We start from the raw sequence: 140,313 nt of genomic DNA, 5'->3' as shown, positions 1-140,313 counted from the left end.
CTTGTCACGGTTCCGGGAGGGGGGGGGTCGGGAGGTCGGGGTTTGGGAGATCGGGGGGGGGGGGCGTTGAATTGAAAAGGATCTTGGGTCCTTAGACCCTTTTTCTCTTTGTCTTTTACTTCCTAGCCACGCAGTGAGACATTTGCTCCACCTTGAGATTCCTGATTCCTGCCACGGGGTCCTCATCTTTTCCCCCTGCTGCTCTGATAAAATATCCCGACAAAAAAGCAACTTAGAGGAGAAAGGATGTATCTTAGCTCACAATTCCAGTCGTAGCCCACCACAACAGAGGAGGCAGGAACTTACAACGGCTACTCGTATATGACTCCACAGCCAAGAGCGGAGAGACATGCTTACTGCTCAGCTCAGTTTCCCCACACTCGGGGGAATGGTTCCGCCTTCGGTGGGCGTGTCTTCCCATGTCAATGTAATCAAGACAATCCCTACAGACCAACCGGATCTAGCCAATGCCTTGCCGGGCGTGGTGGCGCACAGCTTTGATCCCAGTGTAGTTGTGGCTGTCCTGGAACTCACTCTGTAGCCCAGGCTGGCCTCGAACTCAGAAATCCGCCTGCCTCTGCCTCCCGAGTGCTGGGATTAAAGGCGTGCGCCACCACGCCCGGCCGGTTTGTTTGTTTTTAATTATAGGGAGCTGGAGAGATGGCTCAGTGGTTAAGAGCACTGACTGCTCTTCTGAAGGTTCTGAATTCAATTCCCAGCAACCACATGGTGGCTCACAACCATCTGTAATGGGATCCGATGCCCTCTTCTGATGTGTCTGAAGACAGCTACAGTGTACTTATGTATAATAATAAATAAAGTCTTAAGAAAAATATATAACTAACCATCCAGGGAACAAGATGTGCATCACAGGCCTAAAGCAACAAAGCCAACAGCTCGTGGATAAAGACATCCAAAACTGCCAGGCGGTGGTGGCTCATGCCTTTAATCCCAGAACTTGGGAGGCAAAGGCAGGTGGATTTCTGAGTTCGAGGCCAGCCTGGTCTACAAAGTGAGTTCCAGGACAGCCAGGGCTATACAAAGAGACCCTGTCTCGAAAAACAAAACCAAAACCAAAACAAAACAAAAAGAGAGACATCCAAAACTGTGGGCTAGAAGAAACCTCTCAATTTTCTTTTTAGATGTATTTATTTTTATTTTATGTGTATATTTTGCCTGTGTATTCATAAGTACACTGTGTGAATGCCTGATGCCGCCCTGGAACTGGGATTAGACATAGTTGCAAGCTATGATGTGGACTTGAGTCTGGGTCCTCTGCAAGAGAGCAGCCAGTGCCCTTAGCCACCGGATCATCTTGACGCCTCCATGATTTCTCTTTGTTAACTAATTACTAGAGGTATTCTCCTGAGGTAAGAGAAAGCTAACTGATGAATGCACCGTCACAAATGTCCTTATAAATGAAAATCAAGGGAGACTTCCCTGTGCACATCAGAGAGGACAGATCCAAACGGATGCAGAGATCAAAGTAGTGCAGACACAAGCTACAGAACACTTGGCACCAGTAGAAGCCGGGAGGGGTGTGTGGGGGTGGGGGATGGGATTCTTTGAGCCTTCCGAGGGGGCGTGAGCTAGCCCACCTTGATTTGGGCCCAAAGCTAATGATCTTGGATGTCTGGCTACCAGAACTGAGAGCTAACACACTTCAGTTTTTAGTCACCAAGACATTTGAGACAGCAACTAACAGAAAATGCAGGAAGTGACTCCCCCAAGACCACAAAGCTGGTTTGGAGTAAATATGGTGTTGGGTTGTGTATGTAGCAGGTGTTCAGTAAATGCTAGCTATCATCATCACCGTAATCATCACTATGATCATCATCACCATCATCGCCTTTATCGTTGTTGCAAATCCTGCTCTTCAGGAGGCTTAGATGAAATGTCACCATGACTAGGAACTCGGATGCCACTGGGGTGGGGCAGGGCGCAATGATTCAGTTTGGGAAGGTGTTGTTAACAGAGGGTGGGGCTGGCTCAGGAAAATGAAGAAACTTCGCAGGGGAACACCCTCTCTGAGTCAATACCAGCCCCCCCACCCACCCAAATTACCACCACCACCACCAGTTCAGCTGGTTTCACCAAGAAAGCAAAGTACTGTGGCCTGGCAGCCCAAAATGGTGAAAGGGCTTCCTTGGGAGTTTTAAAACTAAGATCCTGTGTCCCTTTGGTGGAGTAAATAAGGTGACCGTCAGCCTCTAGCTAAAGTCAGCTTGCCTAATGGTCTGGTGGCTTTCCTCTCCCTTTTCATTCAGCAACCTTCTCTCTCTTTCCTTCTTTCTTCCTTCCTTCCTTCCTTCCTTTCTTCCTTCCTTCCTTCCTTCCTTTCTTTCTTTCTTTCTTTCTTTCTTTCTTTCTTTCTTTCTTTCTTATCCTTCCCCTCTCTTCCTCCCCTCCTCCCCTTCTTCCTCCTCCTCCCCTTCCTCTTCCTCTTCTTCCTCCTTCTTGAGACAGGGTCACTCTCCGTAGCCCCGGCTCTCCTGGAACTCACCATACAGATTTGGCTGGCCTCGAGCTCACAGATCTACCACCTGCCTTTGCCTCCTGTGCTGGGATCACAGGTGTGAGCCACGTCACCCAGGCCCCCTTTCATTCCCGAACAAGTGTCAGCGTTGAGGGAGAGGGTACCTGCTGCTCAATAGAGGAGGCTCGGTGCCTAAGTGGGGCAGAAAGGCTGTCTGCATGGGTAGGGGTGGTCTGGTAGGACAACTGGGGACCATGGGGAAAAAAGGGGTCTCATCTCAGAACTGCAGGCATGAGAGGTATCTTGGGTTTGGGGTTGTAGCAACAAGAAGAACTTGCTCACGTCAACAAGGAAAACAATGGGAACATCTGGGAAGCGGCTGCGTGCCCATTCAGGAAGAGCAGAGGCAAGACTAAGCCCTTGGACTTCTGCAGGCACTAGATCCACCAGAGTCAAAGCCTAGGCTTCCGTTCATACTGACGTCCACAGGGGCAGGAGCTGCAGACACTGATGTGTGTTCAGAACTCCTCGGAGAGGATCCAGGAATAGAAACAACTCAGTAGCCATTACCACAGCCCCGACCTGAACTTCCAAATACCACTGAAGGAACACACCACTGAAGGGACCAGCGCTCTCTGGAGAAATAACCAATTTCAGGACTGGGGTAAGCCTGGAATATTCTGGGCAAAAGAGTGAGGAGGTAGTGGGGACATGTTGGACAGACACAGAAGCCAGCTTGAAGGGACTGTCACAGATCACAGCTGGGACAATCAGACCATAGCAGCAGTGGAGTGCTACTGTGAAGTCTCAGTTCTGCACAGTGGTGATAAACCCCGAGTACAGGGTATTGGTTACTTTTTAGAAAGGAAAAAAAAAAAAAAAAAAAAAAAACCAGCATAATAGTGGATCCAAGTGGAAGGGACCTTATTCGAATGAAGTTAAGATCGGAACCCTTTATGGTGGCACGCAGCTGTGAGCCCAGCACTCAGAAGGCAGACACAGGTGAATCTCTGTGGGTTTGAGGTCAGCCTGATCTCTACAGGGAGACCATGTCACACCAACAACTTCAATATAGGACCACTGAAACCACACGTGTCATCTGCAGGTTTACAGCGAGGGGACACAGCACGCTGCTGTTGTGTTGTGAGACACAGGACCTGTGATCTGCATGGAAAATGTCAGATAGCCCCTCTTTAGCTTAACTGTCCTTTTCAAAAGTGTTGGTCATGGGATTTCGGGAAAGACTAAGGAATGTTCCGGACTGATGGACCTAAGAGACCGGGCAACCATACTGCATGAAACCAGGACTGGGGCCCTAGGCACAAAGGCGAATTGAGGCTGATCAATGCTATTAGTTTCCTGCTGGTGGGCAAACCATGGTTTTCTGGAACATCTTTGTTTGGAGAGAATGAGCATCAGAGTGTTTAGCTGATTTCAGTGGCCCGGTTTTTGTATGGGAGTTGCAATGTTTTCAAGAATTTAAGATCATGGGGTTTTGTTGTTGTTTTGTTTAGTTTTTGTTTGTTTGTTTGGTTGGTTTTTAAAAATGGTTTTAGAAGTTTTAGAAGCTGTGGCAAGATTTGCCTGGAGTTTGAAGCCAGCCTGAGTTATAGAGTCGATTCTAGGCTAGCCTTGGCTATACAGTGATGGGCATTTTCTCTCCCTCAGGGTTGCAGGTCTAGGCCACATTAGACCGGGTTAAAAGCAGATAGAGGCAGGTTTAGGAGGCAGTTCTCAGTGGGTTCACCCATCTCCCAGGTGGAGGTTAGTGAAGTCACACATCCAGGATAAAGCAAGGGGGTTTTAGATCACCTAGGTGAGGAGTGATGACCACCAGTTAGGAGCTCAGATGGTGATCATTCATGGTCAGAAACTGAGCCCCTGGGTGGGCATTCTTGGGAGGGTTGTCAGAAATGGAGAGATGGAGAGATGTTAGCTCTGAGCTTTTTCCAAGCAGGCGTGGGGCATGGGGGACGGGGTAGAGGGTGAGTTTCCTCTGGGTGGGAGGGGTTGGAGGAAGGAGGAAAGAGGGGTTTCTCAGCTTGTGTAGTGGATGTGCAGGGTTTCGGTGTAACATACAATAATACCTGTCTCAAGAAAAATAGAACTAAACCAGGCTTGGTGGCGCATGCCTTTAACCCCAGCACTTGGGAGGCAGAGGCAGGCAGATTTCTGAGTTTGAGGCCAGCCTGGTCTACAAAGTGAGTTCCAGGACAACCAGGGCTACACAGAGAAACAATGTCTCAAAAACAAAACAAAACAAAACAAAACAAAACAAAACAAAACAAAAAAACCAAAACCAACCAAACAAAAAGGAGTCAACTCTAGAGCAAGTGCTTTCTGATGAGTGGAGGAACCGGTGGATGGACAAACGGGTGGAGGGAGAGAGGGAGGGATGGGGAGATGAAGAAAGGGAAGGACGAATGGATGGGTGAACTTTCAAGACCTGTCTCAGGATACCAAGCCACTATCTAAAAGATCATCTTTCTTGTGTTGTGTCACATGTGGTTTCTGAGTGGCTCGGCTGGAATGGAGCAGGTTGAGCCATCAGGATTCTCTCTGAAGCCAGAGGCCCCAGTGCAGGCTGTTTGTTATCTCTCCATGGAATTAGGGAGTCTTCCCAAAGGTGGGTGGGGTTCTGGCAGAGCTGGGACACTGGGGAGGCTGTTGTAGGAAGATTGCATCTTTGGATGCCGGAGGCGGGGAGTCTGGGTGGAGTGGGAACAAGCTGAAATTGGTGGCTTGGACACCAATCAGTAGGAGATCTAACGTGACTGGGCATGCAAGAGATAAGGATGGTCCGATCTTTCCCCGCCCAAGACTTCCTGATTCTGCTGGGGTCATGCCTGTAGTTTGGATCAATCTTTTTTTTTTTTTAAATCCAGAATTAATTTTATTTATTTATTTTTTTTACATTTATTTATTAATTTATTATATGTAAGTACACTGTAGCTGTCTTCAGACACTCCAGAAGAGGGAGTCAGATCTCCTTACGGATGGTTGTGAGCCACCATGTGGTTGCTGGCATTTGAACTCCGGACCTTCGGAAGAGCAGTCGGGTGCTCTTACCCACTGAGCCATCTCACCAGCCCCTGGATCAATCTTTTTGCCATCTGCCTCCCAAAAGGGTAAATTAAAATCATTTAACAAGATTTAGTATATGCTTTTCTGGCCCCTAGTCATCTCTCACTGCCCTTTCTATGAACCACAACTTCCTTCCTTTCTTCCTTTCTGTTTTGGTTTTTCGAAACAGGGTTTCTTTGTATAGCCCTTGCTGTCCTGGAACTCACTTTGTAGACCAGGCTGTCCTGGAACTCAGAAATCCACCTGCTTCTGCCTCCTGAGTGCTGGGATTAAAGGCGTGCGCCACCACTGCCCAAATTACTCCCAGCCCCTGCTCGCCCTCCCGGTGCACCGCTCACAGCTCTCCGGCTCCTTGCGCAGGGCAGTATCTCCCTCGATTTAAGGCTTTACTTAAGCGCCATGGTCACTCTATCCTCCGTGACCATCACGGTAAGGAGCAGCAGCAATGCAGAGTAGGATCCCTGAATATTCAGTGTGGGCGGAGTACCAGGCTTTCCGCTTGGAATTTGGGATACACTGAGCTCTGTTTCAGGACGCAGCAGCTAGGCTGCATTGTGGCTAAGGTGAGCCGGTGTGCAGGCTGTGGGGCGCGAACCTGGCACCTTTGGAGGACCCTGGATTGGGAAATAAGGCCCCGCCAGGGTTTGAACTGTAAGCGGGGCCAGAGCATCCCAACCTGGGAGCGGCTCACCAGGTGTAGGACGCCCGCGTTTCCGCTAAGCCCCGCCTTCAGACCAATGGCGCGGCGGCTGCGGAGGCGGCGGACTTCGATTGGTCGGGAGGGCGCGGCGGTGGGTGCCTATTGGCAGATCCCCGGAGGGGCGGGGCCGAGTGCTCCATGGCTCCGGCCTGCGGGCGGCGCTCGGCGCTCGCTGCGAGGCGCGGGCGGAAGTGGCGACGCTGGCGTCCCGGGAGGCGGCGGGCGGCGACAGCCCGGGCGCGGACGCCCTCGGCGCGGGCTGGGGCATCACCAAGGGCCTCGACCCCGAAATGGCGCTGCTGGCCGAGCACCTGCTCAAGCCGCTGCCCGCAGACCGGCAGATCGAGACCGGGCCCTTCCTGGAGGCGGTGGCTCACCTGCCGCCCTTCTTTGGTGAGTCCCGGGCGCCGCCAGCCCTCCTCACCTGCCCAGATCCCTCTTCCTCAGATGCACCCGGGCCCTTAACTCCCTGTCATCCATTGCACCCAAACACCGCTTGCTATTGCACCGTGGGCATGCTTCATTAGCCCTCCGACTGCGCCTAACATCTTCATCCCCGGCTTCATTTTCCGCCCCCTTCAGAATGGTTCTCAATTCTCCCCCACCCTCACTCTGAACGATAAGCCTTACCCCCACCCCAGCTTCTTCCCATCCCAGATCAAAGAACACCCCTCCCCCCCATCCCACCCCACCTCCTCCAAGGACTTGAAGATGGAGCTGCAAAACTCAAGGGCCCTTTTAGAGGAAGTCATGAAAAGGGTTTCCCCCATCTGGGAAAGGGGGCTGGATTGTGGGGGTGATGTCAGCTGCAGGGTGCTTAGCTCGAATTCCCTCACCCCCACCCCTCACTTTCGAAAAGGGAAAAGTCCGGTCTTCCATATGTCAAGTTGAAGCACCTCCTAGGAGCGCTGGAATGAATCCCTAAGCCACTTTCAGGCGCGTTCTCTCCCCGCCCCTCCTCCAGCCCAAGACCTTGTTGTAAAGTGGAAGGAAAACCGATGCCTCCTGCCCTGCCCTTTGCCTTGCGGTTCACAGAGGGTACTGCTACCTGAGCCTGGCTTTCTTCTTAGTGGGGACGCTCCCAGCGCCCTACCCTGCTAGCTCACTTGGTGACTTTGCAGGATGACACCAGCTCCCGGGTACAGAGTCCAGTTGAAATACTTGGACAGAGCCTTGAAACTGCCTTAGCCTGAGGAGGTCTGGCACCCCTCAACCCCTGGTGGGGATAGGGCGTGTGTGGCCATGTAGATCTGTGTCTTGGAGTCCCCATCTGTGAAATGGCTGGTTTGGGGGGTGGGGACTAAATGAGAGCCTGTGAAGGGTGGGTGTTAGCTGTGGAAAGGAACTTGTGTGAAGTTCTTGAATCTAGTTTCGGGCCCAATGTGCCAGCCTGGAGGAGCATCCTGAGAGCAGGTCTCAGGCTTTCTCAGAGGCTGAGGTGCTCCAGCACTGCCCAGTGGGTGCTCTGTCAACCAGTGGCGTGCCTAAGACCTGCTTTTTTTCACCTGTATCTCAGCTGGAGATCAGATTGCATCTCCAGAGAGAGGGAGCTGTTGGCGTTAGCTTTGCTTTTTATGACAGCGTTATGTTGTTTTTAAAAATATATTTATTTGTGTGTGTTGGCATGGGGGGGGACAGGCAGGGGCTGGAGGACCGTTTTCGGAAGTTTGTTCTCTCCTTCCACAATATGGGTTCTGGGAACCAAACTCAGGTCATGGGGCTCCACAGTGACCTCCCAGCCCCGACAACACTGTCTTCTGTGTTTGTTTCCCCCTTGGCTTTCTGAGTAGTTGCTAGTTTGAGCCAGCCTGTCCTGGGTTCATAATCTGCTAGAGCCAGTGGTTCTCAAGGGATGGCAGTTTTTGTTCCTTAGAGGGGGGTGGGGGGGCAGTATCTGCTTGTCTGTGGAGATGGTTTTGTTGTCGTTGAGAGGTGGAGCAGAATGCTACAGAGCACCCTCTGGGTACTCCTAGACGCTCCTCAATACATAGGACAGCCACAAAAGGATGCCACAACCCATCAGCAGCTCCACAGTAATGGTGGCATGACTTCCCTGTCCCTCACCAACGTGGCATGGCTGCTCTTGGGGGCACCCCTAGTGCCTGAGTGTCCGGCTGGTTTGGGAAGAGTTGGAAGGAGGCAGCTGAAGCTAAGGCAGACGAGTCACCCTAGCTCGCTCCTTGTTTCTGGTCTCAAAGGATCCTTGTCTTTGCTGCCATCCTGGGCTGTGGGGTGTCACAGCTGTGGACAGAAGCACCATTTAGACAGATGCTTCAGTGGAGTTGGCCTGTGAAGGGTTAACTGGCACAGGTCACCCCATAGCCATGTACTGTTCAGTACAGACTGTCATTCTTGGCGCTCTTACCAAAGAAAACATTCTCAATGTGCTCTTCCTGGGTGGAGCGCTCTCCCGTAGACTCAGGCTTCAGGAGGGTTCGCCACTGTCAGCGCTCAGGTGGGGACTCAGTCTAGATCTTTGGGGTGTCCCCAGTCACTTGGATGAGTTGGGCACAGTGTGTGTGGCCCTGAACTACATCTGGTCTGGAGTGGTAGCCACAAGGAGTCTGAGGTATTGTGGAAACATGTTCTCAAATCACAGTAAGCCTAAATAATGACATTTATTGAGCACCTATGAGGGACCAAGGATCTGGTACAGATTAATTCGTTCACTTCATTCTTTCACAGGTATTGTCTGATTTGAAGCCCAGGTTCTGTAGCTCAGGCTGGCCTCGAATTCACTATGCAGCATGGGCTGGCCACAGTTTCTGAGTTGCAGGTGTATAGGCATGTATCCAGTACTTAGTTTTAGGAACTTAATGTTTTGTTTTGTTTTTCTTTGCTTTCTTGTTTTGTTTTGTTTTTGAGGTAAGGTTTCACTCTGGCCTGGAACTCACTGTGCAGCCCAGGCTGGTCTCAAACACAATTCTCCTGCCTCTGCTTGCAAACTGCTAGGATCACAGATGTGAGCTACATGCTTGGCATCCGTGGTGGAAGTGTGGCCTTGTTGGAGTAAGTGTAGCCTTATTGGGGTAGGTGTGACCCTTTTGAGTAGGTGTGGCCTTGTTGGAGTGGGTGTGGCCTTGTTGGGATAGGTGTGTCACCATGGGTGTGGGCTATAAGACCCTCATCCTAGCAGCCTGGAAGCCAGTCTTCTAGCAGCCTTCAGCTGAAGATGTAGAACTCTCAGCTCCTCCTGCACAGTGCCTGTCTGGATGCTGCCATGTTCCTGCCTTGATGATAATGGACTGAACCTCAGAACCAGTAGCCCAGTCTCCATTAAATGTTGTCCTTTGTAAGAGTTGCCTGGGTCATGGTGTCTGCTCACAGCAGTCAAACCCTAAGACAACATCTCACAGTCTTTTGAAGTAGGATTTTTAAAGAGCAGCCCTCTGCTGTTGCTTGGGAATCATGTCCTTGGTAGACTCATCTTCCTCTGTCTGTTTCCATCTAACAACACAGGGAGCCTGGCTCCTGAGTCTCTGGTCATCTCCAGAGTGGCTTAGGCTCTACGTTCAAATGGTGACCATGATTTAGCCCTCCCCTCCCTTTGGCCAGGCACATTGCTTCTTATCACTGCGGTAGACAGTACTACTCACTGCCAGCGTCTCTAGGTGTAGTTCTCAGTTTTAGAAGTGAACTTGCTGGATCCAAGGGCAGGAAGGCTTTAGACCTGTCAGGACAACCACGTCCCTTAGTTCCTCAGGGTGTGTCCTGGAACCAGTGACTGGGCTTGGCCCACGCAGCTTCTTCTGTTCCTTTGGGTGTGGGTCTCGCTCGTGTCAGCCTGCTCCCCAGGTTTATAGCCATCCCTTTGAGGACTCACTGCTCCTCTGCCTCTTTAGCCTGAATTCTCCCACTGTGCAGATCTTAGCACATGCACTCAGAGACTGGCCCTTTCCCCATCTTCTTTCTCCCTCCTGACCCGGTAATTGGAGCTTAGCAACTGATCGGTTAGAAGGCTGACCCGTGACTCCTGCTCTCTGTCTTTTGGGTCAGCTATGTGACTGCCCTAGACTCCAACGGGCTGATGTACCTCCGCCGTAGAAGCCTCACTGGCTCCCTGCTCCCTCCTGAAATCTTTGCTGCCCACAGCCTCCCTCCCATGCTACTGTCCCGAGAGTGTCCCCATGTCAGCTCCTCTTGTCACTCTGCACCTCGCTCACTCACCACATACCTCCTTCCTTGGGTCTGGCTGGAGTCCACATGTCCTTAAGGAATTGGCTTAGCAATAACTCCACCCAGAAAGTCCTTCCTCCTCCCTGTGAGAAAATCCTTGTATTCTCTGACTCAGAGTAACTTCAGTGTCCGTGGCCTGCATCACTTATATTTACTTACTTTTTAATATTTTGAGGCCCTTTTGTCTGGCCTTGAGCTTGTGGAACTTGTGGTACTCCCTGCCTCAGCCTCCAGAGTGCTGGGGTTACCATCCACACCATGCTTGACTGCTTTCTTCTCATGTTAAAATCTGTGACTAAGTCAGAAGACATAAGCCCTGCCCATCCTGTACTGTGGCAGACATTATTTTTTTTTTCTATTTTATTTTATTTTTTCAAGACAGGGTTTTTCTATGGAGCCCTGGCTGTCCTGGAACTCACTCTGTTCGAGGCTGGCCTCGAACTCAGAAATCTGCCTGCCTCCTCTGCCTCCCAAGTGCTGGGATCAAAGGTGTGCGCCACCACTGCCTGGCTGTGGCAGACATTATTAATCAATCACAGTTCTGTGTTCTTCTCTTAGAACGACCGCTCTTGATGAATTAAAGCTGGTTCGTGAGGGGACACCTATTTGCGGTCATTGTCTAAGGAAAAGCCAGGGACAGAGGAGCCTAAAGGAACAGTTTCTGCCTCTTGTTTCTTGGGTTCTAATGCTGGGGACGTGTTTTCTTCACTTGTGACTCTTAGCACAGTTAAATCAGTGTCCTTAGAATCTGGCCTTGCAGGTGTCTGACACTTAATTAAGTGTCCCTGAAATGAGTCCAAAAAATTGTTCTCTGTCTCTCTTGATTTAATGCTTGCGCCATGGTGGGGAGGGAGGAGCAGGGGTACTTTAGAGTCACAGAAACATCTGCTTCTTGCAGCCAAAGAAACCGAGGCCGGAGAAGTTAGAAAGCTTCCCAGGGTCAGACAGCCAGTGAGTCACCAGTGTAGCCAGACTGAAGTTCAGGGTCTGGACACCTTACACAGTGATCCTCACTCCCTCTCAAGTAGAGGAGAACCCCTGTAGAAACAGCCTGCAGGGCCCCTAAAGAAGTCCAGCAGTTTTGCTGTTGTTGTTTGGTTTTTCCAGACAGGGTTTCTCTGTGTAGCCCTGGCTGTCCTGGAACTTGCTTTGTAGACCAGGCTGGCCTCGAACTCAAAAATCCGCCTGCCTCTGCCTCCCAAGTGCTGGGATTAAAGGCGTGCACCACCATGCCTGGCTTAGTCCTGTAGTTTTGCTGATATGATGGTGGCTTTGCTGAGTGGCAGGTGGCCTGGGAGTTTCAGAGCAGATGCCTGGGTGTCCCTTTAGGACCCTCCTGTTTCTCCTGCTTCTTACAGTACAAGTTAGAGTGCAGGGACCATTAGGCTTGGGGAATCCCAAGCAGGAGAGCGCTTCCTCTAGTTGGGATGCACAGGCCAACCACACAGGTTGCACCCTCATCTCTAAGATGCTCCCTGGGGCATCAAGTCGGTTCTGGGGCCGAGGGACAGGGTTTCCGTGTCCTGGCAGTCCTGGATCTCGCCCAGCCTGGTCTACAGATCCACCTGTCTCTGCCTCCCAAGTGCTGGGATCAAAGGCATGCACCACCACCGCCCGGCTGCATGCTGACCCTTTCAAGAGAGACCATGGGTACTGTGCTCCCCCTCCGCTCCAGGAGGCAGGTGTCAATCCTTGTGGTAAACTGCCTAGAGCTAAACTCCGTGCATGGCAGGGGATGTAGACTGTCCTGGGGTGGGGGGCACTTAAAAGAAGTTTGTCTTTGAAAGCCCGGGTGTCATGGCATCAGAAGGAGGCTTTTGCATATGTGTAGTGAGCAAGGCATGGTGGGCCCTGCCCAGTAATGTTGCTCCTTGGCTGAGCACCTCGGGACCTACCTGGGAGTCTGTAGGATGGCTGCCTTCAAGGTGCAGTGAGGGACGATGACTTTGTGTCTGACTAGTTTCCTCTCATACCTGTCCCCTGAAGGCCCCGAGAAGTGAGTGGAAACAGACATTCTCATCCTGCAGAGCCCACTCGGGGTTGGGTTCTCTCAGGTGTCCGGGTAGAAGCGTACAGCCCATGCCCAATACAATTGTCATCTGGAGTCCCCCGGAGGTGACCTCAGAAAGGGAAGAGAGTGCCTGATGCCTAGAATCACGCCTTTGCATGGTTGAGAGACCTGTGCTGCCAAGGTGCACGCAGCACAGCCCCTGGGAGACAGTTCTGTCCCAGAGAAGGCATTCCTGAGCCTTGGGGACTGACGGCCAGGGCTCACAGCCAGCTGCTGGCTGCTTCCATCCGAGAGTCACTACAATGCGCCCAGGGCCATGTGGCTCCTGCTGTCATCCACTCACACACCCTGGCCTCCTGAGATAGCTTGTAGCTCTTCTGTTCAGGACATCTGGCTCTGAGGCCCCTGTGGTAGCGTGAAAGCAGGAGACAGAAAGGAATACCAGAGTGTGTGTTTGGGCTTAAGGACATTGGTTCCCTCCTCATCTGGTCTAGGGAGGTGAGGGACAGCACTGGGGAATCTGCTAAGGGCAGAAGGCAAGCCATCCTGTGACCTGACAGCCGGCAGCTCTCTTGGTGGCTAGGCGGTATCCAAATGGAAGATCTTCTGGCTCAGGAGCCTGAGAAACCCATATATGCCCCTCAAGGCTAGCTTGGCCCCTTTAAGATGGCTGTGGGCAAGCGTGGGCATTGGAGGAAACTGATTCCTAACCCTTATGAAGGAAGGAGGTAAGAAGTAGGGGAATTGTGGGGTTCCTTGGACAGGGAGGTCAGCAGCCCTGTATCTTCAGAGACAGCTGTGTTCTATGGGAAGGCAGAAGCGTCCTGGGCTGCTCGATGTGACCTGTAACCTTGTTGGAGCTTATGTCTTAAGTTTCATTGTTTCTGTTCTTTAAGTGACTTTGTGAGTCTTCCTGGTTCTGTTACATTCTTACAGTGGCTGGGTCCCCCTCTCCCCTTACTGTTACAATGTGGCTAAGTATTCCCTCCATCAAACTCCCGCCTGGACCTACAGCTTCCCCAGGCTGCCCCAGGCTCCCAAGTGTTCTATATGTGTTGCTCCAAGGACGTACCTTGTCTCCCACCCAAGCCCTGTCTTCATGCCGGTATGACTTTACCTCTTCAGGGTCAGTATTTTCCCTTCCGTCCCTTCTCTTCTCCGATTTCTCCTTCAGCCCTTGTTGTGTTGTGGGTGCGAGGCACCCACTCCACCACAGATCCAGTCTCCTGCTTTTCCAGAAACCAGGCTCGTTACTTTCTGGATTTCCTCTCTGAGGAAAGCCCTGCCTTTTGGGAAAGATGAGAATGATGCTGTGTTGTGTAATAAAACATAAATACGCCTTTTAAACTGAGGTGCTGGGAACTGCGGAACCCTTCACTGAAGCTTCTCGGCCCCCTATGAGATGGGAGTCATCGTTATCTTACCCTTCCTTTATGAACAAGGCAAGCACAGCTCAGAGGCGTTAGCTGTTTTTCCCCAGGTCACACAGCAAGTCAGAACTGAGTGCCTCAAATGTGAGTCCAATTCAAGGCTGGCTTGCTGTTTGTTTGGATCTGTCTGTCTGTCTGCCTGTTTGTTTGTTTGTGTGTGTGTTTAAAGGATCTCACTATATAGCTCTGCTGGTTTAGAATTCACTATACAGACCTCTAGGAATAGCCTCAAACTCACAAAGATCCTACTGCCTTGCTCTGCCTGTTTTCTGCCTCTGCCTCCTGAGTGCAGAGGGACTAAAGGTATGTGTTACTGCATCCAGTTTGAGACTTGAGGCTGACTATATCAGAGAGGGCAGCTGTGGGCAGGCAGCATGCGGAAACAGTGTGGCTTCTGAGAGCAAGGTTCTGAGCTGTTTTTCCTCCAGCTTTAGAACGTGGGCGTCCCTGTGTTCTCATGCTTCAGGATCAGCCTGCGACCTGAGCCTGGACACCCCTCCCAATGAATAAAAGATTCATCTCCATCAGCTGTAATTTGAGAACCTCCCATTCTGATCTTGTAACTCAGGACCATAAAGTTAATCTGCCGGGAGTATCTAACAGATGCTAATATCTGGCTATGAGAAAAAGGAATTTGCCGAAGAACCTTCCCACCCCACACAGTGTGTATTGCCACACTGTGACTACGCCTTGGAAACGAGAGAGCTAGGTGTGTCCTGTGGAAAGCAGAGGGCATCCTGGCTCTCTGTATATCTGTCTGTTCATTTACCTGTAACGGGGTCTCGCCATGTGGCTCAGACTGGCCTCTGATAACCGGGATGGCATTTTGTTCTTAAATGAAAATTATTTCTGAGAGGAAGTGACGGGGTGGGCCAGGGCATGGCTAATTTTGTACCTTGTTACTCCAAAATGGGACAGTGGGAACTCCCTTCTTGTGATAGATAAGGCTGCACCATGCTTGCGATTCTAGCACCTGGGAGGTGGAGGCAAGAGACTTCACGGTCATCTTTAGTTACAGAGTAAGTTCAAGGCTAGCCTGGGCTACATATGAACTTATCAGAAAGCCTGGCAGGCAGATTTCAGAGTTCGAGGCAGCCTGGTCTACAAAGTGAGTTCCAGGAAAGCCAGGGATATACAGAGAAACTCTGTCTCAAAAAACAAACAAACAAACACAGAGAAACTCTGTCTCAAAAAACAAACAAACAAACAAAACAAAACAACAACAATAAAAACCCTTAGAAAGAGACAGACAGACAGAAAGACTAAACCAGACCAGAGAGGAAGACCTGAGTTTACTCCCCAGACCCCATGTAGAAAGCCAGGTGTGGTGGTGCAGGCTGGCCTTGAACTGTTTGCCCTGCCTCAGCCTCCAGCGGGCAGGGGTTATGGGCAGGTACCACCACGTTGCTAAGCTGGACGCTACACTGTGATGGAATCCGGGGCCTTGCATATGTTCAACAAGCCCCATTCACACTCCAGCTCCTCTGTGGCCTTGTTGAACACAATGACCTGTGTTCTTCAACTATGTTGAAGGCAGAAAAGGAGGAAATGAGTGTTTATGGGTGGCATGTAGTGACAAGCTGGCTGGGGGACAATTCTGCTTTCTGGGCAATGTCAGCCATCTGGGCTGTGGCCGAGACCCAGGCAGGAGGACTTAGATGGCCCCAATCCAGGGACAGTTGTCCCAGAAGGCACATTCCTGAAGGCACACATGAATTCCTCTCCTGGTACCTGTTTCCTTTTGTTTTGGGGGTGGTTTTAACAGTTGGCTGTTTGCCGTGCATTTTCCTGGTTCCTACTGGACCCGCAGGCAAAGCAGGAGAAAATAGCCATCGATGACCGAGAGAGGCTTTTAAAAAGATATCCAAAGCAGTCATATCCCCCGATGCCGCAGTTAGAGGCCGTCGTGGGCCATCTGAACTCCAGCCCTCTGGAAGGGCAGCAAATGCTGTTAGCTGTTCGCTGTCTCCAGCCCCTGTGCTACATTTTAATAAATGCCATCTAGAATGCTTAAACCAGCGGCTGATGTATCCATAAGATAATGTGGTTGCTGGAAAGGTCTCCATGTTGTATTTTTTCCTTTGTCACTGAGATTAAGCAACTTTTAAATTCATCTGTGAACTTCTCACTCTAAAAACCTTATCTTCTTATCATTCTGTAAATGCTCTTTACATATTCCATGTATGATGGTGGCCTTTATTTATTTTCTCTGCTTCCTGCCCCACTCGGTTGACGGCCTCTTACGAGAAGTTCTTGGGTTTTATAACTAGATTTGTTGACCTTACGTCTTCTGAGTTGAGAGAAGAAAAAAAAAACCCTTACTAGGCATAAAAACCTTTCATCGGCGTTCAAAAACACCCAGGCTTTCCTGTCTGCAGCCTGCCTGTTGGGGCTGGTTATGATGACAGGAGGCGGTGGCACTGCGGGCCTTCCTGTTTTTTAAAGGCAGCTCCCTTCCTTCTGGGGGCTGCAGGACAGAGCAGAAAAGCATCCCAGCGCCCTCGCTCCCTCCAGGCCTCAGGCAGGTCGCAGGTCGAGGACACGACACGGTTAAAGAAGGCAGAACAAGTTTGGGAGAGAACTGCAGAACTAGTCGAACGAGAAAAGGTGCTTGCTACATTCTGGGGAGCAGTTAGGCTGGTACGCCTCCACGCCATGGGAACAGGTCACCCTCTGCCCTGGGTGGGGGACAGCCAAGGTTTAAGTATTAGAAAGGCCAACTCTGGGGTACCAGCCCCAGCACCGTTCACTCTGAGTTCACACCGACAGATATGTCCCTAGAAAGCTAAAGTGGGGTCCCTTGGCTGTTATCCACTTCAGGAGTGCCATTTGGCTTCTCGACTGTGGTCCCCTTGGAGGCCCTGAGAAGCAGCCCCCTAAACCCCCGTACTGGAGTTCTATTCTTGGTGAAGCACCCCTAGAAGTGAAGGGCTCACGCTCAGAGTTCTCAAGTCACTTGTCAAAGTCGTATTAGAGACAGAGTTGACATCCTGAGCCAGCTGGCTCTGAAGAGGAACAGGCAGTTTCCCTACTAACCACAGGCACCACAGGCCAGCTCAGCTTCCAGTATGGCTGCCTCCCACCTTTCCTGCCCACCCATCTGGGGTCACACACCTGCCACTGCCATCTCTTCTTTTGGGGATAGGGTTTCACTAGCCGGCTCAAGCTGGCTAGAACTCATGAATGATCCTCCTACATCGGGCTCCAGGGTGTCAGGGTGCTCCACCACACCACCAGGCCTGTTTCCTTAAAGGCCCTCCCGGAGCCGAGCCCGAGATCCCTGCTTCACCCTCCGGCCCCACCCAGTGAGCCCTCCCCCAACAGCAGAATGCCTGGCCTGGCCTGGGCAGTGGCCATCAGCCACACACAATGAGGGCTGCTGTGGGGCCAGTGCCAGCTGACCACAGTGGCTTTGTGAGCCTGGCTGAGCACTGTCAGGAGAATGGGGAACAATAAGCCCTTCTCCTGCCGCCAGGGTGGACTCCGCACCACGCCATGACTGTTTCCAGTAAGTGAAGGGCAGAGTCTCGAGTTAGCCTGCAGCTAGCCACCCGCCCTCGCTCTGCCATCAGCCCAGCTTCCTGGCATCTCCCTTTGAAGACTGTGGTTGATGATCACTCAACACCTGCTGTGTAGGGCAGCCTTGTCTCTTTTCCTCGAAGCCCTGCCCTGCACAGGACCTAGGAGTCTCATTTTACAGGGAGAGAAACTGAAGGCCACGTTCCTTCACAGACTCTGACATCCTGGGTGGGTGGGTGGATGCTTAACACTAGCGAGGTGTCTGCTGTGCTGTCACAAGGCTGAGCTTGGATGCCTGATACCCAAGTGGGCAAAACAAAACCCAGGCCGTCCCAGCACTTGGGAGGCAGAGGCAGGCGGATTTCTGAGTTCGAGGCCAGCCTGGTCTACAAAGTGAGTTCCAGGACAGCCAGAGCTACACAGAGAAACCCTGTCTCGAAAAAACCAAAAAAAAAAAAAAAAAAAAAAAAAAAAAACCCAGGCCGGCGCTCTGAATGAGGTGGAGAGAGGCATGGAGACAGTAGGAGCCCAGGAGCTTGATGCTTGTTCAGTCAGTGAGCACCGCGTTCACTGAGAGACTGAGGAGAGTGAAAAACACCACTGTTGGCCTCTGGCCTCAACCCACATGCGTGAAAGTGCAGGGGAAGAGCCTACCAGGGAGACCAGCTTCCCACAGTCCGCTCACCCATGGAGATGGCTCAGTGCTACCAGGACCCTATCTTAGGGCTTATAGCCTGCCGCTCCAAGGGATGGCAACTTAGGTTCCAGGAGAGACTTCGATGCTAGATGTGGGCACTCACTTTCCATCTCAGCATTTGGAGGTGGAGGCAGGAGGACCATGGGCTACTCAGCAAGACAAAATGTGGGGTGTGCACCCCACAGAGGCTTGGGGAGACATGCTGGGTCATGGAGCCTGACCCTAAAAGTAGGGTGTCACGGAGTGCCCTACTTTTGAAGCCCATTTGACAGCGTTTGCCCCACACTAGGCACCCAGCTAAGTATGTCCAAAGTAGTTTTCTTTTCGATTGATTTTTGTGTTTATTTCTGTGAGCGTGCATGTGTGAGCTGTGGCACCCAAGTGGGGGGGGTTGTCAAAGAACAACTTGTAAGGATCTTGTTCCTTCCTTCTACCATGTGTGTGGAGTTAGGTCATCAGGCTTGGCACTGGGTCACCAGTGAGATATCTTTCTAGATTTTTTTTTTTTTTTTTTTTGGTGTGAGGGTCACACCAAGGACCTCACGAGTGCTGGGCAGGCACTCGGCCTCTGCCCCACCTTTGACCAGAAGCATCATTGTGTCTTGTTTTCTTTCAAGAGGTTCTTTCTGCTTTGTAGCCCAGGCTGGCCTTCAAACCCTCAATGGTCCCGCCTCCACCTCCTGAGTGCGGGCATTGCATGTGTGTGCCCCAGGCATGGCTGGCACATCCTAAATCCAGATTTCTGACTTTTGTGCCAACCTTGCTAAACGCTGAGCTGACACAGGAGGAAACAGGCGTGAGGTCAGGGAGACTTGCCCCACTGAGGAATGTTGGGCCAGCCTCACTGCCATCTGCCTGGTCCTTATCCATCACCGCACTGTGTCAGGGGTGTGTCATCAAAGGTGGCTCCAGCACACACCTCTTCACATCTGCAGTGAAAGAATATTCCAGATGGCCAGCCAAGTGTGCTGGTCACCTTCACTGGAATTTACCTGCAGAAGTTCTTCCCCAGGGCTCATTTGTGAAGTCCTTGAGGCGACGCCCTGGTCTGCCTCCTAGGCAGAGGCATCTATCTCCCTTCTGTGGGCCAGGCACCCACTTCCAACCTGCTTGGTGTCCTTGTGCCCCTGACTCTGAATCACTTAGCAAGCCCACTTCCCAGCTGGGAGAAGCTGAGGGTTCGAGTATCACAACCATTTTGCTCAGGCTCCAAGAGTGAGAGGCCCACACTCAAGTGTGACCCTGCAGACCTGCACCTCTCCTCTGCAAGCTTTTGGCTAGTGCGATATTCTCTGTCTGTGGCGATGACATGCCAAGAGGACCAAAGTCGGGGAAAGAGGCAGGAGCATACAAACATCACATGTCAAGAACAGTATGGCCAGGAGCGCTGGTCTGTTGTCATCTGCTCCAAGGGGCCACTGCTTGTTCAAAGCCCCATTTTACTGGGACCTGCCAAGAAGGTTCCGCCTACGCTCGGGAACACTGGTGCTCTAGGGTGAACAGAGTGTGTGTCACTCACCACACACCTGTGATGGGTCCTATTGTCCCATTCACAAGGTGGGAAACTTGAACTCATACAAAGGCAGTGCCTGAGCCTACCCTGCCAGAGTGAAGGGGACACAAATCAAGCCCAAGGTCACGTGGGTGCTGGCTGCACGGTGCAGATGGGGATTCCCACCACAGCAGAGAGCTGCCCTGAGTGGTGCCGTGCTGGGGAGAAGCAACCCCACCAGCCCTCAGAGGCTCTGGCCAGTTCTGGAGTGACAGTCCGCCGTCATCCAGAGCCCAGAACTCCCAGAATTCACGTGGCCACAGAGCCTTCCAAACACCTATCCACGATTCTCCCTGGCTCCTAAACACAGGTGAAGGTCCTCCACAGCCTGTGGTGTCCCGAATGCCACCCTAGTCCGGAATCTAAATCTCTCTTCTCATTCTATTCCCAGATTGCCTCGGGTCCCCGGTATTCACACCCATCAAGGCGGACATAAGCGGTAACATCACCGTAAGTACCCAGCCGGGCATCTAAACCATCTCTGCCCAGTTCTCAGCCTGAGGATGGGGCAGAGGGCAGGGGGCATGTGGAGTCCTATCCCCTCTCAGGCCCCATTGCAAGCATGCAGTCCAGGATTAACCTGACACCCTGACACCTGCCTCCACCAAATAAGACCTCAAGAGATGGAGAGGGGCTGGTAGGGCTGCCCAGTGGTTAAGAACACTGGCTGCTCTCCCAAAGGTCCTAAGTTCAATTTCCAGCACTACATGGTGGGTCATGACCATCTATAAAGGATCTGATGCCCTCTTCTGGCATGCAGGTGTACATGCAGACAGAGTGCTCAGACATTTTTATAAAGGAGAGATGGGGCAATGGTTCAGTCTTAGAAAATGTAGACCTGAGTTACGACTCCACACCCACATAAAAACCAAAATAACCCTAGTACTGGGGGAGTTGGAGAGAGGTGGGTCCTTGACGGTCATCCGCCAGCCAGTGAGAGAGGCTTAAACTATAAAGATGGAGTGTTGGCAAGCTGGCTCAGTGGTCAAGGATGCTTGCTGCTCTTTCAGAGGCCTGAAGTTTGGTTCCTAGCACCCAAACTGGGCAACTCTCAGTTGCCAGTAACTCCAGGTCTGGGGATCTAGTGCCCTCATCTGGCCTCCATGAACACTCACATGTGTACACACACACACATGCATGCACACACACAGAGGAGGAGCTTGAAGCTCAGAGTGGTGGATAACTTACCTAAAGTCACACAGCAGGAACGTACAGAGGCAGGATTCACACTTACAGCACAGTCTCATCAGGCTGACCTGGCGCCAGTTTGGGGGCTGTTTAACCCGGGCAGTTTTGATCCCTTTGCTTGAGTCCATCCCTCTTCACTGTGGGACGTCTTGTCTCTGATGTCTGAGATGGTGCCAGCAGAGAAGACATGGTGGCTTCCAGAGCCAGCCAGGCTAGAGCCCAAACCTGTGACCTTCTGCACAGGACCTTTGATGCTACTACCCCTGTGACTTATGACACATCACTACCTGATGCCTCTATGTCCTCTGATTAGGCATTGAGAGTGGTGGCAGTGTCCTGGGTAGTGTCGGTGACTGGGAGGCAGGTGGCTGTATGCATAGGATGGGACACTCTGCCCAGTGTCTGCCAGACAGGCTGTGATGTGGGAACCCCTCTGCTCCGTTCTAGAAAATCAAAGCCGTATATGACACCGACCCAGCCAAGTTCAAGACCCTGCAGAACATCCTGGAGGTGGAGAAGGGGATGTATGGGGCGGAGTGGCCCAAAGTGGGGGCCACTCTGGCACTGCTGTGGCTGAAAAGGTGAGGGGCTTGGGAGCATGACTGGGCTGTGTTGGATGGGGGGGTGCTAACCCTGTCATTTGATAGCCGCCACAAACTTCCCTGAGGTAAGACTCCTGCTGGCTGGCACTTCCTTGTGCTAGCCCCAGAGGTGCCAGAGGAGGGGCTTGCCCCACCTTAGGCTCCCCCTCAGTCTTTGTGCCCCTGACAGTTTCACAGACTGGTGAGTCATCCTCAACCTGGAGGAGGCCACAGAAGCATCTGGAGGCCAAGTCACAATCCAGGTCATCTGAGCACAATGGTGCAGGCTGGGTACTGCACAGAGGTAGCCATATTGTACACGGATAAATTTATGTATTATCAGTAAGTCAGTCAGTCAGTCTGTCTTCTCTCTCTCTCTCTCTCTCTCTCTCTCTCTCTCTCTCTCTCTCTCTCTCTCGGTTTGTTTTGTTTTGTTGAAGCAGAATTTTTCAGCCCTGGCTGTCCTGAAACTTGTTTCGTAGACCAGGCTGGCCTCGAACTTAAAGAGATCAGCCTGCTCCACCTCCTGAGTGCTGGGATTAAAGGTGTGTGCCACCACACTCGGCTTTTGTGAGCCTCTTGACAGAAATACTGTAGGAGTTTTACTGAGTTGGCAGAGATAGGCGTGTCCCCGCTTTGAAGCTTTTCAGTGATCTGCTAGCTCCAGGATTCTCTCGCTGTGTGATGTCAACAGACCGCTGCCGAGAAGCAGCCACTTCTGACATCTCAGGACTCCGAGCCAGGACCCAGGAGGACAGGGCAGCTCAGCATCTGAACCCCACTTCCCAGCCCCCAGCACATGCTTCTCTGGAGAACTGGACCAGGGGAAGTCGGCTTCCAGAGGGTGGGGCTGCATGGTCATCAGGGTGGAGTTGTTTTAGGAGGTGTCCCACGCACACTGCCCGAGTTTGTCATGAGGCCTAGAAGGCCTGGGCTAAGGGACCCAGGTCATTTACCCAGCAGTGGCAGCCAGGAGGGGTTGCTCTACAGTGTGAGCTGCCGCTATTGTCATGTGGCAAAGCCTCTAGCTGAGACAAGCCGGGGCACAGCCCTGCTGTAGATCACTCCCCTGCGCCGCCCCCAGCCCCTGCAAGAAGGGAGCAGAGACATTTGTTTGGGTTCCAGTTGGGTTGTAAGAGGCAGAGGAGGCAGGAGGCTGGGGAGAGGCTGAAAGGCCACCTGGCTGTGGAGTGGCTGATGGCACCCTGTTTGGGCCTGTGTGTTTGAAGGGCTTAGGATACAGGCCCCTTGTGGATGGCACTTCCGTGGCCCTGGCAGAATGCGCCAGGTGGAGAGGGAGGGTTCCTGTCAGCCCAGAGTCTCCTGGGGCTCAGCCCTCCCTTGGTCAGCTTCACTGATTCTAGGCCCACTGTGAGGCAAGACATCTCAGTGACATAACAGCCCCGTGTGGAAGAAGCCATTCACCTCATGGCTGACAGGGAACTGGAAGTCATTAGGGATCCACTTTCTCCAGCGAGGCCCCGCCTCCTATAGTGACACCCAAGCGTTCCACATAGGAGCCTCTGGGCACCTTTCTGGTTGTCTTAGCTGCACCATGGGGCTGGCAGGGGTCCTGTTTCTAACTCAGGTTTCCTGCTGTGCCCCTGAAGCCTCAGGCAGGGGTCACTGTACAGTCAGGCAGCACCGTGGACAGATTCAGAAAGGTCCTGCAGTAGAGGCATACAGCTGGCCTCTACTTACAAACAGCTGTCCCACGGGTTACTGCGGGCCGTGTAGGGTGATGCTGACCAAGGCTCCTGGACAGGTGTACGAACAGTGTGCCTGACGTATGTATCTCTGGCCATCGGGCCCTCCGGGACCACACTGGCTTCATCCTTTAAGCCATGAATGGCCACCAGGACCCAAAATAGCCTCTGCTTAGAGGCATGCTACCACAGGCCCAAGCGCAGTGGGGTCATCCCATTGCTTAGGGACCTAGGCTGCCTAAGGAGGGTACTTCCCAGTACACCAGCTGCACTGGGCCATGATTCTGAATGGCTGTACCCCCTTTGACCGCAGGGGCCTGCGCTTCATCCAGGTGTTCCTGCAGAGCATCTGCGATGGGGAACGGGACGAGAACCACCCCAACCTCATCCGAGTCAACGCCAACAAGGCCTATGAGATGGCCCTGAAGAAGTACCATGGCTGGCTGGTGCAGAAGATCTTCAAGGTGAGCGCCACGGGACCGGAGGACTCAGGCTCCCTCCTAACCACCCCGGGAAGGGTGGGCTCACCTGCGCTTTGGGGTGGGGCCGGTACACTTAGGCTCCCTCCGCAGCCGTGGCCAACCCTGCTTGTGGCTGCCAGTGCTCCTTAGTGTCCCTGTGGGTACACTCAGCCTGTGGTTCCACAGCTGTGAGAAGAGACTCAACTCCAGACTCAAGAACTACAGGGTGATGGCGCTTACTGCTGTCCCCTCACCCTGTCCAGGCAAGGAGGGAAGAAGGGCCCCGCCCCCCGAGGAGGTGGGCCCCGCCCCCAAGGAGGTAGCCGACCACAGCTCCTGAAAAGGGCTTTAGAGCCAGCCTGGGCAGCAGAGAGGCCGAGGGTCCGTCAGACTAGAAGGCTTAAGGAGGAGATAGCAAAAGCCTTCCAGATGTGCATGGCTTTCCCTGCCTGTCATGATGCCCTCAGACTGCGCCTCCTCCCCCAGGAAGCCCAGGCTCTAACAGGAAGGGTCCCAGGGCAGGCTAGGTCCAACCAGGAAGAGCAGGTCACGAGGCAGGAAGTATGGCCCCCTCCGAGCCTCCTACCTGGTCATGCCTGGGGGTCAGGGGCCATCTTGAGCAGCTCAGTCTTCCCGCAGTGTCTTCAAAAGCCCTCGCAACCGACCGCGTCCACCCAACTCTGCCTGCAAGTACACCACTAGTGGGCGCTGTGCCACACTCTGCTCTCTGATGATCTCAAGTCCCACGGTTCAACAGGGGGGCGGACTGGGCCTGGCTGGCAGCTTGACCTCTTTCCAGGATGATTGTAGAGCGCAGGGGTTCTGAGCCAGCCTGGGCAACATAGTCAGATCCCATGTCAGAAACGAATTGTGAGCACCTGGGAGCCTGCCTCTGAGTCTCAGTGGCCCCACGGCTGGCATGAGTGTGAAGCAGGCCCTAGCCTGGGTTCTGCTCCCTGGGCAGACACGACTCAGGCTGGGGACCCAGCGTACTTAACTCTTTTCATCATAGATCATGGTGGATCATAACAGATCCGGGCTCTAAGGGTCTGTGAATTTCTGGTTCTCTACCCTCTGAGGTATTGAAGCACCCCCTAAATTTTAGCCAGGTGTCACCTTTAAGGACAGACAGATGTGTGTCTGGGGTTTGCTGAGCATCTTGGGCTCTGTGCAGGGTGGAGCGTGTCACCGGACCTCCCCAACCGTTTTTTGTTTTTGAGACATGGTCTCACTGTGTAGCCCTGGCTGACCTGGAACTCACTTTGTAAACCAGACTGGCCTCGAATTTTGGGGGGGGGTGTTTATTTATTTATTTATTTTATGTGTATGGGTACACTGTAGCTGTACAGATGGTTGTGAGTCTTCTTATGGTTCCTGGAAATTGAATTTAGGACCTCTGCTCACTCCGGTCACCCACGCTCGCTCAGGCCCAAAGATTATTTATTATTATAAATAAGTACACTGTAGCTGTCTTCAGACACCCCAGAAGAGGGCATCAGATCCCATTACAGATGGTTGTGAGCCACCATGTGGTTGCTGGGAATTGAACTCAGGACCTCTGGAAGAGCAGTGCTCTTAACTGCTGAGCCGTCTCTCCAGCCCACGCCTCCCTAGTCTTAACACAAGCAACCAAATTGGATGTAGCTGTTTGTTTTTTTGTTTGTTTGAGGCAGGGTTTCTCTGTGTAGCCCTGGCTGTCCTGGAACTCACTCTGTAGACAAGGCTGGCCTCAAACTCAGAAATTCACCTGCCTCTGCCTCCCAAGTGTGCCACCACTGCCCAGCAGATGTAGCTATTTAACTTACTCAGGGCCACGCTGTGGTCTGCACTCAGGCCTGCCTGTACCCAGGCTGGTGTCCGGCTGCCCCTCACCACGGAGGGGAGACACACTCCCCTTTTCTCTCCTAACAACATGAGCAGAGAGACTTGCCCAGTCTTGGTCAGGGATGGCCCTGGTGCCCAGTGTGCAATCCTTGGTCCTTCCCCACTAACACCGTGTCTGCCTTCCCCCACTGCCCCTCAAGGCCGCCCTGTATGCAGCACCTTACAAGTCCGACTTCCTCAAGGCACTCTCCAAGGGGCAGAACGTGACGGAGGAGGAGTGCCTGGAGAAGATCCGCCTCTTCCTGGTCAACTACACGGCCACCATCGACGCCATCTACGACATGTACACCAAGATGAATGCGGAGCTTGACTACACAGTGTAGGCGGCCGGACACACAGCCCCATGCGGGCACCAGCAACCCCATCACTGTGAATCAAGCTGGAATCCCCCAGCTCAGCCAGCCCAGCCCGGCCAGCCAGGGTCTGCAGGGGGCAGCCTTAGCTTGTTAGAGGTCTTTTGTTTTCTTGGTTTTTTTGTTGTCTTGGCCTATTCTAATGGAGCAATAAACACCTTCCATTCACTCCTCGGGCGCTCAGGCTGAGCCGCCGCCATCCTTCCAGTGTGCTTAAAACCAATTAACGTTGCTAACTAACGTTGCTAACGTGGAGGAATTCCTAGGGTTTTGTCATTTCCTCCCCTACCTAGCTCAGGAGGAACTCAGCTCAGGGGCGACATACACCTCACCCAGCAAAGAAGCCTGGCCCATCTGGCCCAGGGGTGTCTTGGATACTTGAAGGACAATGGAAGTTTGATTGGAAGTTCAGCGGGTGCCCTACTGTGTGGCCTCTGTTTAAAAGGCAAGCTGGCAGGAGCCTCCCTCACGGGGCTCACACATCTGGCATAACCAGCCCTGTTCTCGTTCTCTCTCTCTCTCTCTCTGTCTTTTGTCAGACAGGTTTTTTGGGTTTGGGTTTTTTTCCCCCTGAAATGTACCAGCAAGCCTTTTCAACCAACTGACTAGGCGCACACAGGCGACCCATACGTGACTGTATTTGCATTCTTCTGCGTAATTATTTTCTTCGGGGGTTGGCTCTTCCAACCTAAGAAACTGCCTCTCATGGGAGCCCTCCAGCTGCGGAGACTCAAGACACTGCCTTGCTGCCTTAACCGTCCTTCTGGAGCTAAAAGAGATATATTTTTTAAAGTATTGGGGTAAACCTGCCCTGAAAGAATTGATGTATGTTAAAAAAAACAAAACAAAACAAAAAGCCCAATGAGGAGCAATTGGTGATTTTTTATGCAGAAACTAAATAATCCTTAATAAATAAATCTATATTTTGAAATCACACCTGCATGTGTCTGTGGCGCTTGATTCTTTTATTATTTTTGGTGTCAAAGGTTCCACCTGGGGGCTGTGATAGTTAACTTGGCACTCCTGGGAAGGGGGGACCTGAACTGGGAAGGGGGGACCTGAACTGCCTCCTCCTGACAGGCCTGTGGGCACACCTGTGCTGCCTGTTCTTGACTGCTAATTGATGCAGGGTGCCCCGCCCACCCTGGGCACTGCTATCCCGACAGGAGGACCTGGGCTGTGTAGGAAGCTAGGAGTTAGTGTTCCTCTGTGGTCTGTGCCTCAATGCTGCCTCAGGTTGCTGCCTTGACCGCACTCTGTGATGGACTGGCCTGTAAGGCAAATAAATTCTCACACACATTACACACACACACACACACACACACACACGCCAGCTGATTTTGGTCAGAGGTTTGGCTATAGCTACAAAAAGCAAACTAGAACAGGGACCCTTCAGCCAAATCCTTCAAGGGCTTGTCTTCTGGTCTGACTCAAAAAATATATAACTGGTAATCAGATAAAGAGAGGTTTCACAGAATAAAAGAAGTCACGTATGTAGCTCCTCTGAATCACCAGTATCTAAACCTGGTGGCATGTAGCTGCAATTCCAGCACTTTAGAAGCAGATGTAGGAAGATTGTGAGTTCAAGGCCAGCCTGGGCTACATAGCAAGACTGTTGAGCAACAAATGAGGGGAGGGGGGAGAATCATGATTCTCAGTGGAGGCTGAAAAACGACCGACCGTCCCTTGGCTAGATTAAGGGGAGGGTGCGTTCTTTATTTGCCTTGGATTCTGCCCAGTTCTTCGACCAAAAGCCGATTCTTTTTCTGATACTAGGGTTACAAGGAGAGGGAAATATTTTTCCTTGACCTCTGGACAGTGCCCAAGGGAGACACAGGTACCCATTTTGGAAGGCTGGCCTCAGACATGGCCAAGAGATGGAAGTCTGTGAGGCCTGATTGCTTGCAGAGGTTGGGCTACCTAGAAATGGAACAGTCTGTCAATAAAAGACTTCCATCTAAGTGTCTTCCATCTAGTTCCAGTGTACTGCAGTAAGGTCAGGAGGGCTCTTTTTTTTTTTTTTTTTTTTTTTTTAGAAGGGAGAGACCTGCCCAGGGCCAGTCTCCTTCACTCTGGGCACCTGCTGGGAGATTTTGAGCCCAGAGACAGGTGTCTAGCTCATCCCTGTCATTAGGGCACTGAATTCTTCCTGGGGCAGGGAGAGAAAGAACACACACTGAACACAGGTATACCAGGCCCCGCCAATGTGCTTCAAAATATCAGTTCACCTGGAATGTCAGGAGCCCCACTTACCAGAGGAGAAAACAGCCTCGTTCCCCGGGGGCCTCCGAATCTCACTCCATGTCCCCAATAGTGAGACAATGGGTCCCTCAAACCCCCAAGTTAGCCCCTTAGGTATCCCTCAAGTAACTTCTTTTTTTTAAATTTTTAATATTTTTTATTACATATTTTCCTCAATTACATTTCCAATGCTATCCCAAAAGTAAAAATATGGAACGCTTCACGAATTTGCGTGTCATCCTTGCGCAGGGGCCATGCTAATCTTCTCTGTATCGTTCCAATTTTAGTATATGTGCTGCCGAAGCGAGCACCTCAAGTAACTTCTTATGCCAAGAAACTCCAGTGTCCAGAGTTTGCTTGACCTATTTGCTTGTTGAGTCACTCACTTAAAACGCCTACTCTCCAGACTCTTTCTAACGTGTGCCTGATGCCGACAGACTGAGCTCCCTCCACGCTTCAGGCCCCAGTTTCCTCATCTGTAACGCCGAGGTCTTACCAGGCTTAAGTTTAAACATTACCGCGGTATCTGAAAGGCTGCAGCGGTTTGGAGCTGCTTAGGGAGAGTGTAAAAACTGCACTGTGGAAGGCATGTGAGTTGTAGTTTCCGCGTGTCCGGTAGGTGGCGCTGTCCGCACGCGTCTTTGCTGGGGGAGCCAGGGACGGGGCCTGCCAACCCCTCCTCCGCGTCCGGCAGGCGGCCACGCCCACAGTGGGCGGGCACAGCCCACTTCCGCATTCTGACTCCAGGCTTCCCGAAAGTCCTCTCTTACTGTCTGCCGCTGCTGCACGGTCAGCCCCTGACAGTTCTTCCGTCGGTCTGTCTGCACGCCTCTCTGTGCCCCTGTTTCCCCACGTGTGCGCTACAGAAGCAATCTTTACTTTTCAGGATCATGTAAAATACCGTCTGGAAATGCTTGACGCAAAAATAAGTAAATAAATAGCGCAGGAGAGATGGCTGTTATTCTCAGTCCTCACGTTTAGGGTGACAACCGTCTGTAATTCCAGTTCCATGGGATCTTGCGCCCTCATTTGAACTCTCTGGGCACTGCGGGGCACGTGATGCGCACATATACACGGAGGCAAAACACTCATATAATATATATTTTTAAAAAAAATTAATAAACTGCCAGGCAGCGGTGCACGCCTTTAATCCCAGCACTTGAGAGGCAGAGGCAGAGGCAGACGGATTTCTGAGTTCGAGGCCAGCCTGGTCTACAGAGTGAGTTCCAGGACAGCCAGGGCTATACAGAGAAACCCTATCTGGAAAAACCAAACCAAACCAAAACAAATAATAATAATAATAAAATGTCTGGTGCATGGGAGATTGTCAACACTCACCTTTGCTAATTTTTTTTTTATTTATTGTGATTCTGACACCTGGCTAGAGCTCCTCAAGGGACAACCTAGCCCCAGTTTAATTAGCTAAACCTCAACACAGTCACTTCTTGTTCAACCACACATCAGATCTCATGCTGACACATCAGCCTAGGATGCCGGTAGCACATGCACACGCCTTTAGTCTCAGCACTGGGGAGGCAGAGGCACGCTGATCACTGAGTCTGGGCCAGCCTGGTCTACAGAGTGAGCCTGGCTGTATAGTGAGACTCTATCTCAAGACAGACAGACAGACATTCTAGACAGTGTTCTGTAATCTGGCTGCTATTTCTTTCCCTTCTTTCTTTCTTTCTTTTGTAAGATTTATTTTACTTATTATGTGTGAGTACACTGTAGCTGTCTTGAGACACCAGAGAGGGAACCAGCCACCATGTGGTTGCTTGGAATCAAACTCATGACCTCTGGAAGAACAGTCAGTGCTCTTAACTGCTGAGCCATCTCTCCAGCCCCTGGCTGCTATTTCTCCCTCTCCTCAATGTGTTGTATGACTCTGGGTAAGTCACTTCTTTCCTTGGGACCTCCATTTTGTCATCTTTAAATGGGGGGGGGGTGGCAGTGTTGGTTGCATATTTCAGAGTTCTAGCTTCTCAGCTCTGTTCACCTGAATGGACCTAAGCCCAAAGAGCAGTGTCTGGCTTATCCCAGCTATGTAGTGACATCAGCCCTTAGCCTGTGTCCTGGGAGGGAACCACACTCTGCAGCCCTGAGCCCCAGAGAAGGCTGACAGTCACGGCTACTTAGTAACTAACCCTAAGTCATTCCTTGGTCTGTGATGATTGCCTGGAAAGAGTCCTTCAGCTCCTGTTTACTGAGCATCTACTCTGCACAAGACCCTGACGTAGGCTCAGAGAATCCTGCAACATGGCACAGAGGCCCCAGCCCCAGCCTCAGAGCCGAGAGAGTCACGAGGTTTGAGAGTGAATGGCAGATGGGCCGTTGTCATGGGGATTACTTATGGAGTCCTGATTTAACCTGGGAGCTGACCGACCTAGAACTCTCTGAAGAAGTGTCCTTAGAGCTGAAACCTGAGCAGGTTACAGCAAGAGACTGGTAATAGCTCGTGCAAAAGCCCTAGAGTTAGGGAGGAACATCTATCTTGCCTGGTAGTGCTAGGGACAAACACCAGGTCTACTGCTCTTACACGACGGGCAAGTTCTACCACTTGGGTATACTAGGAGTTGGTATGTGCTAGGGACAGAGAGAGAGAGGCCCATGTAGGCAGAGCCTGGCTGTCCAGGGAAGATGTCTCCCATAGGTGCTGAGTTTACTAGAGGGGCTTGGCTTCTATTCCAAGAACAGAGAAATGTTTTAGTGAGAAGACAGTGACAAAGTTGACACTATAAGCAGCTGTTTGCCAGGTGCTCAAGGAGGCCCTTGTCACGGACCCTGGAGAAGCTGTGATAGTCCCTGTCATAACAAGCACCTGGCTCCTCCTGACTGGCATCAACACTGGCACCAGCATCACCTGCCTTTGTGGTCTGACCTGGTGGGTGGGGGTGGGGTGTCTTCCACGTCCTGGTCCTGGCCCTGGGACTATAGCTCAGTAACTAAAGCGCTCTCCTGGCAGGCAAAGTCCCAGCATCCCAATGTCTGGATGTGGTGGCTGGCACACACCTATTATCCCAGACTTTGGGGGGTGGGGTGGGGGAGGGGAAGTAGGAGGATTGGGAGTTCAAGGTCATCCTCAGCCACACAGCCAATTCAAAGCAGAATACCTAAGACCTCGTCTCCCGAAAACCATCCTAGTCCTTGCTTGAGATAGGCTCATTCACATCTCACAAACCTACATCCACACCAGCAGCCAACCTGGGACCCCAGTTAAGAATCCCTAAAGTCCCTCCCTGCGCCGTCTCTGAAGTGTCCCCTGGCCAGCTGCGGCTGGGCCACACCCGCAGGCTGCCAGGCCAGCTGCCCAGAGGAATGGCATCACACCCAGCGGCTAAGCCCTGCAAGTGGCTGTGCCCATGGTAACGGTCATTTGAGGAGACGGGGCTTCCACCCCACCTGGCCTCAGGTTTCTGCCCCAGGGAGAATTCCAGAGGAGCCTGATTGAAGCTGGGTCTTTGGCAGGGCGGAGCCTCCAGTCTCTGGGAAGGAAGCCAGCTCTCTTCAGGACCAAGGTATACAAACCACTCCATTGTCCCCAGCCTCCACATACCCTGTGTCTCCATGGCTTCTGGGAAGAGATTCGGGGCATGACTTCAGAGGGAGCCCATCTGATCCTGGCCTAGGCTGTGTAGCTCTGGGTAGATGTCTTTGCCTCTCTGGGTATATATGCTCCCTCTCCTGTATTCATGAGGCATTCCAGAGGACAAAGATCTCCACACTACCTGGCTTACAGCAAGTGCTGCATAAGTACACATTTCCCAGACCTAGTGCACGAGTGTGTGTGTGTGTCTGTGTGTGCATGCACATGCATATGTGAATATATACACTGTATTTACATTGCTGAAGGGAAGTAATTTATAATATTTCAAATTAAGCAAAGCTTAAAATTTCAGTGTAAGAACGAAGCAGAACTGTGTGGTCTGGTTGCTCCCCCCACCTTAAGGAATTCCTTTAGTGAACTGGGATGAAGCTCACTTGAAGCCCTGGCTTCCACTCCCAGCACCACTTAAGGCAGGCTGGGTAGTAGGTCTGTAGTCCTAGCATCTGGGAGGGTCAGGAGTTCAAGGTCATCTTCAGCCTCATTGTGAATTCGAGGCCAGCCTGAGTTAGAAACTGTAAAAAAAAAAAAGGGGGTGGGGTGGGGGGAGAGAAAAGAACTTTGCTTTTGTAAATGAAATATGTATGGTACATTTTGATGCCGTCCACTGTTCGTTTAGATTTGGGGGTAACTGAGGAACACTTCTGTGGTCAAACCCAGCATCATAGACATTCTGGCCCTAAGAGAGCAACTCCTCAGTTGCTGCATTTAACATCCTTATTTGAGGGCTGGAGAGATGGCTCAGTAGGTAAGAGCCCTGACTGCTCTCCCGCAGGTCCTGAGTTCAAATTCCATCCAGCAGCCACAGGGTGGCTCACAACCACCCGTAATGAGATCTGATGCCCTCTTCTGGTGCTATCTGAAGACAGCTACAGTGTACTTATGTATAATAATAAATAAATAAATCTTTGGGCCAGAGCGAGGAGGGGCTGGAGCCAGCAGAGGTCCTGAGTTCAATTCCTAGCAACCACATGATGGCTCACAACCACCTGTACAGCTACAGTGTACTCATATAGATTAAACAAACAAACAAACAAACATCCTTGTTTGAGAAAAACATCTCTCCGCTGGGAACTTTGTTTTTTTTTTTCAGTTCTGCTGAAGTATCTCCAGTCAGCAGGGAAGGCAAGCCAAATCCTGGGATGCCTTCTCCCCCATTTCATGGCTCCCTAATTCATTTTTTTTTATTTCTTCCCTTCTTTCTATGTGTGTGTGTGTGTCTATAAGTCCGTACCGCATCCATGCAGATGTTCTCACAGGCCAGAAAAGGGCATTGGATGGATCCTGAAACTGGAGTTACAGGCAATTGAGAGCTGCCATGCTGGGAACTGAACCTGGGTCCTCTGTATGAGCGGCCAGCGCTCTTAACTGCTGAGCCATCTCTCCAGCCCAGTTTCCCCTTTCCATTCAGTTCTGACTTTGCCCATAATTCAGGGAACTACTCGAGGTCCCCAGGAACCAAGTCAATAGCCCTGGGCCTAGTGCAGGGCAGGACTGAGGGGTTCCAGGGACGAGAGACTGGTGTTGGGAATGGGGAGAGACACAGGGTGGAGCAGCGCTGGGAGGGGGAGAGAAACCTTGTCAGCAACATTTTCTGTCATCATCTGTAAAGTAGGGACACTAAAGCCAGCTCACAGGGTCACAGAACTGCATATGGCCCTGAAAAACCATGAAATCGGTCACGTTGGGACAGTGTGGCTTCATCCTGAGAGTCTCAGGATAATTAATAATGGTATGGTTTCCAAGGACACACACCACAGGTACTATGAAGGACTACAGCACTCCACTACCGAACTTAGTCTGTGTCGGCACGCTCTGAGGTATTTCTACAAAAGCAAGGCTGCCTGATGGTAACTTTCTCAGCCCACAACCCACCACTGAGCATGACTGTGTTCACTGAGCAGTTACTGAATACACAGGCACTACCCAAGAGTCGTGAGTGCTGCTACATTCAACCCCCCCCCACACACACACACACACACACATCCACCAGGTAGAGAGGTTACCGTCCCATTATACAGAAGGAAGCCAGGCTGGGTGAGGCAGGCTCGCCACTGCCCAGGACCACACCAGGAACTGTTTGACATCAGAGAGCAGCTTTGCCTTCTAATCTCTTCCTGACAACCTAGGACACAGTTGCTTCCTATGTGAGTCAAGTAGTCCAGCCATCTTCTGTATATTCATACCTACGAGGACACCTCATAGTCAACTCTACTGCATGTGTTGCTCTAAAAACAAATCCCAATCCCCAGTCAACCACGGTGACTCCATTTCTTGCCTTCCCTCCGGCTCCAAGACCACAGTTACTTCTGGCTCTACTGAGTCCCGTCACTTTCCGAACATTCAGCCATACAACATATGGCCTTTCAGGTCTGGCTTTTTCACTTAAAAAAAATTACATTTATTTATTTTTGTGTTCTCACGCATGCCAGCATACATGTGGGGGTCAGAAGACAACTTGCAGGAATTGGTTCTCTCCTACTGTGTGGATCCTCGGGATTGGGCTCAGGTTGTCAGCGCCTTTGTCCACTATTGTATGACAAAACTTTTGACACTCATCACAGACAAGGATCCCACAGCCCACCAAAGTCCAACTTGGTGAACCAATGAGTTTTATCGGATATCAGGGTTACTTTTTTTTAAGATTTATTTACTTATTTTATGTATGTGAGTACACTGTAGCTGTTTTCATACACACCAGAAGAGGGAGTCAGATCTCATTACAAGTGGTTGTGAACCACCATGTGGTTGCTGAGAATTGAACACAGGACCTCTGGAAGAGCAGTCAGTGCTCTTAACCGCTGAGCCATCTCTCCAGCCCCATTACAGGAGCAAAAGTGTCTCAAAGACAGCTGCCTCACCAAAGCCACCCCCAGCATGGGTGACAGCTCACAGAACTGGGATCGCACTGCATAACCTGCTGGCATCTCCAGTGGTTTCTGTTTATGCCTGACAGCAGGTCAGGTCTAGTTCTTCTTTGCAGTACAGTACAGTACAGTTACTCTGCATCGCATCGTCTTTGCAGCTTGATGAGGCTTTCTCTGGCAGGGAGGAGCCTAGTGAATCTTTTAGCTTCAAGAACTTCCTGAAGCTATTTGAGTTGTTTACCTTCCTGCCTAAGGAGCTTCCCTGCAGCATGGAATGTTCAATCTCAGAGAAAACTGTTACATGACACCTCCTGAGTCGCAGGGTGGGGGGTGGCGGGGACCTTCACTTTTTTGAGGTTCAGCTTTATAGAAGGATGAATTGGTGGTGTCCCCTTTCCACTGAGACTACTACTCCCTTGAACAGATGCAACCACCAGATTGATCTGTGTAGCAGCATCTGGGTTCCTTTTAAGCTGTTTCTAATGCCACTGCTCTGAACACACTCTAGTGTTTTTTACCAGACACAAGCTTTCGGTTCCTTCAGCTGTGTCCCTTGGAAATGGAATTGCTGTGTCATGTGTCACTGTGTACTTAACATTTGAGGAACTGGCTGCTGGTTTTCCACATGATCTGGATGTCCAAAGCCTCGCTCTGTAGCCCTCTCTGTAGAGACCGTGTTCCTGTTGGCTGTGTCCTGCCCGAGGGTCTGCCACTTGAGTTCAAATCCTTCCAGTGATAGCATCCTCTACAAGTGGCCTGCCGGCTTTTTCCCTCCTAGGTTGGCAGGAGGTGTCTCGGGCTGGTGATAAGTCAGATCTTTGCTGTGACAACTGTCACATGGGGTATAATTATCTTGTTCTGTAACCTGGTGCTAAGCCCCACAGCTCTTGGATCTCTGTAGCACACGACACTGGGCCTGGCATACAGGAAGCACCCATAAGCACAGGACACAAGACCTCCGCTGCCATCCAGGAGCCCCCGGAGGTGGAGTGATCCATCCCACCCTGGAGCTGTGTGGGATTCAGGACTGACACCTCCCCCTAAGGCTCTATGGGACTCCCTGACACTAATATTTCTTCCCTCCCAGCAAAAAGTGGCCCTGCTTGTCAACAGCCTCTTGTCTTTCAAGGTAGAGGCAGGAGGATCACCAGTCCAACAGGGGTCCCGAGGTATTCAGTGTCCCTAGCTTGTGTTTGCTGGGTACCTCACTACACTGTCCTCTCTGCTCCCGCTCCTGCCTGGGAAGATCCTGATTAAAAATGATGGTACTTACTTTATGTATACGAGTGCTGTATCTCCATGCACCTGCATGTCAAGAGAGGACATCAGATCCCATTACAGATGGTTGTGAGCCACCACGTGGCTGCTGGGAATTGAACTCGAGACCTCCAGAAGAACAGCCAGTGCTCTTAACTTCTGAACCATCTCTCCAGCCTCAAGAGCACCACTTTGAATGTAGTATGCATGTACATGAGAGAGACCATCTCTCTCTCTCTCTCTCTCTCTCTCTCTCTCTCTCTCTCTCTCTCTCTCTCTCTCTGTGTGTGTGTGTGTGTGTGGTTGTACATCTGTGTGTGCCTCACTCTGTGTGCGTGTCTGTGCCTATGCGTGACTTGCTGGGGACAGAACACAAAGACGCCCACACACTAGGCAAGCCCTCTACCCCAGCCTGTCTTGCTTCTAAGGACACAGATCAGTGACATTGAGGACATTCAGATTATGCAGCCACCATACCGTCCAACACCTCTATTTTCTGCCTCTTGTGAAGCTAAAACTCTACCCAGTGAACAAGAACTTAACAGGTCCGGGTTCTACTAACCCAGACTCTATCCATCAGACTCTTGCTGTGTAGCCCAGGTTGGCCTCAGCCATCCCAGTGTCGGGATGGCACACCTTGTTCAACCAGCTCTTGGTGTGTGGGATGCAGAAGGAAGCCAGAGGGTCGACCTTAGGAGTTTCTCAAGATCATCCACGCTGTGTTTTCGGCAGGGTCTCTGAGCCCCCGGGATCTGCCTGCCTCTACTTCCTTAGCACTGAGATCGAGAATGTGTGGAACCACATTGGGGATTTTTAAAAATCTGGATTCTGGTGGCTGAACTCAAGTCCTTGAGTTTACCCAGCAGGCACTTTACCAAACTGAGCCATCTCCCAGGCCAGGGCCCTCAACCCAAGCTTGTAAAAGCATCTGCTAAGCCCAAGTGTTGGCCCTGTAGACTAGATTCAGGATCCTCTTGAAGAATCCCGAGCATCTATCTACGTAGGGGCTTTACCTAATCCGTGGCAGGGCAGAATTTTTATCCAGGTGTCCTTGTAGCTGTCAATCACCAGCCTCCTAGGCCGAGCCACAGTCTCTTTTGCATGGGAGCCTCAGTTTCCCAGTCTGTGAGATGGGACTGGGTGAGCAAGGCAACTAAGTGCTGAAGGCTCTTTCCTCCCCACCCTGAAGAACAAGTCAGCCTCTTGGATCGATGCCTCTGCCTCCGTTCAGCCCCAACTTCAGGTGTGAAAGGCCTGAGCTTCAGGCTTCCTGTGGGGGAGGTAAGGGGGCATCACACACATCCCCTCACGACTGCCAGACAGCTGCCAGCTCACTCTGCTGGAGACCAGGGCCACCCAAATAGCGATGTTCTTTCCCCACCCCCAGGCAGTGGCTTGCGGAGGCCCACCCTCCTATCCAGGCTTGTTTCCCAACTGTAAGTGGGCCCAGCTCACCTCAGGCTCAGCTAAAAGAGGTTTACTTGACAATGCCACCCCGCTCCAAACACACAGCTTAATTAGTGAGTTAGCTATTAAGATTTAAGTTGGTCGCCATGTTGGCTTTTATTTAGGCCCCTTCAATCCTTCTTTCTAACCCCCCCCCCCGCCGCCCCCGGCTGGCCTGCTATTTGCCCAGGCTGGTCATCCCTAGTACTGTGCCGCGGGCAGGCTGAACAAGGACCGCAAGGAAGTCGCTAGGCTCACCAAGGCAGTCCCCACCCAGCCTAGGAAAAGGAACGGTGGTGTTAGGGGCTCTGTAAAGACCTGGTGCCCCTAGCATCTTCCAGATGATGGCTATAGGTGGAGGTGCAGAATGGAGACTCTGAGGTTCAGACTTAAGGAGAGCCGTGGCTTGGTGGGTAGTGTGTGGGTGGGTGGCGGGAGAGTCCTCTCCAGTGCCGGGTGTGCCTCGCGGGCATTTTTCTACCAGCCTTTGATGGGTGTGAGCTGCCGGGCAAGCGGGCTCCCGGGCTGGGCAGGCGACGGCCTGGGCGCAGGAACCAGGGATGAATGGAAGAGCGAGGCACGGAGCCAGGTGGCGGCGCGCAGGCCGGGGAGGACCCTGGGGTGGGCGGGCGCGGGTGGGCGGGACCCCGCGGGGCGGCGCGGCCGAAGCGCAGCGGGAGGAGGACGCGGCCGGAGGGATCAGGAAGCGGCGGCGCTGCACCCGCGTCCCGAGGTGAGTGGGGCCGCTCCGGGGAAGGGGTCCGCGAGTTCCTCGCGACCCCTCCCAATGACGGGGTTCGAGGTTCGCCGTCCCCGCCGCGCGCGGGATAGCGGGAGGCGACGCCACCACGAAAGTCACCTGTAGATTGGGCGCCGACCCGCGCCTGGGGGTGGGGGAGTTTGGTGCAGATCTAGGTCATCTAGACCCGAGTCCCGAAACCAAAGGCCAGGGGCGGCCACCTGCCCCGGACAAGCTCCACTTAGGTAGGGCGCGTGGCAGGGATGGGCGCGGGGGAGGGAACTGCGAGTCCGCAGCTTCCAGAGCTGCTTCTTGGAGTTTTAGAGAGATAAAACTTTAACCTTAGCTTCACCCTGGAGACTCGAAGTGGCCTCCTAGGACAGGAAGAGATTTCCAAACTCCCCATTTGACTGAAAAATCCAACTTCAGACTCCCTTGAGACTGTCTTCCATTCCAGAAGGGCCCAGCCCAGCCGTGCCCCGTCCCCTGTGTAGGTGAAGAAACCCAGGCTTGGGGGTAAGGATAGGATGCAGCCTAGTGAGTTGAAACCTGGGCGCTGGCTGGCTGCTTTGAAAACCCTCCCCACTGGCCTGTCCTCAGCCCTGGTTAGGAAGTACCGAGGGATGAAGTCCTCAGCTCGGGCTGGGGAGGGGGTGGCACGAACCTTGTACTTCTGAGCGCACATCGCATGTGATCTTTGTTCAGCGAGGTAAGAAACTCTGGCAGAGCTGAGCCCGAATGCCTTGGCTGTTGGCCATGTGGGGACAGCTCAGGCCTAGTGCTGCCCAAGGTGAGGTGTCTGTCAGACATCACTATGTTAGGAGCACAGTCTGGGTGGACTCTGGGCATGCTCTGCCCTCCTCTGCGGTGTGACCTTGGTCTAGTCCCCTAGCTGCCTGAACCCCAGTACTTTTTTTTTTTTTTTTTTTTTTGGTTTTTCGAAACAGGGTTTCTCTGTATAGCACTGGCTGTCCTGGAACTCACGTTGTAGACCAGGCTGGCCTCGAACTCAGAAATCCACCTGCCTCGCCTCCCAAGTGCTGGGATTAAAGGCATGCGCCACCACGCCCGACTCCGGTACTTCTTTAATATTGTTATGGGAACACATTCTGGGGCTGTTGAGGGACCCCTGGAGGGGTTTGCCGCAGCTGACCATTCCGTCTCCACACTGTCTTGACAGAATAGGAAAAGGCCATTTTATTTTATTTATTTATGTATGTATTTATTTATTGGTTTTTTTCGAGACAGGATTTCTCTGTGCAGTCCTGGCTGTCCTGAAACTCACTTTGTAGACCAGTGTGGCCTCAAACTCAGAAATCTACCTGCCTCTGCCTCCCAAGTGCTGGGATTAAAGGCGTACACCACCACTGCCGGGCGAAAAGGCTGTTTTAATGCCTTCCTCCTGTCTGCAGTAGAGAAGACCAAGGGAGACCTCCCCTCTCCTTCTTGATTTTTTTGGACCTCTCTGGGAGCAGGGCCTCCCCACAATTGGCAAACATCACTCTTGGCTTTGCTCTGGTTCTCTTTGAAGCCAGAAGTGATGGTGGCATCAGAGGACATTTGTGTGAGATCCACTGGAGTCTGAGGTGTGCCTGGGTGGAGGATTCCTCTGAGCCCTGAGAAGGTGTCTGGACTTTCGAGGAAATCCAGATGCCGTATGTCCAAGAAGGAAGGGCTCCTCCTCTTCTGGCCCTCACCTGCTTCCCTGTCCCCAGTAGGGGCTTTTTGGAAGCTCGGTACCACAGGATGCTGGCCCCTCAGATTGAGATTGGCCTAGTTGTGTGAGGGGTTTGACCCGAGCTGATCTGCCCCACTCTTGTCCCTTCCACAGCTGTGGCTCCTGGTGGGCAGTATTGTCTCATGCCTGAGGGAGGAAGACAGACCCAGAAGGCATCAGGGTGCCTTTGATCAAGGTGGTGACTGGGCTGCACCTTGAAGAATAAATACAGGACTGGGGTAGAGGGCATTAGGAGGGACCTGCACTACCTGAGACACGTCTCGCCAGTTCTGCGCTGGGGGATGTAGGGTGTGGGGAGCAGAGACACTTCCATTTGTCCAGAGTTGTGTGAGCCAGGCCAAGGCCAACTTAGAAGCGCTGAAAGTTGGGGGTGGGGGTGGGGGGTGGGAAGGGTGAGATGCCGCCATTGTTTGTGTGGTATAGCAAGATCCTTTTAGCTGTAGAGCAGACACAATCGCAGGGAATGTTCAGGGAGCTCAGGGGTCCCCAGGCTGGGGGGGGACCCGGTAGCGTCCGGAAATCCAGGACCTCACTGAGCTACACCCCAATCCGAGAGCAAATGCTTTCAAGTGGGTCGCAGTGTTTTTGTATACCTAGAGAAGGGGGCCGGTGAGCCTTGGCATATTTACTTCTTTATTTTTACTTCAGTCCCTGCTCTCTGCCTCAGTTTCTTCCTGTTTGACTGCAGGGGTGGTGGTGGGACCAGTCCATTCGTTCTCCAACCAGGACCTGGGAGATGGGTTCCTATCTGTAACAGGATCTGGGGATCTGAGAGAACATTTGTTTCGTGCCACAGGGCATCTAGAATGTTCCACATCGCTGACTGCAAGCACCTGTTAAAGATTAATTCTGATCTCTGGAGATTCTTGTAGTCCTGGGCCCCGTAGCTGGAGCAGTGAACTCTGGGTACAGACTCAGTCTGCCTTAGTCAAGCCTGGGCTGCATCACCAGTTACTAGGTGTGAGAATGGACTGAGTACTTGTTATAAGTGAATCTGCTCAGTACATTCAGGTAACAAAACTTGTACCCATTATTCAGAGGGAGAGACTGAGGTCTGCAGGGCAAAGTCACTTCACTCAGCTCTGAATGGGCCACCCATGTCTTAATTGTTTGATTCCCAAATCCATGAGGTGTCCTGTCCCCATTTGTTGTGACCTTTCATGGGGGGTGGGGGTGACCTGAGACTTAAGAAAGAGGTCCTACAACCATAGGGGATAACCGGACTGCTTCTGAACCCTTAAGCCTGCTGCTTTCTGCTGGGAGTTTAGGGTGGTTGCTGGGTGTTTCCAAGCCTCAGTTTCCTTATCTGTCAAAGGGGCTTGCTCTCGGATTTGCTCTGCCAGCCTAAGGCTCCCTGACAGGCCCTGAAACTTGGGCCTCCTCCCTCTCCCGGGTTCTTGCAGCCCCCTCCAGGGCATGTTTCCTGGCATCCTGGGAGCCCTCCATGCCAAGCATCGGGCAAAGCTAGACTTGCATTAACAGAGGATGGAGTCTTCCTGCCCGCCTCGCCACGCGGCGGCAGCGCTGTGCGCTGATTGAGTGCCAGGAACCCTCACCGGTTCCCGCTCTCCTGGCTTAGAAGCCAGCTGCCCTTGTTTGAGTCCTGGCTCCCAGGTAGTGAAAGTGTTCCTCCAGCCTCAGTTTCCCCATCTGCACATTTGAGCAAGCACTCCCATGTGGGGCATGAGAGCGCTTGCTTTGTGGGGTCACTGTGGAATTAACTCAGTTCAGTCAGCCTCTGTCACCTGGTCACGTGTAACAGCCTCGTTCCCACGGGGGACACTTTACATCTGAGAATGCCCGAGTTATGGGAAGGGAAAAAGTTAGAGCCATGATTCCCAACCTTCCTAAGGCTGCGACCCTTTAATACAGTTCTTCACATTGTGGGGATCCCCAGCCATAAGACGATTTCATTGCTACCTCATAACTGTAATTTGCGACTGTTTTGAGTCATAAATACCTGTCGCAGCCCACTGGTTGAGAACCACCAGTCTAGAGGTTCTCAGCTTCCTCCTGGCAGAGCTGCAAGCCAGCATCCGGTAACTCTTGGTCCCCTCAAGTCCCAGAAAAGCCAGCGATTGGCTCAGCTTTGTCATGAAAGCCATCTTGAAGTGACCTCTCTGAGCTCTGCCATCAGCTGCTGTGTGACTCCAGGAAGTGTCTTTACCTCTCTGTTCCCAGGGCTGTCACCCAGAACTTGGTATCGGTCAGAGTTCTGCCAGGATAAGGTTCATGCCACTTTGCTTGCCATTCTTGCCCTGGCCTGGCCCCCTTTGCCTTGGGTCCTATGCACTGGATCCTGTAAGCTGGCCAGGCAGGTCCCTTTGGCCGTGACTCTCACTTCCGTCCCTCCTTCGAGCTCATTTCTGACCATGGCTTCCCCTTTCTGTCCCAGGGCCCAGGCCACTCCTAGCTGTGTGAGCCCTGGGGAGTCAACCCACCTCTCTGGTCTTGTTCTCTCATTGGTAAGGGAGGGTCCAGGCCAGGCACACAGGAAACCTTCTCAGGTCTGCCTCAGATGAAGTGAGGGGTTGGAGCGGGCCCCAGGAGGTGGAGTGGGGAGGGGGCGGCCAGGGAATCAGTGTTTCCCTTCGGGTAGTGAGTAAGGCGGCCTCTCCCCACACACATGCTGTTCTCCCTGCCCTGCACAAAGGGCTCCTTAGTCCCCTGGGCGACTGTTTTTCCTGAGGGTGGAGTGGCTTGGGGTCCACCCAGGTGACAGAACAGATGACTGCCCATGGGCAGGTCTTCCTGTGCTTGTCCATGTGTGTGCAATGCATGTTCCAAGGGAATGAGCCTGTGGGCTCTGGGGGAGGGGGAACCCCAAGAGGGGAGTGGAAACTTGTTGTGGAGCTAACTGCCGGTGGGGACCCATTGGCCTGGTTTCCTCCCATGTCACCTTGACACAGATAAGGTTCGAGAATGCTTATAAACTGGGAAAGGGAGGGAAGGAGGGAAGGACAGACATGTCAGTATGTCAGGACCATCAGAACCCCTCTTGGATACAAGCTCTGACTGAGAGCCAGTAGGTGTGGGTGGGCCTGACTGGGCCTCAGTTTCCTTATCTGTAGAGGGACTCAGGGGAAGCGTGACCCTATGGGGTTGCTGGGTCTCATAGGTCAGGCAGCCCTGTATATAGTAGGTGCTCAGTAAACTACCTGTTTGTGGGTAGGAGGGCAGAATTGGGTAGGTAGTCACTTGGGCGGAGCCTCTCCTTGGGAGACCAGTCATCCCTAAGGAGAATGACTGCGTGTGTCTCTGACTCTGTCATTATGACACCCACAGTGACCAAGGATCCTGCAGCAGGTGCAGAGTCACTTCCCTCATAGAGACGAGATTGAAGCTCAGAGGCATGGGACAGCCTAGCTGGGGGGTTGGGGGTAGGGGGTGTCACAGTTCTGTAGACTCTGAGCCTCTTATCCCCTCACTACCCATGACGCCAGCTGCCCAGGCATTCCCAGGGCATCACTTTGGACAATCTCGGCCCTTGCCACTTCTGCCTGGCACACTCTGAGTTCAGCTATGTGTGTCTGGGTGTCGCCAGGCCTCTGGTATGACGTGGGAATCTGGACACTTCCTGCTTGATAAGGGAGCTGTGGAAGTCTCCATCACTGGTCAGTTTGGATAAATATCAGACCCTTCCTGTCTCTCCTCCCGCAGACTCAGTTTACTCCCCTGGGGAGGAGACATCAGTTCCTAGCTTGAGGGGTTAGGGTTTAGATGAGAATGTGTGTGAAGTTCTGGTGTGAGGCATTTAGTGCCCATACTGCGGCCAATGCCATGATTCCACGTGGCGTCCCTGGGGCATGCTGGGAGTGCCCAGGCAGGGCTTTGCATTTGTGCCTCAGGGTCCCTTCCTTTGAGCCTCATTGCCACAGGATTGCTTAGGCCATTTTAAGGAATTGGGGGGTGGGGTGGTGACCTCTGTCTCCCAGCCCAGAGATGGGCAGTCTCTATTCTCACCACCTTTCAGAAGAGTGAACTGGGCATCAAGAAAGCTCAGAGGAACCCTGGCTTTAAAGCTGGGAAGTTTCTGGGTTCCAGTGCCCACCTGGTCCTCACCTCTCCGGACTTCCCTCCCCTGCTGTAAATTGAGGGGAGGTTAAATAACAGCGGCATAGCCACCACCATTTATTGAGCACATACTACGCGCCAGACATCATGCAGGGCTTGAATGATAACATTTAATCTTTACAGCAGCCCTTGAGAGAGGAGCTGCTACTTTCACAGGGCTGGGGGTAAAACCTGGAGCCTTGCACACGCCAATCAAGTGTCCTATGGGCACATCCCCAAGGTTTCCTGAGATAGAATCTTCTTCAGTTTCGCTTTAGACCACGGATCTGTCTGCCTCGCTCCCAAGTGCTGGGATTACAGGTTAATGCTACCACATCCCACTGTATAATTTAAAGCAGGAACATGACACACCAAATAATCACAGATCAAAGACAGGAGCAGTTGTTCCTAGAAGGTAGAAAGTTTTACCCCCATTTTATGGATGAGAAAATTGAGGCCCAGATAGGAGATGTGACCATTGGTGGCAGGAAAGAGGAGGGCAAGATAGAGTGGGAGATGTCTTAAGGCTATAAAACCCTTTCCAGAGTCCTCTGTGACCTGGGGACTATCCGAACGAGAGTAGCTGGCTCAGAGAAAGAGACCCTAGGATTTGAGACTCGCCTCCACCCTCACCTTTCCGAAGCTGGATGTTAGCTTTGGTGGGAACCTTCTGAAGTAGACACTTCCTATATCTGTATGCTAGGCCCTGTGCTGAGGCTGGGGCATGGCTGGGACTATCAGGGTCACTGATCTGGGAAGGGTTACTTAGCTGTAATCACATAGCCCCCACTGGGCTTTTGAAAACAAACAGCTCAGTGCCAGCTGAATGGACCTCACCAGAAACTCCAGTGTTCTCAGATGACAAGGAAGTGGAGTCTCAAAGGATGTGACTTTCGAGTCTCAACAGCCCCGTCTTTCCACTAAGCCATACTCAGCTTCTAGTCTGGCCAGCCCTCTGGACCTGGGGTCTTTTGCAGATGCCCCATTCCAGTGAGAGCTCTTAGGGGATATTTCTGTGACATGGGCCGGCCCTCGAAGGCTTATGTAAAACCAAGTGACTGCAGTGGCCACGTTGGCCATGCCCTCCTTGGGTCTAGTGAGTCACCCCAGCCGTGTCCCGCTTGGATGATGTGAGCATCGGAGGGGGACACCCTCCAGGTGGAGGGACCCAGCAGGACACAGGAGCTCTGTCTGCTCCGGACAGACGGCCACTGTGCAGCAACCAGGAAGTGGGCTGGGCTCAGACAGACTAGGTAAATACCAGCAGGGAGGGCCCTTCATGGCGTGATGCACCCTGCTGCCTCCTGCCAGGGGCTTGGGGGCTGTGGGCAACCACAACCTGGCAGGCGGCGGGTCCCACTCTGCCAAGGGACTGAGCTCCCGTTAGTCGCTCTGAGGTGGCTGCCAGAGTCCACCTCCCAAGAGGGATCCAGTCACTTAGTCTCCCCTGACAGGCTCAGTTTCCCGGTTGGTTCTTCATATATTCCCTAGTAATAATAATAATAATAGCTTGAGGGTGGCATTAAGGGCTCAGATACCAGCCTGGCCTTATCCAGCATCTACTGGCTGTGCTTAAGTCTGTCTCCCCTAACTCCTTTGACAGTGAGTGTCTTGGGGAGAATTCCCAGTCAGCCACAACCCAGGCCTGGGCAACTCTGATCCAGAGTCACATAGTCCCCCAGCCCCTCCTACATGTTTGTCCCTCCCTTCCTGAGTCCCCTTATCCTTGTCAAATAGCCCCGTCCAAGGCCCAGTCCCGGCTGGGGAAGTGGCTTAGTGGATCCAGTGCTCGACTAGCTTAGCCTCGTGAAGCCCTGAGCTTAATCCCTAACACTGCCCACGCTGGATATGGTGGTATGCCCCTGGAACCCCCAGCACCCAGGGGGTGTAGAGAGACAGGAGGACCAGACGTTGAAAGCTATCCTTGGATACGCAGCAAAGCCAGGGCCAGTTTGAGATGCATGAGGCCCTGTCCCAAAAGGAAAACCCCAGCTCCTGTGCCTGTGTGTGGCCTTGCATCCCGGAGCTGGGATGCAATGATATAGCTTGCTTCTTTCTTGGCCTTAGCTTCCTCATCTAGAAGGCGGGGCCACACAGCTGCTGCCTTCTCTGGTACCCGCTAACTTCCATCCCATCCTTGAGTCCTTCTCTCAGGACTGAACCAGATAGCTGGCATTTGTGGTCACATTTATTTGTGGTTCCCACAGGAGTCGGGGTCCCCAGTGGTCAGCCAAGGAACCCGAGGATGATGAAGAAACCCACAAAGTCTGTCTGAGTCCAGGGTCCAGTTCAATGTCCAGGGTCTGTCTCCTGCTGTAGAGCCCCCACTCGTCTGCACTCAACCCTGGTCCTTGCTCTTATTCACCAATGGTCCTCAGTATCCCCCCCCACCCCCACCGCACTCTCTACATTCTGCCATCTAACCCATTCCAGGGAACTTTAGTCCTTCCCCCTGCTCCTCCAGCCCCCCCCCGGCCCCAGAGCTGGTGCTCCCCTGCCCTGCACCTGCAGGAACCTCAGGGGTCCCTGATGCCCCTACATGGTGTTCAGTCCTGGCGGAATGGTGACTCTGAATGAATGTCTTCCTCAGGGGCGTAGGCTCTGGAAGGGGAAGAGGAGATAAGCAGATGGTGTATGCTGATGTGAAGTGTGTCACCTGCCACATTCACTGTGACATTACCTGCCGTACTCACTGTGACATGCAGAGTTAGTTTAGACCAGGAAAAAAAAAAATCAAAGTACTGTCCTTTTTTTTTCTTTCTTATTTTTAAAATTCATTTATTTTAATAACTATGGATATTTCACCTGCATGTATGTATGTGCACCACATGTGTGCCTGGTGCTCACGGAGGCCAGATGAAAGCATCAGACCCCCTGGGACTGGAGTCACAGACAGTTGTGAGCTGCCCCGTGGATGCTGGGACTTCAGCCTGGATCCCCTGGAAAAAGCAGTGGTTTCTCCAGCCTCTCCATCCTTCTTTGAGACAGGGTCTCACTTAAGTAGTCCTGGCAGAATCAGAACTCACTGCGTAGACCAGACGGGCATCAAACAAACTCACCAAGATGCCTTCCTGCCTCTTGCTCCTGAGTAATGGAATTGAAGCAAATGGCGAAGCAAAGGGCTGGACCACGGTGGAGGCCACCATCCTGTCCACCCACACTAGGGTTTCCGGTCCTTTGTTCCTTTGTGTCTACCCCGGGGCCGTGCATACATGTGACAGCTAATAACGGCCCGTTTAGAATGTGTTGATCCAGAAGGCAAGACCTGAGGAAAGCCAGCCCCCTGCCGCCCTCCCCAGGAGCAGAGATGTCTTGCTTGCCCAAACCTGCCCCTGGGTTTAAGCAGCTTTTCTTGCTCACGTAATGAGGTCGGCATCTGATAGTCTTGTGCCAGGGTTTCCATGAGGCCTGGCAAAGCCCTGCGAGTGAAGAGGATGCCTCCCTTCCTCTCTGGGCCAAGCAGACAATGGCGAGCGAGCCCTCTGGCTGCACTGCATCCTGGGCATACTTTGCAGCCTGCTGTTTACTGAGGCACCCTCAATCTGGTGCCTCCTTTTTTTTTTTTTTTTTTTTTTTTGCTTTTCGAGACAGGGTTTCTCTGTGTAGCCCTGGCTGTCCTGGAGCTCACTTTGTAGACCAGGCTGGCCTCGAACTCAGAAATCCTCCTGCCTCTGCCTCCCGAGTGCTGGGATTAAAGGCGTGCGCCACCACGCCCGGCAATCTGGTGCCTCCTTACCTGGTAACTTCTGCCCTCAAGCAGGCACAGAAACAAAGGTTCCCAGAGGCTATGGTGAACTTTGCAGTTATTAAGAGGGACACCCCCCCCCAATCTGATCCCCAGAATGTATGATGTCAGCATGCACATTCTTGCCACGCCCCACTGGCCAAGGGGTCATGGCTGCAGAGTGTATGATCTCGGGCCATGTCCCCATAGTCGGGGCCTCTGTGGCAGAGAGGAAGGCAGGGAGACCTTACTGGGGACCTGGGTCCCACTGGCATCCCACACTGCATCCCTGGGCCACTCCTGAGCTTCTGGGGACAATACTAGTAGCCTTTGCACCACTGGCTAGCTCTGCTGGCTGCCTGCTTTGTTGTCTCCCAAGGAGGGATTGCTACTGAATTTGCTCATGCTGGTATTCCTAGGCAGACACAGGCCTGACACACAGTAGATGTTCAGGAGCATTTTGTAGAGTAGGTGAGCAGACAGGCCCTGAGATCTGTACCCTCCTTGAATCCATCCTGTTGAAGCTGCTGCCTGTGTGGATGCCAGTTTGCCACAAAGATTTGTGGGGGGTGGGGTTCACTATGTAGCCCAGGCTGGCCCTGAGCTTGGACTCTTCTTGCCTTTTGTGCCTTAGTTCTGGGTCTGAGGGCGTGCAGCCCACACCTGGCTTCAATGTGTAGGTTTTGTTCCCTTCCGATTTCCTTAAATTTACCATGTAGCCAAGGATAACCCAGAACTCCTGAGCTGCCTGCCTCTTGTTTCCCAAATGCTGGGATTATAGGCATGCATTCACCATGTCTGACTGATACATAGCTTTTGTTTTTCTTTTTGCCTGTTTGTCTTTTAACAGGGTAAGGACACTTGAGGCTAAAATATTTGGCAACTGTTGCTTTAAATGAACTCTCCTGGGAGGATGTTGTATGGGGGCATCTGTCCCTCACATGCACCCTATCCCAGACCCCTTCCCTTACTTAGGGGCATCAGCAAACCATGCCCACATGAGGGGACGAAGGGCCCAGGATTGCTCCGAGCACGGGCACGTGTGTGAACATGGAGAAAGGAACGGAACACAGTCGAGGAGACACCGCCCCACCCCCGCCTCTCTCCTGAGGGGCCCTCCCTGCTTGGCTGGCACAGGGTCGGAATGTGTAATAACAGCCTTCAGGGCAAATTAGAACAGGGAGTGAACTCTTCCTGGCCACAGAGAAAGAGCGGGGCACAAGGGGAAGGGAGACTGTATGTCTGCGCGTGCGCACCGCCAGTGGGAGCCCAATCTTCTCAGGGACCTTTTTCAAAGTCATATGCTCCCCGGGTGGTCTTATTTTCCTCGGCTGTGAAATGGGAGCACGGTGAGGCTGAGGCTGGAGGGGTGTGGCCAAGGCTGGAGGCCATACCACAATGGGGGCTGGGTGGGGGGATTAAGGACCACAGTCTGAGACCCTGTCACATTGTGATAATAGGGATTAAATACAAGAAGCAACATTGTCGGTGGGGTTGTGCCTAGAGACGTGTGACCTACTTCTTGTTACAATAGTCCTACACTGAAGGATGCTGTTACCACCTCTCTACCACAAGTAGAGAATGTGAGGCCCGGGATTCGAGGCTATGGTGATAAGCACTCCTCCCCGGCGCCATGCTGTGCGGGCTCTGCTCCGCTCTGCTCTCCAGGCCCTGCCCAGTAAACTCAGGGGCTGGGGAAGACCAGAGCTCCGCAATTCACACAAGTTTGAGCCTTGACTTTGCCACTAGCCCACGTGGCCTCAGGCAACTTATTTCTCGACTCTTGAACCTCCGTTGTTTCCTCACCCCTAACAGGATAATTGTAGCAGCACCTACCTGCCGGGCAGGGTTAATCAGCCTCTGCCCTATTGGCTTTTCTGGCTGGCTCTTTGCATTTTTCCCCAGGTATTGAATGAGGAGGGTTCGTGGTATCCTGGCCTTAACCCACTAGATGTTAGTGGCTTACTCCCTTGTACAGTAGGGTGACAGGTGTCACTGAACATAGCCCTGTGGCCTTGGTCCATCGTTTCAGGAGGACTGGCTGAGTGCATACATGCGAGCGTGTGTGCGTGTGTGTGTGTGTGTGTGTGTGTGTGTGTATGTGTGTGAGAGAGAGAGAGAGAGAGAGAGAGAGAGAGAGAGAGAGAGAGAGAGAGAGAGATGTGTGTGTGTGAGAGAGAGAGACAGACAGACAGACAGACAGACTTAGGACCAGCTTCAGTAAACACTCTCTACTCCCAACAATGATGGTTGATTTTGTAATTATTTCAACATGACCAGAGCCAATCATGATTATTGTGGACATGACCAGGGCTAGCTCACTCCAGGTGTCCTGACTTGGGGGCCTCCAGGAACCCGAATGTTGTCCAGTTTGGGGAGGAGATAAGACACCATGGCAGCTTCCTAGGGGTGCCTGAGCGAGGGTCGCAGGGCTGCCCTGGCCGGGGATGGAATGACCAGCTGTGTGGATCACTGAGGGCACGTAGCTCTCGACCTCGGGTCCCTGGTGAGGTGGGCACAGTATACCTGGAAGGATACTTTTAATAGCTGGCCCTGAGCATCCCGCCCCCACCATGTGCATACACTGTTCCTAAAGAGCCGAGACCAGAATCACAGGACCCCATCTGCATGCAGATGACAGGCGGAGAGGACCTCTAGTCTCAAGGGGCCTTACAAGGGGCTAGCTCTGAGTAGTGTTTCACAGGCCTGGGAGACCTCAGGAGGAGGTGTGGCTACTCCTGTTTTTCAGGTGAGAAAACCAAGGCCCAGAGAGAAAAATCTGATTAGACTCAGCTTTGTTCCTCCTGCTGCAGGTCTGAAGATACCCATTTTCCAGAGGGGAACACAGAGGCTCTGGCCCTCCAGTGACTTGCCCTCAGGCACACTCTCTGTGTAAGCATCAAAACTGGAATTAGAAATGAAGGCCCAGTGACTCCAAAAGCCAGCTCTCTCTCCTTGCTGGCGTCAGGAGAGAAGCCACCCCTGGCAGGCATTTCTCCCCATTTGCGTGCCTGGCTCTGCCCGTAAGAGAGGCCCCTAGCCATGTTCCCACCTGGGCAAGCCTTTCCTGGCAGTTTCAGAGCAAACGTGGTGGGCATCAGTTTGTTGATTTTCTTCGTGTGGGGCCTAAGGAGGAGGTACCCACAAACTCCTGTATTCACTGGCAAGGGAAAGACTTCCAGGACACTGGTCTAGCTGCCCAGGGCTCTGCCCTGCTGGCTCTAGGTGAACGTACGTTGGGCCTGAAAACTGAAGAAAAACAAAATATCAAACAAACAAAAAAACCCCAAAAAACCAACTTGTCTTCGAAAGGCATGTGTCTGCCCTTGGAAACCTCAGTTTCCGCATTTGAGAAATGGGTACAAAGAACACGGTTATCTCTCCCCTCCATCCCATGGGGACTCAGGATGGATGTGTTCCCTGCCTGGGTATCATGGCCTGGCAGGTAATCTAGGAAAGAGAGAGAGGTAAGGGCTAGAGGAAGGTTCTCAGAGCAGGGGACAGTTGGGTACACAGAGGGCAGGAGCCAGTCAGGCTGAGGGAAGAGCAGTACTTCACTCTGATATCAATTTAAATCTGGGACTGCCCCTTACAGACCTGGAAGATGGGTAACGATGGTGCTGGAGAAGCCGTGGGGACCACCACCCTGTAGTGTAGGGTCCCATGGCTCCTCAGAACACCTACTTGGTCACAGGGGTACTTGTAGGCATTCTGAGCACTCCCCTGCATCTTAGTCACTTTCCCTGTCAAGCCTTGTCTCCCCATCTCATAGATGAGGAAACTGAGGCTGGGACACGCTGATTGGCTCAGCGTCACACTGGCTGTGTGGAGCTGGCTGTGAGACCGGGTCAGAGGGCTCAGTATCCAGGCTTAGGGCTGGCTCCCAGACCTTCTCATGCAGCCCATGTCTGTCCTGGGTAGCTGGGCTGGAGGCAGACAGACTCATGTCTCCTGGTTCCTGAAAGAGGCCCCTGTTGTGGCTCCTGCCTGGGGCTGGCGGCCGACCACATCTGGGAGTGGCCATCTCAGCCCCTGTCATTACAACGGTGGCTTTGAAGCAACTGGCAACAGTGCTGTTTGCCCATGTGGGAGGGGGCTTCCTGAAACCTCTACCACTGGCCAGGCTCTGCCTGACCCCCTCTTAGTCCCCAGTGTGCTGACCGCACCCCCCCCCATTTCCCAGCAGGCCGAGAAGTACAAACAGATCTGGGTCCAGTATGGCAGATCCTGGTGATGGTCCTCGTGCAGTGCCTGGGGAGGTGACTGAGCCCCCTGGAGACGAGAGTGGTACCTCTGGTGGGGAGGCCTTCCCCCTCTCTTCCCTGGCCAATCTGTTTGAGGGGGAGGAAGGCTCCTCTTCTCTTTCCCCGGTGGATGCTAGCCGTCCTGCTGGCCCAGGCGATGGACGTCCAAACCTGCGTATGAAGTTCCAGGGCGCTTTCCGCAAGGGGGTTCCCAACCCCATTGACCTGTTGGAGTCCACCCTGTACGAGTCCTCAGTAGTGCCTGGGCCCAAAAAAGCGCCCATGGATTCCTTGTTCGACTACGGCACTTACCGTCACCACCCCAGTGACAACAAGAGATGGAGGAGAAAGGTCGTGGAGTGAGTATTCCTGGCTGTCTGGTTGGTACTGAATCCATCACATGCCCATATATCCACTTACCCACCCATCCATCCATCTACCCATCCATCCACCCACTCCTCCATCTATCCATCTACCCACCCACCTGCCCATCAATCCACCCCTCCATTATCCACCTATTCTTCCTTCCATCCATCCATCCATCCATCCATCCATCCATCCATCCATCCACTCACCTACCATATATCTATCATCATCCATTTTTCTTTCTTTTTTTTTTAAAGATTTATTTATTTATTATTATATGTAAGTATACTGTAGATGTCTTCAGACACTCCAGAAGAGGGCTCCAGATCTTGTTACAGATGGTTGTGAGCCACCATGTGGTTGCTGGGATTTGAACTCTGGACCTTCGGAAGAGCAGTCGGGTGCTCTTACCCACTGAGCCATCTCACCAGCCCTCATCATCCATTTTTCATTTATCTATCTATTCAATATTTATCCATCTGCCCACCCACCTGTCCATCCATTATCCTCCATTCATCTGCCTGATTATCTGCCTGTCTCTTTGTCCACCCACCCTCCAACCATCCATTAATACACCTATTATCTATCTTTCTACCTCTTGTCCATCACACACCCATCCATCCATCCCCCTACTTATCCATCGACCCATTCTTCATTTATCCATCCATAACCTACTATCCACCATCTCTCCATCCACCTACCCATATATACATACATACCGTACATATATCTACTCCTTTATATAACTACCCATCTGTCTACACACACACACACACACTTCCAGCTGTCCTGGAACTCACTCTTGTAGACCAGGCTGACTTTGACCTCACAGAGGTCTTCCTTCCTCTGCTTCCCAAGTGCTGAGATTAAAGGTATGTGCCACTATCCCCTGGCCTTTCACTCGCCTTTCCATCCACCAGCCCATTATCCACTTGTCTGTCTGTCTGTCCTACACAGCCAAAGGTGCACTTGTTCATTATAATCCACGTGTGTATCCACCTGTCCCCACATGCATCCAGTTTCTACTTCCGCATGTCCAGTCCATTCCTCCAGAACGTGATTGTCTAGGTGGCTCCCTGCTGTCTGACCCTCTTGTCTCCAACCTGTCCAGTTGTCCATCTGCACAGCCAACTTCCCTCCAATCTATCATTTACTTCTCAAAATGTCTATATAATCTCCAGCCATTCATCAGTATGTCTGTCTGTCTCTGTCGTTCTCTGTCTGTCTGTCTCTGTCTTTGTCTCTCTGTCTCTCTGTCTCTCTCTCTGTCTCTCTCTCTCTATTTGAGACAGGGCTCGGTCTGCAGCTCAGCCTGGCCTTAGCTTGCGATCCTCTTGTCTCAGCATCCTAAGTGCTGGGGTTACAGGTGTGTGGCACCACACTGCACTCATCCACTCTTGATGGCTGCCTGATTCCTTTCCCCTCCTCCTCCTCCTCTTCTCTCTGTTCTAGCCTCAGGTTCATCCACCCAGCTCCATTTTTGTGGCCACAGATCATCCACTTGTTCACGCGTTTATCTCTCCATTCATATCCCGAGTGGAAGCCTCAGGTGCTAATCCTTTCTCTCCCGAGAAGGAGGCCTGGCTGGAAGGTAGAAGAGTGGAGAGAAGCCCCCATGAGTGATGGTCCAGGCCCTCTCAGGATGTTGTCTCCGCCAGCCCGGTTGCAGACAGGAACCTTCAGTCCCAGACACCATGATCTGGGCCTGTCTTCTCCATGGCCTCTGCTAAGTAGAGTGTCACAGTATGGTGTCTGTCATGTGTGGGAGTGCAGACACTTCCCCAGGCTCCTCCTGCCGTGAGCTGCCTCTGATCTGGTTGAATAGGTGGTTACATCCTTCCTAGGTCCCTTCTGCTGTCCTGTAATATGTCCTGAAATGACTCAGACTTGGACATCAGCACTTTTCCTACCTAGAGCCTCCACGTGTATCCAAGAGTACCACCCGAAGTCTGGAGATGCCTGAAGCTGTGGCGTCTTCTCCTAGGCCCTTGCTGACCAAAGACTGGCTTCCAGTCAGTCAGAGGGCAGCTCTTCCCTGTGCTTACATAGCTAGGAGATGGCTCTCTAGCATCCACGGGGGCTCATGGGTGATGTCTGGACTGCTACAGCGAACAGCTCCCCAGAGGTGGAGTTGATTGTTCCCAAGGAGCCTGCAGTGAGCCAGGCCAGGTTTAGCTCCTGACTCAGAAGTGCCTTCAGGTTTGGGATGCACGCGGTGCAGTGACAAGTGAAGGTCCATGATTCGAGATGGGGAGGTGCTAATGCCAGACAAGGAATAAGGGACAGGAGAGGTGGCTCTGGAAGACTTCTCAGGAAGGTGGTACCCAGACAGGACAATCACATGGTTAGGCAGCCATCCCTGGCCAGGATGTGCAAGAGTGTATCTCATCAGGACCAAGGGGGGTGTAGTCAATCACTTGTGAGGGATGTTGTCCAGTCACTGTTCAGATGGGGAAACTGAGGCCCCAAGCAACAGGGAGTCCCATTGTACCACCTCCTTTCCCTCCCTCAAGCCTTTCTGAAGGTGCACCCTAGCCTGGTCCCTGGAGAAATTAGAGAAAATTTGGAAGAACCAAGGCAAAATTTGGGGCCCCAAAGGTTTTCAGTGGTATCCAGTGGTATCTGGTGGGAACCAAGTTCTTTTTATATAGAGGGTCAGAGGATCAGGAAAATTGGTTGGAGGATGCTCCAGCTCTTGCTCTGTGGAGCATTCCATGGCCAGCATCCTCATTCCCATAGTGCCTTTGGGCCCTGAGCAGAGGGATGAAGGAGACCAGGCCTCCCACTTCATGCCCTATGTAGCTGCTCTCTTCCTTTTTTTCTTCCTTCCTGGTCCTCTGCTTCCCCGCCCCCCCCCATCTTCTCTCTCTCTCTCTCTCTCTCTCTCTCTCTCTCTCTCTCTCTCTCTCTCTCTCTCTCTCTCTCTCTCCTCTCTCTCTCTCCTCTCTCCTCTCTCTCTCTCTCTCTCTCTCTCCTCTCCTCTCCTCTCTCCTCTCTCCTCTCTCTCTTCTCTCTCTCTCTCTCTCATTTATTAAATAAACTGTAGCTGTCTTCAGACATACTAGAAGAAGGCATCAGTGCATCCCATCTGTGCCAGCCTGGGCTGGATGGCAACATGGCAGAGAGAGGATCTCTGTCCTCATGGTGTCCAGGCTAGCTCTTTCTCTCTGGTGCCCAATTAATGTTTGCGGAATAACTATACAGATGTCTCTCTTTTGTCTTCCTCAGCCCTCTCTGGGTCCTGTCACGCTTCTCTGCCTTGCTCTGTGGCTCAGCGTCCCTGCCTTGCACACACAGGCTTCAGACACGTGGCTCTCAGGAATGATGGTGATTTTGGCTAACATGTATCGCATGTTTGTGTGTAGTGGGCTCTGAGCTAATTCCCCGCTTTTATGGTCTCTTCTGTCCCAAACATTGTTGGATGATAAAAGTAATGAGGGAGCGAGTGAGTGAACAAGTTCCTTTCCCTGCCTTCTGCCAGGCTTTTTCCGCCTCAGACAGTGCTCATGAAAGGCCAGATAGTAAGCTCAGGTGGTCGAATACAGCCCGGCATGCTCAGGGCCCCGGCTTCGGTTCCCATCCTTGCATTAGCCAGGCATAGTGGCTCGCATTGACGTCCCAGCATTCAAGAGGCCAAGGTGGGGCATTCAAGATCAGTTTGGGCTGCGTGTCCCTTACAAAGCCAGTCTGGGTGACACAAGCCCCTGTCTCTCACACACAAAGGTGTTCAGTGTTCAGTAAATGTTAGATGGAGGATGGGGAAGATGGATGGGCAGGTGAGAGGGATGAAGGGGGGTAGGCAGCGAGTGGTGAGGTGGAAGGATGAACAGATGAGCATAAAGATGGATGGAGGGGTGAGTGGGTGGAGGGGTTAGTGGGTGAATAGAGGGATGAATGGATGGATGGATGGATGGATAGATGGATGGGTGGGTGATAGATGGATAGATGAATGGATGGAGATGGATGGGTGGATGGATAGGTGAGTGAGTGAGTGAGTGAGTGAGTGGTTAGATGGAGGGAGGGGAGGTGGGTGGGCTAGAGGATGGGCAGGCTTGCATCCTTTTCCTGTTTTTCTGCCCAACACACAGTAGGCCAGCTTACCTCTTCCTGGGCAAAGCATCCCATAGTATTCTTTAGTCCCTTGGGTTTCATTTCCCCAACCTCTGACTACCCTAGGTGAGGGAGCACAGTGCAGGCAGAGGCTAAACTCCTGGTATCCTCCTTTTGTCCCCTCTAGGAAGCAGCCACAGAGCCCCAAAGCTCCTGCACCGCAGCCACCCCCCATCCTCAAAGTCTTCAACCGGCCCATCCTCTTTGACATTGTGTCCCGGGGCTCCACAGCCGACCTAGACGGACTGCTCTCCTTCTTGTTGACCCACAAGAAGCGCCTGACTGATGAGGAGTTCCGGGGTGAGCCGCCCCAGTGGGCAGGGGGAGGGGTCTGCTCTGCTTGGGTAATCCTCTTCCCGGGTTTGCATATCTCTTTGGGCCAAACACACCAGAAGATCATTGGGCATCCTTTACCACATTATGGAACCTCGGAACCTCTCTGGGTCTTGGCTGCCTATAGAATTCATTCATGCAGTAGCTAACCAAAGTTTAGCCACGGGGGCTCTAACACACTTCTACACATTGGTGGTGTTGCTCCCCTAGCCCCGAAGTGCTCTAAACACAGGCAGCTGGAATCCCTTGTCTCCCGTGGGTAGCATGGCAGTGGGTTGGGATAGCTGGAAGGTGGCAGAGTGGTAGGTTGGGGTTCTCAGTGACACGTCTAGAGATCTGCCTCACCCTCACCAACTCCCCTCCCTGGCCTGACTCCCTCAGTCGCCACCCACAACATCCCTTTGCAGGGCTCCACAAAACCTGCATCCTCCCCTGCATGTTTTTCTGGCTGGAGACTGATTAGCTCAACTGATTTTCAGGGGTATCTGGAATCTCTGCCCCACCCGTCCCAGAAACCCCTCCACACGCCCTCGGGGTAGTTCACAACCTCTGTCAATGGGCCATTTAGAGCCGGGCTCCAGCAGGCTCCATAGCCACAGACATTCCGCCACCTGGTGGTCATCTGAGGAACTGCTTCCTCTTTAGCAGTGGTTCCACAGCGGAAGCCGGGACCCAGGACCCGATTCCCCTTGTGCCAGATGTGATTTGGAATCACGGAAGGTGCCTGGGTGGCTCCTTTAGTGAGTTCTTACTAATTCAGCGAGATGCCACTGGGTACCGATGAAGTGCCAGACACTGGGCTGGTGTCCGGAGGGAGGTGGAGGTGAGGTGGGGCAGAAAATGAGGAATTGAGCAAGGCAGATAAGATTCTCGGTCTCAAGTGGCTCTCGGTTATTCAGGAGGGGCGGGCATTGCTCTTGCGACCACGTAAACAAGCAAACAAGCACTGAGTTACAAACAGTGAAGGGTATCTAGTCAGGGGATGTGAAACAACCCCTCACCCCCCAAACCCCCCCCCCTTAGTCCAAGCGAGTTACGTTAGTGTGTGAAAAGGGACGAAGGACTGTTTCAGGTTGGATAGCTATGAAGGGACAGTGATTACAAAGACCCCGTGGCTTTCCATGACCTCTGAGATGACTATAGTAACTGCTGTATGCAAAGTGGATGAAGGACCACAGAGGCTGGGCAAGCCAAGGGGGCAGGGCTATCTTGGGCTTGTGAGAGACAGTGCCTGTTTCAAGGTGATGGTGGCAGAGATGACAGCCAAAGGGGTACAAGAAAAATGGATAAAACAGACATGCTGCAACAGGCGTGGGGCGGGGCTGGGCTGGGGTGGGGGCGCTGAGGATTCAGGATGGGACTCCAGGGAAGGGAATTGTGTTACCATGGAGAGCTGATATTGCTGGTGATACTGATAAAATGGAGGGTTGATACCACCCATGACAGAGATTGGGGATGCATCTGCACAGCCCCCAGGGGCTCTGCCGGCATTCAGGGCAGCCCCCACCTGGTGCCCATGGGAAGCTGTACCCACAGATGGGATGGGTTCAGTGAACAGCTGGCTGGTGTTAGCCTGGGCCAGCTGCCCAGAAGATGGGAGAAAGGCTGGGGTGGGGGTCAGGCTGGATGCTTCCCAGGCTTCCGGCTCTCCCTGTATCTGGGGAGGGGGCCTTACATTTCCTTCCACAGGATGCTAAACACAGCATTGACATTTAAGGGGGACTCGTTGATGCCTGGGGTCCTGTGAATCACAATATTGGTTGACTCACCGATGTCCCCTTGATTGCCGATGAGCGAGAGATAATGCCAAGATGCCAATCCTGAGGGTCAGCTGGCAAAGCTCACCCTCACCCCATGTCTGTGGCTCCCACCTTGGATCCATCGCCCAGGCCTGGTTGGTGGTGTTGGTGGGCGCTTGCTTTTTACTGATTCTTTAGAGACGGAAGCTAGTTCCTGTAGCCAAACACATCGTAGCAAGGGAAAGGAACGTAGAAAAGGGTGTTGGTGAACATTGGGGAGAGGTGACAGGCACCTGGCCCACTCAGACTTCGAAAGATGTTGGACAGGAATGGAAAGCGTTTACACTTATGTGTCTATGCCCTCCCCGCCCCCGACACACTGTGCCCCTCTTTATACCCAGTCCAAGCTTTAGGGAGCATTGTGGCCAGCCCTTCACTCCCCTCTAGCCACTGGTGTAAATGCTTCACAGGACAGGCTTCTGGGTTCTCATGTGTGGACAAGTGCTGTCTGACATGCGTCTTGCTTTTAGAGCCGATAAAGGCTCTCACAAGCTCAGTGGGGTAAAGTACCCACTGTGACAGCAGGAAGACCTGGGTTCAGATCCCAGCATCCACAGAAAAAGACAGGCAAGGTGGCACATGTCTGGGATCTCCCACTCTTGAGGAGGTGGGAACAGGCAGATAACCCCCTGCACCTACCTACCCACCACCCCTACTCCCTGCCGCCCAGAGCCTCCCTGAGCCAGTGAGCTGCAGGTTCAGTGAGAGACTCTGTCTGGAAAGAAAAGCGGAGAGTGATGAGGCAGACATCCAATGCTGGCCCGAGGCCTCCATGCAGACACACATAGGAAGCACAGAAGGAGGGAGAATGGTTCTGATAGGTCTGAGCCAGGCTGTGGTGGCGCACACCTTTGATCCCAGCACTCAGGAGGCAGAGGCAGGCAGAGCTGTGATTTCAAGGACAGCCTGGTCTACAGAATAAGTTCCAGGACAACCTGGGCTACATAGTGAGACTCTGTCTCAGAATAAACAACAGCAACAAAAATCAATGACAAGATGTATGGTTGACTTTTTTTTTTATTTAATGCGCATGCGCACCTGCATGCAAGCGTGGCTCGCAACCATGGCCCACCTCTCTGTATCTCAGCATGGTTAGTGTTTGGCTCTCTTCCCATCTGCTCAGATTTCAAAGCCCTTTAAAGGGGCTGGAAAGATGGCTCAGTGGCTAAAAGCACCGACTGCTCTTTCAGAGGTCCTGAGTTCCAATCCCAGCAACCACACGGTGGCTTGAAACCATCTGTGATGAGCTCCAATGCCCTCTTCTGGTGTATCTGAAGGCAGAGACAGTGTACTTGTACTTACATAGATAGCCCTTTAAAGATTCCCTCTATGAGCTAGAGTGACAGCTGAGTGGTTAGAGCACTGATTGCTCTTGCAGAGGACCTGAACTCAGTCCCCAGGACCCACATGGTGGCTCACACCCACGTGTAATTTCAATTTCAGGGGATCTGATCTCTGCATACAACTTTCATGGTCACTGCCTATACACGGTGTATAGTTATACGTGTAGGCCACACGCCCATACAGATAAATAAAATAAAAATTTCAAACTTCCCTCAAGTGCAGGGTGGCACAACCCTGTAATCCTAGCACTCTGGTAGTCAAGGCAAGAAGACTGAGAGTTCAAGACCAGCCTGGGCTCCGTAATGAGACCCCGTGTCAAAGAGAAATCTCCCCGACTGTGATTAAGGACGAGCCAGTCTATAGGCTGTGGCTTTCTATATGTCACAGAGTACCTATTGCCATAAGTTCACGGACACCGTCATAAACAGAAGGGAGCTGTGTCCCCACCAAGCACCATGAAGACATCTCAGGCAGGTGTGGCAGCCCAGCCTGGGCTCCTGTTCCTGCCCCACATTCACAGCCAGGTTCTGAGCCCTGTTTCTTCCTGCCCATTTCTCTCAGAGCCGTCCACGGGGAAGACCTGCCTGCCCAAGGCGCTGCTGAACCTAAGCAACGGTCGCAACGACACCATCCCCGTGTTGCTGGACATTGCGGAACGCACTGGCAACATGCGTGAGTTCATCAACTCGCCCTTCAGAGACATCTACTACCGAGGTGGGTGTTGCATTCGCCGTTACTGAACGGATGCATGAGCGGATGGGTGGATGGATGGATGGATGTGCCGCAGCTACCTCTCGCACTCCTCTATTCTGGATTTCAGAATGGGAGATCCCAAGCCTTTGTGATGTATTGCCCGCCCATTGCTGTCTGGTACCTGAGCTAGAAAACTGAAGCCCTAGAGGCTATGTGGTTGGACCCTTGGGCCACTTGAGGCTCAGCAGGGCATGGTGTTGAGTCTCCAGTTCTGGGAGGCAAACATGTCATGTGCATCAGCTCTGTGCTCCCCACTTCTGAGAGAGTCTATAAACCAAGGCCTAAGACTGCAAAATACCGACATTCAGAATCTGTGAAGTCCATGGCTGTGTTCGGGGTGGTTTGGCCAGGATATCTAGATTTGGCTGACCCTGTTGGCTGGGTGGGGGTCCTCTATAATGTCATGGCCATCGTTTCCAGGCTGTGTGCTCAAATCACTGGCCCTCAAGCTTGTGCTCCTGCTAGACTCTTTAAAAAAAAAAAGATTTATGGTGCTGGAGAGATGGCTCAGCGGTTAAGAGCACTGAACAGCAGGCTCTGGCTGTCATGTACCCCAAATCTCACACCAACCTTCCAGTGATTTCTGGATAAGCGTTGGTCTTGAGGTCCCTGTGTCACTTTTCACACCTGGTACCCTCAGCCAGCCTGGCCACCTTCTTCCCCAGGCCAGACATCCCTGCACATTGCCATCGAACGGCGCTGCAAGCACTACGTGGAGCTGCTGGTGGCCCAGGGAGCCGACGTGCACGCCCAGGCCCGCGGGCGCTTCTTCCAGCCCAAGGATGAGGGAGGCTACTTCTACTTTGGTGAGTAGCGGTGGAGGCTGAGGGTAGAGACAAGGGAGAGGCGGTGTCTGCAGTCATGGGTGACTCCCACATACTTAGACCTGAGCTGCCACAGGTCCTGACCCACCCCGTGGTGTGGATCCCGCAGCGTTTGTTCCTGGCCTCAGAACCAGAGCTCTGGAGAAAGTTCACACCCTCATTTTGGTCCATCCTGGTCACATGACTACGTGAACCTCAGTTTTCCCCATCTGTAGCCAGAGATCGGGAAAACTCTGGGGGGGCTCTTACGGGGTGTCAGCCCCTAGCACCCTACTATGCAAGTGTCCTTTGGTTCAGCTCACACGGTATGAGGACTAGGATCTCACAGTCCAAACTGCCACCATATTGCCATACTTGGATGTCATCCTGCTAACACCACGCTTGACATAGGACTTGTAATCAAAGTCCCAGAGTCCTGCCACCAGGACTCCAGACCCACAGCTTCCTGGTTGCATGGGCTATGTCCCTAAATAGCCACCCCTGCCTCTCCAGCAGTCACCATGAGAAGCCCCATTCCCTGTAGCGTCCATCCCCAACCCCGGCACGACCAGCAAAGTCCCACCTTGATCCCCTGCATTGATCCTCAGTTTCTCTGGCCCCAGGGGAGCTGCCCTTGTCCCTGGCAGCCTGCACCAACCAGCCGCACATAGTCAACTATCTGACAGAGAACCCTCACAAGAAAGCTGACATGAGGCGACAGGACTCGAGGGGGAACACGGTGCTGCACGCGCTGGTGGCCATCGCCGACAACACCCGAGAGAACACCAAGTTTGTCACCAAGATGTACGACCTGCTGCTTCTCAAGTGTTCCCGCCTCTTCCCCGACAGCAACCTGGAGACGGTTCTCAACAATGATGGCCTTTCGCCCCTCATGATGGCTGCCAAGACGGGCAAGATCGGGGTGAGTGAGTCCAGCTGCCCCCGGGGAGCTGCTGCTGACATTCATTGTGCCCCCTGCTCCCCTAATCCACCTCTGCAAACCCTCCGCCAGGGAGCGAGCATCGTACCTCCATAGCCTGCTATAGCTCCGTAGCACCCAGCCAGGATTCTCAGCTTTATCTAAAACCACATAACGTCATTCTCCCGGGTTGCTCCCTACCCAACCTCCATCAGTCAGGATGAGTCACTGAGGTAAACTGAGTCACTGGGCCCCTCACCAGCCGACTGCCTGCAGCTGGGCCTGCTCTCTTGGCACCCTGGAGGAGGACTCCCTAGTCCCGGCACTGGATACTGTGGGGTTCTTGTGTGCTGTCTTGTGTGTTGTGGGACATCCTCGCCTTGATCCACTAGATGCCTGTAGCACCCTGTGACATGCACTGTGACAACCAAATGTCTCTATAGACATTGCTGGGCTCTCCCTTGGGAGGTACCATTGCCCTGAGAGCCAGGCTGGAGTAGCCTGCCATTAGGAGCCAGACTATGGTTTTTATGCTTCCTAGTGGGCCCCACCCCTCTGTGCCTCAGTTTCCTTGTTGCTGTGACGGCTTAAGAAGGGGAGCCACGTAGGGCTCTTAATAAAGAGCTGAGGGTGTGGTGGATGCTCAGGAACCAGTGTAGGACTGGACACAGTACAGCCAAACCCCAGAACCCCAGCTTGATGGTCAACCTGTGACTCCCAGTGACTCAGGAGGCTGAGGCAGGAGAACTGAAAGTTCATGACAAGCCGGGCAGTGGTGGCACACACCTTTAGTCCTAGCACTTGGGAGGCAGAGGCAGGCAGATTTCTGAGTTCGAGGCCAGCCTGGCCTACAGAGTGAGTTCCAGGACAGCCAGGGCTATACAGAGAAACCCTGTCTCAAAAAAACCAACCCCCTCCCCTCAAAAAAAAAAGGAAGACAGGGGAATGACTCAGAGGTAGAAATCTAGCACATTGGAGGCCCTGGGTTCTACCACAATACTGAAAGTGTGTCTGTCTGTCTGTCTGTCTGTCTGTCTGTCTGTCTGTCTGTCTGTCATCTATCTATACATCTATCAGGCATCTATCAATCTATCATGTCTATCATCTATGTCGAGGGATCATGTCTACTATGTATTTATCATCTATCTGTCTGTCTGTCACCTGTAAATCTATCACATATGTCTACTGAGCACCTGTCTGTCTGTGAACAAGCATCCCCTTGGCAGGTCTTTCAGCACATCATCCGGCGTGAGGTGACAGATGAGGACACCCGGCACCTGTCTCGCAAGTTCAAGGACTGGGCCTATGGGCCTGTGTATTCTTCGCTTTACGACCTCTCCTCCCTGGACACATGCGGAGAGGAGGTGTCCGTGCTGGAGATCCTGGTATACAACAGCAAGATCGAGGTGGGTACTGGGGTGGGGAGGGAGGCTGGCTGTGGCTGAGACTGGCCAGGACCATAGGGCTGGGGGCTCTGTGGCCCAGAACCGGTGATCAACATCAACTAAGCATCCAGGACAGTCTCTGGCAGTTAGGGAACTGAACGGGGTCTGTGGGAGGGTGGGCTTCGGGACAGGTTGGGGATCCTGGCTCTGTTATATATTTACTGTGTGGCCCAGGGTGAGTGGCACAGCCTCTCTGTTTCCCTGGTCCGGAAACAGTTCTGTCAGCTGGTGTCACACAAATGCAGTTGTAAATCAGGACTCCAAAACCCTGTTCACTTAGCAGGCTTTAGCAAATATCGGCAAATGCTCTCCCTGCACATAGGCACCACGTGTAAGTAAACGTTCAGGTGTTTAGCGGGTCGTTCTTCTGTTGTCAGTCCCTGACCTTTGTGGTCATGTTGTCACGGGACTCCCAGTCATTAGATGGACAGCACTCTGGACCTCTGCAGGGTAGGTGTGGGCAGCCTGCCTCCCAGCCTGGCTCTGGCATCAAGCATGTTCCTTCCCTCATCCCTGAGATGAGAATCCATTGCCATAGAGACCCAGGTTTGCAAATATAGCATCTCTGGTGCAAATCGATCCACAGATAGGGCTTACCAGGGGAACCGTGTCGAACACGATTGTGCAGGGCTCAATTATTGATGTCTGCCTGTGTGAAGAACTGGACAATTGTGGCACCAGTCATGTATTGAGATAAATATCCCAAACCTGTTCCTTGACTAGGCTTTGTGAATGTGGAACCAAGATTTATACTTTCAGCTTAACCGGAATTTTGGGAAACATGAGAAGGTGGTGGTATTTGTTTTTTGTGGTGCTGTGGATCCAAACCAGTGCCTCGTGATTGCTAGACAAGCCCTCTGCTACTGTGTCCCATCCCCAGTCCCTTGTGTTTTGTTGTGAGACAAGATATCATTGTGGCTGGGCAGTGGTGGCACATGCCTTTAGTCCCAGCACTTGGGAAGGCAAATTTCTGAATTCGTGGCCAGCCTGGTTTTCAGAGTGAGTTCCAGGACAACCAGGGCTACACAGAGAAACCCTGTCTGGAAAAACATATATATATATACACATACATACCACTGTGTAGCCTTGGCTGGTCTCGAACTTTCTCCTCACAGAGATCCACCTGCCTTTGCTTCCCAAGTACTGGGATTACAGAAATGCAGAAATGAGCCACCACTGCCTGATGTTCTCTCACTCTCTGTTTAAAAAAATGACAGCTTTCTTTTTATGTATGTGGGTGTCTCATGTGCAGATATGTCTGTGCACTGCATTCACGCCTGGTGCCTGGTGCCTGGAGAGGCCAGAAGATCTCCTGGAATTGGAGTTACAGATATCATGGTTATATATGTCATGTGGGTGCTGGGAGGTGAACCCAGGTCCTCTGCAATAGCATCAGATACTCTTAGCTGCCGAACCATCTCTCTAGTCCATTTAAAAAATATTTTATTTAGTTTTATGTTTATGAATGTTTGTGCTTGACATATGTGCAGTACCCATGGTGGCCAGAAGAGGGCACTGGATCTGGAGTTCAAGATGGTTGTGAGCAACCTTGAACCAGTCTAGGCTCCCTGCTGGGCAGCCAGTGCTCCCCAATGTTTCCAGTGCTCCCAGTGGCTAAGCTTGCTCTTCAGTCCAGAGTTGATTTTTTTTGAGTCTTTTGCTGTGTAATTCATGAACTTGTGATCCCCCTGCCTCAGTCTCCTGAGTGCTTTAATTACGGGTGGGTGACACCAAGTCCGGCTACAGTAGATATTATAGCTAGTGTGTGTGTGTAAACACACATGTGCCACAGTGTGTGTATAGAGGCTAGACGGCAATTTCATGAGATTTGTTCTCTCCTTCCACCTTTGTATGGGTTTCAGGAACTGAACTCAGGTCCCCAGGTTTGCCTAGCGGGCACCTTTACCAGCTGAGCCATCTTGGCTGCCCCGAGTAGGTGTTCTTTAAGGAATTTTCTGTTCTGTGGTCCTGTTGAATAGGAATTAAGGGTTAGTTGAGGAGGAATTGTGCAGAGCCTTGAGTGCTGAGCTCCCTGGGGATCCTAGAGTGTGGCTGGAGCATGGCTTAGGAGGCGGGGCCACGCTGCAGTGAGCATGCCTGGATCCCCAGCATGGGGAAGGTGGTCATGACATCCTACCTCCCCCAGAACCGCCATGAGATGCTGGCTGTAGAGCCCATTAACGAACTGTTGAGAGACAAGTGGCGTAAGTTTGGGGCTGTGTCCTTCTACATCAACGTGGTCTCCTATCTGTGCGCCATGGTCATCTTCACCCTCACCGCCTACTATCAGCCACTGGAGGGCACGGTGAGTGCTCACTGGGGAGCAGGCACAAGGACAGCCTCTGCAGCGGGATAGAAGACAGCTTGGGGGTGGGGAGGAAGATGCCCCAGCACCCAGATGGCTCAGCCTGGATGAGACTTTGGGGGAGACAGGAGAGGAAGCTGCTGAGGACGCAGATGTTTGGGGCAGCAGGGAGCTGGTGTTGGGGGCAGGGGAGGACCTGTTGCATCTGATCTCCCCTCCCCCACCCCAGCCACCCTACCCTTACCGGACCACAGTGGACTACCTGAGGCTGGCTGGCGAGGTCATCACGCTCTTCACAGGAGTCCTGTTCTTCTTTACCAGTGTGAGTGCTTGGTCCCAGTGCCACCTGCTTACCCAGTTCTCCCTCCTCCTCCTTCTCCTCTCCCTCCTCCCCCTCTGCTCCCTCTTCCTCCTCTTCCTCTTGCTCTCCCTCCTCCTCTTCCTCTTGCTCTCCCTCCTCCTCTTCCTCTTGCTCTCCCTCTTCCCCTTCCTCCTCTCCCTCTTGCTCTCCCTCTTCCCCTCCCTCCTCTCCCCATCTTCCCCTGCTCCTTTCCTACTCCAGTCTGACTTCTATTCTCTGCTCTTCAGTCCATGGTCTCTTTTCTCTCCTTCACTCTGCTTCCTTCCTTTCTGTCCCTTCTCCGTCCTCCCCCAACTCCTCCTTACTCAATATTCCTCCCACCGTCTCTTCTGTTCCAGATCAAAGACTTGTTCATGAAGAAATGCCCTGGAGTGAATTCTCTCTTCGTTGATGGCTCCTTCCAGTTGCTCTAGTGAGTACAAGTCTCGGGGCAAACACTTCTGGGTGAAGACGTCATCCAGGTAGTGGGGAGAAGAGAGGTGACACTATCAGGAATGACTTCACCCAGCCAGGCAGCCATAATCAAACAGCTGGGCAGGGCCAAGGCTTGCTTGCTAGGGGGTTGATCCATACCATGGAGAGAAAGAATTTTGACCTCTTACACTGATTGAATGCTAGGGCCTGCTTGCGATTAAGAATTGTAATACTATCTCTGTTTAGTGGGGAGAAGTGCAGCCATCGATTATTGATGTCTGCCTAGGTCACAGAATGTGGGAATCAATGTATGTGTGCTACATCTTGTCCAACAATGAGATTTAGCCACAAAATCTCCACAGACCTCTGAATCAATCTTTCTTTTCTTTTTTCTTTCCTACTCTTTTTTTTTACCATTTTCTTTTATATTAATTATTACTTATTTGTGCATATGTATGTTCACGAGGAGTCCTGGGATATCAGATCACCTGGAGTTAAAGGCAGTTGTGAGCTACCTGATATAGGTGCTAGAAATCAAACTCAGATCCTCTGCAAGGACAGTGTGTGCTCTTAACCAGTGAGCCATTTCTTCAGTCCTCTGCATCTTTCTTTAAAAGTCCAGAAGGTGTGGCTTTGGGGGTCTTGTAGTGCCTAGGATCCAATGTCTGGAGCCAGGTGGTGGTGGCATATGCATTTGATCCCAGCACTCAGGAGGCAGAGGCAGGAGAATCTCTGTGAGTTTGAGGCCAGCCTGGTCTATATTTCAAGTTCCAAGACAGCCAGCAATACATAATAGAGAGACCCTGTCAAAAAGGAACAGGAAATGGAGCTCTTTCATCCACTGAACGCTGAGATGGCTGGGTCTCCACTCTTCTCCTCTGGGATCTCGACGACACTGGGACTCCTTGGTGGCCCAGAGGACTTGCAGACACGTCTCTCTCCTCATCCATAATCTTAGCATCCCCTCTTCTCTCCGCCCTCTCGCCCTCTCTGCTGCCCGGTAGCTTCATCTACTCTGTGCTGGTGGTTGTCTCTGCGGCGCTCTACCTGGCTGGGATCGAGGCCTACCTGGCCGTGATGGTCTTCGCCCTGGTCCTGGGCTGGATGAATGCGCTGTACTTCACGCGCGGGTTGAAGCTGACGGGGACCTACAGCATCATGATTCAGAAGGTTTGGGCTGGCCTCTGCGTGCCTGTTCTGTGGCCTGACCTGAGGGTGGGGCTTGGAGAGAAAGGTGGGACAGGAGAGTGGGGAGTTGAGAAACCTTTGTGTGCCCTTCCCCCACGATACCTCTAACCAGGCCCCTTTCCGGCATTAGATCCTCTTCAAAGACCTCTTCCGCTTCCTGCTTGTGTACCTGCTCTTCATGATCGGCTATGCCTCAGGTGAGCGTGGACCTGGAGTGCTATGGCAGGAACGAGGGCTATAGGGGAAGCCACCATGGGCTGCGGACAATGGGTATCCCTGCCTGAGATCCCTAGGTATGGGTCAAGGCCAGTCAAGCTCCATTCCCCACTCCCAGAAAGACTGCAAAGCAAAAGGCTGCATCGTCCTACTTTGCAGAGGAGCGGTCTCAGGTCAGAGAAGCCATGTAAAGCCACATGTGTCCAAAGGCTACTAAATGTAGACTAGCGAGTTGCCTCTGGGTAACCGTGCTTGCTGTCAAGCCTGATGACCTGAGTTTGATCCCTGTGACTCACAGAGTGGAAGGAGATACCCGACTCATGAAATCTGACCTCTTGTCCCCCCACATGTGTGCCATGGTGTGTAGGTGCTCACACACATAGGCACACCCAAATAAGTGAATGTAATGAAAACATTGTTTTAGGCCAGTAAATGCAGAAATGGAATGTGAGCTACTTCCGTGAAGCAAACTGAAAATGAAACTTACAGGTCAGGTCAGATACACTAGGTCACTGGTCAGAGGCACATATAACACACAGCACATATGCTCCTATAACTCATTTTTGTGCCTAAGGCAGACATTACTAATGGATCACAGAATGTTCTTCCTGTTGGATGTAGCTCAGTTCTCAGAATCCTCCACACAGAGTGTTTGAGCATCCATTATACAATTAGATTGCATTGGTATGTGAATTGAAAAAGTGTTCACCATGCTCTCTAATTGAAGGCACTGTAGCCTCCTCACCCTGATGAGGTCAACGTGCTCCTGTTACTCACTTTTGTGCCCAAAGCAGACATTACTAATGGATCACAGAATGATCTTTCTGTTGGATGTAGCTCAGGTCTCAGAGTCCTCCACACCCACTGTTGGAGCATCCACTACGCAATTAGATTGCAATGATGTGTGAACTGAAAAGTGTTCACCATGCTCTCTAGTTGAAGGCACTGTAGCCTCCTCAGCCCGCTGAATGCAGGGCCTCAGCCTTCCCCCCTGCCCCTGGTAGCTGGTTGCTGCCATAACTCCCATCCAGGCTTAGCAGGAAAAGATGGTGAGAAGAACAGCTTGGAATGTTTACAGGCATGGGGGCCCTTATGGTAGGGCCTTTAGGACCAGCGTCTCTGGCTAGTGTGGAAGGAAGGAGCCTGCATGGAGTCTGCAAGTAAAATGCTGTGTTAGCGCTTCTGGGGACAGGTGGGGTGTGGCTATCCTTGTCCTATAAATTGTAGGGTATAGCAGCATCCCTGACTCCATCCACTGGATGCCAGCACACCCACCCACCTGTCACTTGAAGGTGCCACATGTGCCCTGAGAGAACATTACGAAGGCTGGGTAGCTCTAGACTCCATTCTGAAAAATCCAGAGAGTTTGGGGAGAGCGGAGGCACCCTGAGGGTCTGTGTGTGCTTGCTGGCTTGGATTCCTGCTGGCTGACAGAGGCCAGTGCTGTACCCCCTCATCCCCATCTAGTGGGGTAGCACCTCTCAGCCTCCCCTGCCCCTCCCGCAGCCCTGGTCACCCTGCTGAATCCGTGCACCAACATGAAGGTCTGTGACGAGGACCAGAGCAACTGCACGGTGCCCACGTATCCTGCGTGCCGCGACAGCGAGACCTTCAGCGCCTTCCTCCTGGACCTCTTCAAGCTCACCATCGGCATGGGTGACCTGGAGATGCTGAGCAGCGCCAAGTACCCCGTGGTCTTCATCCTCCTGCTGGTCACCTACATCATCCTCACCTTCGTGCTCCTGTTGAACATGCTCATTGCCCTCATGGGCGAGACCGTGGGCCAGGTGTCCAAGGAGAGCAAGCACATCTGGAAGTTGCAGGTGAGGCTGGCCTGAGCGTTCCTCCACCTTCCATGCATGCCCCAGGCAGGTGAGGCCGCTGCCTGCGCCTTATAATTGCTTTGTCCACCCTTCCCCCGTTCCGTTCTCCCCCATTTCATCTGTGGTGCAGCTCACGGGATCCCGCTGGCTCCATTCAGCATGATCGCGCGCTCTGTCAGCACTGAGCATGCTCAGAGAGTCTGCTTCTGTTTCGAGCCACTGTAACATAAATCCCTGAAGTAGGGCCATTTATTAAAAAGAAATGAGGATATAGGGCGGTGGTGGCACATGCCTTTGATCCCAGCACTTGGGAGCCAAAGGCAGGTGGATCTCTGAGTTCGAGGCCAGCCTGGTCTACAGAGAGAGAGTTCCAGGGCAGCCAGGACGGTTGCACAGAAAAATCCTGTCTCCAAAGGGTTGAAGGAGTGAGAGTGAAGATTCATTTGGCTTATGGTTTTGGGGGCTGGGAAGCTGGCATCCTCTAATCTTAATCTTGACTATAACGAATGCCTCACACTTCAAACCCAGACAACACACAGGACCTCAGAAACTTTTAGGGATACATTCAAACCACAGCAGGCAGCAGGGGCGTTTTAATGAGTTTTTGTGCTGAGCCGATGCGCCATCTTGATTCAGAAATGAGACGAGGGGCTGGAGCTTCAGTGGGTGAAGCGCTTGCCACGCAGCACGCGAAAGGGCCTGAGTTTGGATCCCCCAAACCATTTTGTAAAGCTCGTGTCTGAAACCATTTGTGGGAACTCATGTCTCTATATTTTATATGATCTCTATACTCCTAGCTTCTATGGCAGGAGGGGAGGCTGGGACAGGAGAATCCTGAAGGCAGGCCAGCTGGCTTGGTGTACAGACAGTACACAAGACCCAAAGCCAAACAAGATGGACTTGCCGTGCTTGCATCCCCCTCCACCTGAACAAACGTTTTGGTGCCCCCTTGTGGCGGCTGTCAGTATTCTCCTGGGGGTGGATTTTACCTGTTCAGTGAAGTTCCTGGCCCACCACTCAGAGATGGAGAACGCAGTTGAGATTCTGGGTGACATACTCCAGGGCCGTGTGCATCCACACACCTGGAAATTAACTGTGCATGTCCACCCCAAGGTTACCCCCACTCTCTGGTTTGCTCATAGCTTTCACACATTGCTACTTCTCTGGGCCCCAGTCTCCCCAGAAACACCCTGTTTTCAAATTTTTTAGTGTAAAAAAGTGGAGGGACCCTCCCCCCGCCCCTTTCAAATTCCAGCTCCTGGCTGATTCTCTGCCCACCTAGCTCAGCATTCATAAGGACCAGTGTTTAAAGACCACGGCAGTGCATCCATACACACCAGCACGTGGAAGGTGAAGGCAGGAGAGCCTTAGCCACGCAGGGAGTTCGAGGCTAGCCTGGGCTATGTGAGATCCTGTCTTAACGGAAAAAGGGAGTTTATTTGGCCCGTGGTTGATGTGACCCAGGTGCCTGCTGGGAAACTTAGCACCTATGACCTTCCCCCTGGCAGTGGGCCACCACCATCCTGGACATCGAGCGTTCCTTCCCTGTGTTCCTGAGGAAGGCATTCCGCTCCGGAGAGATGGTGACTGTGGGCAAGAGCTCAGATGGCACTCCAGACCGCAGGTGGTGCTTCAGGTGAGGTCGGGAGCCACGGGCTCCAGGGAAGACGAGCTTCCTGCCATGCGTGTCTCAGCACAACCCAGCCAAGATTCTGCGTGGTCCTGGGCAAGTCTCTCAGCCTCAGTCCCTTCAGCTGTGAACTGGGCACAATGATGGCCCCGCCTCCTGGGGCATCTAGAACTTTCAAGCTGGCATCTATACATGTTAGGATATTGGGATGCCTAGAGGCTCCACGGAGCCTGGCAGAGATGGAGCGGGCTATTTCAGAGCATCACCCTCTGTCTGCCGCCTATGGGGAGGTGAGGTATTGAGGATGAGATGAGGGGACCAAAGGATCATCAGTTTGAGGGCTTGGGACTCCCTAACTCATGTGCAGTCACCCACATTCGAAGTCCTCCCCCGATTTTTTTTTTTTTTTTTTTTTGTCAGAAGGCAAACTATTCCTTGCCAAGGGCTTACAGCCAAAGCAGAGTATAGTGCGCCCCTGAGAGACAGGTCCAGTGGCTTTGCTCATCTGTGGAATGGGGTGGTAACAGCACCCCCTCTAGTCTAGTCTGACGCTGTATTACCAGTGTCTCGTAACCTTCAGAAAAGAAGCCCCGCAAACCCGGATACCTGTGACCCGGGTTTACCTCATCAGTGAAATGATAACAGCAAATGCATCTCCCTTGCTCAGTACAACCAATATGCAGTTGCTCGACAAATAGAAGTTGCATGAAAAAGAACAACAACAAAATAACGTTAAAACGCACAAATCTATCCTACGAGACTATCACCAGACTTTACGGATGTCCTAATAAAAAGAGAAACCGGTACCAAGGAATGTATCCATCAAGGAATGGAGAGACAGACTGGTATATCCATACAATGGAATATGATTTGGCCGTTAAAAAGAATAAAGTTCTTATCCTTGCTACAGTGTGGGTGGACTTTTAAAAAAGGCTAAATGATAGAAGCCAGCCGTGAAAGGGCACATATCTTATGGTTTCATTGATAGAAGATGCCCAAAGCATCAGTAGGTCACAGAAGCAAGGAAAAGGGAGCTATTGCGCATGAGCACAGAGAAGCCGGGGGGGGGGGGGGGGGAGCGATGAGAGTTGCCAAGCGCAGGGAAAACAGTTAGTGGGGTTGTAGAAAGTGATTGGAGGGGAGATCTGGTTCTGTGAGGAGGGCATGCTGGGAAATGCTGACTTAGAGAGATGACCTAGGGATGGGGCAGGAAGCAGTGTGGCAAGCCACCACCCCCCCCCTCAAAAAAAAAAACCCCACTCTGCTTCTCTCTGCCAGGGTGGACGAGGTGAACTGGTCTCACTGGAACCAGAACTTGGGCATCATTAACGAGGACCCTGGCAAGAGCGAAATCTACCAGTACTATGGCTTCTCCCACACCGTGGGTCGCCTTCGTAGGGGTGAGCGTGGCACTGAGAGCAGGGGTGGGATGGGGGACCAGAGACCCGGGGCTGTCCCTACTGCGCCTCCGCAGGGGTGAGCATGATATTGAGAGCGGGGTGGGGGGTGGGGGCTGTTCTGAGCAGTTCTGTCCAGAGAATGGGAGGGTGGGCGGGGTCACCAGTGGATTCCCACCCCCGCTGCACAGGGCAGATCCCACCCCAACCCTCCCTGTTTCATGATGCTGGATGACGGGGCTGCCTGACAGGAGAGATTCTAGGCAGCCCCGTGGGGTAAAAGTCCTTTCTGGTTTGTTGTTTGTGTTTTGTTGTTGTTGTTGTTTTGTTTTTGTTTCTCCGAGACAGGGTTTCTTTGTGTATCCCTGGCTGTCCTGGAATTCACTCTGTAGACTAGGCTGGCCTCGAACTCAGAAATCCACCTGCCTCTGCCTCCCAAGTGTTGGGAGGAACCACTGCCCGGCTTTCCTTTCTGGTTTTGTTTGTTTTATTTTTTATTAAGGGGAGACGTGGAGGTAAACGCGTTCCACCCCCACCTCCACCCCCACCCCCGGGCATTCTGACAGGGCCTTCAATCTCTGCTCTTCCCTGTGTACACCAGGGCAGGCATCTTGACTTCTCTGAATCCATTTTCACCTCCGTAAAGCGCGCATAATACCCTCTAAATACTTCTCTCCGTGACTTACCCAGTATGCAGTGGTGCTCAATGCTTGCATAGTCCGTTAACCCTCCCCCTCCCCCCTCTGTATTTTCATTGTCCAGATCGCTGGTCCTCGGTGGTGCCCCGCGTAGTGGAGCTGAACAAGAACTCAAGCGCAGATGAAGTGGTGGTACCCCTGGATAACCTAGGGAACCCCAACTGTGACGGCCACCAGCAGGGCTACGCTCCCAAGTGGAGGACGGATGATGCCCCGCTGTAGGGGCTGTGCCAGAGCTCGGACAGATAGCCCAGGCTTGGCCTTTGCTCCCACCTACATTTCGGCATTTGTCCGGTGTCTTCCCACACCCGCATGAGACCTCGGAGGTGAGGGCCTCTGTGGAGGCCCCAGGACCCTCTGGTCCCGCCAAGACTTTTGCCTTCAGCTCTACTCCCCACATGGGGGGCGGGGCTCCTGGCTACCTGTCTCGCTCGCTCCCATGGAGTCACCTAAGCCAGCTCAAGGCCCCTCTCCTCGAAGGGCTCAGGCCCCCGTCCCTCTTGTGCATTATTTATTGCTCTCCTCAGGAAAATGGGGTGGCAGGAGTCCACCCGCAGCTGGAACCTGGCCAGGGCTGAAGCTCGTGCAGGGACGCTGCAGCTCCGACCTGCCGCATATCTGACCTGCTGCAGCCCTGGCTAGTGTGGGTCTTCTATACTTTGTAGAGATCGGGGCCGCTGGTGCTCAATAAATATTTGTTTATTCTCGGTGGACACAGTGAGGGTGAGGTCGGAAGTGGGGACAGAGTGGGGGGGGGCACCTGTACAATTCTGTGAATGAGAATCGGCACCCGGGTGTGGGCGGCAGGGAAAAGGCTGGTGGTGGGCGTGGTCACGGTGAAAGTGGTGGATGTAGAGGGTGTGATCCCGGTGGAAAGTAGCAGAACTGATGGGGGTGGAGGGTGGGATGCTGGTGGAGGTGGGGGAGAGTGGGATGCTGGTGAAGGTGGTGTTTGTGAGGTGGATAGGGATGGAGTAGTGCTGTGGGAGGCAGAGAGGAGTGTGACTCTCTGTGGAGTCACAGTGCTCGTCAGGGACGAGGGACACTGATAGGCACAGTGATTCTAGTGACAGAGAAGCATTGGGCAGTGCTGGCGGGACACTCTGCTCTCTTGGCGCAAAGCGAGGTCCCTGTACACCTGCAGCCTGTCTACAGAGGAGTCTGTAGCTGGCCGATGTCCCGTGACCCCCCAGCTCAGGCAAGTGCCTCCCATCCTCTCCCAAGCAGCCACAGGGAGCAATGATGTCTGAGAGGCAACTGCAGTGGACAGAACCCAGGGCCCCACACAGACTGGCTTTCCCCCCTCTTCCTAAGCATTGGCCATGGTGGCTTGTGCTGGGAAGTGGCATGTGACCTCTTACCCCTCTGAGCCTCTCTGTCCTTGTCAGAAGGATAGACGGTGGCAGGGAACCAGTGATAGCCACTGTGTGGGGAGGAAGCCAGGACTTTACCATCCTGAGGACCTCACTCCCCTCTGCCTGTAGGCACCCGGGGGCTAACAGCCTAGGCTCCCCAGGGTGCCCTTTGGCCACTGTCCACCCCCCCCCCCAGAGAGGCAGCCAAAGGGCAGCCCAGTCAGCGTTCTCAGAAGTCACCATCATCCTTCCTTGACTCTGGCTGATGTGGAAACATCTGCGTACTTAAGCCAGGCTCTGGGCTCTCTCTTTGGGTGACCAGAAGACAAGGTGGCCCCTGGCTATTCCCTGAAGGTGGGTGCTGGAGACACAGGGAGGGGCCCTGTCCATCTTGGGTGCCCCCACCCCGATTTGGAACAGTGAAGAATATGTGGGAGAAAGTTCCAGAAGGCTCTACTTTCAGAGCAGAGAACTGGGCTCTAGCCTTGCCTCCAGAGTTTTCAGAGTCCTTGGGTCATGGTCAAGGCCTCCGTTTCCCTGGCTTAGGGCTGAACAGATAAAGAGGTATGTCTATATGATGGAATATAATCTGGCCACTAAAGGAAATGAAGATACAGTAACACCTCGGGATTCCCCAGAGAGACAGAACCATGGCTGAAGTGGCCATATACATTCACGTGGTTCAGATAGCCAGTCCACAAAAGACTTAGTGTTCATCATCCCAGATGTCAGGAAATCTAAAAATCAGGGCACTGATGCAGAGAATTCCAGGGTTCTGATTCATTTAACCAGGTGAGGCCCTCCAGGGTGTGCAGGCCACACCCCACTGGCTTCCGGCAGGGACACAACATGCCCAGATCCAGGTGCCTCCAGAGGACAGAATGGGATGCCTCTTCCTCCGTCTCCCACCCGCAGACCCCGTCAGCCTAGCCTGTGTTCTCGAAATATTGGCCAAGATTGTGTCTTACACTTCAGCCTATCAGCGGACAGGAAGCAGTAATCGACCTAAGTGGGAGAGGGCAACAGGGAGATAGTGACCCCTAGTGGATCAAAGCAGCATAGCTCTCTGACCAGAGAGGCTGCAGTATATGTAATGGTCCTATTCCCCCCACCCAACCCCCCACCCCCGCAGAGGACCTTCAGCAATGCCACCAAGAAAGGCTATGTTTCATTTAGGAGACTTTAAAGGATTTTTTTTTTTTGAGACAGTTTCTCTGTGTAGCCCTGGATGTCCTGGAACTCACTCTATAGACCAGGCTGGCCTTGAACTCAGAACTCCACCTGCCTCTGCCTCCCAAGTGCTGGGATTAAAGGCGTATGCCACCACTGCCTGGCTTCTTTTTTCTTTTTCTTTTCTTTTTCTTTTTTTCCTTTAGCTAGGCATGGTGGCACAAGCCTCAGAGGCAGGGTCTGACGGAGCTCTGTGAGTTCAAGGCCAACCTGGTCTGCATAGTGAGACAATCAAAAGAGGTTTGTCTCAAAACCCCACAGTTTATATAATGAGTTCAAGGCAATCCTGGGCTGCATGAGACCCTTTATAAACAGAAAAAACCACCCAGCAAAGTTTTACAGCCCACCCTTGATGAGAACCCTCCCTTCTCCCAGCTGAAGCACCCTGGTTCCTCCAGCCCCTCCCTCCAGCAGCCAAGGATTCTCCCATGCTGTCCCTGAACTGGATCCCGGGGTCCGTGCCTGCCAGACTGAAGTGTCCTAAGGGTTAGAACATGACAGACACCACACCTGGTCCCACAGCTTACAAATGCCAGTTTGCCTGAGCACAGTCCCCCAACTTGGGATGATTCTGCTTAAAATTTTCGGATTTCCACAATGGTGTGAAAGTGATCCGCCTGGGTTGGGGCTATTCTGTTAATTTCGCCTTTTTTCCCCCTTGAGCTAGTGATCTGTGGGACACTATTTTTGCGGGGTGAAAACGAGAGAGCCAAAGCTCCCACCCTCTGTGGTATTGCATGCGTCGCTCTGAGAATTAGGTGTTTCACTTGGAATACGCAAACAACGACGGCCTGTGATGACACGGTCGGGCAGTGACGTCACAACGACACAAAGCGACGTCATAATCCATAAATCATAGTTTATGTAGATCTGCTGTTCCCAGCCGGAGGCTCATGCCGCTTTCTAGTGTTGAGGTGCTGGGGTGGAATCTAGGGTCTCAAGCACGCTAAGCAAGCCCTCTGCCATCGAGTCACACCCCACCCTTTCGGTGCTTGGAACAAAGCGCAGGGGTGTTTGCTCAGGAGCAAGCCTGTGTGGACACCCCAGTTTCGTGTACTCTTGCGTCTCCAGGGTTCCAGTGCCCTCTCTGCAGGGGTCTCTAGGGTTTCTCATAGGTGGTACAATCCCACCTTTGCTAACAGACCCCTTTGGGATTCTGTGTCACTCCATTTAAATCTTTCGGGGAGTCTTATAAAGTTGGTATCCTTAGTATATATATTTATTATGTACGGGTGTTTTGCCTTCACGTTTGTTACCATGAGCATGCAGTTCCTGCAGAAGCCAGGAGAGGGCGCAGATCCCTTGGAACTGGCGTTAACAGACTGCACAAGCTGACTTCGTGTGTGAATCTAGGATCGCTGAGCCATCTCTCCAGCCCTTTTTAAATAAAAATTATTTTGTGTGTGGGGGTGGGTGGGAGGTGGGACACGCATACCATGACGTCATAAGGCAATCAGTTCCCCCTTTACTATGTGGATACTGAAGATTGAACTCAGACCGTCAGCCTTAGAGGTAACGTTGAGCCATATCTCTAGCCTAAGCTGGTAGGTAGCCCTAATACTTCCCCCAAGTTAGTAAACATACTTTCTCCGTTGTATGTGACACGATGTATGCGTATGAATTGGTGATTGAGTCCTGCCGGGCTGACCGGATCAGCTTCAAACTTGTTCTGTAGCTCGGGCTGGCAAACCAGCGCCCTAACTCAGCTTCCCAGCGCAGAGAGTGGCCCATATGGCTGAAAATGACCACGCGGGTCTGGCTTCAGGTATGGCTGGATCCAGGCAGCTTCAGCTTCTTCTGTGCCTCAGCAGCTGCTGATTATGCGTGGGGTTTGCCCCAGTCAGGATTTCCCAGTACTGGCCCACGAGGTTGGCAACTTGATCTACCCAAGACTGTCTCTTACTGGGCAGCTCAGGACCACTCCCCAACTCTCTGTGAGCAGGGGAAGCAGAATGCTCTCTCATTGGTCAGACCTGGTTTTTGGCTACACATCCCCCAAGGCAGGACCAGCCACCTCCACCACCACGGGAAAGTTAGCCTATGCTAGGTGGCACCACAGCCTCTCCCTTTATTTTTATATTTTATTTCTGCCCCGTATCCGGGGCTGGCCTTGAACTCTCAATCCTGCCTCCACCTCCCACGGGCAGGTAGAGCAGGTGTGTGACATCACGCCCCACTGCTAGTCCACGCAGCTTGCTTACAAGCAGAGCATAATTTCCAACACCTGAGCTTAACCATGTGACGTGTGTTGGCCAATGGGGTGTGAACCGATCTTCCTGGCCGGCCTTAAGGCAAGGATGAGTGACAGGCTGATGAACAGTCACGTGGCCCGGGGCAACTTTGCAGCGCTCACCAAAAAAATAAAAATAAAATCACCAAAAAAAATAATAATAAATAAAAACCCCACAGATGCCTGCGGAATGAGCGAGTTTAGATACTGCTGAGTTCTCTCTTTTTTAAAAGGGATTTATTTTTATCATTGTTGTCCCTACAGTGCCAGAAGAGGGTCTGCAACAGGAGTTACAGATGGTGGTGAGGCGCGTGGATGCGGGAATCGAACCCACATCCTCTGAAAGGGCAGCCCGTGCTCTTAAGCACTGAGCCATCTCTTTAGCTCCTTGGTTTGGTTTTAAATGGTGCAGTCAGCTATAGTTACTGGATACAGAACCCAGCCAAGCCCCGAACCAGGACTCAATAGCATCCTAGATAGATGCCAGGACCCTCTCCAGGGCCACCAGCGGTGAAGGTGAGATCTGAACCCAGCACTGTGTGCTCATGGCCTCTGCCTCCCCAGGTTGCTTCTGCACGGGGACCCTATTAGCTGCCACTCGGGGGATCCCACCCCCGTGGCTCCAGGGATCCCACCCCCGTGGCTCCAGGTGCTCTCTTGGAGCCCTTTCCTTTCAGGGACCTCTGTCTTCTTTCCTGGAGGGAGTCATTCGGGATGCGCGTGTGTGCAGTACGTGTGACGAACACTCTCCCCCATGGTTTAAAGATTTCTGGAAAATAATGGATACATTGGCCACCAAAGCAGAGGGGTTTGGTCAAGAGACCTTCGCCAGAGCTCCGTGGTCTCAACTGAACAGTTACCTCTCAGGGTCGTCACCACCGTTTAAAGCGAATAATGTGACCTCCATGCCGTGTCTGTGGCTCCTGTGGGTGAGCCGTCAAGTTGCCTTCTGTGCCTTTACCTCTACCCTGGTCCCCCAAAGCATGTCCTTGAGAGCTGGATACCTCCTAACCTTTTTATTTTTGAGGACCCTGGGGTCCCTGGGGGCAATGAGGTCTGGGGATCTCACAAAAGGATGGGTGGGAGGTAAGAAGATGGGAGAACTGTGGCCAGGGGAGACCCACACCCCAGGGACTGCAGAGCTAAGGGGGTGTGTGGCTAGGCCAGGCTGGGAGCGGTGTGGCCTTGTTAGAGTAGGTGTGGTCTTGCTTGGGGATGTGACCTCACTAGAGTAGGTATGGCCTTGTTAGAGTGGGCGTGGTCTTGCTTGGGGTGTGACCTTGCTTGAGTGGGTGTGGCCTCGTTAGAGTAGGTGTGGTCTTACTTGAGTGGCTGTGGCCTTGTTGGAGGAAGTGTATCACTGGCTGGTGGGCTCTGGGGTTTCTAGAGCCTATGTTAGGCGCAGCCTTGCTCTTTCTCTGCCTGCGGATCAGGACGTAGCTCTCCACTACTTCTCCAGCACCAAGCTCCCTGTCATGATGATAATGGTCAAAGCCTCGGAAACTGTAAGCCAGCCTCCCGGCTAAATGCTCTCCTTTATAATGCTGTGGTCATGGTGTCTCTTCGCAGCAACAGATAAGAGACTAAGACGATGACTAAAAGCGTATAAGGCCCACGATGACACCACTGAGCCCCTTATGACTCAGCTAACCCTTGGGCTACCCTGCCCTTAAGGTGTCTCATGATTTGAGAGGCTGCATTTTCTGATCTTAGTGAGTGAAGCCAAGGTGTCTGTCACTCACCATGTAGGTAGGAAGCACGGGACTTAACTCCATTTTACAGAGAAAGCGGTGAGACCAAATAATGGAAACCACTCTAGGGTACGCAGTGAGAACGTGGCAGAGGCAGGACTCAAACCTGATTCCTGTCTTATTACCAGGTTCACTTCTAGTAGCTTCTTGGGAGTTTGGTGGTGGTGGGCGACCCAGAGCTTGTAAGCAAGTGCCATACTGAGCCCCACAAGGATTTTAATTTTTTAAATTTAGACTCTCGTGCCTCTGTGAAGGTGTCGAACAGGTGCACTAACTTTCCCAGGTGGCCATAATTGGGGTCAGCTGTGGTCATACCTGGGGCCTCTCAGAAAAGGCCTAAGGGACACTTGGAACCCTGGACTTGGGAGTAGCCTGTGTTCTGTGAGAAGGTGGCCTCGTTTCTGGATGGTTTAGGATCAAATTCCTTGCGATCAACAGGCAAGCTGTCTTCCCTCCTTGGGCCTCAGGTTTCTCTTCAAAATCGTTTTCACCTGGGTGTGCTAGGACATACCTGTGATCTCAGGACTTGGCCTCTCAGGAAGGATGAGTTCAAGGCCAGGCTATGCAATGAGCTCCCTCCCGCCTCAAACGGATGGGCGTTCAGAGGGGTCATCCTGCCGCACTGTCCTCCCTTCCTGATAGGATGCGGCAAAGTTATACGACGAGGTCGCGACTCCTGACCACGGTTGGATTCAAATCTTTCCTCCTCCACAGCACATTATACTGTGTTACAACTGGGGAAACCGAGGCCCAGGAGTACGGTACTCCTTCCTCTACTGCAGCCCAGAGGGGTCTCCTGAGCCCTCCATTCCCTGGGACTTTAATAGAAAACAAAACAAAACCCTTAAGTTCAGATGTTGACAGAATAGTGGGCTAAGCTAAAGGACTCGTCAGAGCCTTTAATATGCCAGTGTGGTCTGTGTCTCTAGGGTGCAGTTTCTCGTTTTTTGGCCAGGGGCTGGGGGTGGAACCTAAGGTCTCTGTCCTGTGAGCTGGTGTTTGTCCCGGTGGTTCTCAGACTCTGGCTGTCCTGATCTAGTAAGATGCAGAAGTCGCCCCTTGGTGGCTCTACTGATATAGCCATGGATGTGGTTGGTACCAAGTGCCTGCCCACCTGCTCAGCCTGGAGACATGGAAGCCCAAGATAGCTCCAGGGAGAACGCTCTTGGCGTGTAGAACAGAGACAGCCACAGCTGTGGTAGGAGGGTGGAGGAGACGGTCTGGCTGCCCAGCATCCAGCCCCAACCATGCTGGCCAGCCCTTAGTTCTGAAGGCAAATACAGCCCACAGCCTGTGTGTTGCCTCCCGCCACACAGAGCAGCTAGGAGTGCAGAGGGCATGGGAGGGCTTCCGCAGTTCCAGCGCTTCACCTGGGCAGAGCACTCTGAGCCTTTGACTGTGGGTGGGTCGCTTTGTAAGGTTGGTGACCTTCTAAGGTTGGTGACCTTACGTGTCCCGAGGCTGTCCTGTCTGATCATGACCCTTGTGACAAGGGTCATGGTGAAAGCATGGGCCAGTGCCATAGCATCTAGAATGTTCTTCAGGTCATCCATCTCGGCTCCCAGAGGGGAAACCGAGGCCCAGGAAGAAGGAACCCAGCCACAGGGCAGATTGCTCTGAACTCAGACACACACACCCCCGCCGCTGCAGATAGCAGGGTGGTCTGCCCCCTAGCACCACTCCCGGTGCCACTGATGCCCTGGTTTTGACTGCAGTCGAGAAACGCATACTTCAGGGCAGCTCGGTGTAGCCATGGGGCCTCAGACCCTGTCCGTCTGCCTGCTCTGCCTGCCGTGGCTATGAGTGTCCCACTGGCTTTGGTTTTAGGCAGTGTGGTGGTGCCATTATTTTCCTTGGGTCCTGTCTTCGCTCTGGGAAATATGAGTGTGATCTCTATCCCTCACCTGATAGGGCCAAGGTCACTATGTCACCTGCTGATCCTCTACTATGACTTCACCCGGGTCTCCCATACCCCATGGGGTAGCCCAGGCTCATGAACGTCCCACAGAAAAGCCTGGTCCTGCCCACATATGGGTACCGAGTCTCGACTTCCTGAACAGACCATGGGTGGCTGGCTACAAGGCTGCAGGAGTCTGTGGCCCCAGCCGAGGGCCTGACTGCCTTGGGAGTCCTGGCTGGAGTGAGCAGTGTTGTCTCTGGCCAGGGTTCTGTGTGGGGCAGGGGAGTTGCCTCAGATTGAAAATTCCGAATTTTCCCAGCACAGAGGTCCGCCAGGCTCTTGGACTGGGGAGGAGCTGGGGAGAAGGAAGCCCTTGTGCTGGGGGAGGGGGACCTCCTCTTCCAGGCTGCCATTCTGCAGGGCCCTCTGACCCCTGCAGGTGGCAGGACAGGTAGTCCTCTTGGCTTTCTTCTTGTGGGTACCTGGCCCACTGGAGCGTAACCTCAGGCTGACTTCCTACCTTACAAGGGTGTTGTGAGTCTCTAGGAGGTATGACTGGTCCCTAGTGAATGACATGTTCCAATAACAGGACTGGCAGGGTATGGGTATATGCCAGGTGTCAGCCTGCATAATCCATGCTGGCCAGGGCGATGGCTAGCCTGTTCTCAGCTACACTGCAACCATTTAATCTGGGAGGATGGCAAACAGGACCTAGGGATGGACTTCCAATGGGGAGTTCTCAGAGCTACCTCAGCACTGAAACGAGCTACCAGGGCTCGGGCTCAGGATTGATTTTGCCCCTGTGGATGGACCACAGGCCACCAGCCTGTGAGTCTGATACATAGACACGGGATAGCATTCATCTTGAAGAGCTTTGTAATAAGTTGGGCATAGCACACCCTGCATGCCACCCCACTCTGTCCCCACAGGGCTCCCTGGGGCGCCCTCCCATGGATCCCTGAGGTGGGGGAAGCCAGCGAGTGAGCGAGCGAGAAAACAGCCTTACAGCTGAGACACCATCTGTTTTCCGTTTTTTTTTCTTTCTCTTCGTTTTTAAAACAATATAGTGCAGACCGACTGCACTTCTCACAGTAGAATATAATGGTCAATTTTAGTATAAAAAAAAAACATTCTCAGAGCTTTGTAAATGCACTTAGTGCTCAGACAGGCCTTGGCGAGATACAGTACCGCTTTCCGGAGCGCCTGGGGCTGCAGGGCCAGGGGACTGCAGGCCTTGAGGACTTCCTGGGCTTCTCTCCCCCCCTCTCCCCCAGCAGTGCGGTGGCACGGGGAGGAGGGGGGATGCAGAACGGGAGCTGGGTTGGGTATTCCAGTTACAGCCAGGTCACCCTCCCACTGGTCCCCAGGAGACCCCGAGATGCGAAGAAGAAGGCAAGACCGTCCTTGTGAATGGAGCCTGAATTTACAGGTCTCTTGTTAGCCCCCCCGTGACATCTTTGTGCGAATAGGAAGATAGTGTCCCTTCCTTGAAATGCAGACAACTGTAATAAATACACAAATCTAGGATGTGTGTGGAGTCTCCTTGGGCAAGGTGCCCTTGTGCAACGCACCAACTGTTCCCAGCAGCCCTGTGAGATGTACTGTAGGGATGGAGAAGAGGTTGGTCTGGGGCGTACCGGGTAGGTTGGGCGTGATTCCTAGAAGGGAGGGTGGGTGGGTAGGGGGAGAGTCAGCAGGAACGGGGGCATGGGGGGGGCTGGTAGTCCTGAGGCCTCTGGGAGTGTGGAGTCAGGGCGGTCTTCACCTGGATTAGTTGGTGGGGGGTGGGGCACTTTGGACCTAGGGACTGGGAGATTGTGGATAGAGACCCCGTGTATGACACGGGATGACTGGAGCGCCCTCTGCTGGAAACCCAGAAGGAACTTCTTGTTGGCAGAAGGTCCTCTTTCCCTGCCTGGATGAAAGATGAAAGAGCCTCGCGGCCAGCCTGGGACCCTCCCTGCTGCCTGGGGCAGCAAGCGGGAGGAGAAAGAAGCCCTGGTGTGTGAGGTCAACCCGCCTGCCCACTGAAGTGAGGAGGTAACCAGCCTGGCTTCCCCGTGGACACAGGGCGGGCGGGCGGGGCGCCCTGCTAGCTTCCCGCCCTGTGCTATGGCCTGCCAACCCCCAGCACCCTGTCCGTGTGTCCGCAGGGCAGACCTTATCTGTAGACAGGTAGGCGGATGTGGGCGTGCTGGTGGTCCAGCAGCCGGGGCACAGCCACCGTCTCATAACCCTTACCCAGCATCTGTTCCTTGATGCAGGGTGGCCGGATGTCATTGATGAGATACTCCAGCGACTGGAGGCTGCTGCTCAGCACCGCTGTGTTACACACACTCTTGCTGGTCAGGCCGGAGAGTGCGTCTCCAGGAGGCCCGGCTAGCTCCCGGGCGGCTCCTGGTGCCAGCTCTGTCACTATGGCAGCAGCTGCTGGATTGTAGCAGTCACTGGTAGGTGTCACCAGAACACTGTTCCAAGGGGCAGCGAAGTACTGGCCCACGGTGAAGCTGCCGGGCAGCCCCATGCCGCAGTTGTGGGGCGACCCGTTGGCCCTTTCAAAGGCCCTCCCGCCACAAGTCTCTGGGGACTGGGACTTGCCGGCTACCGTGCTGCTACTGTAGGCCCGCAGTGGCTGGGGTGGGGGTGGGGGTGGCTTCTGTGGCCACAGCAGGTAATCCAGGCCACCTTCTGCATACCCTGCAGGTTTGGTGGCCCCAGCCAGTGTCAGGGCTGGGGTGGCTCCCTGGCTCAGTTCTGTGCCCTTCCGGCAGTCTGGCAGACCGGCTGTGGCCGAGTAAGCCAGGTTGGGAAAGTTGGGGACCGGGCCATGCTTAGCTGGACTGGGGTGGGGCACAGCCACGCCCTGACAGGCGCTTGGTGCAGCACCCGGGGCCTGGCATTGCTGGTTGAGCTGGTACAGGATGCTATGGATAGAGGGTAGGTTGGAGGGGGGGAGGGGAAGGCCCTGGCCGGGCAGAGGGATCACAGAGGTGGTAGTGGCTGCTGCAGGCAGGCTGGGCGGTGGTGCAGGTGCCTCGGGTGGCTTCGGGTAGGCCAAGGGCCCCAGGGTGCTGGGTACTGGGTAGGGCGCAATGCCCACCTGCACGGTGGCCGGCGACAGTTTAGTCCGCTTGCCCTCCACGCTCTTGAGCACGCTTTTGGGGTGGCCGGCTGGCGCATGCGCACTCGAGGAGACGGCGGCCTTGACGATGGCCAGCAGGCCCTGGTAGCCCGCGGTGTGCTGAGGGTAGGGGCTGTAACGCTGGCCGCTGGTGTCATAGCCATTGACCGTGCGGCTCAGGTGCTTGTGCTGCGGCACTCGGATGTTGGTAGGGAAGATCTTGATGGACAGGGGACTGTTGGCTACCTTCTCTGCGTAGGCATCCAGCTCCGCTGGGCTGGGGTAGCGCGAGGAATGCATAGAGCTGGCCACTGACTCGCCTGCAGGGACAGAGGCACAAGTGAGAGACGGGGCAGCCACAGCCCCTCGAGCCCCACAGCCTTTAGGAGTTGCCCGGTCGGTCCCTTTCCCTCACTTTTTCCCCTGTTCTTCCCACACTTCCAACTTCCGGACCAAAACCTAAGGTTCAGAGAGGAAACTGCACACATGCACGCCCGTCCTTGGCCACTGGCAAGCTTGCGATTTTTTTTTTCCTCTCTGAGATAGGGACCTGTGTGTGTGTCCCAAGTTGCTCTCAAACTTGATGCTTATACAGGAATGACCTTGAAGCTGATTCCTCTGTCCCTCTCAGGCATGTGCCCTAATGCCCTGTTATGCACTGCTCGGATTCCAACCCGGAGCTTTACAACGCTAGGCAAGGCCCTACCAACCGAGTACCCTAAGCCCTAACCCATTCCCAGTTAACAATGACTAGCTGTGCTAGCGTCCCTGGTGGGGCGAGGTGAATCTGACGCAGGGCGCTCATGGTGGCTGCCCTGTTAATACTGGGTGTGACATCCTAGATTGTGAGACTTACTACAGGTGGCCACAACTGGCTCTGTCACTGGGGGAGGGGAGGAGTTGCTGGTCCTAAGACCATCTCTTCTGACACCCTGAGCCATTCTAGACCAGAGCCTAGCCTACAGATTCCTCTGAGGCCGGGGGACATGGGCAGGAGTCAGGGTGGCATACATACAGGAAGACCTGTACCAACGACCGGTGCTGACAGGGATCTGGGTGGAACCATGGTTAGGTGGGCAGTGTAGTCCTGGGCAAGCCGTCTGCTTACACAAGCTTCAGTTTTCTCACTTGTGGAATGGGGATGATACTGGTTCCGGGTCAGCAGGGTGACCTTGGTGTACCAAGGGGCCCAGAGGCACAGAGCAGAGCCAGGATATTGTAATTCCTTCGGGACTTAGGCAAAGGGCTTCACCATCTGTAAAGTAGGGCAGTGTTGCTCCTAAGGCTGCCTTCACGGGTATCTGGGAGGGTTTAGCAGTCCGTGTGCACAAGGCAGAACTTGAGTGGGGGAGGGAGAGATCTATATTGTTCAACTCTGGCTGGGGGCAGAGTCTCACCAGAGAGGGACACAGGCCTCCTGTCTGGTCCTCCCAGAGCCCTGACCTCACAGCCTTGGTCCAGTGTTGGTCTGAATGACGGCTCTCTGTATTTGGGAGGCCAGAGGCAGAGTTAGCTCTCTCAGACAGGGTCACCAGAGGCAGCTCCGGGCCTGTGCACACCAGAGTAGCTTCTCACTACACTGGGGACTCCCAACAGTTGGAGACATGTGCCTGTCATGGCTAGGGTATGTACACTGGCAACTTCAGTGGAACTGGGGGGGGTGGGCTGCTTCCCATCCCAAAGTTGCACAGCGACAGACTTGGGCATGGGGGATCTGTCCAGCCTTACAGGTCAGCAAGTGTACTGCTCAGGGTACTGGGTAGCTACAGATGGTGTTGAACAGGGGTGATGCAGAAGGGGACAGTGACAACATGGACAGGGGTAGCATTCCTTCACCTCTCAATCTTAGCAGGTATGTCCAACCCCTGCCCTGCTCTGGGCATCCCCTGTTCTTAAGTAGCCTAAAATAAACTTGGTGTGGAGAATGGAAATGTCACTTTGGCCAATGGGGGAATCTTTCTCTGCGATTGGATTTAAACTACATTATACAAGCAATTTCATGGGCACTTAGCACCGCTCTGAGAGTCCCGCAAAAAAGGGACCGGGCTCTTCATTTGCCAGCCATAAATCAGCAGATGCTATAATGAGCACAAAAATGTCACTTTTATGCAATTTTACAGATGAACGAAACTGGTGAAATTAGCTGTGGAAACCCACCAGACTCAGCAAAAGCAGCTGCCGGGAGGGGGGAAAATGAGATCCATGTGTGTTCTCGCTCCCCTTAAACTCTCTTTCCAGGCGAGCGTCTGCCATTGTGGTGTGAAAACTCATTTGTCCTCGGCATTATGCTTTCATTCCGAGTTTATCTTGAGTATCCAATGAGCCACCAACTGTGAAAATGATTAAATCTACAAAATCTATCTAATGGATGGAATAAATTAGGTGTTCAAAACCTTAAGGAAAAAAGGAGAGACGATTGTTCTCCGGTCTTGTTACCAAAAGAGGGCGCACCTCGCCCCCTTCTGGCCAGCAGGTGTCCTGCAGGTGGCGGTGCTGAGAAAGAACGAAAAGGGTGTTTGGAGGGGTCTCAGCCAGCAGTGATTGAGTGCCAGGCTCTGCATCCACCATTTTCTGAGCAGCTTGTGCACGGAGGGCCGGACAACTGTGAGAGGGGTTGGGGCAGCATCCCTGTGATGTAGGTAGGGTGGGTGGGTGTGACATGTGGCAGGCAGCCTGGAGACCTGCCTCCTGACCACTCAAGCCCCTGCAAACCCCCGGGTCCCATCCAGGCAGGGTTGAACTTTAGAACCAGTAAGACCCTTCAGAAGGAATGTGGTTCTCCCACAACAGAGTCCGGAGAGGACCTGTGGAGAGGCTACAGAGGTGGGGGCAATGGCCTTGTGAGTCTTGTTGGAAGCAGACAGTCCAGCCCTAGCTGGGCCTGAGGGACCCTTGGGTTTCTGAGTCCCATCAGCCACAGGGTCACAAGGTAAGATGACACACAGGTCTCTGTTTTACAGGTGAAGAGATCAGAGGTGACAACCAGCCAGGGTCAGAGCTAGGTCAGTCTGCTTTCTGGATCACCAGTACCCTGCTCCAGGCAGGGTCTAGAGTACTGAGGGCCACCCTTAGGAGGCCATCATCTAGTTTCAAGGAGAGAGACAGACAGACAGACAGACAGACAGAGACTGACTGACTGGGCAGTCACTGTTTCCTGGCTGGTGCTTGGGTAAGCCCACTGCGGGGGCTGCCGGAGCCTCCCATCCTGCACCTGGTTTAATTGTGGCCTCTGTGTACGCCTTTGACAAAGTAGCCTCCGTCTTAAACCTTGGTCCCCAAAAGACTTTTTCTGGCTGTCCCCCAGTGCTTCACACAGCTTGTTCTGCAGTGGACTTGGCTTGGGGCCCTGGGCTACTTGGCTCCTGAGCCCAGGTTGGCAAAGTTCCAGACTTTTCTGTGGTGAAAACCCAGCCACAAGCGTGCATGCTGTCAGTCTGTTTGGTAAACACAGGGCCCTAGGGAATCGGGAGAGGGGCTGGGGAGCCTGTGGCAGCGGGCACCTCAGCCAGGTGAGGAGTTCCTCTCCCTTGTTCTAGCCAGTTTAAGGGACCCATCCTGGCGTCTTCATCATGGAAGGGACCAGCGGACACCTGAGCCTATCCATTCTGGACCCCTGCCCACTGCCCCTGCCTGCCGAATACCCACCGTATTGTTCCTGGGCTCTGCTACACAGGCAGTGAGCTAAGGAACTGGCACCCTGTATGGAGGTGGAGGGCATCAACAAGCCCCAGAAACAGGATGGTGGCAAGCTGACAGGGTGGTGGACATGTCTGTGTTCTTGGGCACATCTCTCAAAATCTCAGTGTCTGATTTCCCTCGTCTGACATGAACTGGATTGGTGGCTTGATGGTCCTGAGGAGACTGTAGTGTGGGTGGGCAGAGGAGTGGCTTTTATGAGCTGACCTTTTATATCTGTATCTATATCTGTAGCTCTCTGTTCTGGCACTATGTAGACCTCACGAAAGTTTTCAGAGATGGTGGGCCCCCGCCTCCCAAGTGCTGGCATCAAAGGTATTCCATACCACTCAAGGTAACTTTGTAAGAGCCATGTGACCGCCACTTAGACCCAGCTGTGTGGAGAGGCCACAGACAGGTATGCTGCATTCAGAGGACCTAAGCACCTCCCTCCTCCACCCCCAGGAACATTACAGGAAAGAGTCCGTCCTGTCCTGTCTGGGGCATAGTGGCTGTTTGGTGCTGATTCCTGGGACCGTGTGCCACACTGCCCCGGGAGTCAGCAGTGAGGTTCAGTGAGGACTGAATGGTGGGCTGGAGGGGCTCCCGGCTTGGACACAGTGTAAGTAAGGGAAATGAGAGGAGAGGTAGCCATACTGGATCTTGACAGAGGGGCCAGCAACCCAGAGAACAAACTTCCTGGCCCCAGGCAACTGTGGTCATCTGGGTGTGTGCTCCAAGTGGTAGGTTCCCCAGGGATGATATAAAAATCTCCGGAGAGGCCATGTGTCAGAGGTTTGGCCCCTAGCTGGTGGTACAAAGACTGATGGGGTTATAAGGGTCCTAACAGGTTAACCCACAGATGTGTCCATTTTGGGTGGGGTATTAAATGGACCTGGCTGGGAAAGTGAGTGGGGTGTAGAGTCAGGAGGCAGGTGACAGACAGGCTTCTCCCCCAACCCCCACTGGCTTGATGACTCAGCTGCCAAGCCTGTTACTCTTTTCATATGCAAGGACACTGTCACTGTCTTCAGACACTCAGAAGAAGGCAGATCTCATTACAGGATGGTTATGAGCCACCATGGGGTTGCTGGGATTTGAACTCAGGACCTTTGGAAGAGCAGTCGATGCTCTTAACCGCTGAGCCATCTCTCCAGCACAACAGACAGGCTTTTAAGTCCCAGCTCTACCCTGTGTGCCTGAGTGTACCGCAGCCCTTCTCTGAGCCTGTAGTAGACTGGCTTCACACTATGTGAACCCCGCCTTCCTTGTATCCCTTGGGCACTGATGACAGAGATTTTTCTGGAGACTCCCACTAAGGTGTGTTCAGGGCGACATCAGAGGTACTACCCACTTCTTCCTTGACAGCCTCCCTTCCTGTCACAGGCCCTGAATGCACAGACAGTATCTGTCACATGTTTCCTCTGGGCCAGATATTGTGCCCTCCTGGGACCACTGTGGAGGGAGGAGGCCTGCTTTCTCAGGAAAGGTTAGACACACAGGGATGCCATCAAGCAAGGGTGACCCAGGCTGCCTCTCCCTGCTTGTCTCTCCCCCAATCCATCTCCATCCATGAAGCCCCCATTAAAGGCTTGTCTGGAGATTTAAAAGGCTGGCAGGAAGTGCTGAGGAGAACTGTCGCTGCCATTAAGTTAATGTTATGGGCCTTTTACAGGTGCGTTAAATAGATGCGGTTATTAACGAGTATATTAAGCCAATTAAAACCAGCCCTCTGAGTGGGGTTTAATGTTGCCTCAGGGAGACAAGAGATGGCTTCGCACTCTGCTGCCTGGCAGGGGAGAGAGGGCGGGGCTCCGCTGTGGGGTCCACAGCACGGAGAAGCTAAGGGACCAGCGTTGGTTCTCTGGCTTCACTCTGACCACACAGACCTTAGGCAGCCTCGGTTCTTGCTAATGCTGGGTTTCTAGGGTCCGGGAGACATAAGTGTGCAATTGAGATACCTGTTCAAGGGGGAGTATGGAGCTGCCAACCCAGAATTCCTGGTTCTGTGCCCCAGACGTGTGGCAGAACCCAGGCCTGAATCACCGAGGGCAGGCTGTGCTTTGTGAGGTATATATACTGGGTCGAGCGAGCGCCATTAGACAGAAACGCAGGGTGAGACTCTGGAGGGCCAGGCCCCTTCTGATTCATGGTATATGTCACTAGAACAGTAGTTCCGGGGGGACCTCAGATTTCAGGGTACAGAGTGGGGCTGTCCTCTTCCCACAGGAGGGGAGGGCTGGCAGCCATTTCTTTCCTCCTCAGGATCAGAAAGTCCCAGGGCATTCTAAGCTGAGATGTGTGTGTGTGTGTGTGTGTGTGTGTGTGTGTGTGTGTGAGTGTGAGTGTTTCTCTGGGACAGAAAGGGTCCCTGGGCACCACCCTTCATCTGTATTCCCCTTCACCGTGACACTCCGCCCTTGGAGGTGGCAGCCTCTTGAACGCTCAATTAACGTGACACTAATTAGCTGGTGGCACCAGTGGAATGCCTAATGAGGTCGATGGGGAGGGGGTGGGAGGCTACTGGGCAGGGGAGAGCAGCTGTTCTCTGGTCTTTATGGGAAGGACTCAAGCAGTCTCAGGGGTCCGTGTGTGTGTGTGTGTGTGTGTGTGTGTGTGTGTGTGTGTGTCTGCTGGGCACCATGATGGCTGTCCCAGCGACCCCAATCTGCTGCATCTACTGACCCCTGGTGGTTGACCAGAGGATCAGACCCCTGGACAGTTCCAGGCGTAACTGTTAATGGCTAGGGACCTCCAGGGCTTGGGGTGCTAAAAGCTCTGGCCTAGCTCTGGGGCAGGGTGGGAAGATGCACAGGTGTTTGGACACAAGATGAAGCCACATGTGCCTAATCTAGGGGCATCCTGCACACACTGAAGCAGGCAGGCGCTCCCCAGGCCTCTGTATCCCAGAAAGTGGGGGTTGGGGGGCACTTCCATCCTTCTCCACCCTAACTTGTCTGTCCCTCACCTAAACCTCAGTTTCTTACCCGCCCCTTAGCTTGGCTGTTTTGGCCACGTATGACTTTAGTCTGCACCATCCACAGGAGGGTCAGCCTGACTCATCCCTGCCATACCTTCCTCCTTGGGCTCTCATGCCCTTTGTCCACTGCCAGACCCTCAAGTTCTCTCAGTTCTAGTTCTGTATGCTCACATTTCAGGAAATAAAGTTAAATACTAGGGCAGAGGGTGTAGCTCAGCAGTAGAACTGTCATTGAGCAAACCCACAAGGCACTCACTGGGTTCCATCTCAGGCACAGGGATTAAGAAAGCACAGGAGGGGGCTGGAGAGATGGCTCAGTGGTTAAGAGCACCAACTGCTCTTCTGAAGGTCCTGAGTTCAAATCCCAGCAACCACATGGTGACTCACAGCCATCTGTAATGGGGTCTGACGCCCTCTTCTGGTGTGTCTGAAGACAGCAACAGTGTACTTACTTATAATAATAAATAAATGGGAAGACATCCCATGTTCATGCACGGGAGACTTAGGATTGGCATCTGATTTCCAGGCCCTGCCACTCCTGTTAGACTCTCCGCCGGCCTCCTTGCAGAAACTAAGAGGCTTGTTCTGAAATTCTGGGGATCCAGAAGAGCCCAAACAATTTCTAATGTTGAACCTCAATGCCAAGTCACAATACTCGGGCCACTCTCTAAGGAGAGGCACCGTTGGTGGCACATCAGGGTTCCGGAGAGTCCGATGTGAAACCCACAGAACCGGGTAGGGAGAAGCCGGTCATCGTTATCATCCTAGACGCGGTTTCTCTGTGTAGCCTTGGCTACTCTGAAACTTGCTTTGTAGACCAGGCTGGCCTCAAAGTCACAGAGATCTGCCTGCTTCTGCCGGGATCAAAGGTGTGTGCCACCAGCTGAAGTTGGTCTTTTCAGACTGGTTGTGTAGACAGCTAGGTATCTATATATTGGTAGTGATAACTACACAGCTGCAGAATAACGAGGTTGGATCATTTCAATCAAAAAAATCAACTCCAAATATCAACTCTAAACATCAGAGGCCTACATGGAAAAGCTAAAACTTTTTGAACCCCTTTTAATCGTTTAATCTCCATCGTGGGGATGGAGAACAGGCATGTCCCACATATGGGTGAGGCGACGCCTCTGCCCACCGTGTGGGTGGATCCTGGGCAGCGACTCAGTCCTCGGACTTGGCAGCAGATGCTTGCACCCACTGCGCCCTCACTGACCTCAAGACTAGAAATGCTCAGAAGGGAACATGGGCGGCTGCGGGACAGCTCGGGTCACACAAGGCCTTGCTTGGAGCACCCTAACGAAAGGAGTGAATGCCACCAGAATCAAACAGTTCCTGCTTCAAAGGGGACTGGGAAGTCCGATGAAGTCAGCTCTAGAATGGGAAAAGCTTCTCCCACATCACGCACGTGAAACGGGACCAGTACCCAGAATGCACTTGGGACCTGGATAACCAGAGGAAGGGTCGAGGAACTGGGTGGAAAGAAGAGCGCACCGACACCTTCAGAGAAGACACATGCAGCACATAGATAAAGACAGAGGGTAGCTGACTGTGGGCACACACCTATAACCTGGCACCCACGAGGCTGAGGTAGGAGGGTTGCTGTCATTTAAGGCTTGCTTGGACTGCAGCAGGAGCCTCTGCCTCCAGGCAACACAGGACAAAGGGCTGTGGACTGGAACTGAGGTCTTTGCAGAGTAAAAGGGCTCACTGGCAGCCCTTGCCCTGCCCACCACTCATCACAGCTTCACTTTCTGCACACGCTGGCTGCTAGGCAGTAAGGGACAGTGGGCTGGGTGGCTGTCCACACAAAAAGCTTCTGTGTTAGAAGTTCCATTTAAGAGTCACAGTCTTCTCCCCAGTGCTGTATGTGTGATCCTTCTGTGTGTTCATTTTCTTTCTCTCCCTGTATACAGGCAGTGTGGCCTGGGGTCTTTGCTCCCTCCAAGGTCTGAGCCCTCAGGTTCATCACTGGCAGGTGAGTCTGACTGGATCCTCCAGACAGATAAGGAGCAGGCACCCAGCACACAAGACCTTCCTCCCCCTCAGGAAGGACATAAGCACGATGCACCTGCCCCTTCTATTATTTTACATTTTTTATTTTGGGAGTGGGAAGGCAACATACGTGGAGGTTAAAGAACAACGTATAAGTCAGTTCTCTACCTCCACAGTGTTGCCTCTGGAATTGAACTTAGGCCATCAGGCTTGGATACAAGCTTACCCACTGAGTCATCTTGCTGGCCCATTTTGTGGCTAAAACCAGCGGCCCCTATAGACATGCTCACTGGGGCAGATGCTCCAAATGGTAGGTCATAGGGAGTGGCCAACTGGGGAGCAGGCTGGGAGTCAGACTGAGCCGTCCACCTCATTTTAGGTCATGTGGTCTTCAGTGGTTCTCTTCCAGAGACATGCGCGAGGTTGGGAACCTCTCACTGCTGTGGAGACGGGTGCTGAGGCCAGGGGAGGTGGCAAAGTGTTGGGATTGGCTGCTACTGTCCAGCCCCTTCCCTAGAGTCACACACATGCCCTGCGTGGGGTCCAACTAGGACCCTACCTCCTTGGATCCATCTCAGTCTCTGGGCGCTTTTGGGGAAGATGGTAAGCCCCACGGTCCGAGACAGGCTGTCCACTGCTCTTAAGCAGTGGCTCATCTCTCCCCTACCCCTCTTGAGCACAGCAGTCCCTGAGCCGCGCCCCCAGCTGCTCGGCACCTCCCAGGGGCTCACTCTCTGCATAGCCTCCATTTTCAGCAGCACACAAACTCAAAGTTTGTCTATCAGCAACTGCAGTGAGAAAGTCAAATATTTATTAGCTGCCGAGGCCCTGCAGATCTAAGATGTAGGTTTCAGCCCCAAGCGTGATCAGGTCCTGTGTGGGACCCTGGGACTCTGGCCAGCTGGGAAGGTTTAGCTCTTAGGCCTATGGGAGAGGTGGGGACACACACACACACAACACACACACACACATCTCTGTTTATTTTCCCTAGTCACCTGGGATAGCCTGCTCTGTCCTCAGCTCTTATAGATGTAACCTGTGGCCGTTTTGGTCCCTTAGGTGTGTTCTGGGCACCCGTGGAAGCTGGTTCTTGTAGTTCTGCAAGACAGGCTGTAACCTCCCTCATGTAGGAAAGGGACATGGGTCTCAGACTGGCTCCCCACCTCTTGTATCTTTTGATGTCATCTGATCTTTTTGTTATAAAAGGGGATGCAGGTCCTAAAAGGCTGATTAATTTGTCCAAGGTAACAGTGACCAAAGCCTGGCCAAGACCTTCCTACCTTGGTGTTAGCCCAGCACAGCAGCGAAGCTCAGGCTAGCCCTTCCACTGAGTTCTGCTTGGGGCAAAAGAGATGAGAGCCAGTGCCCAATGAGATAAGAGCACAGTGGCCTGTGCCTGCAATCCCAGCACCCAGGAGGCAGAAGCAGGGGCATTGCCAGGAGTTTGTGGCTAACCTGGGCTACATGTTGAGCCCTTACCTGAAAACAAGGACAGACCTAGTGAGAACAAGACCCTCCTAGAACTGAACTAACTAGAAACAGCCCAGACGCCAGACCAGAGGTGTCTAACCGTGCCTCTCCATCTGTGTGGGGCTGCATGTTGTAGGCTACATGTGGGAGCTAAGGCCGGAATGCAAAGATGCAGAGCAGTGAGGGGAAGAAGCCAGGGGACACCCCAAACACAAAGCCTAAGTCCCTCTCCCATTGACAGGAGAGGCTCATGGGACATACTTGGCTAAAGAACACAGGGCTAAGTACAAAAATCACATAGCTATGCCCCGGCTGCAGGAACCTAGCTGCTCTGTAGCCTGGGGGTGACAGAGGACAAGTGAGTGGACGCAAGACGTCCAGATGGACACGGCCTCAGCTTTTCTGAGTCATGCAAGAAATTCCTGTAAGCAGCCAGGCAAGACGGACTCGCTTCCTCCAGAGGTAAGCCATGTTGAACGAGTGTTGGCCATCACTAAAATAAAGCTCGGAGGACAAGGTCATGGGTGGTATAAATTACATCCCAAGAGAAGATGGCTGCCATAGAAGAGATGGCGGTGACAGCCCAGAGCTTCATGCAGGGATGTACCGATGGGAAGATATATAGCAAAAGCCACTGTTTTTGTAAAGTGGGAACACCAAGTGGCAGAGCAAGGGGAGGTGTGAACTATTCACAAAGCACAGGGGGAGAGAAGGCACAAGGGGTGAAACAGGGGAGGGGTGAAAGCCAAGTTTAGGGGATGTCTTTTGTTTGTTTTTCAAGACAGGGTTTCTCTGTGTAGCCCTGGCTGTCCTGGAACTCACTCTGTAGACCAGGCTGGCCTGGAACCCAGAAATCTGCCTGCCTCTGCCTCCCGAGTGCTAGAATTCGCCCGCCCAAGGCAACTCTTTTTTTTTTTTTTTTTTAAAAAACATGATTTATTTATTGATTATATGTAAGTACACTGTAGCTGTCCTCAGACACTCCAGAAGAGGGCGCCAGATCTCGTTACGGATGGTTGTGAGCCACCATGTGGTTGCTGGGATTTGAACTCTGGACCTTTGGAAGAGCAGTCGGGTGCTCTTACCCACTGAGCCATCTCACCAGCCCCCCCAAGGCAACTCTTAAGGCAACATTTCATTGGGGCTGGCTTACAGGTTCAGAGGTTCAGTCCATTGTCATCAAGGTGGGAACATGACAGCATCCAAGCAGGCACGGTACGGAAGAACTGAAAATTCTACATCTTCATCTGAAGGCTGCTAGCAGAAAACTGGCTTCCAGGCAGCTAGGATGAGGGTCTTATAGCCCACACCCACAGTGACACAGCTACTCCAACAGGGCCACCAGTCCAAATAGTGCCACTCCCTGGCCCAAGCATAAACAAACCATCACAGAGGCTAGGGGCCCAGAAAAGGGCTATAAACAAGTCAACCCAAGACAGTTCGGTAAAGCAACTGGACAAGGAAGCCATCTAAGTTTGGAAAGAAGGGTGGGGGGGACAAAGGAGGGGTGGGGGTGGGAGGCATGAAGTGCCATTTTAACTCCTTCAATTTGAAAGGCAAGGCATGGAGCAGCATTTGATATGTAGGAAATCCAGAATATTGATCCTTTGAGGTCACCCAGCAGCACACTGGGCGCCAGCTAGCTTCAGATGATGGTGGGGCTAATGCCCCGGTGTTGGGATCTTTTTTTCTGAGGACACAGCAAAACAAAGCTGGGAAGTGAGGTAGTGAGGGGCTATGGTGATGGCACTGCTGACCACTGGAGGGGACACTTACAGCCTGAGTATTCTCTTTACCAGCTGGGGCCAGAAGATGCCACCTGCTGCTTTGCAGCTCAGATACAAAGCCAACTCCAGGGAGTAATGGCAGAACACACTGATTGCAACAGTTTCTTCAGGGAAAACTGACAAAGAGTTACAGACAGAACTTTGGAGGGGGAGGGATATGACTCAGCCTTTAAAGGACCTGCCTGGGAAACAGGAGGGCTTGAGCTCAGATCTGACCTGAAGGGGAGGCAGGGAGACAAGGAGGTCCTGGCGTTGATGAGCACTGTGTTTAGAGACAGGGGAGAGCAGAGGGCGGTACTTGATGTCACCCTCTGGCAACACATACACACACACACACACACACACACACACACACACACACACACACACTCTATTGATGAGTTAAAGCTCCAGCTACCTAAAGACAAGCAGAGCATCCAGGTCACAGTGCAAGAGGAGATACAGAATTGTGATTGATTAATAATATCTGCCACAGCCAGGCAGTGGTGGAGCACGCCTTTAATCCCAGCACTCAGGAGGCAGAGGCAGGTGTATTTCTGAGTTCGAGGCCAGCCAGAATGAGTTCCAGGACAGCCAGGGCTACACAGAGAAACCCTGTCTCCAAAAACAAAAACAAACAAAAAAAAAAACCAAAAACAAACAAAAAAGCAAAGAAAAGTAAAATAGAATTCAGAAGCAAGGGTGAGCTATCTTAAATCATGTCCAGGCCCCAAAGTGTTAAATACATTTGTTTTTTTTTCGAGACAGGGTTTCTCTGTGTAGCCTTGGCTGTCCTGGAACTCACTCTGTAGACCAGGCTGGCCTCAAACTCAGAGATCTGCCTGCCTCTGCCTCCCAAGTGCTGGGATTAAAGGCGTGAGCCACCACGCCTGGCACATTTGTTTTTTAAAAAGGACTTACTTCCTATGAAGTTTTATGGTACTAAAACAGGCATGTTAAATAGTGTGGTATCACTAAGGACTGAGCTAAGGAAATGGCCTCCTGGAACTCCCTAGCAAGCAACATCTGGCTCCTTTATCCAGAGAGAGAAAGAATGAGTGTGTTCCCCAACTCTGACTCCCAAAGACAGGTTCTCTGCCTTCTAAGTTCTCATAGAACACAAAAGGAAGACCAAGGTTACTTTGTATCACAAAGCACTCCAGACAAGATCCGGTATCTTTCCTGAGCTATGTCCCTAGATACAGAAACCTCAATAAACTCTCAGAAGCATCCTGACCATGGCACAAAAGGGCATCCTGCATTTATTTTAGATAGACAGGTGGGGCTCAGATAAGTCAGGATAAAGTAAAAATCAACCAAAATAGGAAAACTGGAAGTAAAATTCAAAATACGAATATACACTCTGAAGCCTTTTTTCCTTTAAAAAAAAAAAAATCATTGCAAAGCGTGCAAGATGGCTCGATGGGTGAATGGATTGAACTCGGGTCCCAGCTGTGGCAGCAAGGAACTGAGTCCTGGAATCTGTCCTCTACCCGACCTCCACACACCAGCTGATGTACACTATTTCTCATTCACATAGAAGCATTTTTAAGTCTCTCAAAAAATAACCTCAAAATGCAGGAAGATTTTAATAGAAGATAAATCAGTGACTCAGAGTCCCTAGAAGGGTAATATTTCTAGTAACTACTAGAGATGGATCTTTGGGGAAAGACAGTAGATCGTATCATTAGCTAATTTAATCAAGAAGAACAGGGGAAGAGGCCAGGAGATGGCTCAGTCAGCAGAGTGCCAGTGTCCCTTAGAACCCAGTAAGTGGGACGTGGTGACACATGACTGTAACCCCAGGACTGGGGAAGCAAAAAAACAAAAACAAAATAAACCAGCCAAATGCCTGGGGCTCGCTGGTAGCCAAGTCAGAGAGAGGCTGTCCCAAACAAGCATGGGAACCTGGGGTCATCCTCTGGCCTCCACAGTTGCACTGCATGAAGCTGCACACCCAGAGAAGAACCCCAGAGTTGGGGAGAGATGCCCCTTAAGAACACTGCACCTCTCTGCTCAGCCCTATGTAAACCCATCGAACCTGGATCTCAGACTCACTCAAGGAGCAGGAGAATAAAATAATTATCAGAGCAGAAACAGTGGACAGCTTTAAAAAGCTACCGGCCCCACGTGGCACACGGGCTGGTCCACCCTGAAGAGAGCAGGCTTTGACAGAAGGACATTAACCGTTGCCTGGCACAGGGAAAGCTGCAGACCAGAAGATGCCACCTGCAGGTGCTGCGGCTTTGCAGATCGGATACAAAGTCAACTGGGGGAGGGGGGAGTAATGGCAGAACACATTGATTGCAACAGTTTCTTCAGGGAAAACTGACACAGAGTTACAAACAGAACCGGAGGGGGGAATGAATCCGCCTTTAAAGGACCTGCCAAGAAAACAGGAGGGCTTGAGCACCGGGAAAGCTGCAGACAGCAGTGGACGGGTTTGAGGTGGCCTGGGCTACATTTAAGAACCTGCCTTAGGGGGCTGGTGAGATGGCTCAGTGGGTAAGAGCACCCGACTGCTCTTCCGAAGGTCCAGAGTTCAAATCCCAGCAACCACATGGTGGCTCACAACCATCCGCAACAAGATCTGGCGCCCTCTTCTGGAGTGTCTGAAGACAGCTACAGTGTACTTACATATAATAAATAAATAAATCTTTAAAAAAAAAAAAAAAAAAAAAAAGAACCTGCCTTAAAGGATGCTAAAGTTAAGGTAAGAATTTAAAATAACAATTTTAATCCTGAAAGTATGCCATTGAGTGATTCCCTATGGACACCTGGGGTCCAAGCAGGAAAGCGAGGTATTTTAATACGAAGGCGGCAAGTGACGCCGTCATTCATATTAAGAGACTGGAGAAAGCTTATGCTCCCAACATGCAAAGCTGTCTGGAAGTGTTCCAACCCCCATTCTTATTTTAAAACTTACAGGTATCGACATTCCAAGAATACTGTCGCGTGCAGACTGCCCAGGAAGTGCCAGCTGTGGAATAGGCATTTGGTCAAGCCAGTCTCGTATTCCTATTTTATTAATGTTCCAGGGATAATGGTCAGAGAGGCAACTCTATTCAACAAAGCAAAAGATAAAACAGGAGCCGGACATGGTGGCAACACACCTTTAACCCCAGCGCTCGCTCGGGAGGGAGAGACAGGTGGAGACTGGTGAGTGAGGGGCCAGCCTGATCTACACAGAGGGCCCCACATCAGCCAGAGCTACAAAGTGAGACCCTGTCTCAAAACAAAACATATACAAGAACCCAGAGCATGATGGGGCACACCTGTCACCCCAACTCTGCAGGGAGAGGCAGGGGGATAAGAATCGCATTCTCAAGTGCATGGCAGGTCTGAACTAGCCTGGGCTGCACGGAAAAGTGCTAATAAATGATCATTCTCACGGATTATAACCGGGGCGGCCGACCTGGGAGGCCCTTAGAGTAACACAAGACAGCAGCATTCAGAGAGCTGCCTCCCTTCCCCTCTATATCAGAGCACCCTCCTCTCCAGAAGCAAACCCAGCCCCAAATGTACGGGAGCTCAATGCAGCAGCAAGTCAGAACATCCCCAGGGGACACAAGAGGAAGTCGGAACACACAGGCAGGGGCAGGGGTGGAGATGAAGACTGCATTACAAAATGCCATTTCTGTCTGCCCGGATCTAAGGTCCCATACTATAAGCACGTAAGTGGTTCCCAGGGTCAGAGGGCAAGTACACAAGGTTACTATGGAGACGGAGTGGTTTACTGACACAGAGCTAGAAGCTCCAACGAACATCAGTGAGTATTATCCTCCCTTCAATGTGGCTGACCTTGGAGAGCCAGCCAGGATGGGCCAGGCACTGGCCACCAAGCCCGTGGACACGTGTTTGGAAGGGGATGGGTAACTGATTCCTGCAAGTTTTTCTCTGACCTCTGCCATGTTCCTAGTGATGTGTGTGTATGTGTATATGTGTGCGCACTTACACACAAATGCGATTACAGAACAACAACCACAGAAGGATGCACATAGTGTGAATGAGTCGATTATGAAGTTCAGAGTTGAACTTCTCTGTGCGTGGAGGATGAATAGAGGGAGGTGGCCACTGTCACTGGGTATGGGATTTTGGTTGCTATGAGGAGGCTGACATGCCTGCTCATGTGGCCTTCCTCTGTGAGTGTACCTAGAGATCACCACTGGCTGAACAGGGTCAAGTATAGCTGAGTAAACTCAACCCCCAGCAATGAAACAGCCAGACTGTGTAGCGTGACCTGTATCTTAGCACTGGGGAGGTAGAGACAGGGGGATCAGGAGGCCAGAGTCAACTCTGGCTACGAGATGAGTTCAAGGCCAGCCTGGGCTACACAAGGCCTGGCCTCAAAAAATGAGAGCAAAATGGGGTGGGATGATAAATGTGAATGAGAACATGGTAGACCTGGTTGGCGACCTCAGTGGTTAGAGAGCTTGGCTTAGTGGGAGCGAAGCCGTGGGTTCAATCCCCAGGGTCACCAGACAGAAAAGAAAGGAGAGCAAGCAGCACTGGGCTGATTCCTGAACACACACAGATCTCAGCCTCCCACTTTACAGCCAGTAAATTATAAAACAAATGAGATAGGGTCTCTAGGTAGTGCTGGCTGCCCTGGAACTCACTGTGCAGACCAAGCTGGCCTCTTAACTCATAGATATCCACCTGCCTCTGCCTCCCAAGCACTGGGCTAACACTTTTCAATACTATCAATACTGTATGTTTGTATGTATCTTTGTATCTTTGTATGTATCTTGGGGGAATCATGTCACTTTAAGCAGCAGCCTGGGAAGGCTCCTCTAAATATGCCTTAAACCCCAAAAGTCACACAAGGAAGTATGAATGAACTGAGGTAGATTCCAAGACAAAAGACAAATCAGGAGAGACATGAAATCTCTGCGTGACATGCAAGCAGCTCCCACACATTGGCCAAGATGGACAGAAGCTACTACCCCATCAAAAAAAAAAAAAAAAAAAAAACAGACAAGGGCTGGGGAGATGGCTCAGCAGTTAGGAGCCCTGACTGCTCTTCCAGAGGTCCTGAGTTCAATTCTCAGCAACCACATGGTGGCCCACAACCATCTGACCATTTGTAATGAGATTGGATGCCCTCTTCTGGTGTGTCTGAAAACAGCTACAGTGTACAAGGTCAAACGGTAGGGACACAATGTCAGCAAACTTTTGTCATCTCAAAGACGGCAAGGTTAAACTGTGTCCACTGCACAGGTGTGGGCCCAGATGTGGGGAAGTGGGCCCTTTACACAGGGCTGCACATCGGCCCAGGGTGTGACAGTTAAAGCTGTCAAGAGCACACCCTCAGCATCACAGAGTGCCTAACGTTTCCCCCACACTCATTCACACCTGGTGACAACTCAGGCTCTCCTGCTGCACTGCTTATCAAACCAAGCTGTGGACGGTTTAAACAGGGGGCCGACCACATAGATTATGGTTCAGGCCTTGCCAGAGAAAGGAACACAGAAAGAGGCAGCTCTCTGGCAGCTGACCCGGAGGATGCCTGGCCAAGCGAGTGAGTGCTGGGCCATGTCAGATGTACGTGTGCACACATTCACCGAAGCACATAAGACATCTGTGGGTACACAGGAAATGGACATCGGCTGCCTCAGAGAGGAGGGGCTTTGGTCTCTCCACCCCTTCCTTCCTTCACAATGTTGAACAAGAATGTTACTTTCAAGATAAATAAATAGTCCAAGAAGCAAGCAACAGTGTCAACAGCTGCTTCCAGGCTATGGGGCAGAAGCTGTAGTATGCTTCTCTGCAGACTTACACCCATCCCCATTCTATGTCCAGACTTCAAGCTCTGGGTCGTCCTGCCTCCCTCCCAAGGGCTGGGGTCCCAACTCTCAGTTTGAGGCGTGTGGTGGGTAGGCTCCTGAGGCATGCGCACAGCCCTCCCTAGCTCTCTGCTGTAGAAGTTCTTCATGAACCCCTCGGACAGAGATCAGACTGGGGCATAGCCTGCCCTACGGAAGCCCAAGACCAGAAGGCAAGTCCCTGGGTGCAGGAAGAGGAAACACACGTCAGGAGGGTCTCACTCACACTTGCGCAGATCCAGGCTCTTGCTTGGACAGGCCAGGTGTTGGCCTGGTGGGTTCTGAGTCCTCTGCAGACAGGCCAGCATGGCTGAGCTGGGAGCCCTGGGCGGGGCACGTTCCGCAGCAGGAATCCTTCGAAGAGAAAGACAAGGCACTGGTCAGTGAGGGCTGCTCCAAGCAACCTGCTGTCCTCTCCCCAGGACCCCCTCCAAGGAACATAAGATTGGTTGCCTCTGAGATGTGTCTCTTTGTAGTCCAGACTAGCCTACAGGTAGAGTCCCCCCCAGGTGCTGGGATCAGAGGCACGTGCCACCATGCCTGGCTTCGGGCCAGACATTCCATCTCTCTCAGATGAGGAAAGGGTGACTTCCAGAGGAGCCCCAGAGGCATCGCAGGAAGGAACCAGGTCTCAAGGGGTGGCCAGCCCTCCACCACAGCACAGCTAGAACTCATGAGACTCATGTGCCTTTGGCTAGCTCAATATGTGGGTCGCCACCCTATGCCCTAGTTGAAGATCTTCCTTGGCTGGTGGTGGGCCTCAGCTCTCTCACAGTCTCATGATACATTAGTGCCTAGCTCAACAGGAGAGGGACCCATTTGGTCATTTTTGGGGTCCATACAGGAGTAGCCAGGTAGGGCTAGAGGGCAGTGTCCTTGGGGTGTTCTCACAATACCCCTGAGGAAGAGATGTCAGGATGACATGCTGGGCAGGTCTGAGGTATTGCATTCTGACTGTGCTCATCCCGAACAAGAAGGGTCGGGCCAGAGTCACCCACAGCAGCCCTTAGGTGGCAGCTCAGATGTGCCTCTCATAGCCTATGTTGTGTTCATCTGCCTAAGCCAGACACCAGGGATTGGGGGGTGGGGTGGGGAACACAGGAAGCCCACGTGTCCCCACAAAGCCCACCTTCCTGAGCACTGGTGTCAGCACAAGCCCGCCTTGGAAAGCCACCGTGGAGAATAAGGGAGTCACAGTCAGGTTTTCCCCTCTTTCTCCCTGCCACAGAAAAGGGCTCCTCCCTACCGCCACCCCTGTCCGGGCAGCCAGCCTGGGCTGCCTCCATCCCAAGCTGGTTAGGAGGAGGAGGAGGGGGGTGTTTAAGGGGGAGGGGGGAAGGTATTTAATACTAAACAGGTGTCTGAAGCCTGGGATTCTGCCGCTTCTAATAATGAAGTATTCATGAGGAAAACCCTTTTTGTCACCAGTTTCTTAAGATACTAATTTCACAACAAGCTCCTTGTTACCGCGCAATTATTCCAATCTTGTATTCCCCGAGACGGTGGCAGCCTCCCGTCTGTCCTGGCCTCTCCGTAAATGAAAGACAACCGCGTAACCACCTTTCATTACGCTCTATTTTACTTTCAGCAAAGGTACCCGAGAGTAACGGCTTCCTCTGAAAGGGACTTTTATTCAGTTTCAAAACCAATTTTCTCCTATTACTGTCTTAAAAAAAAAAAAAGAAGAAGAAGAAGAAAAGAAAAAAAAAAGAGAAAGAAAAGGGAAGTGGGGGATGGATAGCGATGGGGGAGGGGGGATGCTCTCCCCACCCCCACCCCCCACCCCCAGGCTCCAGTCTTAACACAGCGAGGCAATAAAAGCAGCAATATCTATCCACTTCCCAGCTTTGATTTCTGGCAATTTTAAAATATGCCATTACAATCAGGCAGCAACGACTCGGCTCAGGGAGGGAGTGAAGTGGGGCTTATTGCTCCGATGGAAGTCCTTGACTGTGGAAGGCAGTGAGCGAGCGAGCAAGGCTCTTCAGGGACCAGGGATGGAAGCACGTGGCAGAAACAGGCCTGCTGGGGCCGCCGCCATATGCCACAGCCTTGAGGCCACAGTCCACTCCACCAAGGCTGAGGGCGCTGGACTTCCACACACTCTGCAGGCGCACACTTGGGCACATGCAGTATGTATCGGTGTCACACTTCATCACGTGGGTGAGGTTCTTGAAATGTCCATGTGGACAGTCCACAGGGACACGGGACTGCCACACCCAAGGCTGGTGGTACCTGCCTTGACCCTGCCTGCATCTCTCCATGACAGCATCTGTTTCTTGCTATCCTGATGCACAAACCCCACCCAGGCCCTCTCTTCACAGGGGGTGCTGACTAAAGACCAGGGGCCCCCAGAACTGTCTGACTTCCACAAGGCGGACCCAGCTGTCTCCAGGGGCCCCCAGCCTCCTGTGCTAGAATGCCCAGGCATCTTGGAGACAAGGGGCCACCAGACAGAGCTTAGACTGGTGTGGCATCTGGCCCTGGAAGGAACTGACTACCCTAGCTTCTCAGGATAGCTCCTGCCGGTTCTCACCTCTGGAGGACCCAGGCTGACTGAGCCACAGTGACACCAGCCTCACTTGGAGGAGGAGTGGGGGGCTTCTCCTCTGCTTTGTCAAGTCGCCCAGACCACTGTCTCTTCTTCCCAAACCCTGTGTCCCACGGTGGGAACTGTGAGGGTGGGGGACAGGTCTCAGATGAGCCAGGAGTCAGCCAACAATTATAGGGAATGCGATACGGACCCCAAGTTTCCATGTCACACCAACACTTTGGTCTTTAAACTTCTTCCAACATAGCCATCCCTTCCTGCCTGGTCTCAGCTCTCCCTGAGCTGCCCAGTCTCTCAAGGCTCTCTCTCAAGGCCCTCCTTCTAACTGCCTCCGACCTCCAAGATCATGGCACCTGTTGTGCCTTTTGCCTGTAGCACTGTCACCCAGAGTTCACCTTAGGTGTCACCTTATTTCAGGGCTGGCGTCTCCGCTGGGTGTCCCTTGTTGCCACAACCCCAATTACACCAAGCTATGAGATGAACTGTATGAAAAGCCCAGAGACATCAAGGGTCCTGCCCAAGGTCACACAGCAAGCCAGGGATAGGGCTCTACTGGGTACCTAAAACACTCATGCCTTTCCTCTGATTTCCAGCCTGCCTCCTCCTTGCCTGGCCCCACCCCATCTGCAGATGGCAGGTCCCTCAACCCCCCAGCACGGAATCATCACAGACCAGCCGGGGACCATCTGGAGAGCTGCACTGTCTGCAAATCGGACTGTTTATAAGCTCAAGGCCTTTTGTGACTTTAATAATAAAGGGGGGGAGGGACAATGTCGCAAGCCTCAATGATTACGGTGCCCGTATGGGCACCGTCCCTGACGCGGGATTAGATAAGACGTCTTATCTGGGAGACACCCAAGGAAAAGGTCCCTTCACCAGATAACACCCCGCTGTCGAAATGCCCTTTCAAAGCTGGACTGCAGATAAGGAGCCGTGACAGCGGATGGAGGAGGAGAGAAACTTCCTGCACTGAGGAGCATTGAGTCTGCTGCCCAAGACCAAACAATAAGCAGAGCAGACGCTGTCTCTGGGCTGTCTATTTTATTCAAAGAGTCTTTGGTGGGGTTGGGGTGTGTGTGGGGGGGGGGGAGGCGGCCTTCTGTCATCTCCCTCTGTATCTGGGGACTGCAGGGAGTCCCAAGAGGGTAGAGGGAGAGCTTGGGAACAAACAAGGTGCTGGCTACTGAGGACAGCTGTTAAGTGTTTCCATTTCAACGATGCAAAAACCTTCTGCATGCAGATCTGAATACACGCCGTCTCTCCACTGAGCTGTGGGACACGGTAGCCTTGGGTAGAGCCTGGGCTTAGCTCCCTTTCCCACAGGAGGAAATAGTCACTGTGAGTGGTGTGGGGGCAGCAGCAGCAGGGGTGCAAACCATGCAAGGTCAGACACATTTTTAATTGGCAGAACCCAAGAGTGTCAGACCCTGAACCTCTCAGGTTACTGAATGGCAATTCTGCCCTAGTGGGAGGATCTCAGAAGCCCACCATCAAGTGATAGATGCAAGGCCCTGATTCTCCTCAGGGCCCACAGTCTGCCTGACTCTACCCTGGGAGGGGCTGGGAAGAGAGCACAGGCCTCCTCATTGGCCTCCCGCTCATTCCATAAACATTTAACAGAACCACACTCGTGCCATGCAGCAGGTGGAAGGAACCCTGCCCTCCCTCCCCCAACTCACCACTTGCGCAGTAACACTTCCAAGTACCTTTTTCCGGGCCACCCTTATGTCACATATGGGAACATGGTAACAGGTTAGTGTGACCTGCCACTACTCCCTCAGCACTGCCCTCCCTGGCTAAGTCCAAGGGAAGCTGAAAATGGATGGCTGGCCCTGGCCAATTCTCCCTCAGAAGGGAAACCGCATACCCTTCCCCCGCACCCCTCCTGGAAGAGAATGCCATCTGCCCCTGCAGTGAGGCCTCTAGCTAGGGAAGACTGTGTCTCCACGAAGGCCACAGCCCGAGCTGCTTCCGCTTCCAGCCTCCATCTTTGCCTTTATCTAGAACTGCCTACGCAGATCTCTGCAGCTCTGCTCAAGGCCAAATACAGGCCTCAGCCTGGACAGGAATGACACGCCAGGCACCCGTTACAGGGTGAGGAGTTCAGAGAGCTGTGGAGGGAGCAGCCGGGCAAGGGGTCGGCGCTGGGGTCTGGGGCGACTTTGAGGGTGTCACGGTGCCTAGGATGTCACAGTACTTCCTTGGCTGAACCTCAGTGGGGAGTTAGCCAGTCTGGATATGGGATTTTTCAGCCATAACACCAGCTGGGTGGGAGACCCAGGGGGCTGGGTCCTTGGCCTGTTGTCATATAAAAAGAAGCAGTGCCTAGCTCAGAAGGAGCCAGAACCCAGAGTGGAGATAAGAAGCTGGGGAGCCCAGTGGTTTGTTCCCATGGACTCTGCTCAACTCTCAGGAGGGCTGTAAAGTCCCCCACCCCCTCATGTTGTCCCTGACTGTACAGCTACCCTAGGACACAGGGAAGAGTCTGCAGTGTTAAGAGGCCCAGACCCAGGAAGGAGAGACGCTGCACCAAGCTGGGGGCACTGGGGTCAAAGCTTGGCTGCATGGAGAGATCACTCCCCTGTGAGTCACCAGCACCAACTGCAGGAAGCATCAGCCCCCTGCAGAGAAGCATCCAGGATCCCCAGGCTTCACGGGCACCACATAGTGAGGGCTGCCTTTCTGCTGTCTGCCTCTCCCTGCCTGACCCCTCGGCCTCCTATGCCCTGTTCTTGGACTCTCTTCCCATTGCTCTCTCTTGGAAGCAGCCAGAGCAGAAGCCCACCCCACCCCTCCTTCCTGCTGCTCCCTCCCCCATCTCCATTCCCAGAGCCCAAGGCCTTCCAGGGGACCCTGTTAATAATTAAATGTTAATCTAAAAAGCAATTTGAGCTGCGGGCTGGGCAGATCTGGTTAGAGATTACATTAGCATGGAGGAGGCCAGGGTAATTTTCTTTAACCCCTCTATCGACCTCTCTAGCCAGGGAATCTTCCAGTCACGGGGAGGGGGGGGCACTGCTGATTAAACAGGCCCAGGGCTGGGTTATGGATAAGGGTCTTGTGAAAAGTGATTATTCCCCACTGCCAGGCGGCCTGGCACGAGGAGGGGATTTTCACTCTCTTAAGGGCGGGGGTGGGGAGCGCTGCTCCTTCGACAGGAGCCTCATCTACTGCCAGGATTACTGTCCTAGCCCACAGGCCATAGGCCCCTAAGATGCCCAGCTCTGGCTGCTCCCTGTCTGGACCAACACCTCTGTATCCAGTCTTTTCCTGCTATTTTCAAATTCTGGTTCGGGGAGGATGCTGCAGCCATAGACACTGGTAGTTCTGGGGCAAAGGTATAGACTGTGGAAATCCCAAATTCTGGATGTAGGCCAATTGCCTGTGTGAGCTTCTGTGCTGGCTTCATGTCCACTTGACACAAGCTAGGGTCACTTGGGGAGAGGACTTGAGAAAATGTCTCTATGAGATCTGCCTGTGGGCAAAGGAGGGAGTGTATTTCTTAATTACTGGCTGAGCGGGAGAGTTCAGCTCTCGGTGGGTGGTACCACCCCTGAGCTGGTGGTCCTCCGGTAAGTAGCACTCCTCCATCGTCTCTGCTTCAGCGATGGTGTGTGACCTGAGTGAGAGTGTAAGAGGAAATGAACCCTTTCCTCCCCAGGTTGGTGTTGGTCACAGCATCTTATTACAGTCATAGGAACGCTAAGCCTCTCCTGTCACAAGACTCTCGCCTACACCCTGTGGACCTGGCTCCTGAGCTTGCTTCTCCGTATCAGCCCGTCCTTCTGGGAGAATATTCTTTAGGATGCTTCTTGACCTTCACTTGAAACCCAAATGCCGTGGGGCTTCAAAGATCCCCCAGGCTGTGTGAGAGATGGAAGACACACAGCGTGACAAGTGGCTCCTTATGTAGGTCCCTTTCCACATGGGTCACCAGTGCCCGCACACAGTAGGTTCTCCGGGAAACATCTCCAGAGGGAAGGATGGATGAGAGGTAGGTCCTTAGTGTCTCACTGTGAGGCAGTGCATGCATTGCAGGTAGGAGTTGGCCCTAAGACCTTCAGCACCAAGGCCAGCTCCAAGAGCAAAGGCCCAGAATGGGGGTGGGGCCAAGTCAGGGAGGGTAAAGATGCCAGTCACCTCAGGAGCCAGCTGTTTCTGCCTTTCTCCCACGCATGCCTGCTTCTGGGGCCAACATATTAACCCTATACTGTATGCCAGGTCCTAGGTTTGAGTCTGAATTTCTTCAAATTCCTTGCCACGGAATTTGCTGGCGAAAATAACTCAGAACATAAAGGCCCCTGCTATGCCTGCTGATCTGAATTTGATCCTCTCCAGTCCCTGCACCCTTACAGTGAGACAGAAGGTGGAGGCTCAAGGGACATCTTAGAAGTTCCTAGGCCCTGAGAGCTTAGAGTGTGCAGCAAAAAAAAAGGGGGGGGGTTAAGAATAGATTCCCCAAAGTTGTTTTCTGATCTCGTCTCCACATGCATACACATCTCCCCTGTATACACACACACACACACACACACACATAGTGAATACAACTTTAAAAAAAAATCCTTTCTGCCTTTAATCCCAGCACTTGGGAGGCAGAGGCAGGCAGATTTCTGAGTTTGAGGCCAGCCTGGTCTACAGAGTGAGTTCCAGGACAGCCAGGGCTACACAGAGAAACCCTGTCTCGAAAAACCAAAAAAATAAAAAAATAAAAAATAAAAAAATTCCTTCCCAAAATGTATACAGGATACACCAGGCCATGCCAAAGCTACCTAAAGAGCTGTAGGACATTGTAACATACTTAATACAAAGTAGCAAACAGAGAGTGGAGTGGGTGCGTTGGTCCAGAGGGACAGAAGAACTGAGCTTGGGAGATGTCCAGCTGTTGCAGAACACCCCTGGATGGGGCTGGAGGTGGGCACTAATAGCACCTACTTTCTGTGAAGCCGGTCAGGCCCTAATTTCAGGAGGACAGGAAGTGTAGTCTCAGCACAGGGAGGGACTTGAAGGTGTAGGGATAGAGACACAAGATGAAAGTTCGAAGGCATTCCCCGCTGCGGAAACAGAAGAGCAGTTATTACATGCACCAGAGCCAGGGCCATGCAGGGGGAAGTTCTAACAAAGCCGATGAGCGGAGTAGTCCAAGGCAGGAGACTAGTGTTAATGATTCAGGTCTTAGCTAAGAGGCCTTGCAGACTCTCTCCCCGGTCTGACCTGAAGCATTCTCTTCTACAGTACCATATCCCAAGTCCGGAACTGTGGGGTCCTGTCTGCTATATCCCAGCAAAGGTTGGGAGAAGCCAGGAGTCAATATGAACTATTGGCGTTATGGCACCACAGTGAGGATAGGGCCCGGAGGACCTGGTATTTTTCAGAGGGAGGCTGTTAAGTTTCTGGAGGAGCCCAAGGGAAAAGTGGAATCAGATGACCACGGGTGTGAGGGGTCTCCAAAAAGGCAACACTGTATGCAGAGTTAAAGCCATCTAAAGTGCAAGCCCCCCCCCCAAATCTGCACCCACAGTTCAGGGTTAAGCCAGACAGTAGAGAAGGGGGCAGTGATAAGAACTGAGGTGAGTGGGTGCTGTGTGTTTCCTTGTGGGCTCAATAACTCAGAACATAAAGGCCCCTGCTATGCCTGCTGATCTGAATTTGATCCTCTCCAGTCCCTGCACCCTTACAGTGAGACAGAAGGTGGAGGCTCAAGGGACATCTTAGAAGTTCCTAGGCCCTGAGAGCTTAGAGTGTGCAGCAAAAAAAAAGGGGGGGGTTAAGAATAGATTCCCCAAAGTTGTTTTCTGATCTCGTCTCCACATGCATACACATCTCCCCTGTATACACACACACACACACACACACACACATAGTGAATACAACTTTAAAAAAAAATCCTTTCTGCCTTTAATCCCAGCACTTGGGAGGCAGAGGCAGGCAGATTTCTGAGTTTGAGGCCAGCCTGGTCTACAGAGTGAGTTCCAGGACAGCCAGGGCTACACAGAGAAACCCTGTCTCGAAAAACCAAAAAAATAAAAAAATAAAAAATAAAAAAATTCCTTCCCAAAATGTATACAGGATACACCAGGCCATGCCAAAGCTACCTAAAGAGCTGTAGGACATTGTAACATACTTAATACAAAGTAGCAAACAGAGAGTGGAGTGGGTGCGTTGGTCCAGAGGGACAGAAGAACTGAGCTTGGGAGATGTCCAGCTGTTGCAGAACACCCCTGGATGGGGCTGGAGGTGGGCACTAATAGCACCTACTTTCTGTGAAGCCGGTCAGGCCCTAATTTCAGGAGGACAGGAAGTGTAGTCTCAGCACAGGGAGGGACTTGAAGGTGTAGGGATAGAGACACAAGATGAAAGTTCGAAGGCATTCCCCGCTGCGGAAACAGAAGAGCAGTTATTACATGCACCAGAGCCAGGGCCATGCAGGGGGAAGTTCTAACAAAGCCGATGAGCGGAGTAGTCCAAGGCAGGAGACTAGTGTTAATGATTCAGGTCTTAGCTAAGAGGCCTTGCAGACTCTCTCCCCGGTCTGACCTGAAGCATTCTCTTCTACAGTACCATATCCCAAGTCCGGAACTGTGGGGTCCTGTCTGCTATATCCCAGCAAAGGTTGGGAGAAGCCAGGAGTCAATATGAACTATTGGCGTTATGGCACCACAGTGAGGATAGGGCCCGGAGGACCTGGTATTTTTCAGAGGGAGGCTGTTAAGTTTCTGGAGGAGCCCAAGGGAAAAGTGGAATCAGATGACCACGGGTGTGAGGGGTCTCCAAAAAGGCAACACTGTATGCAGAGTTAAAGCCATCTAAAGTGCAAGCCCCCCCCCCAAATCTGCACCCACAGTTCAGGGTTAAGCCAGACAGTAGAGAAGGGGGCAGTGATAAGAACTGAGGTGAGTGGGTGCTGTGTGTTTCCTTGTGGGCTCAGTGTGTCACAGACATCGCCACATTTAACACACTCTACCACAGGGACAATGCTGAAGGCTTTGCACCCGGGGAAGGGGCTGAGCGGAACCCTTTGTTGGTTGAGTGAGAGAGAAAACAGAAAAGTTCTGGGGATGAGGGAGCCTCCCCCAGGGGACCTCTGGATTTATACAGAATTGAGGGGAGACAGACAGACAGGCAGGAAAGGTCCTAACCTTTCAATGAAGAAACATCCGTGATAGGGAGAAACCAAGCGGCTGGTCTTGATCTGTAGCCTAAAGCCAAGATCACCAGGTGTGTCCAGAGCTGGGGTGACAAGGTTGGGATAGGGACACTGCTCTGGGGTAGCACCAAGGCTTGGCTACCAATGTGAACTCGGGAGCTTATGAGCTTCAGAGAGCCTCATGCGGGGGCCGTCTCTGGCTTTCAGTCTCTGCTGTGAGCAAGAGTGTCTGCCCCCCCCCCCGCCCCCATTCATGAAAAGCCCCCATCCCTGTCACTCAGTCGCTGGGCACCATAGTTTCCAAAAGAGCTGGAACACCTGGCTTTGAATTTCAGCTCCCCCCGTGAGGCTGCCTGCCTTGGGTTTGGGGGAGGGAGGCGGTTTTTCTTCTTTGTGCACTTTGGGGCTTAGCCTTCCTGCTGCAGACAAGCAAAACCCTGTGTTTTGTTAGTTCTCAGAATGTTTGGAAAGGGATTCCAGTCTCTGGCCACCAGGAGACAGGAGGCTGGCCTCAGAGTAAATCACTCATGGGATGGGCAGCAGCTGTTGGGGGGAGGGAGGGCTGAATAGAGGGGGAACAGACAGACAGACAGACAGAAGACCATAAGCTCTAACACTCAGAAGTAGAGAAAGCGCTCAGCTTTCAGGGGCCAAAGGATGCCACAGCTGGTCCCAGCAACTCTGCAGCCACAGACCTGGCTCCTTGAGAGCTGAGGCCTTGAAGCTTGCTTCACACCGCTCTCCTCCCTGAGGGTCTAGGCCAAGGGTTTTAACTGCAACTGCCACCCCCACACCTCTTCCTCAGGACAGCCTACACCCCACCACTGCCTGGCCACACAGCATTTCTTTCTGACGAAGGCTTTCCCATTCCCAGTAGCACCAATGCTTGGCTACCAATGTGAACTTGGGAGCTTATGAGCTTCAGAGAGCCACATGTGGGGGCCGTCCCTGGCTTTTCTGAACAGCACTGACCAACAGAACAAGCCCCAGTGCAGGCTCCATTTGTAAGCATAAATTCTCTATAGCCAAGAGGAATTGAATTTAGCAAGGTACCCTGCTTAATCTAACAGGGCCACAGAAAGAGCTTAGATTTTAGGCACCGACCAGGCATGGTGCAGTCTTTCACTGCACTAAGCCTTTGAAATCTATGGTACACCAATTGCACGTCTCAGTTTGTACTCTGTAGCCACACAGCTACGCTGTCCCCCAGCCTGTCCCTGTCACCGCATTCCACAAGTGGCAGTGCCCAGCCAGCCCCACCTCTTTAGACCTGCCTCAGCTCCAATAACTCCTCTTCCAAGAAGCCCTCCTTAACCACCTTCCACACAGCCACAATCCCACCCACACCCTTTCTCACTGTGGCACCTTTGAATCAACCTCTTGCTTTGTGGCTAAGGTCCTGTCTGAGCTGCTGGAGCACAGACCCTGCTGTGTGTGCGCGCGCGCGCGTGCTCGGGAGCACACAGTAGGTGGAGCACACAGTAGGGATTTAAGAAGACAGAGGAGAGTCAGAATGTGGAGGGAGTGGGCCAAGAACCCCTTGGCTGCCTAGTTCATTTCAAATCTCTCCAACCCATGATAGGCAGGGGGCTAAGGTGCTCATGTATGTGCCCACCAATACGTGGGGTGGGGATGCGTGGGTACATGTATGTATGCGAACACATACCCACACCCCTCCTCCACCCGCCGAGACCCGAGGACGGGCCTCCTTTCAAAATAAGCCTGCATGGAGAAATGGCTGTGACAGCACAAAGCCAAGATTGAATCAGCAATGGGCCGACTGCCTGGTGACGGTTACAAATGATCTGATGTGGAAAAGACGGGATCAGATGTGTGTACAACAAGGGCCACCCGGCGCCTGCACATGCCAGACAACAGGACTGCTTAGGGGTGGGGCGGAGAGGTGGCTCCCCAGAGCCTGGGCTGCGGCGTGTGACCCTGTGAGCTCAGGACAGGCTGAGCACAGCTGGGTCTTCTTAGGGCCGGGTCCTGGACATAAACTATGCCCACACTCTCTCCACTGAGCCTGCCTGCTCAGGCTGGCCACTGCCGCACAGTGCATACTGGATGTTTCTCAGGCATTCTATACCTGGGCAGACCCTCCCTCAAATGGCCTAGCTCAGGGCATCGATGGTGGCTGCTTCTCATGTTCTTTGGGCCTGTCTCTTCCAAACACTGAAATACAATGTGGCTTTTATTATGGGATGGGGGTGGGGCATTTATAATCCACCCCCTGTATCTTTCCTCAGAACTCAAGGAAGAGTGACCTACCTGTCACCATTTATAACTCTACTTTGCCCTTTGGGACAAGCCTCTCCCCTGAAATGGAGTATGAGGGGGGTGCGGGGGGGGGGACTTCCTGACCTAGATTCTCAGTTGCTGGGTACAGAATGTCACCTCAGTGAGACATGCACCCCACCCTATGCACTCTGTGGGGCTAGATCCAGAGAGGCTGTGCGGCTTCCACAGGGGTGCCCAGCAGCAATGCAGTGGGGGGCTCCAGCCAGACATGCAGACAGCAGATACTTAGCAAGTCCCTGATGAACGCAGGAACGGCTGGGCCTTTCTGCTTCTGTCCTCCTGCTTCTTGGGCTCACAGTTCTTTCCTGTATGGCTGGGCTGAGCCAGCTTATCTGACTTTTGGGGCCACCCACCCCATTAATCACATGGTACATCACCCCCACCTGGCACGTGTGGGCCACAGAGGGCAGAACACACACCCCTCAAGGCAGGTGGGCCAGGCAGGCTAGAGAGAGTTTCCTCCTGGGTTTTGCCTGTCCTTGGGGCATGGGCTGAACCAACTAGTGTCTCCATCTGAGTCACAGAGGTTCGAGGGCTGGGAAGCTCCTGACGGAGGGGTGTCCCCTCGCTTCATCTAGTGGTAGCTGGCCAGAGGACCTGTCTCTCAGGCTTGCTATGCCCAGACGGGGAAGCTACAGAGGCCATGGGAGGGAAGGGATTTGTTCAAGGTCATCTGGCGAGCCAGAACATGAATCCATGCCTGCCTGCCTCTCACATCACTAGCATGAGCTGAGGGAGACACTGAGCCTCTCAGTGGGCACTGGCTCCTACTGGGGTGGGCACTGGGCTACTCTCTCTGGCCACTGCTCCAGCCCCACTCAGTTGCCGTGATGTAGGTCAAGAGGCTGATGACAATGGGGCCAGCTAAAGGCCAGTAAACTCACCCTCAAGCCAGTGGGACTGTCATGGTGTCCTACTGACCCAGTTTCTGTATCCACCAAGCACTACTTCCATAGTCTTGCTAGGTTCAGCTCCAGAAAACACCAAACAGCTCTGCCACTCACTGGTAGGGTTGTCCTAAGCCACCAAGGCCCTTGTTGCCTCAGTTTCTCCATCTGAAATGTGAGGTTAGAAACCACACCTCCTTCAGTGGCTGCAATGAAGACGGGGAGGGGGGCCCACAACACACGCTACACACAGCACTAGCCTGTCACTCACTCTTGGCTCTTCATGACTACAGAGGTGACAACATAGGCAAGGATCTGTCCATGGTGGCATTGAACCAGAGGGGTCAAGGACCATTAAGCTGCAGGACCCAAACCCAAACCCTAATCCAGAGCAGCAGGTGGACACTCTACCTCCCAGAGAGAGAAGGGGAGGGCACCACAGGGCAGATTCACCAAACCTTTTCAAAGCACCTGTGTGCACCAGATCGCAAGACCCACAGAAGACAAGGCACAAGCCAGCAACCTGAACCTTGGGCCCTGCGACATTAGGGAGTCGGCAGGACTGACAGCTTCCTGGAAAGGAGGATGCTTGGCTAGACATAGACGTCTAAATACTCCAGGGCTAGGGGAGCCTTAGTGTAGAACCCAAAAGCCTGCCAGTAGGAGCTGGAGGGTCTGGTGAGCCAGGCAGAGCTCAGCAAACCACAGCAGATGGGAAACCACAGAAGGGTCTGAAGTCCCTATAAGGAATACATAGAGAGATGGCTCAGCAGTTTAGAGCACTGACTGCTCTTCCAGAGGTCCTGAGTTCAAATCCCAGCAACCACATAGTGGCTCACAACCATCTGTAATGAGATCTGATGCCCTCTTCTGGTGTGTCTGAAGACAGCTACAGTGTATTTACATATAATAAATAAATAAATCTTAAAAAAAAAAAAAAGAACACACAGGGCAAAGGGGGGGTTGTGCAGGTGATGTGCAAGTTAAGACACAGGCTGGAGATACCATGGGTCCTCAGAGGCCAGGTCGAGCCCTGACCCCTGGACCCATAGGCAAGAGAGTGCCATGTCTGGAGTTGTCCTACTAGCCAGCTGTGCAGGCTTGGGCAGGACCACGAATCTCTTCGTGCTCTGGTTTCTCTATTTGTTCATAACAGACATATCTTATAGACCAGGGAAGAAGTTCGGTATGCAATATTAAAGAAGTCTGGTATGTAATATTACTCATTTATTAAGGAAAAAAATTTAAGGCTTATAGTTTAGTAGTCACGAGCTTGGCTAATGTGATCTTGGGTTCAATATCCAGTGCACTGTAAAGATGAAAGAAACTGAAAGCCGTAGCCTGAGGCTATGCCCAGCCAGCATGGGGAGGAGTCGGTCGCTGGGCCAGCTGCCGGCTTAGTCCAGGTAGATGCCAGAAGAGGAGGGGCGGTGGCGGCACATCTCAGCCTTGCCAGGGCACACGCCAGCAGGAGTGCGCTTGCGCTTACGCTTCTGTGTGTGTTGCTGCTGCGGCTTCTATGCAAACATGTTAATTTGTTTTCATTTTGTGTTTTTTTCCCCTCGCAGGATAATTGGGTGAGTTTGAAGTCTTGGCGAGGCTGCTGATTATAGCTATCTGGGTGGTGCCCTCACGGGGCTTGGGCCCTGCCTCCTGCCTCTGGCAGAGCAGATGCAGCTGGAGGTGTTTTCTGGGGGCATTTTTGGGGGCCCTGGGGTGGGTTCTGAGGGCCGGAGGGCTGACCTGGGACCTTTGACACGCTCCCCCACCAGACCACACGGCAGCGCTGATGAACCGTGCGCATCTGCCTGCACACAGCTTTTCTTTGTGATGCTGACTGCGTGCAATTAAAAACCGAGAAAAAGAAGTGTGGTTGGCATGGTAGTACATGCTTGTCGTTCTAACACAGGGAGGCCGAGGGAGGGAGTCCGGGAGGTCAAAGACAACCTTGGCTACAGAACTCGTCCTAGGCTCCCCCACACCCCAGGCTACAGAGAGACTCCTCCTTAAGATCCACAAAATTAACACTTGCACTCTCACGCCTTAGAGTCTTGGGCATTAGAACCAAATCAGAACCAAGCCAACCTGACAGCTCTGTTTCTCTGAGGCCAAGCGCCAGCTATTCCACTAGGAGGTGGGTGTCTGTGTTCCCACTCTGGAGAACCGTGTGGCTCTGGAAATGGGCAACTTGAGGCTCAGACAGGACTCTCCTCCGAAACCAGATGACCTTAGCCATTTTCTTTTCTTTTCTTTTCTTTTTTTTTTTTTTTTTTTTTTTTTTTGGTTTTTTCGAGACAGGGTTTCTCTGTGTAGCCCTGGCTGTCCTGGAACTCACTTTGTAGACCAGGCTGGCCTCGAACTCAGAAATCCGCCTGCCTCTGCCTCCCGAGTGCTGGGATTAAAGGCGTGCGCCACCACGCCCGGCTCTCTTTTCTTTTTTTTTTTTTTTTTTTTTAAAAAGATTTATTTATTTTATGTATATGAGTACACTGTAACTGTACAGATGGTTGTGAGCCTTCATGTGGTTGCTGGGGGATTGAACTCAGGACCTCTGCTTGCTCTGGCCCAAAGATTTATTTACTATTATAAGAGGGCGTCAAATCTCATTATGGGTGGTTGTGAGCCACCATGTGGTTGCTGGGATTTGAACTCACTTTGGAAGAGCAGTCAGTGCTCTTAACCACTGAGCCATCTCTCCAGCCCTATCTTAGCCATTTTCTAGATCTCTAAGTCTTCTCTCACCTGGGACCCCTGCCTTGCCTTGGGATTCAAAGGCCATGGATGGTTAGCACAGCATGGGAGGTCATCAGAGTCAGAGCCGAGGTTGGGGCACTTTGTCCCATGGGTATCCTGCACTTGAGCCCATGCTTGGGGCTCACAGCATTGGCACCACTGCGTATGTCTGACTACTATGTCTTATCAGGGTTCATTAGGGTCTGTGGTGGCACACAGTAGGCCCAAGGGCTCATAAGGGCCTGGCCCTGTGGCAGCACACAGTAGGCCCACAGCAAATTCAGGTTGAGTGGCTGTGGAGGCTTCCAGCAGCCAAAGTCTCTACGAAACAAAGAGGAGACCCCATAGGATCAGGAGGAGGTGGGAGATGACATGCTTCGGACTGTTCCCCTGGGGTGGTGGGCCAACCTCTGAGGAGGTCTTGGCCTCATCACATGGGCTGGCAGCTGGCAGCACCCCTCCCCCACTGAGAGCCACAACAAAGGAGCCTCTATTTCTCTCTGAGCATTTGTTCCTGGCCAGGCTGGCCCATAGCACCCTCTCTCTTCTCTGCTGGCCGCCCAGCCAGCCAGCCGGCTGGGCAGACACAAAGGCCAGTGTGTCCCTGCTGAGCCAGCCTGGCCCCAGAAGGCCCTGTGCACAGGGAGCATGAGGCTGAAGCTCGGGAGTCCCTGGGAGGGTGTGCAGCACATAGTGGGGCTTCCATCCAGGTGCAACGGGGAGGGACGAGAGGATGAGGACTCTTAAGTCTCAAGACCCAGTTTCTGCAACTCATAGCCCCATCACGAAGGGACCTCTGGGTTGTCAAGAGTTTGGGGAACTGTTCCATTTGGGGGACAGAAGATAGGCAGGACCCTCCTGGGCTGAAGCAGCCATTGTGCAGCTCTTCAGCTTTCCTCAGGAAATCCACACGGAAGCAATAGCGCTCCTTAGATCCAGCAAAGTCCAAATGCGACGGTACTGGCTCTCTCAGGCCAGGAGGTCCTAAGGTCCTGTCTTCAGGTGGTTCTGTGACGGTGGCCGTTGGTTATTAGACATCTATAGTACACGGGGACTTGGAGCTACCTCATCTCCTCTCAACCCCACAGCTGCTCTGGAAGGGCGGGCCGGCGTGTCATAGGATGGTAGCACGGCCACAGTCCACCAACAAGTGTTCAAGTCCAAGCTGGGAGACTTCAGGCTTCGTCCTCCCTGTAGGTAAGAGGATGGCCACCCTCCATGGTCTACAGTTAATCTGAGGAAATAGACTCATGATGTCTCCAGATCTAGCAAGCTTGATGTGTTGACCAAGGAGGTCTCTCCCCACGTCCCAGGATAGGAACTGAAGCTCGCTGGCGGTGTCCTGGCAGGCAACCATTCCAGGAGCCAGACTACACTTTGGAGCCCAGGGTCCCAGTGGAGAACTTGGGAATGGTTTTTCTAATTTTGTTTTTCTTTTGTTTTTTTTTTCGAGACAGGCTTTCTCAGTGTAACCAGCCCTGGCTTTCCTGAACTCACTTTGTAGACCAGGCTAGTCTCAAACTCACAGAGACCCACCTGTCTTTGCCTACGCAGCGCCTGGATCAAAGATGTGCGCCACCATGCTCGGCCTAGTCTTCACCTGGAGAGGGTGGGGCCTGGGGATCTGGGTCACCTGCCTCCTCATCAGCACTGACCCCTAGAACCATGAACCTTCTCACAACATCTTGTTTCCTACCCGCCTGAGCTGGGGGCAGCGATGTGAACAGCAGAGTACCGAGTAATTAAGACGACGCACCATCCGGGTGCCTGGAACACTGTGGAGTTTCCCTTTTATGTTTATAGCAATTGTATGAAAATGTGCGACACGGAGCGGCACCAGCTGACAAATGAGATGAGACAGACAGGATTCCGGGCCGGCTTTTTTCCCGGCCTGATTGGCATTAATTGTGAGCGTTTACAAAGCACAACTCGGCGCCTGACATTTGCTTCAAGCGAACATTTCCTTCTAATAGTTTTAATGATTACATCGGGGGCTGGTGATCACCACGGGGTGGGGCAGGGCAGGGGGGGGGGTTGCCTGGTGCCTGGCTTCCTGGCTACCTGCTGCAGGAGGGCTGTGCCACGTGCCAGGCTTTGGGGCATGGGACAGAACCCCATCGTGGGCCTGGCTGCTGGCACCTATGCTGACAAGGAAACACCGGGGAATCCCAATGGGACTCCAAAGGGACACTGGTCTGGCTATGGCTGAAGGCCCTCAGTTCCTCATGGACTAGGATGGACCCACAATGGCTAGCTGCTGCAGGTTTCTTTCTGTGTGACTTTGACTAAGTCCCTTCTAAGTTCCTGGCTTGGTCCCTTCTCCTGTCAGGAGTTAAGAATTCACGCAGACCAGGATCCCACACACAGCTCTAGCCTGTCTCCACCGCATGACCTTGGAGAACCCCTTAATCTCTCTGAGTCTGTTTTCCTCACTTGAACTGAAGTCAGAGTGACTTCTAGATAGTAGGAAGAGAGTGGGTTATGGGGAAACTCCGAATACCCCGCAAAATGAGGGGGGCTGATACTCACAATGACTCACTGGCTGCTCAGTCACTCGCTCAGGTACAGGTACACACACACACACACACACACACACACGTGCTCACTCATGCACTTGCTCAGGTACTCACACACATACGCATTCACTCGTGTGCTCCCTTAGGTAGTCGCACACTCAGGCATAGGCTCACTTCCATATTCAGGCATCCGTGCATTCACTGAACTCCTGTACTTGCTCTCTCACTCACACTCAATGCCTTGCTCATGTGCTTGTTCACATACTCAATGTCCTGCTTGCTTGCTCACTCATACACTCACTCACACTCAATGCCTTGCTCATGTGCTTGTTCACACACTCAATGCCCTGCTTGCTTGCTCACTCACTTACACACCCACTCACACTCAATGCCTTGCTCCCTCACTTACTCACTCACTCACATACTCAGTGCCTTGCTTGTGTATCCACTGCACTGTCCAGGCACTGAGTCCGCTCACTTGCTCAGAGACTCCCCCATTGCCTCCCATGTGGCTCGCACCTTCTCTCGGGAGCTTGCTTAACTCTTTCTCACCTCCCCACCGCTCATGAAGTCTCAAAGTCATCAAGCACCCTATTCAGAACCTAGGAGGCATCAAGGGACAGCCTCCCTGACGGGGCTCACACCCAGCCTTAGGATGAAGGGAGCTGATGGTTCCCAGGGTACTCTGTGTATAGATCTCCATCAACCTTATCTCCAATACACAGTAGAAGAAACTGAGGCACAGTCGAGAAACAGTAACTAACGTCAGTCTGGAAACCAAACCTGGACAGATGGGGCACAAGGTGATCCTCTCAGAAGTCGCTGAGACCTGCCCCTGCGGCCCCGAGGGGAAGCCCTTATCTGGGGATGACCACCACCCCCCCCCACACACACCCCTGATCGCCTGTCTGCCTTGGCAGGGACTCAAATGCATAGCCAGGCAGGGCATCAGGACAGGGGGCACCAGGAGAACACAGCAATCAGTGATGTTCTGCCAGCCCTGCTACCAGTCCCATTTCCTAAATACCCCAAATTCAAACATGGCTACACGTCAAATCCGGCCAGAGGTCATGCAGAGGGCCTCCAGCTGGTATCTAAGAACACCCATGGCACATGCAAAGGCTCAGACACGTAAGAAGATCTGGTGGGGTTGGGAGCAGCTGGCCAAGCCTCTGCCATCCTGCCCACTGTCACGGTGGACCCCTCTGGGATACACCAGCCTTGCCAGGTTCATGCCCCCAGAAAGTTCCCACGACGAACCCCAGTTCTACACTGGCTTCGGCCAAAAACCCATAACAGTATTTCTGGTTTAGTTTGGGATTGCAATGCAGAGAGGGAGGGGGGAAAAAAAAAGAAGGGGATTTTTTTTTCCCTTTTGCATATGGTAGCACAGATGGGCCCATGATCCGTAAAAACTGTCTGCAATTAAACTCCCACTCTGCATGGCTGGATTCGTCAGTCGTCTGAACCGTGAGTGGAAGGCTCCACACTGACAGACAGGAGCTGAAGGGTGGGGTGAGGCAAGATTCCACAGGAGAGATGGCAGCCCAGGAACCTGGGACTGAGGCCTGATGGATGGATGGATGGACAGACAGACGGATGGAGAGAGACAGTGACAAGATCTTCCTCTGCATATCATATTCCCCCTTGAACTTTACCAGGATAGCCAGACAACTGGGTAAGACCTTGGCTAGTGCTGAGCGCCTGGATTGCAGGGTAGTAAGGACAGAGAGATGGGGCTAATTGTAGTCAGATGCTGCCAGAAACCGGACCCCCTGGCAGCAGGGTAGGTGCTGCATGCCGTGACAGGGGTGGGGGTGGGGAGCTTCTTAACCACAGTGCGATCTGCAGGTGCAGGGCCAAGAAGCCAGAGCCTCCAGTCCAGTTGGCAGAAGGGATAGAAAATGGTGCCAGGAAGAACTGCCAGAGGCCAGACTGACTCACTCTCGTCCCCAGAGGAATTAGCCCAGCCTCCACCTAGGGGAAGCAGGTAGGGAAACCGAGGCAGGTGCCAAGACTCTCTCAAGGACCTGAGCCAGCTCTGCCAAATGAATGGCTTTGTAAGTTTCGCCCTCCTCCCACACGCAGGCTTCCAGAGGATGAGGGGCCTGTACCTTCCTGCTACCCTCGGGCTCCTGGTGCTAGTCCAGGGCTCCAGCTGCTGCCCAGGAGTGCCCTAGCTGCCACCCGGGGAATGCTTGGTTGTTTGGGTTAACGAATGCCTCATTTGGCTCTGGGACATCCTGAGAACACTAATAATTGTCCCATGATGAAGGAAATAAGATCCTGACGGACCTTCCCCTGCCCGCTCCACTCAGGGAGAGAGAAGTCATAAAAACAGCTTGCTATCTCAGCTATTGAGGCTCGACTGGATGTCACTGCTAATTGGGTATCACACCCTTGTCTTGTTCTCTCAGAAGCTAAATCAAGAAAGCGCCACTGCTGCGGACTAATTATATCTCCGGCCTGCAGCCTGCAGCTTGTCTCTCCCTTTATTGAGTTAAAAAATGGTCACGAACCTTCATCTTTCATCCACCCCCACCCCCACCCCGCCCCCAAGTGCTCGGCCCTGCTCACTGTCCTCTGGGCGAGGCTGCTCAGGTGCAGACTGCACGGTAAGAGGCCTCTGGGACAGACAGCAGGGCTGTGGAGGGCTGAGAGGGCCCCTGCCCTGGGGACCTGCTTAAGTCTCCTCTCCAGCCACTCCCCTGCCAGGCCTGGGGATTCCAGCTGGACTCCCAGGGTATTCAGGAACATCTCTACTCTCGGGAACATCTCTACTCTCGAAGCATGCATGCATTCATTCAACAGTTCTTGGATGTCAACCTACTACGTACCAGGCACTCCTGTCCGTCCAAGGCTTCCAGCAGCCCAGGAGCAGGTAGTACCAAGCACAGCACCCTGGTTGGCAGAGATGCTAGATACTTAGTTGGAACCTTTTTGCTCCTCTGCTCAGAACTGCCAGTCACATCCCAGCCACATCCTGATGGTCCTTTCCTACCTGACGTGATGTTCTCACCACACTCCGCTCTTCCTGGGCACGCCTAGCAGAAACCTTTAAGGCTTCAGAGCAAGTGACAGCTTGCTCAGGAGGCTGTCCCGTCTGCCCGACACCCCCTAGGCTACGGCCTTTGAGTCCCAGGTCTGAAGTGTGTAAGCTATGCCACTCAGGTTGAACTTCAGCTGCTTCATCTTTCAAGTGGCCTGAGCTCTTCAGAGACACGGAGGCCGCGGGTGCTCAAAGGGTGTCCAGCAAGAGCTCAGCAAACACTAACTGTAAATAAATTCCAGGCTACAGGCGCTTTGGAATGTGCATGGCTGGTAGTAACCGACCCTCACGCTTAAACAGTTTTAGAACAACCCCTACCCTCAAAGAAGGTCCCCCCAGAATCTCCAGCTGTGGTACCCTGGCCCTCTGAACCACACAGAGGGACCCCTAAGTACATTAAGGCTAGGCACCCGACCTGTCTCAGACCATAGGCCCCAATGACTGATTGGCACTGGCTGCCCGGAGTGCTGGAGAGAGTCCAAGGTCGGGAAAAGAACGAGGCAGGGGAAGAGGGCAGCAATTGACTGGCAATGTCTGCCAAGGGCAACCTGGCAGAAGGGAGCCAGGCCTTACCATCCTTGACATTTTATGGGGTTCCAGAGGAGGTGGGTGCATCTGGGTTCAGGCAGGAGGCAACTTGCTCAAGGTTGCGCAGAACATGAAGAGATGGCTACTCTACAATATCCCCTCAGCTCCTTCCTGTTCAGGCATTTTGCTAGGACAACCTGCCCAGCCCCACCCTCCGAGGAGATAGATCTCTGTGGACGCTCACCTGTGATGGGGCACTTATACAAGGATAAAACTGCCCTCGGTGGGACAATAGTGGAGACCAAAGCAGGAAGCGCGGGCTAGCACACAGATGTCTACTGTGGTTCTCATGACAGACAGAGTTGTTTAAAAAGAGAAGAACCAGAAAGCCAGCCTTCCCGCTCCGTGAAGCCCTCCCTGGTTTAAGTTTCCACCTGTGGGTCCCTATATGCCTTTTGAGAGCTAAGCCCCCCCCCCCTTCCTCAGGGGCATCTGCCCACCTGGCTTCCAGGTACAGAAACCCATATATGGTGATCCTCTCTGTTGTGGCAGTTAGCCTGATCTAGAGCCTAAGCCTTTTCTTCAGACACCACCTCTGCATCGTCTCAGGTGCCAGGAGCAGAGAAGCCCTCTGGCTGGGCAATGGCTGTTCCTGACGGCTCTCATAAGCCCCGGGCCTCACACCCTTCCTCTCAGGCAGACTCTGGATCTACCTGACAGATTAGGAGCCTGTGGTCACACAGATGGTGAGGGTGTGTGGCCTGAAGCTGCTGCCTCTGCCTCAGTCAGTGCCAAGCTCAGCCTGGGCTCTGCCAGGCGGCCAGCCTCCCTCCTCCCAGGGAGGCCTCTCTCCCCACATACCCTCGGTCATTAAGTTCTGTGTCTGAGTCCTTGTCCCTGGGAGCCAGTTCACAGCCAGCTCCTCTGGCCTCACCTCCTGACCTCCTGGACTTTTGTCTCCTTGGCCTCTACACAATAACAGGAGCTTGCGAGGGGGGGGGGGCGGGGAGAACAGCTGCTGGAGCTGGGGCAATGGCTAGATGTGGAGCTGAGGTAACTGGCCAGGACCTTAGCCTAGTTCACTCATCCTCATAGCTCCAGAACGTGCCCTGTACGTGCAAAATTTTTCTACCCACAAGCCCATGGGAGAACTGCTATTGCCAATAAGCCAATCGGGAAACTGAGGCCCATGAGGGTAACTAATCTGTCAGGAAACACACATACCCAATGAGGATAGAAACCAGGGTTCTCCCCCAGACAGGCCTAAGGACCCCCAAGGGAGGTCCCCTGCTGACCTCTGCAGATCCCAGACCTTGAATGAAGCCTCTTGAACCACAGACGGAGGGAGCCCTTTAGAGATCATCCTCTAATGCCCCTACTAGCTTCTCTCTCCTTTACTCACGACCCTCCTCCTCTCCCGGAAGTTCTCCTTTCCTGACCATACCAGGGGTTCTTTCTCCCTCTGCCTGAGACTCCCTCATGCTGGGCTGGGCAGATTCCTGGTCCCTCCTGAGGCCCTCCCTGAACAACTACAGTCTTCCACTCTTGGGGTTCCCTCCAGCCAGTTCCTGTCCAATCCAGGGTTCCCACTGCCTGCAGATTTGCTCTGAGGGTATCACAATCGTGGCCACGCCAGCATGCCCTCGTCAAGGCTGAGGCGAAGGGTCTACCCAAGGGCACAAGAGATAGGGCAAAAAAATTTTAGCCCAGTTACACTCTCCCCACTGCCCGTGTCCCCCACCCCCACCCCTGACTATGGGGGATCCACTGCCCTCCCCCTTCCACTCCCAGGCTGTGTGACCACAGGGCATAAACATATCCTGTGCCCCCCTCCAACTGAAACAAGTTAGAGGGACTGAGTTATCTATTGGTCATCTGGCTCCTTCTGAGGCCTCTATTTCCCCACCTCTGAAATGGCACCAAGTCCACCGCGGGTGAATAGGGGCGCCCCACCAGCCACAGTCTAGGTTTGCCTTTTGTCTGAGGCTGGCAGCAGGCACTCAGCTGTTTCTCAACTAAGCAATCAGTGGTCCAGGTGGAAGGAATGCCCACACACCCCCCCCCCCCGACAGCCTCCATCCCTTCGCAGAATCCCCCTCCCCACCCCCAGCCCGGGCAGACTAAAATAGTCATTAGGCAGATTTCAAAAGATGTCAGTAGCTTATAATTATAGTCGACATCCTTCTGAGATAAAAGTGATTACCTTGGATGCAAATCGCTTAGCAACCAATCAGGGCGGCGGGCGGCGCCCGCGGAGGTGACCGGCCGGCAGCGCAGCCCTCCTCCCTCGGCCGCACCGCACCGGCGGCGAGAAAGCGCACAATAGCTCTTGACACGCAAATGGGTTAACACAATAAAGGCGGCTCCGGCCGGTGCTGGGGGAGAGCAGCAATTCCCGGCCCGCGGGAGGTAATAAAGCGGCCCTTTTGTGCGCGCCTTCTCGTTCTCGCCCCCGCCCAGCCCCAAGGAATCGCTGCCTGATTGAATTACGGTTCATGAATACGAGCTGCTTGCCTGCTTCCTCTGACTGGGGAGGGTTGGCAAAGCGAGAGTGGGCAGGAGGGAGGTTGGGGAGGACGCCCTGGCCAGGCCCGGCCCCTGGTACTCAGATGGGAGCCACGTGTGCTCCCCATGTAGGCTCACCACGTGGGAGGCCCCTTGCAGAGGCGCTGGAAGGCTGGGGACCCTACCCTAGCCTAGAAACCGGGTCTTCAGCATTGGGCTCTGAGACACTGGGAGAGCTGGGATTATGCTAATAGCAGGTATAAACTACATTTATGGAACACTTACTGTAGGCTCTGGCCTGTGCTAAGCTCTCACAGAATCCTCACCACGCCCCTGCTTGTAGCTCCTTCTGACAGATGAGGAAACCGAGGCTCAGACTCAAAGCCAAGCAATGTGATCACACAGCAGTCGGTCCCATACCCAACCATTCCAGTCTGGCTCTCGGCAATAGGCCCGGACCCCCCCTGGGGGGGGGAGGGGAACTCCAAGTTTCTCACCAAAGGCACCAAGCTGGACAGGGCCTATACCTCGTTTAGAGCAACTGGTCGGGGCATTGGTTAAGTGCCAGTGATGGGAGCATTGGGAGGAGGCGGGGCTTAGGAAGATGCTGCAGGAATGGTTCATACACCTGCCCTGTCACCTGAGACCCCAGGACCCAGGACAGACACCTCAGTGCCACCCTGCCCCATTCAACCCTCAGACAGCTCTGAACTACTCAGCTGGTGTGTTGCTTTTCTATCCGCCCCGCCCCACCCCACCCCCACCCCCACCCGCCTCTGGGTCAGGCTCTCCACCCATTAAAGTTCTGTTACCATCTATAAACCTGCCTTCCACCTGGAGAGCCTGCCAGGGGCTCTGGGTAGCCCAGGGCCATCTCACATGAAGAAGGCTGGCTTTTTCACTATCTCTGGCAGGTGGGTTTCATGCTATACAACCCACCCCCACCCCCCAGGGCTACAGATAGGAGCCCAGCAGGTATAAGGGAACAGGCTGGGCTCACAAGGCCTGGCAGAAGGTACCACTGTGTTCAGCTCACCCAGGAAACGGTCCTAGGACAGGGGTGCCTCCCCTGTGCCCAAGTCCTGGAGATTCTGAATGGGAGGGGGTGGGGAGCACCGAGGCCAACCCACTGCAGCTGCCTGGCTGCGCACCATCACTTCTTTGGCTTGAGCCTTGAATTTCTCATCCGCAAAATGGGTCACAGCACAATCCACTCCTGAGAAGCAGCTGAGATGCTGCAAAATGCCTGGCGCTCTGGAAGACGCTGGGTAAGCTGGCAACTCCCCCCCCCCCGCCCCCCTGTCGTCTGGCGCTCACTGCCAAGCCCAGGGAGCAGAGGGAAAGGAACAGAAGGAGTTGCCCAACTCTGACAGCCTCTCCCTCTGCCTTGGCTGAGGGACTGTAAATACTCCACAGAGGGCCTCCAACCGCCTGTGTGTGTGTGTGTGTGTGTGTGTGTGTGTGTGTATCTCTGGCGCACACTCCAAGTTTGTTTCTAAGCTGGGAAGTGTTGAGAGAGGCCGGGCAAACAGCCCTGTGCCCACAGCCTCCCCTCCCCACTCCACCCCCAATCTGCTGTTGTGCCGCTGGCTGTCCTTGGAAGCTTGCGTGTAAGGAAACCCCTTCAGCTGGAAACAGGATCACCCCACCAAACCCCCAAAGTGGCCTCCCCCCCCCCGACCCCTGGTATTTATTGACCTGTTAATGGAAGAGCCTGGGCAGAAGCTGTACCTGCCCCCCACCCCGCCCCTCTATGGGAGCAACAATGCCAGCGTCTTCAATCTTTCCCCTAGAAACTTGACTGTGGCTATTTTACCCCCTATCTGGCCCTGGCAGTGATTGCTGGGACGGGCAAAGGAGAGTAAGCAGGATGTGGCTTGGGAGCTCTCTGGGCTCCATACTGTACAGGGCTGCTGCCAGAGTGCGGTGGGGAGAGGGGGGCTCTCAGCATCTCCACCCATCCCCCCTGGCCTGGTATTTGCTTAATGAGCATCTATTACACTGCTTGTCAAAGTCATCTTAAATGACAGAAGGGGAACAGCTTTGGCAGGAGTTCCAGCTGGACCATGGCCCCTTACCTTGAAGGGCAGGGGAGTTCCCTGAACTTACACAGACAGACACACACACACCAGGAAGGTCCCGGCTCCCCTCTCTCTCTGGCTCAGGCAGGACATTCACCTTTTCAAGAGAAGCCTGTTTGAAGGCTGAAGCCCACATTTTTCTGGGGACCCTGGGAACTCCAGTTGCTGGCTGGGTACATGGTAGGGTTCATGAGGACCTCCTTTTAAGCATCCTGCTTAAAAGTAGAAGGTCGCTCTGTCTGGGAGTCTGGGAGGCTCCAGACACTGTAGGAGACATGGGCAGAGTTGAACACCTGTCCTCAGGGGCAGGGACAGCTGGCACTGCCTGCCTCCCTCCCCCACCTCGAGTGGGGATTTAGGTCATAAGATTGCGGCCGGGGAGGACAGGGAGTTGGCCTTCACCTTCTACTACACCAAGGCATTCGGCCTTGGCCATTCTGGCTCCACTCAAAGCCAGCTGTGTTGTCACAATTCTGGTGACATCAAAGGTCGGGCAGTGATGTCACATGCAGCCCATTGGAACATGCTGTCTTTGTGAGTTATTTGTAACAATAGAGACACAAATGTCTTGCCTGGAAAGACACCATCCTCAGACATGAAGTTTTGGGACTCCCTGTCTCTGAGCTCTGTCTCTTTAAGATCCCAAAGGTGGTTTTGTAGACCCCTCCATGCTGACCGCCCCTGGCTGCCCCCAATCAATCTCTACAAAAGTACAAGATTCCCTAAGAATTTCCAGAGGACAGGGCCACCACCTTTGTTAGCTTCATGGGTGGGGTGACCTTTCCTCTGACAAATACTGATGCCAGTAGAATACCCACGAGGGTCCACAATCTCCACTCCAGCCAATCCAAACAAGTTGTGTGGGCAGGACAAGGGTGGACAAGTAGCATTGCTGTCTCTGGGCGCCCAACAACCTAGGGCCCTTTTAGGGCCAGTCCAGGTTGCCAGGTTGCGAGGAGCTGTCCCCAGCTCAAACTCAAAATTCTGCACCCCGCAACTCACCGTGTCAGGCAGGCGGACGAAGGGCACCAAGTCTCAGAGGCCACGACGCTCCGATCTGCGAGTTGCGGCCATGCAGGGGTGATAAAGATTGCCGGAGGAAGGCCCCCTTAGGGGGCCGATGCCTTTCTTCGTATGGAAAGGGGAGCCGTCGGTGAGGGCGATCCCTGCGTCCAGAAGCGCCGTCCGAAGTCGGAAAAGGGTTTTTTTTTTTTTTTTTCCTCTCAGCACCCGTTGCGTCCGCCTGGGACCCCGGCCGCTCGCGCGCTCAGGCGGCGCATCCTCGCAGGAGACTGTGCTCAATGCGTCCGGCGGGAGGCGCTGCGCCTCCCTTCGGGGCCCGGCTCACCGCTGCAGCTCTGCCCGCGCCTCTCCCAGGGCGCCCTCTCCGTCCGCGCTGGGAGGCCGGCGGCCGCGGCCCCTCTCGCCAGCCCCAGCTGCAGCCTGTCTTTGTTGCTTCCTCTCGCTTGCCCTCCCGCCCTCGGCTTGCAGCTCCCGGATTTGCTCAGAAGTGGAGAGTCCGTCTTCTCGGAGGGTTGCACGCACCTGCAGCGGCCCGGGCTCCTCGCCCGGCGTGCACCGGCCCCCGCAGGTTGCAGAGAGCAGCGCCGAGAACGAGCCGGCCCCTCCTCCTCCTGCTCCGAGCTCCGGGTGTGGGGGGAGGGGAAGCCGGCGAGCAGCGGCAGTGGCAGCCGCAGCGAGCGGCAGAGACTGGGATGCAGCCTCGCGGGCCTTGGCGCTGAGGACCAGCAGATCCAGCTGGCGCAGGGCAGACTCGGGGATGGAGAGCCGTGCACCCGGTATGGTGCTCGAGCGCCGCAGCAGCGGTCGGCGCACAGGTCTCTCCCGTGCCCGTGGCCCGGGACGGTTCGCGGGGCTCCCGGGGCCGCAGCCTCGCGCTGCCCAGCACCCTCGCCTAGCCTCGGGCCCGGCTCTTCGCCCGGCCTGGCCGGCGCGCGCAGCCTCTTCGCAGAGCTGCCGGCCCGGCAATGCTGCCCGCTGCTCCGCTCCGGCTCGACTGACAGGCGCGGGCGCCCGCTCCTGCCGCTGCGTCTCACCCCCGGCCCGCCCCCCGCGTCACGGCCCAATCAGCTGCAGCCGAGAGGCGGTTACCACGGTGACGCGGCGCCGCGTCCTCCGCGAGGCGGGGCTGGGGGCCGCCACGCGCGCTTTTCGCGGCAAAATTCAAAGGCCGGCAGGGCGGCTCTCCAACCTCTTTCCCCAAGCGGGGATGAGGCAGGTCCTGGTCCTAGAGGACTACAACTCCCGGCATGCTGCGAGCCTAAGACAGGCGAAGGAGTCCCGATTGGAAGGGCAAGGCATGCTGGTTGTTGTAGTCCCTTTGTCGAAGACCTAGGGTTGAAAAGCAGGTAATCTTATTCACTGAGTACCTGTTTGAGGGTAGGTACTATGCATTATTCCGTTTACTCTTGGAACAGGCCCTATGAGGAGTGTGTTAAAGATAGTAAAAATAGGTTGGGGTGACACCAAATGGTAAAGGGTGCACACGTTTGCAAGACCCAGCATCAAACCTTGGGACAACCTAAACACACACACACACTCACACACACACTGCACTTAAATTTTTAAAACTGTGAGATCGGCTTTATGGCCTACATTTTACAGAGGAGAACACTGGTATTTGACACTTGTTCTCAGTTTACGGACAAAACTAAGACGTGAAGCATCCCGATTGCCTTTTCCACGGAGCGACTGGGGATGGTGTTGGAGTTTTGGGCATCAGCGCTGAGATCTGTGAAACACAAACAACATGCTGAATCCTTGGTCAGCTCCATCCCACAGATGTATACATTGACTGCGGGAGGCAGGCACTTAGTATTTTCTATGTTGCTCCTGTTGGTCTCAAACTCCTAGCTTCAAGCCATCCTCCTGCCTCAGCCTCCAGAGTGCAGAAACTATGACCACAAGCCACCATACCTGCTAAGGCTCCAGTTTGTCCTCCACTTAACAAGTAGGGAAACTGAGGCATGGTATTACTTAAAACTAAGTAGGTGTTTCTATTCTTATTTGCCTGACAGCCCACAGATAGCAGACAGGGAAACTGGACCATTGGAGACACAGTTTCCTAAACTGTTAAAATGTCTGTCACAAGGCTGGACAGTAGTGTCACATTCCTTGAATTCCAGCACTTGGGAGGCAGAGGCAGGTGGATTTCTGAGTTTGAGGCCAGTCTGGTCTACAGAGTGAGTTCCAGGACAGCCAGGGCTACACAGAGAAACCCTGTCTTGAAAAACCGAATTAAAAAAAAAAAAAGTATGCCACAAAAGAAGTTGAACACCCAGCTTTCCAGACAGAACTTCAGGATCCCTGCAGAAATGTAAAACATCAATCAGACACCCCCATCCAGCCCCTTTAGGGGCTTTATCTTAGGGATGCTTAGTGATCTCAGGCTTTATCTTAGTGATGCCTGGAGTCCTCCCAGAACCTTGCCTGCTGTTGGCCTTGGCCGTTTATCTTCAGGGCTTGGTGTCTGTAAAATCAGAAGACAAGATATCTTAATCTCCTCTGTATCTGGCCATTGTCGGGGCCCAGGAGAGAGCGCCAATGCACTCAGCAAGTGTTTAGTGGTGGTCCTCCATCCTAGAGGGCTGGCGAGCGCATCCAGGGGTTTGTGTGGATTGCAAGCAGGCCTTAGCCTACTTTCAGGAGCCGAGCGGAACAACCACTAACTAGAACCTGGGAGAGGCTCTGGCAAGAGACGTCCAGGGCAGGCCCAAGTAGGCCACACACTCCTTATCTGGGGCAGAAGCTGGCCCTGTTTCGGCTCTCAGATCAGCACTGTGAATGCGGTTCCAGCAGCCTCAGCCTGCCTCTGCACTTGGCTGTAGTTCTCAGCCGCTGCCTGTCCATCCTTCCTCCTCGGCCCCTCCCTGCTCCCGGAGTGTGGGTGGGGGCGGGGATTTACCTGGAAACCCGATCAGCTGCCAGCTGCTTCCCCTCTGGGCCAGCCGCCAGAGCGGCCCTGACGTCAGGGCGAGTTGCCCAGGCGACTTGCTGGCAGGACCCAGGGCAAGGACAGGTGGAGAGAGCAGATTCAAGCCTGGGATAGTGGAGGAAACAATGACGACCAAAGTCTAGGAAAAGAGAGTGGGGATGAGGGGTGGCGTTAAGGTGAACAGCGGGCCAAGCTGAGTACAGCCTTCTCTGAGCCCGAGATTTCGCTGTTGGTAGGTCACCATGACAGCGCCTTGTGCTATTCATGTTTTAGAGTCCTTTTACCTTCACAGAGAACCTGTGCCCTGCGGATAGAATTACTACCCACATCTTGTATGGGAAGAGGGCTGCGGGACTTTGCCCAAGGTCACCCAATGACGGAACTGAAGCCCTCCCAGTCCTCCACCCCTCAGCAGGCAGCCACAGATTGACAATGTGTGACCTGGACGGACATTTCTTCCCTTTTCTGGACCCATCTCCTTGTTAAGGGCTCCCAATGTGGTCAATAGCTTCCCAAAGACCTGGCGCGATTCCCAAACAGTGCGGGCTGGGGTGGGGGAGGGCAGCAGCTAAGGGTGAGATCTAAAGGGGGTGTCTGTCTCTAAAGGTCAGGGAGTTTGTGAGGTGCTGATGATGGATTCTGGGGGGGCAGTGGGCTCAGAGGCAGCTGTGTTGTAGAGATGTGTCTTGCAGGCAGTTGAAGGTTCCGGAGATGCTTGGGCCTTTATTTTATTTATGTCTCCAAATACACATTTGTATCTTTAATCATTTCAAACCTTATTTTTTTTTTAAAGATTTACTATTATACATAAGTACACTGTAGCTGTCTTCAGACGCACCAGATGAGGGCATCGGATTCCATTACAGATGGTTGTGAGCCACCATGTGGTTGCTGGGATTTGAACTCAGGACCTTCGGAAAAGCAATCAGTGCTCTCACCCACAGAGCCATCTCACCAGCTCCTCAATCCTTTTTTTTTTTTTTTTTTTTTTTGGTTTTTTCGAGACAGGGTTTCTCGGTATAGTTCTGGCTGTCCTGGAACTCATTTGTAGACCAGGCTGGCCTCGAACTCAGAAATCCGCCTGCCTCTGCCTCCCGAGTGCTGGGATTAAAGGCGTGCGCCACCACGCCCGGCTTCAATCCTTTTTTTTTTTTTTTTTTTTTTTTTTTTGGTTTTTCGAGACAGGGTTTCTCTGTATAGCTCTGGCTGTCCTGGAACTCACTTTGTAGACCAGGCTGGACTCGAACTCAGAAATCCGCCTGCCTCTGCCTCCCGAGTGCTGGGATTAAAGGCGTGCGCCACCACGCCCGGCTTCAATCCTTATTTTTAATGATGGTTCTTAAATGTCTTAACCTCCCTTATAGCCCACCACCCATCAGAGATAGTAGGAAAGAAAGGATACAGGGGAAGTGTACATGTTCAGAAAGGTTCTTTGGAGCAACTCCCATCTGTGTTGTCTGGAAACCAGCTGTTCAGTTCACAGGTCAGCAGGCACTGCCAGCTCGATCCACTCGCAGAGACACTTCATGCATCCAGGGACAGGCCAGTTCAGTAGAGTTGGGTTAGCAGACCTAGCAGAGACAGCCAGGCCTCAGCTTTTGCTGAGTCAGCAGGAATACCAGCAAAAGTTCTTGGCTGTGCCTCTCTTAGGGAAGCGAAGATCAGCGAAGACAGGAGACCAACGAGTGTTGCACAGCCAGCTGTACCCGAGTCCTATTTACACCCTCCAAACATCACGTGTCCCTCCAGTATCTTGCTTCAGCCCTGGTCCTTGGGAGCGGCAAGAAACTGCAGCACACCACCAGAAGGTTTTCGGTGTGTTTCTCTCTATGGAGTCCCGACAAATGCAGCTCAACTATGCAGTATAAGGCAGATTGATACGTGTGGTCATTAGCAAAGAATCCTTCACCACACGTCCTTTCACGTGCTTGCTCTAGCAGAACATCCTCTCTCCTGTGTCTGCTTCAGTGAAACGTTCCTTCAAGAGTCTGCCTTAGCCTTTTACACCTGTGTCCACTTTAAGGAAATATTCCTTCACGTGTTTGCTCCAGCAAAAAATCATCCAACCGACTTTTCCAAGAACCCACAAGTTTTCACCACACACAGCCAACCCTCCCTCATAGTCCTGGTTTTTGCTCTACACTCTGTCCAACACTAACATGATCTGATTAGAGACTAGGCTAGAATTCATTTGCCGAAGCCTTGGGGACCTCCAGGTCGGCCAGCTCCTGAACACTGGGGACTAGGATTTAGTTTATTCCCTTGCCGCCATTCCTATAAGACCCTACATACCAACCTTGCTGAAATGCACGTATACCCTCCATCATGTGTGCCTCTTACCACCCCAGACCTTTTGCACATTGCTGTTCTCTTTACCTAGAGGGTCCTCTCTCCAGGGAGCCAACTCTTGCTCTTTGGGCCTGTGATAGGCAGCCTATTTTGGTTGAATGGGGCTTGCTCCGGTGACCCAATAGAGAAATCTACAAGGGATGGAAAGGTGAGCCACGTTCCCAGAGTCAGGTGCCTGTCCATAACTCTGTGACTCTGATGCACAGACAATGTCCCAAGCTTCTGCCATTCTGGCTAGACTCTATCCCCACAGTTACCTGGCAATAGCCAGATAGCCCAGCCCACTATAAGAGGGGCTGCTTGGCCCTTCCTCACCACTTTTTAGTCCTCGCTTTTCTTACTCACTAGCCCTCTTTCTTTCTTTCTTTCTTTTTTTTTTTTTTTTTTTTGGTTTTTCGAGACAGGGTTTCTCTGCATACCCCTGGCTGTCCTGGAACTCACTTTGTAGACCAGGCTGGCCTTGAACTCAGAAATCTGCCTGCCTCTGCCTCCCGAGTGCTGGGATTAAAGGCGTGCACCACTACCACGCCCGGCTCTAGCCCTCTTTCTCTTTCCCTTCCCCGTCTCTCCACGTGGCCATGGCCAGTCTATCTCTTACTACCTTCTCTCCTTTCTCCCTGCCTTTCTACAATAAAGCTCTAAAACCATAGACTGTCTTTGATCATAAAGGCCCGACGTGCTTGAACGATGGGATAGGCTTTCTCCTGACGTGCTGCGAGCCGTGTCTAACCTCCCGCCAGAAGGTCTTCCTGTGCTCCAACCACAGACCTGACCAAGGGATCTAGCCCGTGTGGGAACCATCCAGCGCCCCCTCTCCCCAGCCCTCTTCCCCCTTCATCCCCGGGGCCGAGTGCCGCCCCCTGGCCCCTATTCTGTTCTCAGCTCCTCTACTGTATCCAGCGTGGGATGCTGGAGGCTGAGAACCTGGTACCAGGGGCTGCCCCTTGTCTACCACCTGCCATGTGGGGTCAGTGGCTTCAAACAGCCAGATGCCCACCCCGGGGCCGCATGGAAAGCATCTGGCAGTCCTCTGGCGTCTGCCTGCCCAGAGCACAGGAACTCTGGTGGGACATGGGTTCTCTCCCACTCCCCTCTTTCCCCACACCTACAGCCCCACACTGCTTCTCCTTCAGATTGCAAGTAGTGAGCCTCCTTCTCTGGGAAGCCTTCCTGCTGTGTCTAGTCTGATATTTGTCTGTTTTCCTAAGTTTGAAGCTCCCCAGGGCTCTTTAGCACAGGTCTACAAACAGTTGACACTCAAGAAAGATCTGTTGGCCGGGCGGTGGTGGCGCACGCCTTTAATCCCAGCACTTGGGAGGCAGAGGCAGGTGAATTTCTGAGTTCAAGGCCAGCCTGGTCTACAGAAGTGAGTTCCAGAACAGCCAGGGCTACACAGAGAAACCCGGGGGGGGGGGGATTTATGATGTGTAAGGTTAGTTCTGCTCTCAGTATGGGGCCTGGTTGTCCCTTTCCATTGCTTGAGGCTCTTCAGCAAATTCAGCATAGTCTGGGACAAGGACAACCTGGAGTTTCCCCAGTGACAGTCTCTACTGAGCCCTAAGGAATGCAGCTTTCCTGTGATCCCAAGAAGGGAGTGAACAGGGTTGATACAAGGTTACTATAGAAGGAGCGCCTGGAGCAGGTGCTGCCTCCGGTGTGGGGCAGGTGATGCAAGAGGCACCCTGCTGGGCGCCTGAGTGCAATGGGCAGGAGCAATAAATAGCCAAGAGGAAAGGTGAGGGGACCCTGGCGGGGGTGGGGGGTGGGTGACAAGGCAAATGCAAAGACCCCATAGGGAGCTCAGAAGGGCCCAGTGAGTCAGAGGCTGAGCAGGAGCTGAGCAGGCAGAGCTGAGCCCGGGTTCTGGCAGGGGAACAGTCGGCCTCAACCTCCCCCCCAGCCCCCCCCCCCAGTCGCCTCACCTGCCCTGGTTGCTCTAATCTAGGCCAGAGCCGGGAGGGAGCCGAGCCCCCATTGGTGCACACCATGTAGGTTTTTCAGAGATAATTTAATCAGAGCTATTAATAAGCAGAAAAAGAAAGAGCTCTTTATGCTTCTCCGGGAGAAAAGGGGAGGGAGAGAACCCTGGTAACCTTGTCACTCACCTGCCCCGCCCCCCAGGACGTGGAGCTGGGGGGGGGGCGGGGGATGGGCAGGCAAAAGGGATGGGGTAGAGACCAGGGCGCCCACAAACTGCGGACTGTTATGAAGAAGCCGCTCAGGCTGCCTCAGGGATGGACCTCCTAGTTGCTCCCCCACCACAGGCCACCGCCCACCCCTCCAGCCACTTCCTGCCTGCCTGCCTGCCACGCCTTAGCTTATTCCCCACCTCCCCCCCCCCCCCGCCCCCAGGAGGCTCTTTGCACCTCTGGCTTAGTGTAGCTCAGGTCCCAGCCCAAAAGTCTGTCTCCTACCCCTTGCCGTGCCTCGTCTACTTTTAGATGTCACCTTGTGTCTTAGTCAGGGTTTCTATCCTGCACAAACATCAAGACCAAGAAGCAAGTTGGGGAGGAAAGGGTTTATTCAGCTTACATTTCCATATTGCTGTTCATCACTAAAGGAAGTCAGGATTGGGACTCAAGCAGGTCAGGAAGCAGGAGCTGATGCAGAGGCCAGGAAGGAATGTTACTTACTGGCTTGCTTCCCCTGGCTTGCTCAGCATGCTTTCTATAGAACCCAGGACCACCAGCCCAGGGATGGCCCCGCCCACAATGGGCTGGCCCTTCCCTCTTGATTACTAATTGAGAAAATGCCTTATGGCTGGATCTCATGGAGACATCTCCTCATCTGAAGCTCCTTTCTCTGCAATAACTCCAGCCTGTATCAGGTTGACACACAAAACCAGCCAGTATACCTTGTTAGGACCTAACCACCAGGGAGAGGAGTTTCAATGAGGGATGGGAAAGATCAGGTTGGCCCATGGATGTGTTAGGGGACGCAGGAAGAGGTGCCCACTGTGGGTGTCACCATTCCCTTGAAAGGAGATCTGGGATTGTGTTAAGACCCGTGGAAGCAAGCAGAGCTCTCACCAGCAAGCATATCTCTCTCTCTCTCTCTCTCTCTCTCTCTCTCTCTCTCTCTCTCTCTCTCTCTCTCTCTCTCTCCTTTCTGATAGATGGAGTGGGACCAGGTTGCATTTGTCAATCCCAAGAGAAGAGAAGCCAAGATACTCCCTCATCAGAAGTCGCCCTCCCTACCCATCAGCCATCTGTCAGAGCCCCTGTAGCTGGCCTTGTTTACTGTTTGCCTCACCCAGCTACCCTGCTTTCCCAATTCTGGGTCAGTAGGTCAGTATTTGCTGGAGTTGGAAAAGGTTCAGGGGCTCTGAGAAGAGGGCAGAGTTAGAATGGGAAGTCAGACTTCATGGTGGGTTCCTCAAAGTTATGAGAACTCTCTGGGAATCCCAGAGACCATAATGTCCCCTATGTTCCCATACTACATCACTGTGGATCACCTGCAAAGAGGGCAAGGCACTTGCCCAAGGTGACACAGCAAATTCAGGACAGAGTAGAACTTGAACACAGAGCCCTTTGGGGACATACGGTTCCATTTGGAACATAGCTCTGTCTTGAAGAGAATTCAGAGGCAAGCTCAGGAGGTAAAGAGCTGTGCTGTCTTTGGCTAGAGATGTCTGCTGAGTCCAGGAACTGGCAGCTCTGTGTGTGTGTGTGTGTGTGTGTGTTATTCCTGTGTTAAAGTTTCTGAGTTTAGAAGCACACAGGACTTAGCATTGATATGCCTATAAGAACAGCCCTCTTATAGATTCCTGTATGAGATAGCCAATTTCCCTGGGCCTTAATTTGCACAACTGGAAACTGGGGGTATTGGCCTCAGCCTTGGCCATCTCAAGACAAGAATGAGAAAATAGGAACAGGGCCATTATAACATACATGTGACAATGACAATCACAGACCCTTGGGGTCACTGTGACCAGCTACCCCAAGGTTTCATCTGTAAACCTAACACAAGCCATGGAGAAGATTCACCAGCTGGATTACGAGTGTAGATTTTGGTGACATTGGCCACGCTCAAGGTCATGGGAAGGTGGAGCTGGACTTTGAGCCTTCCTGGGTCTCTTATCCAATAAGTGTTTCCAACTTTGCTAGAGGCTTTCAGTAACCAGACAGAGGCTGGAAGTGAGGGTGGTCCCTGCACGACCCCCCAGCTAGGTGCTGGTGTCTGCAGGCCAGGCCTGTGAGTGGCAGAGAGATTTCCAGGGGATTAAAGCCAGCTGCTACGCCTCCCCTCTGACCGGGAGAGGCCAGTGGGTCCTAAGCCCTCCTGGCAGATTTCCTTCAGTATAAAAAGTTATTGACTTATCAAGGTTAAAATACATTCTGCGCAGGCCAATAAACCAGGGATAGGGCCGCGTCCCGGCTGTCAGTGTAGCCTGGTTTTCATGGCAACGGGCCCTCTCTGTGCATTAAATGTTCTGTTGTGCAAAGTTCAGGCGTTACATAAACAGGGAGTTAACAGCAAAGCTAGAAATCAATGTCTGGCCAGGCATGGCCCAGAGAGATAGCATTGATTGGACCCTTTTGCTGTCCTCCTTGTCGATAGGCCAGTCCCTTCCTGCCCAGTCCCTGCGGGGGTTGGAGGGGGGAGTCCCAACTCAAGGCTCAGACCCAGAGCACACCAGGAGAGCCCCCTCCCTTGCCCCTCTCTATCTGGGATCCAGCTGTGAGGGGCTCTGCTAAGCTATGTGCTAAACCCATTGTTCAGAGATACTTTCTACTGCCTTAAAATGTACTGTGCCCAGTTAATGGAGAAGGCATTCTGCCACC

The 140,313-nt window shown here is 53.0% G+C and overlaps 3 protein-coding genes and 1 non-coding gene across 8 annotated transcripts; 2 read left to right on the top strand and 2 right to left on the bottom strand.

The window, feature by feature from the left end:
- The first annotated feature begins 6,435 nt into the window (after window positions 1-6,435).
- Window positions 6,436-26,754, top strand: Gltp (glycolipid transfer protein). Its single transcript, XM_021163336.3, has 5 exons — window positions 6,436-6,653; window positions 20,037-20,095; window positions 21,281-21,414; window positions 23,434-23,584; window positions 25,606-26,754. The coding sequence occupies exons 1-5, from the start codon at window positions 6,551-6,553 to the stop codon at window positions 25,786-25,788; spliced, it is 630 nt and encodes a 209-aa protein (XP_021018995.1). The 5' UTR covers window positions 6,436-6,550; the 3' UTR covers window positions 25,789-26,754.
- A 1,509-nt stretch (window positions 26,755-28,263) lies between these two features.
- On the bottom strand, window positions 28,264-28,370 carry LOC115031259 (U6 spliceosomal RNA). The gene has a single exon (XR_003836858.1). It is a non-coding gene; the product is annotated as a U6 spliceosomal RNA (small nuclear RNA).
- A 9,529-nt stretch (window positions 28,371-37,899) lies between these two features.
- On the top strand, window positions 37,900-74,345 carry Trpv4 (transient receptor potential cation channel subfamily V member 4). Of its 4 annotated transcripts, none has more exons than XM_029478039.2 (17): window positions 37,916-37,963; window positions 50,298-50,376; window positions 51,668-52,087; window positions 56,332-56,504; window positions 60,242-60,394; window positions 61,099-61,239; window positions 61,860-62,158; window positions 63,382-63,561; window positions 65,747-65,905; window positions 66,135-66,227; window positions 66,605-66,678; window positions 67,685-67,850; window positions 67,999-68,065; window positions 69,591-69,907; window positions 71,416-71,543; window positions 72,816-72,937; window positions 73,697-74,345. In XM_029478039.2, the coding sequence occupies exons 3-17, from the start codon at window positions 51,702-51,704 to the stop codon at window positions 73,852-73,854; spliced, it is 2,616 nt and encodes an 871-aa protein (XP_029333899.1). In that variant the 5' UTR covers window positions 37,916-37,963; window positions 50,298-50,376; window positions 51,668-51,701; the 3' UTR covers window positions 73,855-74,345. The 4 variants fall into 4 exon arrangements, with proteins under 4 accessions (XP_029333898.1, XP_021017792.1, XP_029333899.1 ...); XM_029478040.2 differs by having other exon boundaries at window positions 37,936-37,963; window positions 51,671-52,087; XM_029478038.1 differs by lacking the exon at window positions 50,298-50,376 and having other exon boundaries at window positions 37,900-37,963.
- An 8,754-nt stretch (window positions 74,346-83,099) lies between these two features.
- Fam222a (family with sequence similarity 222 member A) lies at window positions 83,100-130,356 on the bottom strand. Of its 2 annotated transcripts, XM_021162865.3 has the most exons (4): window positions 130,228-130,356; window positions 103,157-103,284; window positions 84,340-85,539; window positions 83,100-84,013 (listed from the first exon to the last, which is right to left on the bottom strand). In XM_021162865.3, exons 2-4 carry the CDS (start codon window positions 103,236-103,238, stop codon window positions 83,757-83,759), a joined length of 1,539 nt encoding a protein of 512 aa, XP_021018524.1. In that variant the 5' UTR covers window positions 103,239-103,284; window positions 130,228-130,356; the 3' UTR covers window positions 83,100-83,756. The 2 variants fall into 2 exon arrangements, with proteins under 2 accessions (XP_021018524.1, XP_021018525.1); XM_021162866.3 differs by lacking the exon at window positions 83,100-84,013 and having other exon boundaries at window positions 84,185-85,539.
- Between the last annotated feature and the right edge of the window lie 9,957 nt (window positions 130,357-140,313).

The sequence above is a fragment of the Mus caroli genome, unplaced genomic scaffold (assembly GCF_978045245.1).
Source record: "Mus caroli unplaced genomic scaffold, Mus_caroli_1 scaffold_4, whole genome shotgun sequence".
NCBI lineage: Eukaryota > Metazoa > Chordata > Mammalia > Rodentia > Muridae > Mus > Mus caroli.
Note: the sequence above shows the minus strand (reverse complement) of the source record. Positions and strands in the feature narration are given on the sequence as shown.

Bases quoted from the DNA above. Each gene is read 5' to 3' on its own strand.
- Gltp (XM_021163336.3), top strand. From the start codon at position 6,551: ATGGCGCTGCTGGCCGAGCACCTGCTCAAGCCGCTGCCCGCAGACCGG. The intron at 20,096-21,280 runs GTAAGTACCCAG...GCTCCGTTCTAG, and splicing joins ACATAAGCGGTAACATCACC to AAAATCAAAGCCGTATATGA. The intron at 21,415-23,433 runs GTGAGGGGCTTG...CTTTGACCGCAG, and splicing joins GCACTGCTGTGGCTGAAAAG to GGGCCTGCGCTTCATCCAGG.
- Trpv4 (XM_029478038.1), top strand. From the start codon at position 51,702: ATGGCAGATCCTGGTGATGGTCCTCGTGCAGTGCCTGGGGAGGTGACT. The intron at 56,505-60,241 runs GTGAGCCGCCCC...CATTTCTCTCAG, and splicing joins GACTGATGAGGAGTTCCGGG to AGCCGTCCACGGGGAAGACC. The intron at 60,395-61,098 runs GTGGGTGTTGCA...CTTCTTCCCCAG, and splicing joins CAGAGACATCTACTACCGAG to GCCAGACATCCCTGCACATT.
- Fam222a (XM_021162865.3), bottom strand. From the start codon at position 103,238: ATGCTGGCCTGTCTGCAGAGGACTCAGAACCCACCAGGCCAACACCTG. The intron at 85,540-103,156 runs GTGAGTGAGACC...CTGTCCCTGCAG, and splicing joins GAGCCTGGATCTGCGCAAGT to GCGAGTCAGTGGCCAGCTCT. The intron at 84,014-84,339 runs GTAAGGGTTATG...TCTTTCATCCAG, and splicing joins CATCAAGGAACAGATGCTGG to GCAGGGAAAGAGGACCTTCT.